General features: G+C 36.1%; 1 protein-coding gene and 1 pseudogene across 3 annotated transcripts; both read left to right on the top strand.

Moving 5' to 3' along the window:
- Positions 1-62,019: 62,019 nt before the first annotated feature.
- C2CD5 (C2 calcium dependent domain containing 5) lies at positions 62,020-143,412 on the top strand. 3 transcript variants are annotated; one of them, XM_068559941.1, is made up of 27 exons: positions 62,020-62,183; positions 62,308-62,426; positions 72,734-72,820; positions 74,221-74,392; positions 75,665-75,760; positions 78,037-78,192; positions 79,050-79,248; positions 84,235-84,386; positions 89,129-89,214; positions 95,356-95,464; positions 107,310-107,424; positions 110,181-110,276; positions 113,069-113,260; positions 116,819-117,005; positions 120,088-120,252; positions 121,810-121,950; positions 123,865-123,928; positions 124,698-124,759; positions 124,965-125,063; positions 125,536-125,625; positions 126,419-126,506; positions 127,484-127,570; positions 136,025-136,075; positions 136,972-137,073; positions 138,404-138,594; positions 141,296-141,442; positions 142,142-143,412. In XM_068559941.1, the coding sequence occupies exons 2-27, from the start codon at positions 62,337-62,339 to the stop codon at positions 142,271-142,273; spliced, it is 3,156 nt and encodes a 1,051-aa protein (XP_068416042.1). In that variant the 5' UTR covers positions 62,020-62,183; positions 62,308-62,336; the 3' UTR covers positions 142,274-143,412. The 3 variants fall into 3 exon arrangements, with proteins under 3 accessions (XP_068416042.1, XP_068416043.1, XP_068416044.1); XM_068559942.1 differs by lacking the exon at positions 136,972-137,073; XM_068559943.1 differs by lacking the exons at positions 136,025-136,075; positions 136,972-137,073.
- On the top strand, positions 76,029-76,954 carry LOC137775133 (leucine-rich repeat-containing protein 34-like; annotated as a pseudogene).
- Positions 143,413-144,179: the final 767 nt, after the last annotated feature.

Below are 144,179 nucleotides of genomic sequence, written 5' to 3'. Positions count from 1 at the left end.
TAAATAATTGATATGAAAACAGTATCACAAGATAGGCCTCTGCTAAATCAGAACTCACACTTGTAGGTTAATTTATGATTTTGTGTTTATCATTAAAATTAAAAAAGACAAAATAAGCTCTGTATTTTTCATTGAAAAAAAATACCCCAAGGAGGGGAAAGGGGGTGGTGGGCACAAGCCCCATAAAATTAATCTCTCTTTCAGCTTAGCCAAGGCTATCTTAGCTGTAATAGAATATGCAAACATAAATGGGATTCTTATGTACTGCCAATAACTAGTTTGGGAGAAAAAAATTGTTTTAATTGTATTGGCAATTGCAGCCAAAAGAATAAATTACCCAGGAATAGAGATGTGTAGAATGTTTCTCCTATAGTACACACTCATTTTTTTAAACTATAAAATATTAACATGTTTAAAGAAAAATCCTGTATTTTTTTTTTTTTTTTTTTTACTCAGCAATAATTATCAATAACATTAGCTCCAGATGATTTGGTTAAAAGTAATTTAATCACCATAGCAAATGAGGAATTCCCTGGTGGTCCAGTAGTTAGGACTCGGTGCTTTCACTACTGAGGGCCAGGGTTCAATCCCTGGTCGGGGAACTAAGATCCCACAAGCCAAGCAACCAGGAAAAAAACCCAAAAAACTGCAAGTGAGCAAAATGACAAAGTGGTCAAAACATATTTCCAGTAATTTTAAATTTCACACACATGACGCCCCGTTTAGCAATTTCTTCATACATCGTTTAAAATTTTTGTCTGTTTCAGAATTTTTTCAGATTACTTTTGCTTTTCTTCACAAGTATTTACAGCTGCTCTGAGCTATTTAAAATAGTGAAGTTTGAAAGTAATCTAAATATTCAAAACTAGATGATTTGTGATACGCCTGTGTAGCATAAATTTATGCAATCAATAAATTAAAATGTGGTTTCGAAATTGTACGTTTTGAAATGAAAACAAAATAAAATGTATATAATGTCTTTTCAATTTAAAACATTGTGTGTGTGCGTCTTTGTGGGAGCAGAAAAGGAATTAGGAAGATAGATGCCATTGCCTTAACAGAGGTCATGATTGCTTTTTCTTTCTTTCCCTGTCTTTCTTTCTTTCTTCCTTTCTTCCTTTCTTCCTTTCTTCCTTTCTTCCTTCCTTCCTTCCTTCCTTTCTTTCTTTCTTTCCTTCTTTCAAAATATTTATTTATTTATTTGGCCATGCTGGGTCTTAGTTGTGGCATGTGGGATCTTTTAGTTCCCCACATCTTTACCAACACTTTTCTTTTTATAATGGCCATACTAACAAGTGTAAGATGATATCTCATTGTAGTTTTGATGGCATTTCCTTGATGATTAGTGATGCTGAACATATTTTTATATACCCATTGGCCATTTGTATGTCCTCTTTAAAGAAATATCTATGTATTAAGTCCTTAACCCATTTTTAAGTTGGATTATTTGGATTTTTGCTATTGAGCTATAGGAGTTTCTTCTATATTTTAGATATTATTTCTTTTTCAGATATATGGTTTGCAAATATTTTCTCTCAGTCCATAGGTTGTGTTTCACTCTGTTGATTGTTTGCTGCACAGAAGCTTTTTAGTTTGATATACTCCCATTAGTCTATTTTTCCTTTCATTGTCTGTGCTTTGGTGCCATATGCAAGAAATCATTGCCAAGACCAATGTTATGAAGTTTTTCCCCTAAGTTTTCTTCCAGGAATTTTACTTAGTTTCAGGTCTTATGCTTAAGTCTTTCATCCATTTTGTGTTGATCTTTGTGTTGGTGTAAGAGACCAGTTGCATTTTTTTGCATGTGGATATTCAGTTTTCCAATCATCATTTTTTGAAAAGACTATCCTTTCCCCATTGTATACAATACGTCTTGGCACCCCTGTCAAAGATCATTTCAATGTATATGTATGGGTTTTATTTCTGGGTTCTCTATTCTATTCAATTGGTCTATATGCCTGTGTTTACACCAGTACCATGCTGTTTTGATTACTATAGCTTTGTAATATGTTTTGAAATCAGGAAGTGTGGGGTCTCCAGCTTTCTTCTTCTTTATCAAGATTGTTTTGGCAATATAGAGTCCTTTATGGTTCCATGTGAATTTTGATTTTTTTCAATTTTACTAAATAAATTGAATTTTTTGAGTCTAAAAAGAAGGACTATTTGGGTCTCCCTAAATGAAAGAAACAAAATATAATTACAGCACATGCTATTTTGTGTAATTTTCTCACCTCACTAAACCTGTTTCAAAGATTTTTAAAATTAATTTCTATTGAAATATAATAGACAAATAAAATTGTAAAATATTTTAAGGGTACAACATGATGATTTGATACAGCCATTGACATTTTGATAAGGACTACACTGAATCTGTAGCTTGCTTTGGGTAGTATGGACATTTTAACAGCATTCATTCTTCCAATCCATGAACACAGGATGTCTTTTGATTTATTTGTGTCTAATTTGTTTCAGCAGTGTGTCATAATTCATTGAATCATTCTATTTTGGTAGATATTTTGTTTTTCCCAATTGTCCTCTATTATAATTAACATTTTGAGTAACATCTTTGTGCATGTATCTTTACTTTCATTTCTGATTATTTCCTTATGATAGATTCAAAAAATAAGATGACTGTTCCAAAGGCTATAGCTACGTTTAAGATTTGATTCATGATGTCATATTGCTTTCCCAAAAGTCTTTTTCAAACTAACTTTCTATAAGCCAAGTGCATGCCCATCTGCCCTTATTGTTTAAGCCATGGAGATCTGGGGGACTGTATGTTAGCTGCAGTAAAACCCAGTGTATCCTGAATGTTACTTATGACTTTAAAAGGTTTAGATTACAGCACCAAAATGATTAAGGTTTGGGAAGATTTTATAAGTTTTTTGAAACTTCACAGCATAAGATAAAATCTAAATTGAATCAAAAGCTTTGTATTGGGGAACTAGCAGAAATTTTATAATGATTTCAAATGTCTATTGGGAACTCTGAAATGGAAAGTCAAGAGACATTTTGTGAAGCAGATGAAATGAAATTGGTTATGTCAAATAATATCACTGAGTGTTAAATTCTGCCAAGTAACTGGTAGGGAGAATTTACATGAGAAATGTTCCTTTGAATCCCATTTGAAATTCTAGAGCCTGAAGTAAAGATGATTCTGACCATTTTGGTATAGGTAATATAACTTAGTTGTCAATAATAGGTCCTTTACTAAAATTCTTAAAACCCAAAGTCTCTAAAAACCAAATAAATAAATAAATAAATATTTTTTACATTTGGCCCAAACTAGTTGGGTACCAAATTCAGACCTGAAGTGAAATCAAACTACGTAGAGTCCTCATTTGTTCCACTCCACATGAATTAACAAGTTTAAGTCAGATATATTCATTTCTTTGCTTATGGGGAGGTTCCCAGACTCTGCTGAAAATGTTATACAAATTTTGGTAAATGCTCTCATTTACTTTTGTAAAATCTGAAGAATTCTGAATTCCGAAACGTATCAAACCTCATGGTTTTCTGGTAAGGGATTACATACTTGTAATCGTTAAGATTTTTTTATAATGTGTACTGTGTGCCAGATTATTCTAAGGGTTGTATTTATTTTACCTTAATTTATCTTACAAAACTTATGAGAAAGATATAGTGGTTATTTCCATTTTACAGATGAGAAAACTGACATACACAAAGGTGAAGTAACTTACAAGGGGTGGAGCCTAAATTCATATCATGGCTCCAATCAGACAGCTGGACTAGCTCAGCTGGCTTTTGAATCAGAGTACAAGGCTAACTTAGCAGTAAAATGAGGCTAGTTTAATGACCACTCACACTCAGTTTTCTCATTGTAAAATGAGAATAATATGATTAGCTAGCTTACCTGATTACTATCCAGATTAAATAAAACAAGTAAATCACTTAACACAGCGGCACATAGTACCTACTCAATATATGTGTGCTGTTGTTATAAATGTTGGTCACTTTAAGTCAACCTGAAGTGTCAGTCTCAATGGGGACCTTGAAATACTTAGAAGCAACTTAGAATTTGCATCAATAAAAAAGTAAAATATCTGTTTGGACTACCTAGGAAGACACCTTAAAAAAATATGAAATCAAATGAAATCCAAATGAAACCAAAAGTTTTGCTTGTGCTATGGTTTGACCTGTAGAACAGTATTTAACACAGAGTGCGTAATCAATAAATATTTCTTGAATGAACAGGGTTGTAAAGTTATAAAGAGGCAGCCACATGCTTCAAATTGTGATGTGATGATATATGATGGTAGATAATAAAAATGTTAATGGGTTCATTGGCTTCCTATAAACAAACAGTAGAGTCCACAGTCTATATTTCATTAGAGTTGTGCTGAAGATCCTGCCATACTTGTCTGGCAAGACATCTAACAAAGAATAAAAGAACAGAGCTTTGCTTTCCATTTCAGTCCCTCAGGCTACAAACTGGCCAAGACGGGGGAAGAGGGGCACTTGGGTGAGCAGAAGTGGGTCAAATGAGGCTGAATTTTAAATAATTGAATATGATTGGAAAGCTCTGGGGTCTGCCTGGGATGTCCTTAAGAGATGAGGCAGGGGGATTTGATATGAGTTCAAGTCATTTAGAAAAATATAAGCTTTATGTTTATACTATATTGAGGGGAAACTAAAACTAGTTATGTATATTTTTCTGACAAAAGGGCTTTGAAAAACTTTGAGCCTGTAAAGAGTTTAAGAACCCATAAGATACTTCAGAAGAAAATAATTTATAATATATATGAATCACCTGGTAGTAACATTAGTAACAAATACATAGTGTACCAGAACTGTTACATTATTTGTTTCACTTAATTTTATCATGCTAGAAATACCACTTGTGAATTATGATTAATGATTTATAATAAAAACAGTAGAGCTTTCTCTCCCCGAGAGCAACTCACCCACCAAGGCCACATCGATCACTTAATCACTGCTGGGTGATTTAGTGGGAGCAAATAAATAGCCTGTTTTGGAAAAAAAAAAAGCCAAAAACAGCAGAACACTCGAAGTATGTCCCTCCAGTTTGTGCCTGAAAAAAGCTCCTACTTATACTTCAAGACCAGTACAGATCAACAAAATGAAAAGGCAACTTACGGAATGGGAGAAAATATTTGCAAACCAAATATCTGACAAGTGATTACTATTCAAAATATGTAAGGAACTCATACAACTTAATAGCAAAACAAGAAATAATCTGGTTTTAAAATGGGCAAAGGACCTGAATAGACATTTTTCCAAAGAAGACATACACATGGTCAACAGTACAAGAAAAGGTACTCAGCATCATGAATCACCCAGGAAAATGCAAATCAAAACCACAATGAGGGGCTTCCCTGGTGGCGCAGAGGTTAAGAATCTGCCTGCCAATGCAGGGGACACGGGTTCGAGACCTGGTCCAGGAAGATCCCACATGTGCCGCAGAGCAAGTAAGCCCATGCGCTACAACTACTGAGCCCGTGCGCCACAACTACTGAAGCCCGCGTGCCTAGAGCCCGTGCTCCACAACAATAGAAACCACCACAATGAGAAGCCCGCGCACCGCAACAAAGAGTAGCCCCTGCACAGCAACGAAGAACCAATGCGGCAAAAAAATAAATAAATTTTATTAAAAAAAAAAAACACACACACTGAGCTATCACCTCACACCTGTTAGAGTCACTATTATCAAAAAGACAAGTGACAAATAAGTGCTAGTGAGTGTGTGGAGAAAAGGGAACACTTGTGCCCTGGTGGCAGAAATGTAAATTGGTGCAGCTACTATGGAAAACAGTATGGAGGGGGGTCTCAAAAATTAAAAACAGAACTACCATATGATCCAGCAATGCCACTTCTGGGTATTTATCTGAACAAAATGAAAACACTAACTCAAAAAGAGATATGCATCCCCATGTTTATTGCAGCATTACTTACAGTAGCCAAGATATGGAAATAATCTAAGTGCCCATTGATGGATGCATGGGTAAAGAAAATTTGGTGTGTGTGTGTGTGTGTATATATATATACACACACACATTTATATATCATATACCATAAAAAAAGAAACAAATCACGTCATTTGCTACAACGTGAATGAGGCCGGAGGGCATTATGCTAAGTGAAATAAGTCAAAGACAAATATTGTATGACCTCACTTAAATGTGGAATCTAAAAAAAACCAAACTCATAGAAACAGAGCAGATTGGTTGTGGGGGGTTGGTGAGAGAAAGGAGCGAGTGAAGATAGTCAAAGAGTACAAGCTTCCAGTTATAAGTTCTGGGGATCTAATGTACAGCATGGTGCGTATAGTGAACAGTACTGTACTGTATACTTGAAAGTTGCTGAAAGTGAAACCTAAAAATTCATATCACACACACAAAAATGGTAACTGTGTGAGGTGATGGTTGGGTTAATTAACTTCATTTCACAATATATACTTATGTCAAATCATCATATTGTACATCTTAAACTTACATAGTGTTATATGTCAATTATATCTCAATAAAGCTAAAAACAGAAAAGAAACAATTGTTTTGGAACTAGATAGAGATGGGGGTTGTGCATTTACACATTACATTACATTACATTGTGAATGTACTGAATGCCACTGAACTGTTCAGTTTTAAAGGGTTAATTTTATGTTATGTCAATTTCATGTCAGTAAAAAAAAAGAAAGAAAAAGACCAGTAAAAATGTTACCTTTGGAAAAGTTACAACTAATATGCCTTCATAGCATATTGTATTACAATTATCTGTTTATGTTTCTACTTCCCTAACTGGATTATGTTCTTAAGGAGAGGAACTGCATTTTATTTGTTTTGTATTCCTTACCTAGCCCCCTGCCTCAAATAGTAGGCATTTAAGAAATGACTGAGGTAATTACTGAATTGAGTAAGTCACATGTATTTCTCATCATTGAAAAGTTGAAGTTAAATTTTGGATAGCTAGCACATTTTGGGAAATGTGTGTGATGTTTGTGATCATGAAATGCTGAATGTGCTAGGTTATTGAGACCTTTTTTCATAAGATTACAGGAGATTTACCTAACAGAGCTGATAATTGACTTTATCACTACCAAATTGCTGACACTAACACAGCTGCTAAAATTATAAAAAACGTCTAAATTGTGTTGGCTTTTTAAAGATTGCTCTGTTTACTTCGGGCTGTGACGAACTTATTACTAAGTCAACGAACAGTTCTAAGAGATCTTAATTTCCCAGTAACGTGAGAGTGAGCTCGATGGTGGAATATGACCTAAGGCTTGCAATTCTACACGAGTGTTTAACTTCTTCAAGTAACTCATTAACTATTTGCCTTGCAAATAGAAAGGGCATGATGATTCTGAAAGAACTAAGCAGACTAATAAACGTTTCTGGAAATGGGAAATCCTTCACAATTTTACACTGTTATAGTGCTACACAGCTTGAGTTGTCTTTCATTCACTGAGATATTCCCTCAAATTTTTCACTGTGTGTGTAACTATCCCTGCTTCAAATGTGGTGCAGTTAGGGTTGCAATGGCTTCATCTGAACTTTGTTTTGTGACTCATTTCTCATAACAAGGAACTTTCAACTTGGCACATACTCAAATATGTGCACGGAAATAATTCTTCAAAGAAATAAACATGGTGACACAGGGATGAATTTAAAAAACATTCTATTAAAAAAGCTAATTTAATATTGTTTTGTGCAGATTCTTATATATGGTTGTATATCTTTTAGATTCTAACTAAAAGTGACATTGGTATTAATATGGCTATTATCTCAGTTTTACAAGTCTGGCTAAAGGTATCTTCATATCTGTTGACTTGGGTAACGTGTCTAATGTAAATATAAAATTTTCTCAAATAAAGGAGAAATATTTTCAAAGTAGTACTAAGTGAAAACCAAGCTTAGCAACAATCTAGACATTTATTCCTGTCTTGTTCACCTTTTGTTTTTCTGTCAAAAAAAAACCAAAAAAAACCCCTGAATTAATTATTTTACAATTTAAGAGTACTTAAACTGAGCTGCAATTAAAGGATTTTCCTTCTTTTTGGTACATAACTGTGTTTTCCGCACATAGATGTGTATCTTGAACAAGGAAAGTAATAGTTCCACTGAACTGAGTGCAAATCAGACTTTTATAGGATTGTTATTAATTTATAATGCCATTAAAATAAAGACAAAAGAATAATACTCTTTTAATGAGTATGTGGATAAACATAACCAGAACATCTAGGCTGATTATATCTGTGCTCCCTGGGAGCTTAAGTAATAACGGTAGTTACTAACATAGAACTAACATTTATTGACCATTACTCCATGCCAACCAGTGGTCTGTACACTTTGTGAATATCATTAACCTTCACAAACACTATGAAAGAGAACCATGATGAGACATGGGTTCTGAGGGGAACAGGTGTAGGACAAGAAAGGGAATAAAGTTTTGGACAGAGAGGTTAGTCATAAACTTAGCAGGAGAGCTCAGTTTTAGGTGGACTAGGTTTCAATTCTGTTTCTGTGCATCTGTCCTAGTGAAATGTTCAATAATAAAGAAGCAGTGAGGCTTCCCTGGTGGCATAGTGGTTAGGAATCTGCCTGCCAATGCAGGGGACACGGGTTCGAGCCCTGGTCTGGGAAGATCCCACATGCCGCAGAGCAACTAAGCTCGTGAGCCACAACTACTGAGCCTGCGCGTCTGGAGCCTGTGCTCCACAACGGGAGAGACCGCAGCAGTGAGGGGCCCGCGCACCGCGATGAAGAGCGGCTCCCGCTCACCGCAACTGGAGAAAGCCCTCGCACAGAAACGAAGACCCAACACAGCCAAAAATAAATAAATAAATAAATTTATTAAAAAAAAAAAGAAAGAAGCAGTGAGAACCAATATATTCATCATAGTGGTTTTTAAATAGTAGAAAAATAGAAATAATATCAATCCAACTGTAGAATAATGATGCATTAACCACAGTATATTCATTGGATAGAACCTTATGCTGTCATCAAAAACATGTTTCAAATAATGTGTACCAGTATAGAAAAATGTTTGTTGATAAAGGGAAACACTCTCAAAGAAATATAGTTCAAGTAGCCAAATATTTTTTAAGGAATTCTAATAATTTACTTGCCTCTCCTCTAAAATTGTTAATAACTTCCCTTTGATACACCCCAGTAACACTTCCTATATCTCTTTTTCTCTCCTTTTCAATTTGCTGTAAACCCATATTACTCTGGAGCCTCTTATTTACAAGCCACACTCCAATACACTTCCCCTTTTCTCAACTGTTTTGCGTTTCTGTTCATGCCTCTTTGTCACCTTTTTGTTTTTGTTTTTGTTTTTGTTTTTGGCTGCCTTGGGTCTTGTTGCTGCTTGCGGGCTTTCTCTAGTTGCGGCGAGTGGGGGCTACACTTCGTTGCGGTGTGCAGCCTTCTCATTGCGGTGGCTTCTCTTGTTGCGGAGCACAGGCTCTAGGTGAGTGGGCTTCAGTAGTTGTGGCACGTGGGCTCAGTAGTTATGGCTTGCGGGCTCTAGAGCACAGGCTCAGCGGTTGTGGTGCACGGGCTTAGTTGCTCTGCAGCATGTGGGATCTTCCTAGACCAGGGCTCAAACCCGTGTCCCCCTCATTGGCAGGCATATTCCCAACCACTGCACCACCAGGGAAGTCCCTGTCACTTATTTTAAAATTACCCTACATCAATTAGCTTTTCTCTTCTTCCCACCCCTTACAAATCTTGAACTGTGCATCTCAAAAGTCCATCAATCCAGCCTGGCAGAGTGACCTTTTCTCTGGAGGAAAAGAAGGGGGGCTAGGACAAAACAAAACAAAACAAAAACAAAGTCAGCATTTTCTTTTTTAGCAGAGGGAGTGTCATTTCCACATTAAGAATTTTTTTTATCCTGTTCAATTACGAACATGCTAACAGAATTTAAGATATCAAATATTGAAACTTGTTATCAAGTTCCAAATATTGAAACTTGGTATTCAAGTATGATTATCAAACTGTTTTTTTTTTTTGTTTAAATGTATCAACTGATAAATACTTGCACCAGAAATCCATCGTATAAGCCTTTATCAACATTGGGTATTTTACTTCTTTGTCTCTTTTTCATGTGAAACTAAGAAAAATTATTTTAAAATACTGATAAATACAGTTACAAGAATAGTAACATAAATGGAAGAACTAAAATATAAAGCACTAGAAAGTTCTCCCGGCCAGAAGGGCAAGGATTTTGTGGTACAAATGAAAACTTTTATTGAAACTATGTCCTAGGAGCCTGCCAATCCCTTGCCTAGTCACATAAGTATGATTTACATACGTCCTAGGTACACTGAGGGGTCAGAGTGCTGAGAAGTAGCCAGTTGTTAATAGGGAATATGTCAAGAGGAAGTAAAACAGAAGTAGGGGCTTAAAAATACTTTAAATTGCTTCCTTGTTTTTGATTTTTTTAAAAATTTCCATTTCTAAACATAATTGATATCACTAGAGCCCTGCTGCTCTCTTTGATTAAATGAGAAAAGATTAATTGCTGCACTTGGCACCACACTAGATACTTCCTGTAATATCCTGTTTTCTGTTAACTACTTAATCAATAATTCAATTAAAACTCAGTAGAATTGTAAGTAGGTGGGATGAAGTCTCATGAGGTCTTGGATTTACTTTAAAATATTTCAGTCATAAAAAGAAAGAAAGAAAGGGAGGGTGGACAAAGCCAGGATGGCTAATACTGGTAAGTTTTAAAATCTCTGTGTTGCATATATTAGGGTTCATTATACTAGCTGCTCCACCTTTGTGAGTGTCTGTAATTTTTCATAATAAGATTAAAATCAGTAGTTACATTGAAAGCAATTTCAAGCTCTTAGCTTTAAAGAATAAGATTTCACATTCTATCGATGAAGATTTTTTTGATTTATGCAGAATAGCATTGAAAATTTCTTATATCTGAAAATGTTGTAACCATCCAAGGATGAGAAAACAACCACGTATACCATAAATATCAGATTTAAGATATTTTGACATTAACAGTAACACCAATGCATTTCTTATTACAAGTGAAAAATCAAACTGCTCCTTGATTCCAAGATTCTTCACTAGCTCTCTCCCACTTCCCACATCACCCCTCTTCTTGCTCTAGTACCTCTGGAAATTTAGCTCTCAATTATTTTTTTACACCATACCTCTACTTTCTTAGGAAAATCACCTGTGTATAAGATAGTGTTGCTTGTATTTTAAAATTAAAGGAAATTAACTTAGAGCAGTTACAGTGGACAAAGCAAGAGGTATTTAAATCCATACCGCCTGTCCACAGCCACAGATTTCCTCATCCTAAACCCTGACTTAATTCCAACCTTGCTTCCTTATCTGAATAGTTCTGAATAGTTCTCAGTCTTGATTTCCCCCGCAAGTCCCATTTTTGCCTTGAAATCTCACCAAGCATCTCCTTTCACAGAGATGTGTTTCTGCCTCCAAATTACTATCACATTTACCACTTAGGTTCATACTGTTCTCTATTGTTACATTTAAGTACCTGAACTGAAATGGAACTTTTCTGAGAGCAGTGACTGCTTTCTAGGTCTCTCTGAACTCTCAAGGGGCTGAATGTGATGTTTTATACATAGGCTGAACATTAGACTAAAACTCTGCTTTGGTCAGAACACATGCGTTCTTCCCTTACCCCTCTTTGGTTCCTTTTAGCTTAGTAACCGGCATGGACAATCGAATGTGAATCTTAGGGCTGTTATTGGTTTACCTAGCAACCAGGAGGGTTCCCAAGGATACAAACTCTGAAGACATACCCTTTTGATATGGTAATGAATGAAACAAAGGAGGTAGTCCTAAAACAGAGTACAGTTCCAACAAATTGGAATCATATGTCAATATTAGAACTACTGTATAATGAACCGTGGCTTTCTGGTCACAGGAGGAGCCATTATTGCCCTCTCTATAATCAAACATTTTATTTCAGTCACATCAAGCAAACATCTCTAACATTTTAAAAATGAAATAATGAGGACATATAGAGGAGTACCAAGAACGATATTACAACCAACCATGTTCACATAAGCCAGATTTAGCAAACATTAGCACTTAGCCATTTTTCCTAAGAAATAAAAATTATTGAGTTGAAGCCCTCTTACCTGGTTTTCTTTCCTCTTTCCCCGGAAGAACAGCTGTCCTGAAGTTGAAATGTATATTCTTCTTATACATGTTTTTATATTTTTTAGCGTATGTATATATCCATTATATACTATGTAGTACTATTCTGCATGTTTACAAATGCACAAATGTTACACAAATATTATATAATACATTGTACCCTGCAAACTGCTTTTTCATTAAAAATTATGCACGGGTTTCCCCCGCTGTCTGAAAGTTTATAGAGCGTTCCTGTGAAACCTTTCCTAAGTCAAAATTCTGTAAAGCGAAGAAGCAATTTCCTTAGGACACATCCTGCTAACGGGATACACAAAATAAGTCGAGATAAAGCACGATACTCACACAGTTCAAAGCTATGACGGCTTGATGCTGAGTGTAATTCCCAGGGAAGGAGCTTGGCGTGCCATTCTCACTGCTCTGGCGCACACTGCCTCTATAATCGTTGGCTGCAAAACAAATGCTGAAGGCGATTTTCACTTTTTGCCATTTTCCTAAAGGTAAAAGTCCTCTTTGGATTTCATCAGATTAGCGTAAGCACATGCTAACGTAGGTCTTTGGTGAAAGGGAAGTGGCGTAAAGCAAACGTTTGGAAAGCGGGGCATACCTGTATTTGAGATTGATGCCTGCAGATCTATTTAATTGCTGCATAGGATTCCATAGAGTGAATAACATACAATTTGCTTACTTATCGAAACGCATTTATATTATTTCCAATTTTTTGGAAATTATACCAAAAGAAGCCACAGTGAATAACTTTTACATGAGGACATGTGTGAGAATCCCTTTAGTGTATACATTTGAACATGAAAAAAATGTTAATATGATAAATTGTTACAGATTTTCTGGGGTTGAACCATGCTTATATTCATGGAATAAACCTTATTTGGGCATAACTTTTTTTCGATTACTAGATTAGAAACACATTTTCTTTATGATCTTTGGCTCTAGTTCATATGTGAGGTTTGTCTAGATGTTATTTTCTTGTAGAACACTTAATTAATTTTGGTACCAAGGTTACACATTTTACACAGTTAAAATGATTTGGGGACTTCCCTGGTGGCGCAGTGGTTAAGAATCCGCCTGCCAATGCAGGGCATATGGGTTCGAGCCCTGGTCTAGGAAGATCCCACATGTTGCGCAGCAACTAAGCCCACGCACCACAACTACTGAGCCTGCACTCTAGAGCCTGTTAGCCACAACTACTGAGCCCTCAAGCCACAACTACTGAAGCCCACTCACCTAGAGGCCATGCTCCGTAACAAGAGAAGCCACCGCAATGAGAAGCCCGTGCACCACAACAAAGAGTAGCCCCCACTTGCCGCAACTAGAGAAAGCCCTCTCGCAGCAACGAAGATGCAATGCAGCCAAAAATAAATAAATAAATTAATTAATTTTAAAAAATGTTTTGGGCAACTTCCCTTCTATCACTATTTCTAAAACAGTTTGATTACAACAGAACTTATTTCACATTTTAAAATCACTGGAGTATCTTTGTTTTGTTGATATGTTTTGAATACTTTCTCAATAAATATTGGGAAGTTAGCTTTTCCAGAACATTATCCATTTAACAATATTTTTATATTTATTGATGAGGTGATTCACAATATTTTTCTTATAGTTTTAACAGTCTAAACTGTATCTCTAGTTATATTCTCTTTTCATCCAAATATTATTTATTTATGGTTTCTATTTTTTACTTTTGCTAGAGGCATACTATTTTATTAATTTCTTCAAAGAATAAGCTTCTCCATTTACTTATTGTCTCTTTTTTCTCATTATTTTCTACTCATTATTATTTCTATTTTCTTTGTCATTGCTTTATTATTCTTTTTGTAAGTATTCCATGTGTGCTTTAAAATATACATTTCCCTGATTATTGTGTGTAGGTCTATTAAAAAATGAATCAAACTCGTTCACTTGTATTACTCAAATGTTCTATAGCCTTTAGAATTACATTTGTTTGATTCATCAGTTTCCAATAGCATTGACAGTTTTTTCTTGAAATGTATTGCTAGGAATACATATACCAATATCTTCATTATTATAACTTTTAATGTGTCAATTCTTTCTTATGATGCAGCATTCATTTGTAACAGTATTAAATTTTTTGCCTTAAGTTTTTGTCTGCTGTTAATATTTCTGTATCAACTGTCTTTTGCATAGTATTTTCCTTGCTTAATTTTTCCTTGTTTAACTTTTTCCATCATTTTATTTTCAGCCTTTTCATGTTGTTTTGTTATCAGTATATCTTTTATAAGCAGCATATAACTTTATTTCTATGAATTTCTATTTTGAAATTATTTTGGACTTGCAAAAAGTTGAAAATCTAGTACAAAGAATTTTTATATACCCTTCACAAAACCCTCAGCTGTTTACATTTTGAAAAATCACAATACAATTATCAAAATCAGAGCTTTAACCCTGACACAATACTACTAACTAAGCAGTAGAATTTATTTAAATTTTGCCAATTACCCACTGTCATTTTTAAGCCCAGGATCAATCTAGAACATTAACTTTCTTTAGTTCCGAAAAGTTTTCAGTTTTTCTGGTATTTCATCACCTTGACACTTTTGAGGAGTACTGTACAGTTGTTTCATAGAATGTTCTCAATTTGGATCTCATTTTTCCTCATGATGACATTCAGGTTATGTATTTTTGACAAGAATGCAACATAAGTGATGTTTTGTCCATCTCAGTGCATCCTATCAGGAAGTGCATAATATTGATATCTCACTAGTGATGTTGATTGTAATCACTAGGTTAAGATAATGTCTGCTAGCTTTCTCCACTGTAAAATTTCTATTTTTCCTTTTGTAATTAATATGTGTCTTACGGAAAGATACTCTAAGACTGTAAATGTCCTGTTTCTCAACATACATTTGCCTACATCCATCGATGACACTTGTCTAAAACAATTATTACCATGGTGTTTGCCACATGGTTATTTTCTATTTGCACTATTCTTTCTACATTTGTTAATTAAAGTTCTCCTGTAAAGAAGAGCTTTCCCTCTCCACTTGTGGAATAAGAAGAAAGGTATTTGTTCTTTGTCCCCAGTTCCTGGCACAGCGCACCTAAAACCCCTGGAATTTCCTCAGTGATAAGGGTGTTGTGAGCGTCTTTTGTTCTAATACACTGAGTTATGGCAGGCCCATAGATAGTTTCAGGATGACAGCTGGTCCTCAGAAAGACCAAACTTTGATGAGAAGCTTGGAATGTTCAGCCCCACCCATCACTAACCTCAGGTGAGACAAGAGGGGCTAAAGACTGAGTTAGTCACCAGTGGCCAAAATCATGCCTACACAGTGAAACTTCCATTAAATCTCCCAAATGACAGGGCCCAGGGAGCTCCCAAGTTGGTGAATATATCCACGTGCCAGGAGGGTGGCGCACCCCAGCTCCACAGTCTCCTGAGTTCAGGACCCTTCTGGACCTTGTCTTATGTACTTCTTCATCTAGCTACTTATTTGTATCCTTTATAATAAACTATAATAGTAAGTATAGCAATTTCTTGAGTTCTGCAAGTTGTTCTAGCAAATTATTGAAACTGAGGGAAGGTTTGAAGAAACTGACTTTGTGGCCAAATTGGACAGAACTGTGGATAACCTGGGTATAACTTGGGACTGACATCTGCAGTGAGGGCAGTCTTGTGGGACTGAGCCCTTAAATCTGAGGAGTCTAATATTAGTACTAGGTAGTTACTGTCCAAATTGAATTGTTGAATTGTAGCCACCTGGCTGATGTTGTAGAGTTGGACAAGTGATGATGCGAAAGACACCATGTATTTGCCATCATTGTGGATTTGTATTTTATTTTAAAGGTTATAATTAGTGGTGTGCTGGAGCCAATTTATACTGGCTCAGAAGAGCCATTTGTTAACTTCTATGAAATTTGTCTGCTGGTTGTTAAATACAATTACACACACACATACTACACAAATGGTAGCATTTTTATGTACTATTTTGACCTTGACTTTTCATTAATGATATATCTTGGAGATTGTTCTATGTTAACAGAACTTTTTTTTTTACAGACACATTGAATTTCTTTTTTACTTTTAAGATGATCTAAGTTTGCTTTCATTATGGTTGGTCTAGGTGTAGATTATTTTATTTTATAATATTTTATTTTGGACTTTGGTATACTCCCTGATTTTCAAGATTTATGGCTTTCTTTAAGTCTGGAGTATCTTATTTATTATCTCTTCAAATACTAGTTCCCACCATGCCATCTCTTTTTTTGAGACTCCTCTTATTGCTTACTTATTATGTCATTTAATCACATAGATATCAAAATTGCAGAAGTATCATTTCAGTTAGTAGCAAAACCTATGCCCTGTGTTTTTCTTAAGGTAAGCTTTTGTTAAAAAAAAAAAAAAAAAAAAAGACAGCCCAACATACAGTGGCTTTAAAATGTCATTATTTAGTGCCCTCATATGTAAAAACCCTGGGGTGATTGGGCCACGTTTTCTGGCCAGTTCTGCTCCACAACAAGTCATTAAATGAACCTGTTTCCCTCAGCTTGCATCTCCACCATTGCCTAGGGTGAGAGTTCTTAATCATTTTTGTGCCGTGAACTCCTTTGGCACTCTATTCAAGCGTATGGACTTTCTCTCAGAATAATGTTTTTTGTTTTTGTTCATTTGTTTTCTTTTGTTTTTTATTTCTTGGCCAGCCGCAAGGCACGCAGGATCTTAGTTCCTCAACCAGATATCGAACCTGCACCCCCTGCAGTGGAGGCGTGGAGTCTTAACCACTGGACCTCCAGGGAAGTCCCAGAATAATGTTTTTTAGTGTGTAAAATGAAATACACTTGGATTCAAAGGAAACCAATTATACTGGATTACGGTTAACAAAATAGTGTCCTAAATTGTGATACAATAAAACATACTTTTCTTCTTCTTTTTTTTTTTTTTTTGGCTACGCGGCTTGCAGGATCTTAGTTTCCCAACCAGGGATTGAACACAGGTCCTCAGCAGTGAAAGCACAGAGCCCTAATCCCCGGACCACCAGGGAATTTCCAAAAACATATACTTGTTAATTCATTAACCCAACATAATCAATGGGTCTAATCACAACCATAACTCTGAAGTAGGACTGAGTTATGATATTTAAATGCTATTTAGAAAAATCTGAAAAATGATAATGTGATATGAAAATATTCTTTTGGGTGGCAAATTCATAGGAATCAATATCACACTGTGGTGTGTGGTCTAAACTCATAATTGAAAATATTAATTTTAGCTAATGGCTAGTTAAGACAAGGATGTAATATCTTCCCATTCATGTTCATGAACCTAAGATGAAGAACCCCTGCTCTAGGGTGTCTCTTTGGCTTGAAGCTGAGTCCTAGGCAGCTCAGTGTTGTCACTTACAGAAAGGGGAAGAGTACGAATAAGTAAGTGCACACTCAGTGTTTTAAAGTTCTACTCTGGAAGTGGCATATATTACTTCTGCTCAAAAGGACTTAGTCAGTGGCCACTTTTAGCTACAACAGAAGGTAGGAAATGTCTTCAGCTGGGTAGCTGCATGTCCAAATATAACTACGTTACACGAATTTTAGTAAGCAACTAGCAATCTCCTCCACGCTCTTGTAAGAAAAAATAGTTTCTACAAATTTTTACTTATAGAACAGATAAATGAGAAAGTGGGTTTAGCTGATCATTTCTTTGATGCATAAACTTCATAAGTATTTTTGTATAGTTTAGTCAGATGAAGTATAGTTTCACATCGCAAACCTATAGCAAATAACCTAAGTTATGGTAGAACCAGGGAATTAGCTCACCACAAAGTTGTGAATTAGGTAAGATTTATTTCAGTCATGAGAACGTTCTCATTCTTATCCATTTTTTTCAAATACCCTCTCCACTTCTCTCCCATTTTATGAATCTCATCTTTCAATCTTAATTTCCGATATTTTATTTTGAAAATTTTCAAACATACAGAAAAGTTGAAAAAATAGTGCAAATGAATACCTGTATACCCTCCATTAGATTCAATAATTGTTAATTGTTAATATTTTCCTTATCCTTCTTTCTTTATTTAATATTATATATATATATATATTATATATATATATATTTTCTAAACAAATTGAATGTTAGTCACAGATGTCTGGGAGGAAGAAATTTTCCTCTGCCCTTCTAAGTTCTTCTGCCTGGTCCAAGAATTAAATTGCCATGGGACAGATTAACAGGAGAAAATCAAACTAAAATTTAATAGCATGCATAAATGGGAGAGACCCAGGAAAACTGAGTAACTCACAAAAATGGCTGAAATCCTCACCTGAAATCCCATTTTCAGCTAAAGATGAAAGAGGATGTTGGGGGTAGTGGTTTGGGACTTCAAAGAGGAGGAAGGCAACTGACATGGAGATGGAAAGGCAAATGCTCCAGGTTGCAGGTTGGGTGCAGGTGTACTCTATGTGTTTCTACAGCAGCTACCCAGGTCAAATCACCAAAGCACAAGAAGACAAGACAAACTATGAGCACACATAAAGCATGTGCTCACATAATTTCCTATCATATTATATTCTGTTGGCCAAAGCAAATCACATGGCCAAGTTCCAAATCAGTGGAGCAGGAAAATAGAGTCCACTCCAAGTTAGAAGAGGGGTAGAGTTAATATTTGTGAAACATTTATTTTATCTATTACACTAAGATTTCCAGGAATATGGACACAGAAGAGGGTAGAAAGGATAGGCTTCAAAGGGCAGGACACAGAGAAGCTTAGCTCTGGCCACGATTGGTGTCGGGGAGGGGGAAATTTACCCCTCTACCCTTCTTGGGCTCTAGTGGCTGAGCCCAATTTAAGAGTAAAATTGACAAAAGTCAGATTAACAGGAGTAAAAGGAACAAATGTTAATTCACAGAGGTCTCATAGAAATGTGACCTAAGAAGTGGACAGAGGAGGCAGCTTTTATACTTTTTAGACAAAGAAACAGTAAAACTGTGAGGAATTGACAAGACAAAGAAACTTAGGCTTGGGGTGCTTAATTGGTGAAGAATCTAAATAGAGTTTAGTCTTGGGGTAATTAATTAAATAAGTAACAAGGTTTTCAATTATATCTCAATAGAACTGGAATAATTAAAAAAGGAAAAAAAGTAGTAACAAGGTCGGTGTATAGAGGCTTTTCAGCCTAAATTTCCTACCTCTGGCGATAAGGGTGTCCTCCTCCAGAGGCAGGGAATGCACCTTGCACATGAGACATTTATTTCTTGCTTGAGAGAAAGGAGGGTCAGGGTTTCCCTCTTTCATTAACAGTTTCTTAAGAAACTTTAATTTAAAATAATCAATATGCCATTGAGACATATTTTGGGACAGCCTACCCTGGGTCCCAACATTGGAGATGGAAAAGGAGAAACAGCTCCCCAGACACCAAATATCAAGAATTAATGTGGAGGACCTATGATGTTGCATATGATGATAATAGTGATGAAATGATTATGATGCTACAGGTATCCCAAGAAAATCATAGACACTGATGCTGGGGAGAGAGAGGAAGAATCCAGAAATAAGAGGGAAAAAATAAAATTTAATTTTTGATTGAATATGATGAATTATAGCTATTTGTGTGAGCTGCTTAGCCTTTATGATTCACAATCTTTATGTACAATAACTATCACAAACATCATTGACTATGTCAAATTGTGTTATTTTAGTTATAGCAGAAAATTTATAGAATGAGTACTTATATATTTTTGGCATGCAATCTGATTTTTTGCTCATAATTAGAGGTATGCATGATCTAAACTAGGATAGAAACTAAGAGAATAGAAATTGTAAAATATATTTTAAACTATTTAACATAAACTAAGATAGTCAATAATTGGATTAGGTTTAAAGGAGATGGAAGAATGTAAGATACTTATGTACACAAGCCTATGTGACTTCTTGAATAGTACAGTCAACAAAAGCAAGTAAGTTGTAAGGGGTTTGAGAGATAATCTCCAAAAATGACTGTCAGCAATTCCTGTCTATCCTGTACAACACATGCTGCTCCTCTCATTCAGACCGCCTTATGACTTGTTTTGACCAATGAAATATAGCAAAAGGTATATTGTACAGTTTTACTGGGCAGTTATGGGCCTTTCCTTCAAGGAGTGATCTTGAACTTTTCAGCCCTAGCTGAGCTCCCAGCTGGCTGTAGCTATAAGGGTAACCCTAGTCAACACCAGGTTGGCAGAGTTACCATTCAGCTGAACCTAGCGGAGTCACAGAATCATGAGAAATTATAGTTATTGTTTTAAGGCATTAAGTTTTGGGATATTTTGGTACTCAGTAATAGATAACTCAAAGAGAAATTCGTACTGGGCATGGAGTCCAGTCACAACAAAAACCTTAAAATACACAGCATTGGCTTTGGGATTGGGTGGTGGGCAGAGAAGGGAAGGATGCAAGGAGACTCTTGGGGGAGGCTGGAGAATCAGGGAAGAAGCTGTCAGTAAAGGCTGGAGAAACTGCAAGAATAACACTTCGTGGAGACTGGAGAGGCAATGAGGAAATTACTATTGGGGACTAGGAAAGAGGAAGTCAAAGTACGTGGTGGCAGAACAATTAGCAAACCTGATAGCTATAGTAACTTGGAAGAGAAAAGGTACTCAGTGAACCTGTAAGTTTCTTTATGGAGTTTTCCAGGCAGAACATTGAAAGTGCCAATTGGTTTCTACTGGCAACAACATATGATTAAGGTATTACAAGAGAAAAGTGAGAGTTAAAAAAGGGGATTGTTCCGTTTTCAAGCAGAATTTAGAGGACATATAAAGGGCCCAGGATGGTCTTTCCACCAAGCAAAAAATTCTCAAAGCTAAGAAATATCCTCAGAGCAAAGTTAAAATTCAGAGTTCTGCCAGTAAAACACAGTTAAGAGCAAGTCAAGGGTGCAGCTGTAAGACCCTTTGTTAAGACCTCAGAATGATTAAGGAAGTGTCTTGTGGATCCTAAGAGTTACACAGAAGGGCTTCTAAGAATCATAAGGGCATCTGACCATGGCAGCCTAATATGCCCCAAATAGAAACACATGCCCCAGAATTCTAATGGTAGAAAGCAGGCTGCGAGAATGACTTACGGAAAAGGAATGATACCATAGGTGAAGCAAAGATCCCACAGAGGCTAAACCAAGAATCAATTAGACAATGAATTTGGAAAACTCCCAGGGATCCGAACTGGGACCCATCCATGGGGTCTGAGGACTGGGTCACAAGCTGATTTCAGATTGCTATGGACCAGTGACTTACATGTATCTTTCATTTCCTTTTTTAGAACATGAGTTCCTCTTGCAGTTATCTTATCCTTTTCTCACCAATGTATACTGGTATGTTGGGGAGTAGGGAGTGGGGATGGGTAGACAGGTATTTTTAACTCACAGGTCTCCAGGTAAAGAGGAAATGAACCCGAGGAATCTCATCCACATCTCGACCTAAAACAGATGACAAGATCTTGGACTTTATGCTAGCAGCATAATGGGATGAGATTTGGGGGAGAGGGAGAGATGAATGTATTTTGCATATGGATAAAAGGTAAATTGTGTTGCTGGAGGATAGACTGTGGTAGATTGTTTCTCAAGATAGCTATCTTAAGAAACAACTGAGCCCACAATTCCTCCCATCTCTGCATGTGCATGTTACTTCACCAATCCAAATGTAGATTCTAATTTCCCTCCCCCCGAATTTGGGCTGGATTGTAATTTACATGGACCTATAGAATGTAGTAGAAGTGAGGTTCTAAGTTATTAGAGAAATGCAGATCAAAAGCACAATGAGGTGTCACCTCACACCTGTCAGAATGGCCATCATAAAAAAGTCTACAAATAATAAATGCTGGAGAGGATGTGGAGAAAAGGGAACCCTCCTGCACTGTTGGTGGGAATGTAAATTGGTGCAGCCACTGTGGAAAACAGTATGGAGTTTCCTTTAAAAACTAAAAATAGGACTACCAAAAAAAAAAAAAAATAGGACTACCATATGATCTAGCAATTCCACTCCTGGGTATATATCCAGAAAAAACAAAAACACTAATTCAAAAAGATACATGTACAGCAGCGCTATTTAAAATAGCCAAGACATGGAAGCAACCCAAGTGTCCATCAACAGATGATTGGTTTAACAAGATGTGGAATATATATACAATGAAATATTACTCATTCATAAAAAAGAATGAAATAATGTCATTTTCAGCAACATGGATGGACCTAAAGAACATACTAAGTGAAGTAAGTCAGCGAAAGACAAATATATGATATCACTTATATGTGGAATCTAAAAAATAATACAAATGAATCTATATACAAAACAGAAACAGACTCACAGACATAGAAAACAAACTTGTGGTTACCAAAGGGGAAAGAGAGGGAGAGGAAGGATAAATTGGGAGTATAGGATTAACAGATACAAACTACTATACATAAAATAGATAAGCAATACTCATTTACTTTGTAGCACAGGGAATTATACTCAATATCTTGTAATAAACTATAAAGGAAAATAATCTGAAAAATATATATATATATAATTGAATCACTTTACTGTATACCTGAAACTAACACAATATTGTAATTCAAATATACTTCAAAAAAAAAAAGAACTGAGATTCTAGAACATCCAAGCACAGGTGGCCTTAAGAGGTTTCTACTTTTAAATTATAGTACAGATATGGATTTTAGGCCTCAAATCTCTGCTCTTTGTCCTTTGTATGTTTTTTATTGTCATTATTATTGTGACAAGCCAAAGTTGAGCACTTGTTCTTGTGTTCAGTATTGTTTTTGGGCCTTTGAGACTACCTTCATGAATACATTGGTGTAGACTTAATCACTCAATGTCCCTTTTTAATGTAATCGTTTAACTACCACACACATAGCTATTTCAGTAAACCCCTCTATCTGAGAAATATGGTTAAGTGGTTATGGTCTTAAGGTAAGAGTAATGAATATCTGCTACTGTTTTCTTCCCAGAATCTACCCTATTCAACTGGCAACGGTATCTGAAATTTTCTTAGGGGAAATGAATCCTTTATAAATCAGCAGTGTGGTTACTGTGGGACGTGACCCTGCCCAGGTTTGATGCATCACACTTTCCCTGGTTCTGAGGTTGGTGCATGAACCGGATCAGGCAAATTAGTCAACGTATTGGAACCCTTTAAAAAGAGAAGCTGTTTGTCTCAGAGTTACTGCTGGTAAGATTTAAACTTAGAGCTGCTGAATGCCACTTTTATTACCACATGTGTGGAGAGTCTGCATGAAAGTGAATCCTAGAGGGAATAGAGCCAAACCGAGGGATGGAGGGAGGCAGAATCCTGATAGCATCATCTGAGTCTTGGAATCTAGCCATGCTTGGGCTTTTCAGTTATGTGTATCAGTCAGTAACAATCCTTTTTCTTGATACATTACTAGTTCTTGATTATTATTTTCATTGTTATATATTATATCATTATTAAGTCTTAATAAATAAAAATTGTTCTTCAGCCTATTTTTTGGGGTTTTTTTGAGTTTTTTAATTGAAGTATAGTTGATTTACAATGTTGTGTTAGTTTCAGGTGCACAGCAAAGTGATATATATATATATATAGGTTATTACAAAATGTTGAGTATAGTTCCCTGTGCTGCACTGTTAAGTCCTTGTTAGTTATCTAGTTTATGTATAGTAGTGTGTATATGTTCCAGCCTATTTGAATTGAGTTGTAATTAATGACTGAAGAAGTCTGACTAGAACTTGTTTGCAGAGCAAAGGTAGAGTCACAGATGTGGAGGGCAAACTTGTGGTTGCTAGTGGGGAGGGGCGGGGAAGGGGCAGTAGGGGGAGATGGATTGGGAGATTGAGATTGACATATACATACTACTGTATGTAAGGGTAGATAACTAATAGGGACCTGCTGTGTAGCTCAGGGAGCTCTTCTCAATACTCTATAATGACCTGTATGGGAGGTGAACGTAGAGAAGAGTAGATATATGTGTATGTGTGACCAATTCACTTTGCTGTACAGTGGAAACTAACACAACATTGTGGATGAAGTATACTCCAATAAAAATTAAAAAAAAAAAAAAAGAAAGGAAAAGAAGCCTAATACAGTGGCATATAAAATCATCAGTTCTAGAACTTGGAATTTCAGATCATTCTGTTCTTACCCCAGCGTCTTTCCAAACTGAATATTGGCTAAGACTGGGCCATACTAATGAATAACATTTTCTCCTTATCTAGAAGTGAGTTGTAAGAACCAGTGCAATTGTGCTGTTCCATCTACATGCATGCTTATCCCACAGTTCCCGCACAATATTTTTTTCTTTCCAAAGACATGGAGAATGTTGTAGTATAATAGAGGAAATAAACAGAGCATTCTCAAGTGACCGGTTTATTCATTTTAGGAGAGAGTATGTATAACGAAATGCAGTTTTGCTCAGAAAGGAAAAGGGTCCTCTCTACTATTGTCAAACTTGTTTTTATAAACTCCTATCTTATATTTTATTTTGGTTTATCATCCTTGAGTACTTTATTGTCAGGTCTTCATTGGTAAACCCCTTCCCTATGACAGTACAATGTGTACTCAATTTTGGAGCATGGGAAATACATGTACTTGTTTTGGACCTGTAGTTTGGATATATAATTGACAGCTTTGTGCTTTGGTGTTTCAAAAATTTTAAGGCTATAATGAGGAGTCACATTTACAATCATCAATATATTCTCTACAATGAATATGCTCCCTTAATTAAATTATGATGCTGGAAAAACACACACACAAACACACACATACACACAAAGAGGCTTCTACTTTTTTGGGATCCAGCAGCAATATAAATAAGCTTGGGCTAGACCACTGAATAGTGAGAGACCATGGACTTCAAAAGAAAAGCCCTGGCTTCCAGTGCTCCCTGCTAAGGCCCCAGACTTATAAGGGAAGTCGTCCTGGGTATTTCCATCCAGCTTAGCTCTTAGATGCATGAACGACCTCAGCTGGCACTATATGAAACAGAGATAAACCATTGCCACTGAGCCCTGCTCAAACTGCAGAATCATGAACAAATAAGTGATCGTTTTTAAAAGCCACTAAATTATTGGACTGATTTGTTATGCAACAATAAATAACTAAAACAGGGTGCCTAAGAACATTTTTGGGGATGGTGGAACACATTTAGGGAAACAATGGTTTAATAATTAGGGATTCAAATATGTTGAATTTGAGATCAGAGTGGGATATATAAACAGAAATGTTCTGCTGTCAAATTTATAACACCTTAAAGAAGAATAAAACAGGATTATATATTTATAAAATAATTTAAGTATTGATTGGTCTAACAACTATTTACTGATGTCTATTATGTTCCAGGCATTCTGCTAGGGGTTGAAAGACCATGTAAATGTTTCAAGATGTCTTAAGTTAACTTAGCCAGTTAGCAATTTTGAGAATATTTTTGTATGTATTTGTAGCTTCTAGCAAAGGTAGACAGGTCTATTTCTCTATTCTCTCTCCATTCCCAACAGCCTTGATATCAGTAGTATCTTACAAGAAAGATAAGCCATAGGCCAAATTCTGACAGATGTACTAAGATTTATTAGAATATCATTTTAATATATATAAAAATTATGGCCCTTCCATGATGAGAAAGCAGAATTCTAGTTAAGAAACGCATATTAAAGTGATGAAGGGAACCAAAATTACAGTATTAATATTTTCATGGTAGGTTTGAGAATAAGTTGTTTGTCATTGGTATATTTTAATGTTTTATGTTTTGCTGCTTTGAGGAGTATGGCATATTTAATATTTTACAGATTATCTTTATGATTCCAATATAAAAATTTCATTGATTTATGTTTGCAGTTTCAAGTTGAAAGGCATAAGACAAAGTTATTAGGCTTTATAAATAGCATTATAACTTTTAAAATAACTTAAGATTCAATATAAATACATATACATATTTAATTTTCTAGATTTAGGAGTTATTTAAATACTTGGGGAGTTTTGCCGATCAGATAATTGAACTATTTAACTAAAACTATAAATGTGACCAAATATTAGTCAAAAGCCTCTTAAAAGTAATTGTTAAATTTTTTCAGGTTTATAAATTAATAATTTGGTAAGTGAAATTAAAAGCTTAAGAACAAATAAGCTTTTTAGCTTATAACTTTAATAAATCAAACATTAATTTTAATAACCTCAAGTACTCTTTTGGAGTCATTGTCAAGGACACCAAAATATTCTCATTGACATAATGTAGATCAAGAGTTCATCAATGTTAGGTGCAGTTTTTGCTGAAAAGGAATAAATGCTACCATGTATGTGTGTTCTTTTGCTTTGTTTTTCTATTTGTTTAATGGCTAAAATTTACATTTCTAAAATTTAGTTGGAATGTTTAAGTATTTCAAGGAATAAACTGCTAAGAAAGGGATTTTTATTTTCTTTTTTGAGTACTACACTGTGAGGAGCAGAATTATTTAAAAATGGCCCAGAGAACTCACTGCAGTTTTCCCAGACAAAAAACAGCTATCTCCCAGGGGGTGGGGCTGCCTTTGACCTCAGCTATCCACCAGCTGGTGGCTTCTTCTACCTAGCAGGAGGGTTACAATTTTCCATGGGTCGAAAGATCTCCAGAAAGGGTTGGATCTAGGATTTGTGGGGCCTGAAGTTTACAGTCTCTTTTTGCTAACTTTCATTTTTATTTCCCCAGTAAATCTTACTCCTTAACCGTATCACGTGACACTGTGGAATTCACTTTGACCCTCTTCTTAAGTTCTGCTGTTTGTGTGCTGATTCAGTGCTATTACTTTACATCTCTTTCACATGCAGCAATGGAAGAAATTAATTTGAAATTTTATCCTGCTCAAATACAAAGGAAGTGTAAGATACAGCCCTGCAGTCACAATTACGTGCAAGTGGAATGTAAGAAAGCTTAAAAAGACACTTGAAATAATTAAATTAGAAAGTGTCATTCCTATGAGCAAATTACAACAGATGTGAAAAAACGTTGTAGGAATAAAAGTGGATATTGCTGTAAATTATGTGTTTCTGCACTATACAACCTTTTTCATCTATGCGGTTAACGTGCCTTTTTTAGTAAATACAAAATCTTCAAGAGAAAACCTATCTTGAAAGATAAAAAGTCTATCTTCAAGAAAAAAACATCTAAGTATATGGGCTTTGGTTTCTGCACATGCTCCTGAGTGATAAGTAGTTTTAGAAAGAAGACTCTAGAGATTGGGGTTTTGGTCCTGGCTCTGCTCTGCCTTTTTCCTGCCATGTGACTTCACTTGAGATCTCAGGTGAAGCAGAGATCATACAGCTTACTCTGTCAACCTGACAAAGTTGTTTTGTCGTTTAGCCAAGTGGACGTGAAAGGATCTTTAAAGTTCAGAAGAGAGGTGCTATTGTACCCATCACTTAGTCATTGCTCCATAATCATGAGCACACAGCCTGCCCCATGCCTGGAATACACTGCTCTCCCCTCTTGCGTATTGGAAGGGCACTTCCCCTTTAAGTCCATGTTAAAGAGCTATCACCTCCTAGAGCTTTCATGTGGGTGTTCAACTTCATCTGAAGTCTTCTTTAGTCTGAAAGCATTCACTGATCATAGGATTATTTAGCTCATACTTTTTGTTATTTCCTTGAATTATTGTATTTTTTTTTTTTATTTTTTATTTGGCCACGCTGTGTGGCTTGTGGGATATTAGTTCCCCTACCAGGGATTGAACCGGCACCCTCGGCAGTGAAAGTGCGGAGTCCTAACCACTGGACCGCCAAGGAATTCCCAATTGTATTTTTCTAATGGAGTATAATGTCACGTATTGAAGGTAGGAAGCGTACAGTACTCACCTTCACAGGCTGAGCGGATGTCTACCTATTTTTTGCTAGGCAATGTGGGGATTCTAAGGTGAACATTCTTCCTGTTTCTAGGAGTATCATAATGCAGTAGTAGAGATGAGACATTTTGCTTATTAAATATTCATATTTATTACCACTGAACACTATCAAATCATTAACATCTAGATGGTATCTGAAGCCCTAGGAGTAAAGGAGCTTGATGTGAAAAGATTTTAGAGAGAAGAGAGCCTAGGGGAGAGCCTCAGAGATTCAATATCTAAGAGATCAGGAGAGAATACTGAGAGTCCAGGGAAGGCTGTGAGCCTAAAACTGCTCTTTCAAAAAGTCTATTTTTAAAAAACGAACACCGAAAAAAAAATTACTCAGTGTCATAAGTCATGAGGGAAATACAAATTATAAACCACAGTAAGACATCGCTCCCCATCCGCTAGAGTGGTTAAAATTTATTTTTTTATTTTGATCTGCGTTGGGTCTTCGTTGCTGCCCACGGGCTTTCTCTAGTTGCGGTGAGCGCGGGCTACTCTTCGTTGCGGTGCACGGGCTTTTCACTGCGGTGGCTCCTCTCGTTGCAGAGCACAGGTTCTAGGCACGCAGGCTTCAGTAGTTGTGGCTCACAGGCTCTAGAGCGCACGCTCAGTAGTTGTGGTGCACGGATTTAGTTGCTCCGCGGCATGTGGGATCTTCCGGGACCAGGGATCAAACCTGTGTCCCTTGCATTGGCAGGAGGATTCTTAACCAATGCGCCACCAGGGAAGTCCCTCTTGTGTGGTTTTAATTTGTATTTTCCTAGTGATTAATGATATTGAACTTCTTTTCATGGACTTATTTGACACCTCTAGGTCGTCTTGTGAAGTATGCATTTGCACACAATTATGAATATTAGTATACAAAGCCAATTTTTGCTCCACAGATTTCTTAATTTGTTAGGATCATTGTTTTTACCGTGATGCTGTGATTCATCAGGATTTTGTATTTGAAAAATCTTTGCAAAAATTAAGTTTCAATGCTGATATCTTTAAATGGAATTTACAGTAACCTTCACAATCATGTTAGACGTTTAGATGTTTTACCTTAAACAGAATGACTTTCAAAAACTTAATTTTGATTGCATGAATTGTATTAAACAGTTATTGAAACGAACTGATTTTTTAATTTGAAGCATCTGATAACACTGACATAAAAACAGGCACCATTTAACTATTTGCAAAGCTCTTATTCTGCTAATGGAGCCAACACATTAGCAGCTCTTGCTCCACTTTTCATAAGAGCACAAGAAAACGTTCAATAAAAGATGAGTGAAATTAATGGAAACAGTCATTTGACCTAATGCATCACAAAGTGATATGTTAATGGGTTTTCTACACCTGCACATGTTAAATTTTTGGTCTTTGGGCATAGTCTTTTTAAAATAAGTACTTACTTTTCAAGTATAAACCAATGCTTCTTCCATTGATTTGTGTCTTCTGGATTTTTAGCAGTCATTTAGTAGTTATTACTGTTGTCCCCCTGGTAGATATAAATAGTGGCAAATATATTGTGCAAGTAACACTTCTATCATCAATGTTCTTAAGAAATGGGAACACAGTACTTAATTTTTCATTAAACATGTATGTTATGGGTAGAATTGTGTTGTTTTCCTTAAAATTCATATATGTTGACATCCTAATTCCCTGTATGACTGTATTGGAGATAAGGCCTTTATGGAGCTATAAGATCATGAGACCAATGAGATCATAAGGGTGGGGCTCTGATCCAGTAGGATTAGTGTCCTTATAAGAAGAAATGCCAGAGAGCATGCTTACTTTCTCTTCAACATGTGAGGACACAATGAGAAGGTAGCTGTCACCAAAGAGCTCTCACCAGAACCCAGTTATGTTAGCACCCTGATCTTGGACTTCTAGTCTCCAGAATTGTGAAAAAAATAAATTTCTGTTAAGTTACCCCAACTATAGTATTTTGTTAAGATTGCCCAAGCTAATATAGATAGGAGGACAGTAGAAGGTTTTGAGACAAGGAGTGACATAATCTGACCTTTTACAGGGACTATTCTGGCTGCTATGTTGAGAAAACCTAGACAACCATAGGTAGTTAAGGGAAGAAAAAGGAAGACCAGTTAGAAATGTGGTGGAATAATACAAATGAGATATGATATCATTGAACCATTTGGATAGCAGCTAGCAGATGGTGAGAAATGGTAAGAATCTGGTTTCTGAAGCTACAAAGTGTGCTGACAAATTAAATGTGATGTACAAAAGAAAGAGGGAATCAAGGATGGCTCAAAAATTTTTTGCCTGAGCAAGTGGGCAGATGATGAGAACAATTAATGAGATAGGGAAGAATGCAAGCAGTAATTTAGGGGAAGACTTACTAGTAAGATCAGGAATTCTATCTGAGAATGTTAAGTTTGAAATACCTATACACATCCAATCTGCAGGAGAATGATTCAGGCTGTAGACATAAATTTAGGAGTTGTGAGCATTTAAATAATTTTTAAAGTCATGATGTAACACAGAAGAACAAATCTGACTCCATATTGAATCTATTGCTTGAGTTCTAACCCTTGTGCTCTGTTACCTGTGCTTGTCATGCTGGCTCTGCACCTTTTGTAAAAGAATGTTGCCTATAGCCTGAAATATGCAGGATAGCCTATCCTTAAGGCTCTGACCTTGAAAGGTATAACAATTTTTCATATAGATATAAAAGGTTGCAGAACAGAGAATAATATTTGTCTTGTTGGAGGTTTGTAAGAACGTTGTGACCAGACCTATGTGGACAACTGCAAAAACAAAGGATTCCAGCACCAAGAAGTCTGCAACAACCAACCACACTTCTTCCTGTTTTAGCATAAAAGAAGCCTGAATTCTAACTCGGGTAAGATGGTTCTTTGAGACATTAATCCGCCATCTTCTCGTTCTGCAGAGTTTCCGTATAAAGTCGCTATTCCTTGTCCCAACAACTAGTCTCTCAATTTATTGGCCTATCGTGCAGCAAGCAGTATGAGCTTAGACTTGGTAACTCTTCAACCAAAACAACATAATTCCAAAGGATTGAGTAAGAAGCAGAAATCAGAATCCAGCTGGCTCCTATTAAACTAGACAAACTAGACCAGGAATGGGAAAACTTTTTCTGTAAAAGTCCAGATAGTTAATATTTTAGGATTTGCAGGCCATATGGTCTCTGTCACAAAAATGCAACTCTTCCATTGTAGGGGAAAGCTGCCATAAACAGTATGAAAGTGAATGAGCATGGCTATGTTCCAATAAATTTGTATTTACAAAAATAGGCAGTGGGCTGAATTTGGCTCATAGGCCATAGTTTGTGGACTTCTGGACCTCTAAACTGGACAGTAAAGAGATTTTTAAAAGTGTAAAACAATGTCAGTTTTCTCACTAATTTGTTTTGAAGAATACAGTTTTGTTTCATTTTTTTTTTCATTAAAAACATGCCCTTGTACACTGTTGATGGGAATGTAAATTGGTGCAGTCACTACGGAAAACAGTATGATGTGATCCAGCAATACCACTTCTGGGTATTTGCCTGAAGAAAATGAAAATATTAACTTGAAGGCCAATGTACCACCATGTTTATTGCCACATTATCTATAATAGCCAAGACAAGGAAACAACCTAAGTGTCCACTGACAGATAAATGAATAATGAAGATGTGATACACACACACACACACACACACACACACACACACACACACAGTGGAATATTATTCAGCCATAAAAAAGAAGAAAATCTTTCCAATATGAACGGCCCTTGAGGGCATTATGTTAAGTGAAATAAGTCAGATAAAGAAAGACAAATGCTATATAATCTCACATATATGTGGAATCTTAAAAAAAAAAAGAGCTCATAGATACAGAGAATAGATTGATGGTTGCCAGAGGCAGGGGGTGGAGGGGGGAAAGGTACAAACCTCTAGTCGTAAAATACATGTCATGGGGATGTAACGTACAGCATGGCAACTATAGTTAATAATACAGTATTGCATATTTCAAAGTTGCTAAGGCAGTAGATTCTTAAAAGTTCTTATCACAAGAAAAGAATTCTTGTAACTATGTGAGGTTACATACCTAGTAACTAGACTTATTGTGGTGATCGTTTTGCAATATATACAAATATTAAATGATTATGTTGTACACCTGAAACTAATAAATGTCAATTATACCTCAATAAAAATTTTTAATAAAAATAATTTTTAAGTATTTATGTTAACATGTAATGGGTTTTTAATTATCAATTTTAAATGAATTAATAGATTTTCTAAGTCTCGGCTTTAATTTTTAATGGAGTAAATATTAATAGATATAAGCCACGTAACCAAAAGCTCTTTGAGGTCCTCAATAATTTCGAAGAGTATAAAGGGAGTCCACAGTGTTTGACTAAAGTACTGGTTTAGAAGTTGGGGCCTTGAGTAGGAACCAGAAAATGGGACCAAAGAAGACCAGCTCATGAGGAAAGAGGAAAACCAGAAATGTGAAGTCCTGAAAGCCAAGTGAAGAAATTGTTTCAAGGAGGAGGGTGAGGGTAATTGTGCCAACTGATTGTCAAAATTCTAATGATAAGGACCCAATAGACAAGGAACTGTGGAGCTTCAAGGGAAAGGAGGGCCAATTATTTGTGGTAGAACACTGAAGAAGAAGAAGGTGATGGCATCCAGAGCACTGGTTGAAGAATTTGCCTTAAATGAGTGAAAAGTCCCCACTTCTACAGAAACAAGAGGTAGTAAATGAAGGATGAGGGCAACTACTGGCAAATTTGTAGATGCAGGAGCAGGAAACTGAGGGAGTGCCAATCGAAGGGCTTCTATTTTCACCGAGTGGTTAGAAGTGAGACATCTTTTAGGATGAGAGTGTGATGTGTTTGGAGGCTTAGAGAGTGGAAAAAGTGAAAGGTGAGAAGAGAGCTGACTAGAGAAATGAGAAGGCTAAGCAGGTAATGTTGAGTTTCCACGCGGGGTTAGAGATATGAATGCATCATCTAATTCACCAATTGATGTAATTGATGGATTTTCGCTAGCAAATATTTAACAGCTCAGGTGTTGGGACAGAGAAGACAGACAACAGAATGGCTGCACCAGTGATAGGTAAACTTTTTCTGTAAAGAGCCTGATAGTACATATTTTAGGAGTTTGGGTCATATGGTCTCTGTCACAGCTATTCAACTCTGTCTTTGTATTGTGAAATCTGTCATAGACAGTATATAAATGAATAAGCATTGTTGTGTTCCAATAAAACTATTTATGGACACTAAAATTTGAATTTAATATAGGTTTCTTTAGTATTTATTTATTTAAACTGGTTAAAAAAAAATTTTTTTTTTTGGCCACACCATGTGGCATGTGGGATCTTAGTTCCCTGACCAGGGATCGAACCTGCACCCCCTGCAGTGGAAGCACAGAGTCTGAACCACTGGACCACCAGTGAAGTCCCTAAATTAGTTTTTATATATTGCAAACTATTATTCTTCTTTTGATTTTTTTCAACTGCTTTAAACTGTACAAGTAAATATTAGCTTGTGGGCCATACAAAAACAGGCAACAAGTGGATTTGGCCTGTAGGGACCAGAGTTTGTGAGCCTCTACACTAGACAATGTGACAGATTAGAAAAAAGTTGCACCCTTGAAGAAGAACTGCCCCAGAACTTTGAGTAGAGCCGGGGTTGGCTTCCATTTGTAGGGTGCACTTGTACAGTACACAAATGCACCTATGTATGTGATGGTGCTCACAGAGTTAGAGTCTATCCAGTGACATGACAACAGGAAACAAAGCATGGGAATTGAGGATATCAGTACAACAATGGCTGAAGTGATGTGTCACTGCAGTGTAAGCTGGATAGGAATGGAAGTGAAGGTGGAAAGGGGCTGACAGACACCCAGGCAATTGGGTCAAGGGCCCTTAAGTCTTGATGAACTCAAGGAACTGATGTAGTAGGAATGGTGAAAGAAGAGTTGGAAGGAAGATGAAAGTCCTAGAGTGGTGTGTTCGAGTTCAAGATTTTAGAGTGAAAGGTTTTCACCTAATAACAGGATGTATGTGGCTCATCCAGGGGTCAAAGTCTGTGATGAGAAAGAAGGAACGACCAAGTTGTCAATCAGTGAATGTACAAACAAAGGTTAGAGGTTGCTACAGCTGATGACGTGAGCCATAAAGCAATAGTGAGGGTGAAAGTGTAATGATCTAAAAATGGTTCAGAGCCAGAGAGAAATCCATCGGTTGCTCTATCGTATGCCTGATAGTCCCTGATCATCTCCCTTCCAAAAATTAGCTCCCAACTTTTTGTTCCAACATCCCAAGGAATTAAGTCCTCCGAGATCCATTTCTTTCCTCCCCAAGAATTGGTCTGGCAGAAAAACAGCAGTGAAGAAACTTAGAGGCTAAAAGGTGAGGGAGTGGGAAAGCTGGGTAACATTTTTTGCTTCATTATATTCATATATTTCAATTCCTACCGGTGCTCCAGCTGAAAATATCAGAGGCTTCTTAAACTAAGTATATGCCCAAACAGAATTTAATGTTCTCCTTGACACAGTCTCCCAGCTCCACCTACCTAAAATTTGCCTCCCCTTGAGTATACTCTATTAGTGAAAGGCATCACCAACCCTCCCCTGCCACAGCTCCTTTCTTGGTCCTCCTTAATCCCCAACTGTGTTGAGATCCATTGCTACTCTTCTGCTTTAGGCTCTCATCATCTCTTACCTGGATGATGACAACATCCTTTCAATGATCTCCCTAATAACTCTGCCTTTATTTAAAATTTTCATATATTGTTCATCATGGATTTTTTGCATTGTTTTTGATTTTTGAAAATATTGCATTAAAATATCATTGATCTTGTTGACTGAGTTTTTGGGGGGTCTCCTTAAATGGTGCACACAAAGCAAGTGCTTCACTCACTTCACCCTTGTCCCAGCCCTACTTAGTGTCTCTGTTCTTGTCTCCCACAATCTGTTTTCCATTTAGCGAGGGCTGCCAACTAAAATACATATGTAATCATGTCACATTTCTGCTTAAAGTTCTTCAAGGGATTCCTCTCAGGCTAATTCGACAAGACCTCAGTAAGCTCAGTCTTTTTCCAATTCCTGCTTACTATTTTAGCCTCTTTTCTAGATTTCCTCCTCCTCTTTTTCTCATCATCACGATGGCTAACATTATGTCTCAGTACAGAATGAACAAGTTGTTCTTAAAGCTTTCTATGTATTATCTCACTCTATATGATGAGGTAGGGTAAATACTATTATATTATATTATTTATTTATATATTATATTGTACCCAAAGACACTGAGCTATAAACTTCCACACCTCCCTTCCTCTAGGTTTTTTTAAGCCTTTCCCACATGTTTCCACTGCCTGGAAGGCTCTCCAATCTCCTTTTATGGTTACTTCCTGTGGTAGACTAAATAATGACCTCCCAAAGACATCCACAGCCCAACCCCCAGAACCTGTTACTTGACATGGCAAAAGACACTCTGAAGGACTTCCCTGGTGGTGCAGTGGTTAAGAATCTGCCTGCTGGGCTTCCCTGGTGGCGTAGTGGTTAAGAATCCGCCTGCCAATGCAGGGGACACGGGTTCGATCCCTGGTCCGGGAAGATCCCACATGCCGCGGAGCAACTAAGCCCGTGCGCCACAACTACTGAGCCTGTGCTCTAGAGCCCGTGAGCCAAAACTAATGAGCCCACGTGCCACAACTACTGAAGCCCACGTGCCCAGAGCCCATGCTCTGTGACAAGACAAGCCACAGCAATGAGAAGCCCATGCACCTCAACAAAGAGTAGCCCCTGCTTGCCACAACTAGCGAATGCCTGCACGCAGCAAGAGAGCCAATGCAGCCAAAAATAAATAAATAAAATAAATTTAAAAAAAAAAGAAAAGAAAAGAAAAGAAAAGACACTCTGAGGATGTGACTATATTAAGAATTTTGAGGTGGGGAAATTATCCTGGATTATCTGGGTGGCTCCAATGGAATCACAAATGCCCTTACAAGAAGGAGGCAGGAGGATCAGAGTGGGAGAGAATGTGACATAGAAGTAGAGGTCAAAGTGATGCCGTTGCTAGAAGGGGGACGTGAGCCAAGCAATGCAGGTGGGCTACAGATATAGGAAAGGACAAGGAACCAATTCTCCCCTAGAGCATCCAGAAGGAAGCCCTGCTGACACCTTGACTTTGGACCTCCAATGTCCAGAACTGCAAGATAATAAAATCATGGGTTTTGAAAACTGAGATGTAATTGACATAGAACATTGTATTAGTTTCAGGTGTACAATAAAGAAGATGTGGTATATTTATACAATGGACTATTATTCAGCCATTAAAAAGAAGGAAATAATGCCATTTGTAAAAACATGGATGCATCTAGAGATTATCATATTAAGTGAAGCAAGTCAGAAAGAGGAAGACAAATATCATATGATACTACTTGTATGTGGAATCTAAAAAAAGTGATACAAATGAAATTATATACAAAACACAAATAGACCCACAGACATAGAAAACAAACTTATGGTTACCAAAGGGGAAAGTGGGAGAGGGATAAATTAGGAATTTGGGATTAACATATACACACTACTATATGTAAAATAGATAACCAATAAGGACCTACTGTAGGGCACAGGGAATTCCACTCAATATTTTGTAATAACCTTTAAAGGAAAAGGATCTGAAAAAGAATAGACAGTTATATGTATAACTGAACCACTTTGCTGTACACCAAAAACTAACACAACATTGTAAATCAACTATACTCCAGTAAAAAAAAAAATATATATATATATATATATATATATATAATGATTCAATATTTGTATATAATGCAAAATGATCCACAATAAGTCTAGTTAACATCCATCACCACACGTTACGATCTTTTTTCTTGTGATGAGAACTTTTAAGATTTATTTTCTTAACAATTTCCAAATATGCAATACAGTATCATTAACTATTGTTGCCATGCCATACAAATGTGTATGGTTTTAAGGTACTAAGTTTGTGGCAACTTGTTACAGCAGCAATAGGAAACACTTCCACAGGGAAGCCTTTTTTGATGCCCCCAAACTGAGTTAGATGTTCCTCCTCAATGTTCTCTCCCCTCCCTGGCCCTGCCTTCCTCATAGTACTTGCCTTGCTGCATTGCATTTCTGGGCTAGGAGTATAGAGGAGCAAGGCTTGCTAACCACAAATGTCTCTTTGGCATGAAAACCATCAAGGCCCACAAGACTCAGGAAGAAACTTTGACCTTCCCCCAACTGCCTAAAAGAATTAGATAGAGAACCTGTTTCAGGAAGGGAGCTATCGTCATAGATAACTATGGTATGAACTAGTTGTGTAGACAGAGAGGAACGTAGCGATGTCTGTTTGTTAAAATTTCTCTCTGGGTCTCATTGTCTCTGCATGACCCAGCAAACATTTGTTTACCAAACATTTGCTTTTCCATCTCCATGTAAATTGCCTTCCTCCACTTCGAGGTCCCAAACCACTCCTCACAACATCCTCTATTGTCTTTAGCTGAAGATGACATTTCAGATGAGGGTTTCAGCTATTTGGGTGGGTTACTCTGTTTTCCTGGGTTTCACCCTCATATACATGTTATTAAACTTTTGTTTGATTTTTCTCCTGTTAATCTGTCTCATGTCAATTTAATTCTTGGACCAGCGAGAAGAACCTAGAAGAGTAGATGAAAATTTTCTTCCTCCCCCACAAGGGACCACCTCTAACTCTAGACTGTAAATTCCTTCAAAAGAGATCATGCCACTCCTTTGTATCCCCAGAGCCTAACTTACAGAAACACAACTGCAGCTCAAGAGATTTGTTGAGTGAATGAATGAATGTGACTTCTCAATCAAAGAGGGCTGAGATTACGTGTCAACTGAAATAAAAACACACACCACTGGATAAACAACAAGGTCCTACTGTATAGCACAGGGAACTATGTTCAATATCCTGTGATAAAACATAATGGAAAAGAATATGGAATATATGTATGTACATATGTATGTATATGTATATATGTATAACTGAATCACTTTGCTGTACAGCAGAAATTAACACAACATTGTAAATCAACTATACTTCAATAAAATAAAATAAAATAAGACATAAAAATTGTGAGTTAAGCTTTATTTGGGGAACTTACTGAAGACAACAGCCTGGGAGACAGCCTCTCAGAGAGCTAAAGTGAAGCAAAGTGTTCTTCACCCAAAGTGAAGAACCTGATAAGAGCTCAATGAGAGATGAGCAAAAGCTCTTTGTAGGCTCTTCCTCAGCTCAAGTCAGCTGAGTTTCTAGAGTTCACAGAGTGGGTAAATTATCTCTTCATGCTTTGGAATTTGTGCATTGTTTAGAAGATTAGAAATCCAAAGATTTCCCAAAGTTTCCTTTATCTTATGCAGAGAACCAGGATTTTTAAGCAAAAACCATTGTGACTTTTGTGACCACGTGATAGAGAACGATATAAAAAAAATTGTAAAGCACCGAAAGAGCAAGGTACCTATTTTCTCTTAGATACTGTCTCTGTGGTTTCAGTTACCATCACCATGTGATGAGCCCATAAATGTATTTTTCTCTGTGGATAGGCTACACTCGAGGCGAGAAGAGACGAGAGCTGAAATGAGCCTTTGATTCAGTTAATTATGATTGCTACTGTAAAAAGTATTTAAAAGAACTATTAAGTTTTAGCTTGTTACTTAATGAAACATCTAAACAAAAGCATCATATTCTAACATTGACATCCATCTCTAACTTATTTATTTAATTTGACCCCAAGCAAAAATTTTCCAGGCAAGTTCCAGATGCTGTTCACCAGCTATTTTCTCCTCACAACTTCGTTATTAAATCCTCATGCCTCATTACTCCAAGCCTGTAATAACTGAGGTCATTGACGAAGGTGTCCTCACTCTGCTAATCCCCACTTATTTTTTCCCAAATTACTAATCTTCAGGGAATATCTCAAACCATCATTTCTATTTCTGAGTCAGAAAAACAAAAAGTGGAGAAAGATATGGATGACAAGGACTCTTGGAACATTAGACTTTAACGTGGGCCGTGTGACAATCTCTCCTTTACCTGGAAAGAGATAGATTTGATACACTGTCATTGGAAATTCAAGGTGCCCCAAAGCTAGGATTATTTTATTCTCAATACATAACTTTTAAAAACTAAAACAAGATCTAAGGAAAGAGTGTGAAGGATGTTTTTGTCTTTGTATCTTTCTCTTTGTTATGCGAATTTTTGTGTACATGTGTTGAGGAGGGGGAAATTTCCCCCTCTACCCTTTTTGCATTCTTGTGGCTGGACTAATAATAAAATTGACACAAGACTGGTTAATAGGAGAAAAGGAAACAAAATTTAATTCATGCATATGGCAGACCCATAGAAATGGGACCTAAGAAGTGACCAAAGGAGGCAGCTTTTATATTTTTTAGACAAAGAAACAATAAATTTGTGAGGAATTGACTGGACAAAGAAACTTAGGTTTGGGGTACCCAATTAGTAATCTAAACAGAATTTGGGCTGGGGGTAGTAAGTTAAAGAAGTTGCCAGATTTGTTTATACAGGCTTCTCAGCCCCAATTCCCTGTCTCTGGTGATAAGGGTGTCCTTCTGCCTCCAGATGAAAAGAGGGCACCTTTCACATAAGCCATTTATTTCCTGCTTTCAGGGAGACAGAGAGGAGGGTCAGAGTGGCCCTATTGCATTGGTTGTTTCTTTTTTTTTTTAAATTAATTAATTAATTAATTTATTTTTGGCTGTGTTGGGTCTTCGTTTCTGTGTGAGGGCTTTCTCTAGTTGTGGCGAGCGGGGGCCACTCTTCATCGCGGTGCGTGGGCCTCTCACTATCGTGGCCTCTCTTGTTGCGGAGCACAGGCTCCAGACGCTCAGGCTCAGTAGTTGTGGCTCACGGGCCCAGCCGCTCCGCGGCATGTGGGATCCTCCCAGACCAGGGCTCGACCCCGTGTCCCCTGCATTGGCAGGCGGATTCTCAACCACTGCACCACCAGGGAAGCCCCTGGCTGTTTCTTAAGTGACTTTAATTCAAAATAAGCAATATGCCATTGAGGTACATTTTGGGGCGGCCTACTCTGAACCCCAACACATGTAATGCTTCAGTTAAAAGAAGCCTGCCTTCCAAGGCCCTAAATATAAAAAAATAAAATGTTTTAATTTGGTGTCACTTTAGGCATCAAGGTCACTTTACAAGGAAAGAGGTAACTAGGTCATGACAATGGGTCCTGAACGTAGATGGACTTTTCAAACTTTGGAGACAATTAAGGCAAGAAATTTCAGCAGCAGGTAGCTTTTGCCCTACTGGAATTCTGCCTGAGACTACCATGTTAGAGCTAATCTAACCCGCCATAGGATGGCAGGCCATCTCGGGAGACCTGAGACCTGTCGCTGACAGCCAGTGCCAAACTGCCCGTCTTGTAAGGCCACATTCCCCCCCTGGCCAACCTATATGCAGCTACATGAGTGGGCCCAGCAAAACTGACAGAGGAGCCATCCAACCAACCCCCAGAACTGGCATAAGAAATCCTTGTTAAGTCACCAAGTTTTGGGGTGGTCAAAACAGATTGGAACAGTTGAGGAAAGACACCATGAAACTCAACTAAAAAGAAACAACAGGCCCCAAATGGAGTCATTTATGCTAAGTCCACGTCACCAAACCAAGACTTAATACCTAACCTAATTGCTATCTCAGCCCCCTCAGAATGTGACCTTTAACCAGTCAACCTGGAATTGCCTGTCAGCACTAATCGAGGTAATTTGCCCAATAGGTACTTTCTTTCCCCTTAGGAAGGTGACCCTGCCTGAAACTGCAGTCTTTGTTAATAATTTTCTGATTCTGACCCCCTTTTTGCCTTTAATAACCTTTCCTTTTCTGTAACTCAAGGGAGCTCCTATCTATTTGCTAGGTGGATGCTGGCTGATTACGAACTGTTTAATAAAGCCGATTTGATCCTTAAATTGACTCCACTGAATTTTTGTTGTTTAACAACATGTACAAAACTAGACTCAATTTTCTTGACTTTCAGAGTCCACTTTTTCTAGTAATAGTGCCTTCATTTCTATTCCATTGTGTCTTGAAACAGAGGCATGATTTTTCCTTCATTTTCTTTATTTCCCTCTCTAATGTACAGTGTGTAAGTCTCATCAATTCTTCCTTAATAATTTCCTTCTCCATTTTCCCTTCTTTTAACACTGTTACCATGTTTATGTTAATTTAATAACTAAAGCACAGCAATGATTCTTTGTTTTTGATCTTTAGCAGTTCAGTTTATCCTGAATCCTCATGGAGCTGTCATTGTAGTAAAATATTGCTCTAATTATGCTTCTTTCCTCCAAAAAATCCTTAAATGGCTTCCTTTGCTAACACAACACCGTTCTTGCTCCTTCGCTTTATTGATTGAATCACCTCCCTCCCAATTCTGGTTGCCATGTGTAGTTCTGGGCATAACCTATCTTTCTTCCAAGCTATCACTTTTCTCCAAAACCCCCAATTCCGGCCCAATAACACTAGCTATTATTTCTACACTATTCCATAAGCATTCTTTCTTCAATACTTTTGCTCTTCCCTGACCATTCTCAGATTCTTTTTTAACTCCTTTAATATTTTGTCCAAACCATGCAGTTAACACCCACTATATAGTCATTTATTATAGTTACATTTTTCATATGTAATAAATGTTCTATCCACACACCTAAACTGCAAACTTCTGGAGATCAAGGTGCATACCTCAGACCTTGTATAAGGATAAAGTGTTGTCAGGGTAAAGAGTGATCAGTAAAGAGTGACGTACTGAAGGAAGCAGTCAGATTTGGGTAGGTGGGCAGAGAAAAGGCATTCGAGAGGAACAAGAGGAACAAGAGAAAATGCACTGCTTGTTCCAGAGACTGGAAATATGATATCGAATAAAGGGTCAATTTAATTCCTTAACAACAACAACAAAAGCAGGGCTCAGCTATTCTTCTTCCCCTTGCTTACTTTTCTCCAAGGCACAAGGGTGGTCATTTTTGCGTCAGGACTTTTGCACTTTTACACTTGTTGTGGAAAGTATAATCACCAAAATAGAATTTTAAAATTACTTTGTTGTTTGCAAGAGCCGTGTTACAGGAAGGAAAGAGGGGGAGGGTTCACGAACTGTAGGCAAATTACCACCGTACCCCAGTTCCTTAACATATAAAATTACAGGATCTATTTTATCCAACCCGCCCCCGCCCCCGCCATCCCCCAGAGTTGCCTTGTGGTTAGCAGGGGGGAAATGCCTCCTACACCCAGCAGGGTGGGGGAAGGGAGGGCCCTGTAGTCAAAAGTTCCTGAGAGCTCTTTAAAACGGGCACTGTTTGCATACATTTGCGGGTTTTTTTAATTTTTAATTTTTAAAAAATTTAAAATTTTTTGGCCACGCTGTGCAGCATGAGGGATCCTAGTTCCCCAACCAGGGATCCAACCCATGCCCCCTGCAGTGGAAGGGCAGGGTCCTAACTGCTGGACCTCCAGGGAAGTCCCTATCTGCATATATTCGAGAGGGTCACACAGTTGGTCCAGTAAAACACTCAGGAACTACCATTTACACAAGCTCTTAACTTCTCTAACAACTGATACATAGTGCTGTAACCATTCAACAAACTCATTTATTCAACAAATATTCTCTGCGTACTAGAGGATATTTGAGATAAACACTGTTCTAGAGGAAACATGTCTCACAATAAACAATATACAAAAATCATACACGCAGAAGTTTTATGAAAGAGTAGGGAAATATACATACCATGAGAATACTGACCAAAAGGAAGCTGGTCTAGCAATATTAATATAAATGAAATACACTTTCATGCAAAAAAATATTACTAGCAGTTCACTTTGTAATGTTGAAATGATCATCAGGAAGGCATCACAATTTTATCTCTGTATCCTCTGAAAAACAGCCTCAATACATATAAAGCAAAAAAGTTGACCGAACTGTAATGGAAAATAAATAAATCCACAATCTTAATAGATTATTGGGGAGAAGCTAATTTCTTTACCATCCCTTCTCTCCCTACATCTTGGCATTGTGTATTCCTCTCCTTTTTACCTGATATTATCTTCTTAGAGAGCTAGTTTCAAGTTATTCTATTTAAAATAATGCCTCCCTATTATTTTTTTCATTAAATTATTATATAATTTAGACAGTAAATATGGTCTATTTTTGCTTCTTTCCAATAGAATACATTTGATCACATTTTTTTTTAATACAGCAGGTTCTTAATAGTCATCCATTTTATACACATCAGTGTATACATGTCAATCCCAATCTCCCAATTCATCACTTCACCACCCCTAACCCCCTGCGGCTTTCCCCCCTTGGTTTCCATACATTTGTTCTCTACATCCGTGTCTCAATTTCTGCCCTGCAAACCGGTTCATCTGTACCATTTTTCTAGGTTCCACGTATATGCGTTAATATACGATATTTGTTTTTCTCTTTCTGACTTACCTCACTCTGTATGACAGTCTCTAGGTCCATCCACGTCTCAACAAATGACCCAATTTCGTTCCTTTTTATGGCTGAGTAATATTCCATTGTATATAAGTACCACATCTTCTTTATCCATTCATCTGTCGATGGGCATTTAGGTTGCTTCCATGACCTGGCTGTTGTAAATAGTGCTGCAATGAACATTGGGGGGCATGTGTCTATTGGAATTGTGGTTTTCTCTGGGTATATGCCCAGTAGTGGGATTGCTGGATCATATATATGGTAATTCTATTTTAGTTTTTTAAGGAACCTCCATACTGTTCTCCATAGTGGCTGTATCAATTTACATTCCCACCAAAGTGCAGGAGGGTTCCCTTTTCTCCATACCCTCCCCAGCATTTGTTGTTTGTAGATTTTCTGATGAAGCCCATTCTAACTGGTGTGAGGTGATACCTCATTGTAGTTTTTTTTTTTTTTAATTTATTTATTTTTATTTATGGCTGTGTTGGGTCTTCATTTCTGTGCGAGGGCTTTCTCTAGTTGTGGCAAACGGGGGCCACTCTTCATTGTGGTGCGCGGGCCTCTCACTATCGTGGCCTCTCTCGTTGCGGAGCACAGGCTCCAGACGCGCAGGCTCAGCAACTGTGGCTCACGGGCCCAGCTGCTCCGTGGCATGTGGGATCTTCCCAGACCAGGGCTCGAACCCGTGTCCTCTGCATTGGCAGGCAGATTCTCAACCACTGTGCCACCAGGGAAGCCCTCATTGTAGTTTTGATTTGCCTTTCTCTAATAATTAGTGATGTTGAGCAGCTTTTCATGTGCTTCTTGGCCATCTGTATGTCTTCTTTGGAGAAATGTCTATTTAGGTCTTCTGCCCATTTTTGGATTGGGTTGTTTGTTTTTTTAATATCGAGCTGCATGAGCTGTTTATACACTTTGGAGATTAATCCTTTGTCTGTTGATTCGTTTGCAAATATTTTCTCCCATTCTGAGGGTTGTCTTTTCGTCTTGTTTATGGTTTCCTTTGTTATGCAAAAGCTTTGAAGTTTCATTAGGTCCCATTTGTTTATTTTTGTTTTTATTTCCATTACTCTAGGAGGTGCATCTATAAAGATCTTGCTGTGATTTATGTCAAAGGGTGCTCTTCCTATGTTTTCCTCTAAGACTTTTATAGCGTCCTGTCTTACGTTTAGGTCTCTAATCCATTTTGAGTTTATTTTTGTGTATGGTGTTAGCGAATGTTCTAATTTCATTCTTTTACATGTAGCTGTCCAGTTTTCCCAGCACCACTTATTGAAGAGACTGTCTTTTCTCCATTGCATATCCTTGCCTCCTTTGTCATAGAAGAGTTGACCATAGGTGCACGGGTTTACCTCTGGGCTTTCTATCTTGTTCCATTGATCTATGTTTCTGTTTTTGTGCCACTACCATATTGTCTTGATTACTGTAGCTTTGTAGTATAGTCTGAAGTCAGGGAATCTGATTCCTCTGGCTCCGTTTTTTTCCCCTCAAGACTGCTTTGGCTATTTGGGGTCTTTTGGGTCTCCATACAAATTTTAAGATTTTTTGTTCTAGTTCTGTAAAAAATGCCATTGGTAATTTGTTAGGAATTGCATTGAATCTGTGGATTGCTTTGGATAGTATAGTCATTTTCACAATGTTGATTCTTCCAATCCAAGAACATGGTATATCTCTCCAACTGTTTGTTTTGTCTTTGATTTCTTTCATCAGCATATTATAGTTTTCTGAGTACAGGTCTTTTACCTCTTTAGGTAGGCTTATTCCTAGGTATTTTATTCTTTTTGTTGCAATGGTAAATGGGAGTGTTTCCTTAATCTCTCTTTCAGATTTTTCATCATTAGTGTATAGGAATGCAAGTGATTTCTGTGCATTAATTTTGTATCCTGCAACTTTACCAAATTCATTGATTAGCTCTAGTAGTTTCCTGGTGGCATCTTTAGGATTCTCTATGTATAGTATCATGTCATCTGCAAACAGTGATAGTTTTACTTCTTCTTTTCCAATTTGTATTCCTTTTATTTCTTTTTCTTCTCTGATTGCCGAGGCTAGGACTTCCAAAACTATGTTGAATAATAGCAGTGAGAGTGGACATCCTTGTCTCATTCCTGATCTTAGAGGAAATGCTTTCAGTTTTTCACCATTGAGAATGACGTTTGCTGTTGGTTTGTCATATATGGGCTTGATTATGTTGAGGTAAGTCCCCTCTATGCCCACTTTCTGGAGAGTTTTTACCATAAGTGGGTGTCGAATTTTGTCAAAAGCTTTTTCTGCATCTAGTGAGATGATCATATGGTTTTTATTCTTCAGTTTGTTAATATAGTGTATCACATTGATTGATTTGTGTATATTGAAGAATCCTTGCATCCCTGGGATAAATCCCACTTGATCATGGTGTATGATCCTTTTAATGTGCTGTTGGATTCTGTTTGCTAGTATTTTGTTGAGGATTTTTGCATCTATGTTCATCAGTGATATTGGCCTGTAGTTTTCTTTCTTTGTGACATCTTTGTCTGGTTTTGGTATCAGGGTGATGGTGGCCTCATAGAATGAGTTTGGGAGTGTTCCTTCCTCTGCAATTTTTTGGAAGAGTTTGAGAAGGATGAGTGTTAGCTCTTCTCTAAATGTTTGATAGAATTCACCTGTGAAGCCATCTGGTCCTGGACTTTTGTTTGTTGGAAGATTTTTAGTCACAGTTTCAATTTCATTACTTGTGATTGGTCTGTTCATATTTTCTATTTCTTCCTGGTTCAGTCTTGGAAGGATGTACCTTTGTAAGAATTTGTCCATTTCTTGCAGGTTGCCCATTTTATTGGCATAGAGTTGCTTGTAGTAGTCTCTTAGGATGCTTTGTATTTCTGCGGTGTCTGTTGTAACTTCTCCTTTTTCATTTCTAATTTTATTGATTTGAGTCCTCTCCCTCTTTTTCTTGATGAGTCTGGCTAATGGTTTATCAATTTTGTTTATCTTCTCAAAGAACAAGCTTTTAGTTTTATTGATCTTGCTATTGTTTCTTTGTTTCTATTTCATTTATTTCTGCTCTGATATTTATGATTTCTTTCTTTCAGCTAACTTTGGGTTTTCTTTGTTCTTCTTTCTCTAGTTCCTTTAGGTGTAAGGTTAGATTATATATTTGAGATTTTTCTTGTTTCTTGAGGCAGGCTTGTATAGCTATAAACTTCCCTCTTAGAACTGCTTTTGCTGCATCCCACAGGTTTTGGATCATCGTGTTTTCATTGTCATTTGTCTCTAGGTATTTTCTGATTTCCTCTTTGATTTCTTCAGTGATCTCTTGGTTATTTAGTAACGTAGTGTTTAGCCTCCATGTGTTTGTGTTTTTTACGTTTTTTTCCCCTGTAATTCATTCCTAATCTCATAGCTTTGTGGTCAGAAAAGATGCTTGATATGATTTCAATTTTCTTAAATTTACTGAGGCTTGATTTGTGACCCAGGATGTGATCTATCCTGGAGAATGTTCCATGCGCACTTGAGAAGAAAGTGTAATCTGCTGTTTTTGGATGGAATGTCCTATAAATATCAATTAAATCTACCTGGTCTATTGTGTCATTTAAAGCTTCTGTTTCCTTGTTTATTTTCATTTTGGATGATCTGTCCATTGGTGTTAGTGAGGTGTTAAAGTCTCCTACTATTATTGTGTTACTGTCAATTTCCTCTTTTATAGCTGTTAGCAGTTGCCTTATGTATTGAGGTGCTCCTATGTTAGGTGCATATGTATTTATAATTGTTATATCTTCTCTTTGGATTGATCCCTTGATCATTATGTAGTGTCCTTCCTTTTCTCTTGTAACATTCTTTATTTTAAAGTCTATTTTATCTGATATGAGTATTGCTACTCCAGCTTTCTTTTGATTTCTATTTGCATGGAATATCGTTTTCCATCCCCTCACTTTCAGCCTGAATGTGTCCCTAGGTCTGAAGTGGGTCTCTTGTAGACAGCATATATATGGGTCTTGTTTTTGTGTCCATTCAGCAAGCCTGTGTCTTTTGGTTGGAGCATTTAATCCATTCATGTTTAAGGTAATTATCAATGTGTATGTTCCTCTTACCATTTTCTTAATTGTTTTGGGTTTGTTTATGTAGGTCCTTTTCTTCTCTTGTGTTTCCCACTTAGAGAAGTTCCTTTAGCATTTGTTGTAGAGCTGGTTTGGTGGTGCTGAATTCTCTTAGCTTTTGCTTGTCTGTAAAGCTTTTGACTTCTCCATCGAATCTGAATGAGATCCTTGCCGGGTAGAGTAATCTTGATTGTAGGTTCTTCCCTTTCCTCACTTTAAGTATATCATGCCACTCCCTTCTGGCTTGTAGAGTATCTGCTGAGAAATCAGCTGTTAACCTTATGGGAGTTCCCTTGTATGTTATTTGTCGTTTTTCCCTTGCTGCTTTCAATAATTTGTCTTTGTCTTTAATTTTTGCTAATTTGATTACTATGTGTCTTGGTGTGTTTCTCTTGGGTTTATCCTGTATGAGATTCTCTGCACTTCCTGGACTTGGGTGGCTATTTCCTTTCCCATGTTAGGGAAGTTTTCGACTATAATCTCTTCAAATATTTTCTCTGATCCTTTCTCTCTCTCTTTTCCTTCTGGGACCCCTATAATGCGAATGTTGTTGCATTTAATGTTGTCCCAGAAGTCTCTTAGGCTGTGTTCATTTCTTTTCATTCTTTTTTCTTTATTTTGTTCCGCAGCAGTGAATTCCACCATTCTGTCTTCCAGGTTACTTATCCGTTCTTCTGCCTCAGTTATTCTGCTATGGATTCCCTCTAGTGTAGTTTTCATTTCAGTTATTGTATTGTTCATCTCTGTTTGTTTGTTCTTTAATTCTTCTAGGCCTTTGTTAAACATTTCTTGCATCTTCTCGATCTTCACCTCCATTCTTTTTCTGAGGTCCTGGATCATCTTCACTACCATTATTCTGAATTCTTTTTCTGGAAGGTTGCCTATCTCCACTTCATTTAGTTGTTTTTCTGGGGTTTTATCTTGTTCCTTCATCTGGTACATAGCCCTCTGCCTTTTCATCTTTATCTTTCTGTGAATGTGGTTTTTGTTCCACAGGCTGCAGGACTGTAGTTCTTCTTGCCTCTGCTGTCTGTCCTCTCGTGGATGAGGCTATCTAAGAGGCATGTACAGGTTTCCTGATGGGAGGGACTGGTGGTGGGTAGAGCTGACTGTTGCTCTGGTGGGCAGAGCTCAGTAAAACTTTAATCCGCTTGACTGCTGATGGGTGGGGCTGGGTTCCCTCCCTGTTGGTTGTTTGGCCTGAGGCAACCCAACACTGGAGCCTACCTGAGCTCTTTGGTGGGGCTGATGGCAGACTCTGGGAGGGCTCATGCCAAGGAGTACTTCCCAGAACTTCTGCTGCCAGTGTCCTTGTCCCCACGGTGAAACAGAGCCACCCCCCGCCTCTGCAGGAGACCCTCCAACACTAGCAGGCAGGTCTGGTTCAGTCTCCCCTGGATTCACTGCTCCTTCCCCTGGGTCCCGATGTGCACACTAGTTTGTGTCTGCCCTCCAAGAGTGGAGTCTCTGTTTCTCCCAGTCCTGTCAAAGTTCTGCAATCAAATCCCACTAGGCTTCAAAATCTGATTCTCTAGGAATTCCTCCTCCTGTTGCCGGACCCCCAGGTTGGGAAGCCTGACGTGGGGCTCAGAACTGTCACTCAGTGGGTGGACTTCTGTGGTATAAGTGTTCTCCAGTCTGTGAGTCACCCACCCAGCAGTTATGGGATTTGATGTTGCTGTGATTGAGCCCCTCCTACTGTCTCATTGTGGCTTCTCCTTTGTCTTTGTATGTGGGGTATCTTTTTTGGTGAGTTCCAGTGTCTTCCTGTCGATGATTGTCCAGCAGCTAGTTTTGATTCTGGTGTTCTCACAAGAGGGAGTGAAAGCAGGGCCTTCCTCTCCACCCCTCCCTATTATTCTTTATTGTGTATATTCTTGTCTGAGTTTACAGAATTCATTTACTTACTTATTAATTTCTCCTCTACTGAAGTGTATCCCATGAGGGCAAAGATATGTTTCTCATTCACCATGAAATCTCTGGTTCCCTGAACGGTTTCTGCCACATAAAAATATTTGCTGAATAAATGAATAAATAAACAACAGTTAACAATTGTTGGATACTTCTGTGTTCTAGCAACTTTAAATGTGTTATTTTAATTCTCCCGACAATCCTTAATTTTACAGAAATCCTTAATTCTCACAGAGTGAGTAATTTAATCAGTCTCACACAGTTAGTAAATGACAGAGTTACTATTTATTTTTAATTAAAAAAAATTACTTATTCATTTATTTATTGGTTGTGTTGGTCTTCGTTGCAGTGCACGGGCTTCTCACTGAGGTGGCTTGTCTTGTTGCAGAGCACGGGCTCTAGGTGCGTGAGCTCCAGTAGTTGTGGCACGCGGGCTCAGTAGTTGTGGTTCGCGGGCTCTAGAGTGCAAGCTCAGTAGTTGTGGCACATAGGCTTAGTTGTTCCACAGCATGTGGGATCTTCCTGAACCAGGGCTCGAACCCGTGTCCCTTGCATTGGTAGGTAGATTCTTAACCACTGCGCCACCAGGGAAGTCCCAGAGTTAAGATTTGAATCCAGGGATATTGTCTTCTTGCAAGTCCTTGGCAGTCCATTGAACTTGGGAATCCACCAAAAGCTCTTCTTACAGAGGGGTACAACAGTTTATTCAGTCAATAAAAATGTGTTGAATTGCCTACTGTGCGTAATGTGCCAGATATGCAATGATGAGGCAGAAATGGACAGTGTTTGATTTCTCAGGGCTTATGAAGTATTAGGGCAAAGTCTTTAAACAACTACTTGCATAATTAATTATTTAGTTACAATTATTTCAGTATCAGAAGTGGTAACTTAAAGTACTGTGACACTACACCGCAGGAGACAGTAACCTAATCTGGGAATTCAGGGAAGGTTTCTCTGAGGAAGTGACATTTAGAGTGAAACTGATTCCTACTCATCTTTCAGATTTCAACCTAGATGTCATGAGCACCCCAGACACAGGATGATAATTCATGGTAGAAGAAACTTTAAAAGAAAACTTTTATTATTTTTATGTATTTCTTGTAAGGGCAAAAAAAAAAATTCTCTTCTAGGTTCTTTGGCTGGTCTAATAATTAAGACAGAATAACAGGAGAAAAACACATTTAAATACATATGTACAGGAGCCCCTCAGAGACAGTGATACTCAAAGGAGGTCAGCAAATTGAGGCTTATATACCATCCTGAGCTGAGGAGAAGGAGTAGGGGTCTGGGGCTTCAAAGGGGAGGAAGACAAGTCACAGGAAGAGAAGAGTGGATGTTTGGTAATCAGGTATTTGCCCCACCATGAAGGTAAATCTTTCAGATAGAAAAGTTATCTCTGGTAATAGCTCTCTTTCTGGGCCAGGCCCCCTATCTAAATTCTTTTAGACAGTTGAGAGAGAGAGAAAAGTTTTTCTTGAATCTGTTGGGTCTTGAATGCCTTCAGCTCAGAATAATCCACATATGCAAAGGGACATATTTGGGGGTGGTGTATTCTGCTTCCCTTCACTCCAAAATACCAAGAGTTAAAATAGCTATGGCACTGTTATTATGCCTAAGAAACTTGATAATATTATCAAATTTCTGGTCAAAATTAAAATTTTCCTGATTGTTTCAGAAATGTTCTTGCAGTTGATTTGTTAACATAAGGATCCAATTAAGATTCATATACTACATTTAGTAGAATTGCTTCTTAAATCCTTTAAAGTATATAACATTTTGTCACCTTTTTTTTTTTTAAAACAATATGTTTGTTGGAGAAATTGTTCTATAGACTTGCCCTTAATTTTGGATTTTCCTGATTGCAGGCCCATGATGTTATTTAACATGTTTCTTTGTCCCCTGTATTTTCTGTAAAACTGGTAATTAGGTATAGAGATTTGATCAGATTCAGGTTCAATTTCTTTTGGCAGGAATACTTCATAGATGTTGTACACATCCTATGGTATCAAATCAGGAGATATATAAGCCTAATTGTCTCTCCTTTTGTGATGTCAGGAGCCATTGATCACCATTGCATAAATCCAGGATTTCATTAGGGTTTGCAGTCTGGTAATATTTTTGTTGTTGTTTTTTAACTTTTTAAAATTGAAGTATAGTTGATGTAAAATACTGTATGTTACATGTGTACAATATAGTGATTCACAATTTTTAAAGTTATACTCCATTTATAGTTATTATAAAATATTGGCTATATTCCCCATGTTGTGGAATAGATCCTTGTAGATTACTTTATACCTAGTAGTGTGTACCTCTTAACCCCCTACCCTTATATTGTTCTTCCCCCCTTTCCTTTCCCCACTGGTAACCACCAGTTTGTTCTCTATATCTGTGAGTCTGCTTCTTTTTGGTTATATTCACTAGTTTGTTGTATTTTTTAGATTCCACATATAAGAGATATCATACAGCATTTGTCTTTCTCTGTTTGACTTATTTCACTTAGCACAATGCCCTCCAAGTCCATCCATGTTGCTGCAAATGGCAAAATTTCATTCTTTTTTATGGCTGCGTAGTTTTCCATTGTGTATATATATGTGTATATATATATATATATATATATACACACACACACACACACACCACATCTTCTTTATCCATGCATCTGTTGGACACTTAGATTGCTTCCATATCTTGGCAACTGTAAATATTGTTATGAACATTGGGGTGCATGTATCTTTTCAAATTAGAATTTTTGTTTTTTTTCTGGTATATACCCAAGAGTGGAATTGCTGGGTCATATTGACAGTTCAGTTTTTAGTTTTTTGAGAAACCTCCATACTGTTTTCCACAGTGGCTACACCAATTTATTGATACATTCCCACCAACAGTGTACAAGGCTTCCCTTTCTCCACTACCTCACCTACATTTGTTATTTGTGTTCTATTTGTTGATACACATTCTGACAGGTGTGAGGTGATAGCTCATTGTTTTTTTTTTTTAATTGAAATATAGTTGATTTACAATGTTGTATTAGTTTCTGGTGTTCAGCAAAGTGATTCATATATAGTTTATATATATATAAACTATAATGGAAAAGAATATATACATATAAAGAATATAAAGAATATATATATAAAGAATATATATATATTCTTTTCCATTATAGTTTATTACAAGACATTGAATATAGTTCCCTGTGCTATACAGTGCAGACTGGTAGTATTTTAATATTACTATTCCGTCTTCAATTATGAACTGGAATACATCTATATAGAGAAACTTTCCCTTATAAACTATTCCCTCAGGTTATACTGAGGTGCAGTTCTTCTAGGAAAGGCAAGATAAATGCTTCATTCATTCTTTGTTTAGTTTCTGTCTTCAGAATAATGTGTTGGTTTCCTAGCATTCTCCAAAGCGAACAATGAGGCTTTTTATTCTATTGTTGTGAATATCACTATGACTTTTACAAATTTGAAACGTTCCAATAAAAGTATACATACATTGATGTGGTCCAAGAATAAATGTATGTATATTACATACATGTATACAACACCAATATTATTACTAACAATTTGATCACAGAAAACAGATTAAGATTTCTTTGCAGTTATTTTTGTCCTTAGGATACTTCTCAGTAGGGATATATAGATAAATTCCTATGTTGTAAAGACATTTGGAATAATTATTTTTCTATGTGATTAATCTGCCATCTTTCTACGTATATAGGTTTATTTATTTTTTGATTTCAATTATTTTTAAAATTTTACTTTGCTTTAAACTTACATATTTCCAAAGTCTATGCTACAAAACAAGGTACTTTTATGAAAAGATTAGCTTCTTTCCTATCTCACACACCCTGTCTTCTCTATCCCCTCATGGCTAACCATTTTTATTAGTTTTCACTTATTCTTCATTTAAAAAGAATATATGTGAATACGTTTCTCTATATTATTATTCCTCCCCTTCCTTAGATAAAAGATACCTGGTGTTTGGGGAGGGTGGGAGGGAGGGAGATGCAAGAGGGAAGAGATATGGGAACATATGTATATGTATAACTGATTCACTTTGTTTTAAAGCAGAAACTAACACACCATTGTAAAGCAATTATACTTCAATAAAGATGTTAAAAAAAAAACAATGCCGCAATAAACAATCTTTTAAATAGTTGTTTAAATATCTCAAATAAATAAATTGCTTTTCTGTAGCAATTTACGTGTCAAAAAAAAAAAAAAAAAGATACCTGGTGTTTTATTTTTTTTCCTAAACATGTTTGTTTTCTAAACATGCTTGTTTTTCACGCTTAGCCAGTATATCCTGGTAATTACTCCACAGTAGTATACAGATACTGTCTTTATTCATTTTACAGTTGTGTACTATTTAAACATGCAAAATAACATAGTAGTTTATTCAGCCTGTCTTTTCATGATGGGCATATATGTTGTTCTTAGTCTTTTGCTGTTACAAAGAGTGCTATCATTTATAGCCTTGTGCATTCAACTTTCTGTGTTTTTGTTAGTGTTTCTTTGGGATAGGTTTCTGGAAGTGAGAGTTTTGGGTCAACACAAATCCATTTGTACTTGTCCTGAATATCACCACGTTCTCCTCCATGTGGGTTATGTAATTTTGCATCCCCACCAGCAATGTATGGTAATATCTGTTTCCCCACAGCCTTGCCAACAGAGTATGTTGTCAAGCTTGTGGGTTTTTCTCCACCTGATATGCAAGAAATGGCAACTCATAATGGTATTAATTTGCATCTTTTTTTTATTATGAGCAGCTTTCTATATGGTCAAGGATCATGTGATTTTTTTTTTTTTTCTGTGAACCATCTGTTTCTATTTCTTAACCATTTTTCAAAAGCTCTTTTAGATGTTCTTTATACATCAGGGATAGTGCCCCTCTGTGATACAAGTTCCAACTATTATTATGTGAGGAACATGTACAATTTTTCCTTTTCCATACAGCTATTCAGTTATCCCAACATCAGTCATTAAGAAATGGAACATGGCATTGTTTTGCAGCTGAAAGGGTACCAATGTAGTTGGAATAGGTCAGTGGGAGAGCCATGAAAATAAAGCTAATAAAGTTGGCAAGGGGTAGATTATATAAAATTTTACAGTACAGATTAGAAACTTTCATTTTTATCTTGGTAGCAGTAGATAGACACTGAGGAGTAGTATATGTCGGGGGGTGTTTGAGCAAGCTTCCCTTGGCTGGGGGTGGTGGCAGTGGGTCAATTTCTTTACCCCAGTTGGAGGCAAGACAAGCCACAGAGGTTAAGTAGTAGCAAAGGTCCCAAGGTATGTAGCTGAATTTATACTTGGAATATTTATTCAAATCCCAACATCCTTAGTATTAAAAGACATGTAGTTGACTTTTCTTGTTCCAATATGGTTCCCATAGGTATTGCTAAAATTTCAACTGGCCGCATCTGAATTGCAGTAGCTGTCTGCATGGATGGTGCCTGTAATGTGTGAAGCGACTCCCTCCTGTGGGAAGCAACTCAACCTACAGCAGGTCTAGAAATCCCTTATGCAACTGTCTGGAACAGACTGCATAGGCATCGTATCACAGTGGGCTGTACAGGGACACCAGCCATAGATTCGGCTCACTTCTGTTCTTCCCATCAATTGCAGTAATTACTAACTGCCCCACTTGTTAGCACCCCTCCTCTAAATAGTCCACAGTGAGTTCAGCTTGGAAGCTGAATCTTGCTCAAGACACGTTTAGTAAATATATATCTCTAGCTGTACTTTCCAAGGTACATTGGATACATTATTGGACAGTGTCTTTGTGAAGATAATGGCCTATAGCAGCTGTCCCCAACCTTTCTGGCACCAGGGACCGGTTTCGTGGAAGACAGTTTTTCCACAGACAGGGGGTGGCGGGGTGGTATGGTTCAGGCTGTAATGTGAGCGATGGGGGGGATGGTTCAGGCGGTAATGCGAGCAATGGGGAGCGATGGGGAGCGGCATATGAAGCTTCGCTCGCTGGCCTGCCGCTCACCTCCCGCTGTGCGGCCCGGTTCCTAACAGGCCTTGGACTGGTACCGGTCTGCAGCCCGGGGGTTGGGGACGCCTGGCCTATAGTATCCTAAAATCTCTCTTAGTGCCACCTAACTGGCAAAGGAAAAATCATGTAAATATAGTGTTGAGTTAAAACTTTTAAGGGTCAGGTTTATAACTTGTAATGAACTGAGGTGAATTGGGATCTATTTCAGTTTGTATATACTGAAATGAAACAATTCATTTGAAAAACAATCCCCTTGAAATGGAACAATCTAGCACTAGGTGATAGGTTAACACAGGTGGAGAATCATGGTTTGACTTTAAACAAACCCAACAAGGCAAAAATTGAATAAAAAACCCACTTCGGACTGATGCCCTTCTCTTTAAGTTCTGAACATTTTTACTTTCTTATGAAGAAAAGCGTCTGACAAGAATTAAGGGGCGTCACCTGGTCTTTGGCAAAAAATTCCCCTAAAATAGAGTGATGCAAATATATTCACTATTTAAAAACATCACTTTGGCTGCTTCACGGTGAATGGATTAGAGGAAAGCCAAGAGTGGAAGTGGGATACCAGTCATCCAGGTGACAAACAATGGAGGAAAGTAGATGGATTTGAGAGATGTTTAGGAGTTATAAACCATAGGACTTGGTGATTCACTGGATGTCAAGGATAAGGAAGAGGAAAAGTCAAAGGTAATTGTCAACTGTGGCTAGACTTTTCCAGATAGACCTTAAATACACATAAATGGAAAATCTCTCAGCTTTGCAGTACAGACACTAATAAAGGGAGCTTGTCCTGGTGCTGGCACGATAAGAAAGTCAAGGCCTTTAGCCTGCTTATTACACTTGGGTGACATGGCTCGCTGAGTGCATTGTTGGTTACTGACACAAAGCAATGTGTGTCACTTTAATAATCTAACAATCTGGAGAACATCTTACTCAATGTGGGGAGGATGCCCACCATCCGCTGGGCTTGGCTTTATGAGATTCAAGGAAACCAATGGGAAGATGAGCCTACCTAGCTGCCTATTTGGCTCATTTTTATCCTTTATGCAGCTGATTTGCTGCTTTAGAAGTAAATCAGGGGCTTCCCTGGTGGCGCAGTGGTTGAGAATCTGCCTGCCAATGCAGAGGACACGGGTTCGAGCCCTGGTCTGGGAAGATTCCCACATGCCGCGGAGCGACTGGGCCCGTGAGCCACAATTACTGAGCCTGCGCGCCTGGAGCCTGTGCTCCGCAACAAGAGAGGCCGCGATAGTGAGAGGCCCGCGCACCGCGATGAAGAGTGGCCCCCGCTCGCCGCAACTAGAGAAAGCCCTCGCACAGAAACGAAGACCCAACACAGCCATAAATAATTATAAAAATAAATAAATAAAAGATGACTATTAAAAAAAAAGAAGTAAATCACTGCAAAAGTAACTGAACCGAGTTCAAGTTGTCATTTGTATCTACCCTCAGTCTTAAACCAGTGAGTCTCTGGTTTGAGCACTTGACTAGGCATCTGGTTACGCTACCGTTTGAGATGGGGACCAGAGTGGAGGAGAACTGGGCCTTTTATTTTGCTGCTGTTGTTGTAACTGCTGTTGCTGCAGCTGTGTGAGAGGTAAAGAAAATAAATTCCATTTTGGATATGTTGACTCTAAGGTCGCTTTGATATTCCAAATGGAAATAGGAACTAGGCAGTTGTATATATGGGTCCAGATCCCAGAAGAAAGTTGTGGGCTAAAGATAAAAATGTGAGAATCCTTAGCCAAACAGATAGAAATGGAAATTATGAACATGAATGAGATCACCTAGGGAGAGAGTATAGTCAGAAGCGGAGCAAGAACGGGACTCTGAGAGAAACACGTTATTTGTCAAGGACAGAGAGCAGGCTGGGAAGACAGATGTATATAGCAGAATAGGTAAGAGAAGCTTGGGAGACTGTTTCAAGGGGAATGTGATCAACTGTCAAATGCTATGGAGAGTCATGTAAAATGCAAACTGTCCACTGGATTTAGCGAGCAAAGTTTATTGATGGCCTTAAGTGAAAGCTGTATTGGTATAGCGGTGGTAGCTAAAGCCAGATAGAAATAGTTTTAGGAGTGCCTGGGAGGTGAAGAGAGGACACCAAATAGAGACACCCTTGAGAAGCTGAACTTTGAGGGGATAGAGAGAGATTAACAGGTTTTAGGAAGCCAGGAAAGAAGAGAGAGCGAAGTAGTAATAGTATATGTGTTAAATGTTATGTAAACTTAATTCCACAAACATTTGTTGATCACATGAGGGGCACAGGGCAGGGAACTGAGAATTGCGAGATGAGAGAGTAGAAAGCAGTCCTTCCCCTCAAGGTGCTCAAAGTTGAATAGGGGAGAGACAACTAAATAATTATGTATAAGGACAGTGCAATAACACACGTGCTAGACACAGTGGTAGCATAGTATGTTTATTATGGAGAACAGGGAAGACATTTGAAGTCACGTTTAAACTGAGTTATGAATTCTTAAGTGTTTTCTCGGATGACTATGAGAAAGGTATTCCAGGCAGAGAGAAAAGCATCATTTACTGGAAAACTGCATACAGCCTTTAAAGAATATGGGTTCTTGGAATGGCATTGTCTAAATATAAATCCTGCCTCCAAAATTACCAGCTCTGTGACTTTGGGTAATGACCATACCTTTGCCAAGCCTCAACTTCCTCATCTATAAAATGAAAGCTGATAATTCCTATGTCAGATTTTTAGGGAGGCATAAAAGCTGAGATGCACCGAATTCAGCAGCTGGTACACAGTAAATGTTCAATATACATTAGCCCTTGTTATTACTGTAGGATCTAAAATGCAAGAAGTGTGGCAAGGTATGAAGCTAAAGAAGGTAATCAGGAACCAGATCATGATGGATTTGTCAGGAAATTCAGCATTGTGCCCAGCACTAATGAAAAGAAACTGGTGCAATTATTAGAAGACAAACTGAAGTCAGGCTTAATTCCACCAAAAAAAAAAAAATCTTCAGGAAGCATCTTAATTATAATCTCCTGTTGATGAAGCCTAAGGCAACAGCTATGTACGAGTACCTCTCAGGCTACTAATTAGGAGGCTGAACTGCTAACCTCTAACTGTGCAATTTGCAATTTTTTTTTTTTTTTTTTTTTTTACATTACAACATCTTGTAACACAATGCGTTATTTTCCATTAAGATTGTTGCTAAACTTCAGTTTTCTAATTCTTCTCTTTATATTTTTTGGTATTTAAAAAGAAAAACTGGTAGTATGGCAACGCTTTGATTTCAGTAAAAAAAGCTCTTTCACCTCTACCACCAAAACAAAACAAAACACACTAGGATTAGCTGATCATGTACTATAGCTGACCTTGAGAGTATGGTAAGGGCATTTTTAAGGGTAGAGTTAGACTCCATAAAAAAACTGCAGGTAGATCTAAGGAAATTTGCATTGCATGTGGTCTCTATCCTTTTGTCATAGTTTGGATGGATAAAGGTTTCTCTAGTCCAAAAAGTCAGTGGTTTCTCTTTTAGATTTTTATGTTGAGGTAGTTCAACTTCTCACTTATGTAAGCAATATTCCTTCTGTAGAAGAAATGTTTGCTTTAAAAAGATAATTCTGGGTCACCACTGCCTAGAGTACTTAATTTAACCTGTTGAGTAATTTTTTTTTTATTGAGGTAAGATCGGTATGTAACATTACATTAATTTCAGGTGTACGATATAATAATTTGATATATGTATACACCACAAAGTGATCAACACAGTAAGTCTAGTTACCACCCATACAATTGACCACTTTCACCCATTTTGCCCACCCCCAACTGTCTTCTTCTCTGGTAACCACCAATCTTTTCTCTGTATCTATGAGTTTAGTTTTGTTTTGTCTGTTCATCTGTTTTCTTCTTTAGATTCCACATATAAGTGAAATCAGACGGTATTTGTCTTTCTCTGACTTATTTCACTTATCATGATACCCTCAAGTTCCATCCATGTTGTCACAAATGGCAAGATTTCCTTGTTTTTCTCTATGGCTAAGTAGTATTCCACTGTATATACATACACCACATCTTCTTTATCCATTCATCTATCAAGGGACACTTAGGTTGCTTCCATATCTTGGCTATTTTGTAAATAATGTTGCAATTCAAATGCATACATCTTTTCAAATTAGTGATTTTGTGTTCAGCAAATACCAACAAGTGGAAGAGCTGGACCATATAGTAGTTCTATTTTTAATTTTTTGAGGAACCTCCATAATGTTTTCCATAGTGGCTGCACCAATTTACACGCCCACCAACAATGTACAAGTGTTCTCTTTTCTCCACATCCTTTCCAACATTTGTTAAACTTTCTTTTTGATAGTAGTCATCCTAATGGGTGTGAGTTGATATCTCATTGCAGTTTTGATTTGCATTTCCATGATAATTAGTGATGCTGAACATCTTTTCATGTGCCTGTTGGCCATCTGTATGTCTTCTCTAGAAAAATGTCTATTTAGATCCTCAGCCCACTTAAAAATCAGATTGTTTGATTTTTTGCTATTCAGTTGTTTTAATTCTTTATACATTTTGGGTATTAACTCCTTATCAGATATATGATTTGTATTCCCATTCAGTAAGTTGTCTTTTAATTTTGTTGATGGTTTCCTTTGCTATGCAGAAGCTTTTAAGTTTGATGTAGTCCCACTTATTTTTGCTTTGGTTACCTTTGCTTTTGGAGTCAGTCCAAAATTTCAATGCCAAGACCAATGTCAAGGATCTTACTGCCTATGTTTTCTTCTAGGAGTTTTATGGTTTCAGGTCTTACGTTCAAGTCTTTAATCCATTTTGAGTTAATTTTTGCCTATGGTATAAGATAGTAGTCTAGTTTCATTCTTTTGCATGTAGCTATCCAGTTTCCCACTGTATATTCTTGGCTCCCTTGTTGTTATTTAATTGACCATATTATTTGTGGGTCAATTTCTGGGCTCCCTATTCTGTTCCACTTATCTGTGTGCCTATTTTTCTGACAATATCATACTGTTTTGATACTATAGCTTTGCAGTATCGTCTGAAATCATGGACTGTGATACCTCCAGTTTTGTTCTTCTTTCTCAGGATTGCTTTGGCCATTTGTGGTCTTCTGTGGTTTCATACAAATTTTAGTATTGTTTGTTCTAGTCCTCGAAAAATGGCATTGTAATTTTTGATAGGGATTGCATTGAATCTGTAGAAAGCTTTGGGTAATATGGACATTTCAACAATATTAATTCTTCCAATCCATGAGCATGGAATATTTTTCAATATTTTGTGTCTTATTTCTTTCACCAATGTCTTATAGTTTTCAGTATACAAGTCTTTCACCTTGTATTAATTTATTCCTAGGTATTTTATTCTTTTTGATACAATTATAAATGGGATTGTTTTCTTAATTTCTCCTTCTGATAGTTGGTTATTAGTTTAAAGAAAGCAACAGGTTTCTATACATCGATTTTGTATCCTGCAACTGTAGTGAATTCATTTATTAGTTCTAACTATTTTTCCGTGGAGTCTTTCTTTATACAGTGTCATGTCATCTGTAAATAGCGACAGTTTTACTTCTTTCCTTCCAATTTGGATGCCTTTATTTTTGAGTATTTTTAAAGTTAAAAATATCATCCTGATATCTTCATTTGGGAATTTTCCACTCCTGATGAATCCAGTGGTATAATCTTTTTACTGGAATGGTTAATGCTGATTTTAGTATTTGATATGGCATATATTGTTATTGCTACTTTTGATGCATGGTATGGAGTGATTTGTGTTACCTCCTGCGTGTGTGTGTTTCAACTTCCCTAATTTTTTTCTGATGGTCTGAGCTTATAAATTAGGCCTCATTTTAGCATGTTTATGTATATATACAATTGGGTCGATTCTTCAAGATGTTTAATCAAGCTTATCTGGTCCAATTAGTCGAACACAATTTCCTATGGTAGGAGGTCCTGAACTACTGCCAGCATTGTAGGTCTTATCTTTAGGTTTGCAGATGTTTAATAACCACATTGAGATGATCTAAGAGTGCAGGGCAATTTCTTTCAAGCAGTGGCTTTGGATTTCGAAATTTTTTGGGTTTTTTTTTCCCCCAAGATCTACCTTAACATCTGTCACCTAGTACACGTGTACATGACTGAACAGAGTGTTAACTGCAGAATAATTACGCGACTATCCGAGAGGTTCCTTAAATTTTTCACTCTGTTTCAGATATAAGAAAAACTGTTCCCTTTCCAGGTGGAAACCAGTTAAGCTGATTTCACGAACTACTAGTGGGTCGTTAAAGGCAGACTGAAATCGCTCCTCTAGCAGTCTCCGCTGCTGCTCCTTCTGTCCCAGCCTTTTGGAAATGCATTGCAGAAGTTACCGAGCCGCAGCTGCGCTTCGTTCCTAGAGGGTGGGCCGGTTTTCTTCCCGGGAAGCAGCAGGGCGCCGACCTACAGCCCCAGGCTCGGTGGATGATGCGGGGCTCGACCCGTTTCCCTGCCTACCAGCTTCCTCGAAGTCCGTCCCGCCTCCTTCATCTGCTCTCGGCGAATTTAGTGCCTCCCCTGAGAAGTGGGCCGAGCGCCGAGCGATCGATGCCTCCTCCCCGCCCTGGGGGCCGCCATTTTGGGGGGAGGAGAAACACTCGTAGGGGCGGCTGCGGCTCAATGGGATGTTGACTGGCTTCTTCTCTTGCCAGCGCTGTGGAGCCGGGTCAGAAGCCTCCACCGGGGCCGCTCCTCCGGCTGCCTCTCCGGAATGAGGCCTCAGTTCCCGCGCAGGACGGCTCCCTTTTTCTTCCGAGAGTAAGTGGCGGCCGGCGGCGCGGCGCGCCCCCGCGCGCCCTCCGCTGTCAGTTACCCCGCGCGGCCCCGTCCCTCCCCCGCCCCGCTGGGCGCTCGGCGCAGACTCGCTTGTTTATTTCTGCAGGAGCCCAAGGAGAGGCCGAAGCCGAGACGATGCCTGGGAAGCTGAAGGTGAAAATCGTGGCCGGGCGCCATTTGCCGGTGATGGACCGAGCTAGTGACCTGACTGATGCCTTCGTGGAGGTTGGTGCAAGGTCCTGCCCCTCCAAACACAGGGAGCGCCGAGCCCTGTGAAGGATCTTAGCCACCTTGCCCGCAGCCTCTCAGCCCATTCCCCTGTCGACCGCCCTGCTGGGTGCCGTGCTTGTCCAGCCCTCCCTGGAGGGCTGCCTGCCGAGACTGTAGCCCATGTGACGGGGGCAACTGCTCGCAGGCGTCCGCGGCGCGCTCTGCCGCGCGGGGAGGCTTTTACTGCTCTGCCTGCAGGGTGACCCTGATGTCAGGACTCCTAACAGGCCACCTGCCAGTCAGGGCATCCCGAGGTGTGACCACGCGGCCACTGAAACACACACACACACACAGACACACACACACACACACACACACAGACACACACACACACACACACACACACCCTTCTTTGGTGGGGGGAGGGTAGCTAGCTTTTAATGCTACAGTGATGGAGATGATGTTTAAGAATGTAGATACGGTCCGTTATGGGCACTGGGGGAGCTGCAAGGCGATCTCCTCTTTAACATATTATTTTCTGAATCATCAGTGTAAGTTCTAAGACCCAAGTGCAACACTTTTCTTCTCTCGTATAGACTGGTAGGTCGAGGAGCTGTTTCAGGGTAATTTAGTGCCTTGTGGTAGGAAGCCAATTAAGTGCCATGGATTTAAATTGCAAAATTGCTTTTTAAATCTAATGATTAGTTTAAAACTCATGCTAATTAGCACAGGCCCCGGAAAGTAATAATCCGGAGAAAGAAGCCAAGTAAGATTGTAATAAAAATTGTCACGGTGAGCCAGAGCATTAGAACGATAATCGTTTGGGCTATTAATGCTTAGAGTTGATAGATACATGATAATATACAGCCTGATTCCATATCAATATAAAATACTGTTGATGTTCCCTAAAGATTCTCTGACCTAATCAGACATTGCCATTGCAGTTCTCAAGCTCAACTTCATTTTTATGTGAGAAACAGTTACTGGGTGTGTTCTTGGGCCAGATGATAGGTCATGGGGATACACAGATTGCCAAAGCCTAGTCTTTGCTTTCTGGTATCTCAGAGACTGACCCACACAATTTAGGTTAATAAATAATAGCTAATACGTAGTGAGTCTCATTATTGCCAGGTCTGTGCTAACTTTTTTTCAATTCTTAGTCCTTATAACAGTCCTGCTATTGTATTATTTTCCCATATTATAATTGAAGTACCTGGAAGACACAAGTTTTTTGTTTTTTTTTTTTTAAATTTTGTCATCAAGGTACCCAAGAGGTACAGTGGGTATACAGAAGACTTTTTTTGTTTTATTTAAAATTAATTAATTAATTAATTAATTAATTTTTGGCTGTGTTGGGTCTTTGTTTCTGTGCGAGGGCTTTCTCTAGTTGCGGCAAGCGGGGCCACTCTTCATCGCGGTGCGTGGGCCTCTCACTATCGCGGCCTCTCTTGTTGCAGAGCACAGGCTCCAGACGCACAGGCTCAGTAGTTGGGGCTCACGGGCCTAGTTGCTCCGCGGCATGTGGGATCATCCCAGACCAGGGCTCGAACCTGTGTCCCCTGCATTGGCAGGCAGACTCAACCACTGCGCCACCAGGGAAGCCCCTGTTTGTTTGTTTTAATATCACATGGACTTTTGTTTCCAAGCAGTATATACATGTAATCAATCAAAACATATGTGAAAGGAACCATGAAACCTGAGAACTGCTATGGGGACTTGCTGGTACATAGGAACCTAGCAAATTCAGGAACCACGGGAAAATGTTTTGAGATAACATTTGCGTTGTCAACCTCTATTGACTGTTTTCACAATTAAAAATATTTTATAACTTAAAAAAAAAGCCTAGGAACAGTAAATAATTTGCCCAAGGTGCCTTAACCTTGTAAATCTCCAAAGCCTAGTGGTTTGTTAATCCACAGTGCAAATACTGCCTCTCCAGGCAAGATGATGAGTGTTTCTGCAGACTGTGGAAGCTTAATTCTGTCTCTGAAGGTTTAGGGAGGCTTCCTAAAAAAAGTGACATTTGAACTGGGCCTTGTAGGGTACCCAGGATTTTACCAAGCAGAGGGAACATCAGAGGCACAGAGTGGGATACACGGTGTGGTAGGAAACCATCTTAGTTTGGGATGTGTCTGGAGTCAAAGTGGATGTGTGCGTAGTGGAGGTTGTGAGGGATAAGGCTGGGAAGGTAGGTTGGCGCCAGCGCCCTTTTCTGTGTTTTTTGTAAATAGAGGGTAAACGGGGGAAGTTCTTCAAGCAGAAATGAAGTAAGATCATGTTTGGATTAGGTTGTTTCTTTGTAGAATGACTTGAATGGTGATGTTATCGATGGACTGGATAGATGAGAGATGAGGCAAGGAGATCAGTTAAGAAGGTGGTAAAATTACCCAGACAATATGTGCACGTTTAGAATGGCAGTGGGAATGGATTAAAGGGGAAAGATTTGAGGGACATTTCTTAGGTAAAATTCTCAGGCCTTGGTAACAAATGGCTTTTGCTGGTGAGGGAGGGGTTGGATTCAAGGGTGACTCATTAATTCCTTCTTTCAACAAATAGTTACTGAGTGTCTGCTCTTTGCCAAGCCACATGCTAGTCACCGATCTAGCTGATGCATATGTGATGGTGAACAAAATAGACTTGGTTCCTGTTTTTACGGAGTTTATATTTTGGTGGGAGAGCCAGACATTAAAAAGTAAAGAAAGAGTACATTTATTTATTTATATTTTTATTTTTTATTTATTGGCTGTGTTGGGTCTTCGTTGCTGTGCACGGGCTTTCTCTAGTTGTGGCGAGCGGGGGCTACTCTTCATCGTGGTGCACGGGCTTCTCATTGCAGTGGCTTCTCTTGTTGCGGAGCATGGGCTCTAGGGAGCGCGGGCTTCACTATCAGTAGTTGTGGCTCGTGGGCTCTATAGAGTGCAGGGCTCAGCAGTTGTGGCGCACGGGCTTAGTTGCCCCGCAGCACCTGGGATCTTCCTGGACCAGGGATCGAACCCGTTTCCCCTGCATTGGCAGGCGGATTCTTAACCACTGCACCACCAGGGAAGTCCCAAGAGTACATTTATAATTACAAGTTGTGATGAGTGCCATGAAAGAAAACGATAGAAAGAGAATCTCAGGAACTTTAGGTTGAATTATCAGGGGAGGCCTCCGAGGAGGTGCCAGTTAGGCAGAGACCTGTGGACGAGAAGGAGCTAGCTGCTCACAGTGTGTTTGTGTGTGTGTGTGTCTGTCTGTCTGTCTGTCTGTGTAGGGGAGGGGCCGGGCAAAAGAGGCTGGAGGATAGGAGAGTCTCAGCAGAGGGAAGATCCTGAGGGTTTGCTTTGTTTTAGGAAGTGAAGGAAGATGTGTGTGCTGGCATGTAGTAAGTGAAGGGGAGAGTGCTGTAAGGTAACGTTGGAGAGTTAATCAGGGAGCCAGTTGTGCAGGATCCTAGAGGCCATGACTGAAGGTTGGATTTTATTCTCAGTTCAGAGGGAAGAAGCACTTGTTGAGATGAGCACTCTTGTTGCTGTTTGGAGAATGGACTGCAGAGGGGAAAGAGCTGAAGCAGGCAACTAGTTAGGAGATTCCATTATAGTTCAAAAAAGAGGCAGTGAGGGTCAAGGTGATGGTTTTGCTAGTAGAAGTGGATGGATTCCAGGTATGCTTTGAAGATAGACAGTAGAGGATTTGTTGGTAGACTGGAGTAGGGATCAGGGAAAGGGAGACTGAAAGGTGATTCCTAGCTTTCTGGAGTCACTGGGGCAATTTTCTCAGTCTCCATAGGGTTGAGGGAGACTGAGTGGGTTGAGAATCAACTTCCATTTGGGCATGTTAAATTTGAGATGTCTTTGGTTCCTTTAATTGGAGTTGTCAAGGAGAAAGTTGGATTTGTGAGTATGGTGTTTCGAAGAGAGGTATGAGTTAAAAATAAGCTCACACAGGCCAGTGCTTCTCAACTCTGTGAGACCCGGTCCTGCCTTTATATAGCAGGTATTTTGAAATCTTCCCTCTACTATCTTGGCATGATAGCTATAGCTAATATAACCTATCTATGCCCACAGTTTAAAAAAAAATCAATATAATGCTCTAACTGTAATATGATAGAGAAATAAAAGTATTTTTACATGTGTTTCAATATGGAAGTGCTTGTTAATGACCACAGAAGACATGAAGTAATCAGGTTGCGCCCATGATATTTACTGAGCCTTTGTATATATCAGATACTATACTGGCTGTTGTACAGCATGCTGGGGATAGAGCAGTGAGCAAAATGAAAGTTTCTGTAGTCACGGAACTTAGGTTCTAGTGGGAGGAAGGAGTTAATCAAAAAAATAGTTAAGTAAGAGATAAAGTATGCTAGATGGTGAGAAGCTTCCTATGTGGAGAAAATAAAGCAGAATTCAGGATAGGAAGTACCTCACCTCCATGTAAAATCACGTGAACATGACTGCTCCTCTCACAGAGTGAGACAGTTGTGTAGTTTTGGCATCTCAGATGGGCCTTCACTGCCATTGGTTATCTGATTTCCCAAAATACACTATAGTCAACTCATGGGAAAGAGAGTTGTCCATTAATTTTCACAGTGGTTGCATTTTCTTGACAGTTAAAGTGTATTAAAACCCATCATAATATTCTATCTATAAACCTGAGTTAGGGTCTAGGTAGGTTTTTCGCCCATGTGGCTATCTGGTGTGGATATTTGAAAGTCATGACATGAGACAAGTCTTCATTGTTGGGGACTGTCTCTTGAATTGCAGGACAGCATCTCTGGCCTTCCTTACTAAATACTATTATTCGTCCCAAAAATGAAATTTTTGAAATTTAGAAATTATTCGTTCCTAAATTTGCAAAGTTTCTTTAGAAGTTGGTTCTGTCCCTTTTGCAAACCATTGACTTAGGGGAGAGAAGAGGGAGCGAGAAGAGGGATGGATCCTTGAATGAACATGACATTAAGAATTTATTAGAGGTGGAGGACTAGGGGAAGGAAATTGAGATTGTTAGCCAGTGGGTGGGAGAAAAATCTAGAAAGTAATGTCTCAGAAGGCAAGAGAGGAAGTTTCTAGAAAGAGGAAGTCCTCAACTGTCAAATGGCACTGAGAGGTCAAGTAAGGGGACAGAGAAATCACTGGATTGGACAACATAAGGATGTTAAGGGTCCTGGCTTGAGGAGTGACAAGGGCGGAAGCCCATACTGTAGTGATTTAGAGGGTTAAAGTACACGGGAGTAAGGAAGTAAGAGAGGCATGAATAGGCAATTGTTTCAGGAAGTATGGCTGTGAAGGGAGAGGAGAAATAGTGTGGTATTTGGGGGGAGTATGCAGCTTTTAGTACTTAAAAAAAAATAAGTTGGAAGATATTAGAACATACTTGTGTGCTAATAGGAATAACCCAGCAGAAAGGGAAAGATTAATGCAGGAAAAAGGGGATAGTGAAGGATTACAGTATAATAAAGGGATAAATTTTGTGATATGGACTCTAAGTACCATATAAGCTCATAGGAAAGGGACATAATGAAGCCCGAGCTGGTGATGAGAAATCTTTGTGCCTGGCTTGAAAGGTGGTGCCATTTCCATAGGCAGAGAGGAAAAGGGGGCATTTTTTGGATGAAGAGGATAAACGATAAAAGCAAAAGGAGGGAATATAGCACATGTAATTGAAGGGAGGGTTCTTGTTAAATAGAAGTGGGAAATAAAATTTGGCTGGGTAGAGAGGATGCCGATTACTAAGTGGTCTGAAAACGATGGGGAGAAGTCTGTACAGCAGATGCTCTCTTAACCAGTTTCTGCTAACTGCCTCGTTACAGTGCCCAGTGCTCTGCATTTCTGCCGTAAACACATTCTTGAATACCCCATACGGTTAGATTATACTCCAGTGTGCCTGCTTCTCCCATCAGTTGGCTGATATGCTTTACTAAGAGGCAGTTGCGTTTATTCCCTAACCTATTTATGCCAACACTATTTGTTATTGTTATTTATTTAAATCTTATACAAATCAGTGAAATAAGTGGGATAATGAAGTTGATAATGCTATGTAAAGCATTATGGATACAGTTGCTAAAAATTGCTCTTGAATTAGATGAAGATTGTAAAGAATCTAGGATTCTCTATCCATAGTTATTTTACCAGTGATTTTAAGTTTTACCGCATTTTAAAGAAGCCCAGACTGGCAAACACAGATGATATGTTATGAGTGTGGTTTATGCAAAAAAGATGACACAGAACTGTCAACAGTGGACCCTTACTCAAAGAAGAGGCTTCAGTCTTACGATAAAAGATAGAGGAATGAATATTTATTTATATGTTTTATTTGAAAATGTTTACTGTTTGTATCATTTTTAATGATTTTCTGATCTAACCAGATTATTTGATTGAGTAATCAGATATTGGTCCTGATTGCGTTGGGGTTGAGGGAATTTCTACTATATATGATGTGAGGAGTTTAGGAAGCCAGTGAAGACCAAGTAGTACTTAAGGATGATCATTGTGGGAATCTCCAGGATGAACAGGATGGGATTCTGTACAAGGGGAGTATTAATCAAAATATATCCCAATATTAATGTGCATGTTATAAACTGTTCCGCTAAACTACATTATCATTTTGTTTATCCGGGAGCCTTTGAGGGAACAGGGATAGGAAAAGAAATTAATATTTAATGAGCATTTTCTACCAGACATTTTGCTAAGTCTCTACATACATTATCCTGTTTAATGCTTACAGCAACTCCCCTTTTCAGAGGAGGAAGCAGCTTTAAATAACAGGTTAAATAACTTTCTCAAGGTAATTTAGCTAATGAGTGGGGAAAGAGAATGTGTTTACCTTACTAGGGAATCTTGTTAAAATCCCTGATGTTCTTTAACTAAATTGTAAGGCATTCATTTAATTGCTGAATAATAAAATCTCCTTCCAATTAAATAAGGCCAAATGAACTCTGATTCTTCTTTAGTAGAAGGGGAATCACCACAATGTTGGCAGAACATACACTCTAGCCTTTTTCTTTTTCTAAAATCTTGTCTTTTGCTTGTTTGTTTAGTATAGTGTGCGGACTATCAGATTTTTACTATATCTAGAACGGACAGTTGACCAAAAAAAAAAAAAAAAAAAAAATCACAATATAGCACTACATTATAATGAGACAAAACTGAAGAGGGCTCTGAAATCATAGCTTAAGAAATGATATGCTGTTTTTGGCAATTGAGCCAAAATCCTTAAGTACATTTGGCTTTTGAATGGTTTTGAATGCTTTTATGAATCCTAACGACATTTTACTTCAAATAAAGCAGTATTTAGGTAAATTAAATGATAAGTATTTCTTTGATATTTTGAATATTGAAATGTAATGAAAACTAGATAAGTAAATGAGCAGATTTCTTCCCAGGTTTCTTTTTCCTTGTTTCATTTCTTTAACATTTGTGATTTAAAAGTAAAAAAAAAGAAAAATTACGCAAGTAATACAGTTGGCCCTTCGTATCCCTGGGTTCCACTTCCTCGGATTCAACCAACTGCAGGTAGGAAATATTTGGAAAAAAATTCCAGAAAGTTCCAAAAAGCAAAACTGGAATTTGTTGTGTGTGGCCGCTATTTACGTAGTATTCACATGGAATTTACAACTGTTTACATAGCATTTACATTGTGTTAGGTACTAAAGAGATGATTTAAAGTGTATGGGGGGTTGTGCATAGGTTATGTGCAGGTACTGTGCCATTTTATATGAGGGACTTGAGCATCCACAGATTTGGGTATCTGTGGGGTGGGGGGGTGGGTGGGAGGAGTCCTGGAACCAATACCCGTGGGTAGTGAGGGATGACTGTACATGAATAGCTCCTGTTAGAAAAGATTCAAATACTCAAGTAAAACTTGAAAGCCCCTTACTTCTTACTTACAACACTATACTGTGTTGTCTACACCCTTATCAGTCCCTTCTTCAGAGATAATTGCTGTCACTTCTTTGGCATGTATTCATCTACTCCTTCTCCCCTGCTTTAAAAAAAACAAAAAACTTTTACATATCATATTTTTGAAAACAAATGTAATCATACTTTTTATATTCTACTACTTGGTTTTTTCAGTTATTATGCCATTGACATCGTCCCCTGACAGTACATGTAATCAACTCCATTCTTTAGTAGGGAGCATGTGATTTATTTAGTCATTTTCTTGTTGGCACTAGGTTTTTGTATATCTTTTGGGAAGGGGCCATATGTGAAAGTACTTCAGGATAAATTCCCGGCAGTGAATCCAGAATTTTATAACTGAATCAAAACAGTTTTTGCCATTTGAATTTTATTTTAATTTTTGATGTTTTTGAATTTTAAATAATGCATTTAAAAAATAGGTAATATATGTGCAATGGCTCAAAATTCAAAAGGTACAGAATGAGTCAGCCTCTCATCGCTTTCCTTTAACCGATCTGTCTTGTTTCGTTTAGTGGCCGCTGTTAACATTTGTTGTATATCCTTCCAGAAATAATCTGTGCATATATAGGCATATATCATATGCCTTATAACATTTTGTCATTTTTTTCCCTCCACAAAGAATGCCGTACACACTGCTCTGCAGTAGAGGGATGTATCTTGGACATTGTTCCATACTAGTGCACGGAAAACTGCTTCGATCTTCTGTATAGCACTGCATTGTGTGGCTTTCCCATACTTAATTTAGCCAGTTCCTGATTGATGGACTTCTAGGTTATTTCCAATCTTTTGCTACTATAATGCTGCTTATATATGTCATTGCGCACCTATGTATGAATATAAAGGGTGTAGGTATTTAAAATTTTGATAAGTGTTGTCAGACTGCACTTTGTGAAGATTGTTCTAATTTGCATTCACAGCAAGAGTATGAGAGTGCCTCATTCACACTGTGTTTTCAAACTTTTTGATCTTTGCCAACCTGAGTAGTAAAAATGTCGATTTAGTTTGATTTCTCTTAGTATGAATGAGGTTTTCAGCTCTTGATATACTTAAAAGACATCTATATTTCCATTTCTTTGAATTTCCTTTGTTTGGTTGGTTTGTTGATCTTTTTCTTATTGCTTTGTAGGAACTTGTTAGAAATTGAAGAAATTAGCTGTTTGTGACATATTTGGCAAATCCTTTTTCTCAGTTTCTTATTTATCTTTGACTTTATCGTATTCCTTACCATGCAGGAACTCATTATTTTTATGTAATTTCTTAAACCTTTTCAACCCTCTGACCAAACTGCCTAGGTACCAAATGGTTGGTATCATTCCTTGATAATTCAAATTGCATGATAAAATAACTAGAAAAATGTACAGAAGATAATAACTATAGGTTTGGGTATTTTGCTTTTAGAACATTTTCTGGACTGATTAAACATTAATATCTACAAGTATTATAATACCAATAGTAGGGTTGTAGGTCAAGAAGGAAAGGAGATTTCATAGATTATCTGATTGAACCAGTATTTCCTAAGTGTCTACAACATGCAAAACTCCTTACTGGGTATCGGGATAAACCTTTAGTGAATTTTGAGGTTAGAAAAGATACTTCATGGTGATAACTGATAGAATTAGGGAAGAGCTTAGAGAGATCAAATTTAGGAGAGGGGAGACAATCTAGGAAGTAGTTTCTTAACTGTTTTGCTCTTAAGCTTCCTGACCGCTTCTCAAGTCCAGCCTGAGGTTTCACAATCTCCATTCTTTCTTAGAAGCAAGTCCCAGGGATTTAGCCTCCTTTCTGCCTTCTTCCTTTCCTTCTAATTTACGTTTGCATTTTGATTTAGTGTCTGCCAAGACTGGCTATGAAACGGTAGTCTCCCCATTCCAACCCCTTTTATTGTCCCTGAAGATAGAAACATAAAACCCTTAATGACCATAGTTTATTGCTGATCACTGTGTATGCACAGGTAAGGATTTAAAAAGTAACAAATACTGAGGAAGTGAGAAAATATGAGGATATGTTACTAAGTTCTTATAATAATGGGCTGTAGTTCTGGATTCCCTTGATGAGATGGTAAGAGTCAGCTGTCCTTTCTACCTTCTGATTATATTTTGCTGGTCCTCCACCCTTAAGACTTTCCCCTTTTGTCTGAGCTCCTGTTTAGTGAAGGCCATGTGATTACTTTCTCCACGCTGACATAATGGTCTGATTTTAATTTCCCTGTAGAGCTAGTCAAACAGAACAGTGGGTGATCCCTTGTTCCAGGTGTAGTTTATAAACTTGCCTGGATCCATCCATACTTTCTTTCCTTTTGTCTCAGGGGACAGTTGTCTTTTTTTCCCCTGCATGGTTAATCCTCCTATTCTTTAGCTGACGTTAAATTTTAATTTTATTCACATTTTTTATATTTTTATTTGAACTGTTCTTACTTGTTTTTAGGTAAAATTTGGTAATACCACCTTTAAAACAGATGTGTATCTCAAGTCCCTCAACCCTCAGTGGAACTCAGAATGGTTTAAATTTGAGGTAAGTTTTTAAATGTCAGCATTTTTGCATGTGTATTTTTGAGGTGACCCTTTTTTCCCAGGAGTGATTGGACTACGTTTTATTTCAGGTATAGTAGTTTTCCTACACCATAAAAATATTTCCTAAGAATATTGAGTTTTCAAAAAATTATGTTACAGTTCAGAAAATATCATATATGAATAGGAGAACCCAGATTAAAAAGGTATTATATTATTATATAGTAATTTTCTCTGGATTTTAGCATATACCAAAAATCACTTAAGAATAATGTACAGATTAAACATTTTTTTGAATTGTGTTAAAAATACATATCATAAATATTGCCATTTTAGCCATTTTTAAGTGTACAATACAGTAGCATTAACTGCATTCACATGCATAAATGTTGTGCAACCATCACCACTATTTCCAAAATTTTTTCATCACTCCAAAGAGAAAATACTCATTCAGCAACGACTCCCCATGCCCTCCTCTCTCCAGCCCCTCATAACCTCTAATCTACTTTCTGACTCTGAATTTGCCTATATAAGCATTTCATATAAGTAGAATCATAAGTATTTGTCCTCTTGTGTATGGCGTCTTTTACTTAGCATAATGTTTTCAAGGTTCATCCGTGTTGTGTAGCATGTATCAGAATTTCATTCCTTTTTATCGCCAAATAATATTCCATTGTATGAATATACCATATTTTGTTTATCTATCTGTTGATGTACACTTGGGTTTGTTTCTGCCTTTTGGCTGTGGTGAATAATGCTGCAGTGAACATTGGTGTACCAGTATCTGTTTGACTCCCTGTTTTCAGTTCTTTTGGGTCTATACCTAGAAGTGGAATGGCTGAGTCACATGGTAATTTCTGTGTTTAGCTTTTTAAGGAACTGCGAAACTTTTCCACAGTGGTTGCACCATCTTACATTCCTACCAGCATGTATGAGAGTTTTGGTTTTTCCATAGCCTTGTCAATACTTGTTATTTTATTTTATTTTTTTAAAAAATGTAACCCATCCTAGTAGGTCTGAAGTGGTATTCACAGTATAATTTTAATGTGCATTTTTATTATGAATGAGGTGAGTTTGACTTCCTATGGCTAAGGACCATCTGCATTCTTTTACTTTGAACTGTCTCATATTTAAACCACCTGAAGAAGGTATTTAGGTTTCGGAGGTTGACTTCACCAGACTTGATGACCAGTTTAATACAAAGAATGTAGATGTGAGGCGTTATCTAATCGGTTTTGATTTGCATTTCCCTAATGACTAATCTCTCTACCTTTGCTTAGAGATAAATCTATAAGATTTCTTTTCCTGGAAATAAGTAATCTTTTACATTTGGTATATGTATACATTTATGGTAGTGAAGATTTTTAAATTATAAGATTTAATTTTTAAGATATACTTTTTTAGGTGGATGATGAAGATTTACAAGATGAACCTCTCCAGATCACAGTTCTTGACCATGATACATATAGTGCAAATGATGCCATTGGTAAAGTGTACATTGACATTGATCCTTTACTCTACAGTGAGGCTGCAACGGTCATCTCAGGATGGTTTCCAATTTATGATACCATTCATGGTAAGCAGTTCATTTTAAGAAAATAAGTCACAGTCTTTTAATTTATCCTTAAAGACTTTTGTGCTGTGCCTGGCATTTTTAAAATACGTATCTTCCAAAGATGTGTTCTCTTTTAGTAGACATGTGGTGGTGTGTATTGTTGGTAGGACTGTAACTTTTCTGACCATAATTTGGAATAATGCCTGCGAAATTTGTACAATATAGTAAGCAAATGCATCATTTGAAAATCATCTAATATTGCTACTGTGTTTCTAAAACACATTTTAAAATGAATAATCTTGAAACTTTTCTGCTTAGAAATTCTTGAAAGGAAAGAAAATTCTTCAAAGGCTTTTTGTTGCCTAAAGCAAAGTTCTCAAAGTATGGTCTGGGGACATCTGTGGGTCCATGAGATACTTTCACAGGCTCTGTGAAGTGAGATGAGAACTGTTTTCAGGACAATACTTATATGTCATTTGCCATTTTTAGTCTCACTTTCTTACAAGTTGTACAGTGGAGTTTTCAGAGGTTTTATGATGTATGATGTTACCACACATTGAATGTAGAGCAGAAATTAGAATCTAACTACTTCATTAAGCTACACACTATAGAGATTGGCAAAAATGTAATGTAATGCCACTCTTATCACTAAAATATTTTTGTTTTTCAAATTAGTTACTTTTATAAAAAATGTTTATTTTGACATAAATCGATTTACTACTACTTTAAATGAAGTAATAAGTAAATATTTGTCTGAATTCTCAATTTAAATTTATAATATGGTAAATATTGAAGGTTTTGACCCACATAGAGAAAGACTCTTTGAGATCAATAATTTTTGAGATTGTAGAGGGGTCCTGCAATCAAAAAGTCTGAGAACCACTAGCCTAAAAATATGTCATCTCTTTAAAATGGCAGATGGACCATTATGGGCATAAGGAACTGGCAGATGCTTCTGCCTACAGTCTTGCATTTTTCTGTCTATTTTACATTTTTGACCTGGCAATTCCATTGATAGTAGTTTAGTATAAGAAGATAAGATGTTTGATGAGATTTATGTGTATTGTGACATTATTCATATTCTCTATTATTTATTGATGTTTAAAATGGTAAAATAAATTGGAAAACAGGATTTACTTAAATAAATTAGAGCATCTATAGAATGAAAATAATTAGGAAACAAAGCATTGCTGTTATGATATGTTATTTTTAAATCATTAATTATTTGCCTGATTATTTAATTATACTTTATTTTCTTAAGGTAGAAACTTGTTTTTCCTTTTGAAATTATAGGTATCCGTGGGGAAATCAATGTAGTTGTCAAAGTAGACCTCTTCAATGATTTAAATCGATTTAGGCAGTCGTCATGTGGAGTCAAATTCTTTTGCAGTAAGTAAAAATATTTTATTACTCATTTGACAGGAAATTTAATAATTGTTAAATGAGAAATCAAATTAATGTTTCAGGAGTCTAATGGAAAACCTATTATACCTTGGTCTTAATGCCAAAGAGAAAATTGCGAATTTTTCAGAAGTAATTACTGTAGCTCTGGGAACTGTTCATCTGATTTTAAAGTAAATGATATCTAATTTTTCACAAGTTCATAGAAAGTTTTTTTAGAAAAATCCAGTGGGGCATGTGTGTGCATGCGGTCATCATGACAGTGACACTGTGGCCCACAGGGAGGCTGCCTCTGGCTGTTCCCCACATGCCCCCTTCTCGAGTCTCTGTGCCAGCCTCTGCCCGCAAGAGCGTGATGAGAAGGAATCCCATTAATCATTGCTGGTTACGGTCACTTAACTCCAGTAGAAAGAGGAACAGGTGAAGATTTTGGGATCTTTTTCAGAATTTTTAAAGAAGAATCCATATATTAATGAGACAGTATTTACATAAACCTTATGTTTAGTGATATTGGGTCTGAGGTGGAGAATTGATTGTTAAAGCACTAAGTAAGATTACAGCTCTGAAGTACTTAAGAATGACTAGAAACAAGATTGAAAATAAAGGTGGAATTATTTTTCCTGCAATGCAACAAATAATTCATCCTTAGAGAAATTACATATGGGAATGCAGAGTGTACATTTGTAGGTGAACTGTGCATTTGCTACAGTCCTAACTCAAAACCCAACAATTAAGGGAATAAACCCAAACGGACCTATACAGAAAGAGTCCACAATTCATTTAGGCCACATGTTGAAAGAAAATCACTGCATTGTTAAACTAGGTATGTGTCTGCATAATATAAAACATTGTGATATGAAACAGGTGATACACTGTATCTGAACAGTAGCCTATGCTACTTTGATGTCAGCCGGTTGTCAGAGGTTAGCGACAACATAGAGGGAGAGGACTTGTCACACTTTCTCAGCCAATGAAAACAAATCCCATTAATGTCTACATTTGGGAAACAAATTTGATGAGGCTACACGTGTGGCGTATTCAGACTTAATTCAAATGGGCTCTTTAAAACCAGGCAATACAGACGTGGAGCCATTTGTGGTGGATGGACGTGTATGTCTTGCAGAAGTCTCAAATGGCTTTAAAAAGCAGAATTATTTAAAAAACATAATTACTGGACAGTAATTTATAGAGAAGATTGCAAGCTACTCATCTAATGTAGGTTTTACTATTGTACCAGTAGGTCAACAAAAGGTTAAAATAATTTTCACGTATTTGTCTTACTTTATAAAGGTTAATATTTTATTGCCTATTACATTTCTTTGAAAAGTCAGAACAAATTACTTTTGTCAAATGTGTAAAAGATCTGACTATAATTAAGCTTTGAATAACTGTCAAAAAAAGAAAAAGCCAGTGGCATTTTATGCTCGTATAGGATGCTGAAAGATAGGAGTGGAGCACTAGAGGCGGCACTGTGGTACTATCCACAGTGACTTAAGCATCTACAGGTATGGAGCCCTGCGGATGCCATGAAATATGGGTCACAATTCAACAGATCTGGGCAATTCATAGCCAGCCTGGACTAATAGGGTTGAAAACTCCTAGGTAGTTGAGTTAGTTTCAAGGCATGAATATAGTTTGGTATAGATGTTCTCACATTCTCCCCTTTTTAATAAATCCAGTGACGTTTGTTGTTCTATGTATTGAATGAGTCTGTTAAGTAGTACAGTGACTACTGAACCAATTGGCCTTATAACCATGGATTATTAGAAACTACAGGCCTGTATGACTTCTCAGATTATGTCAGAAAGGTAATGGTTTGGTTTTTAAGGCTGCAGTATGTGGTGTGCAGAACTTTTTCAAAGGGTTTCCAATAATTAGAGTGTTTTGGTATTCATTATCTGCTTTCTGATTTTTTATGTAATATCAGCTAGCTCACTTTAATTTTGACTTTTTTACACTTGGTATTGAACGCTATTTAAGATGGTCTGTAGCTGTTTTCTAAATTATAAAAATACAGTTTATATCTACTATGCTTGCTTGAGAAAGACGAGAGGCCTCATGAAGGAAAATGATTATTTCTAAGAATAAAATGGAACTTAGAAGACTGTTTGATTGAAAGTATTATTATGATTGCATTGAGGTTATCACAGTAAAAGATGTTCTTGTACTATGTATCCAAAAGGTGAGAACTTAGTTGTACATTTTTAAAAAGTTAAATTTAGCCTTGTGATAAATAGAAGCATAATAGATAATTTTTTTAACAGCGACATCTATTCCAAAGTGCTATAGAGCTGTAATAATTCACGGATTTGTAGAAGAACTTGTGGTCAACGAAGACCCAGAATATCAATGGATTGATCGAATTCGCACACCAAGGGCATCAAATGAGGCCAGACAGAGACTCATTTCTTTAATGTCAGGTATTTAAAAAATAATAATAATAACTTCATGGCTGATTGACTTAATCCTCCAAAATTCTTCACTTCCTTTTGACATGCTACTAAAACTTTACAGTGAAGACTATGAATTGTTAACTGACTGATTCCCTATCCCTGGTCCCGTCCTCCTGAACACATGTGCATTGCCATTTTATAACAAGACGAAATCTGAATCAGAAGCTTATAGTTACTTCTTAACTAAGTAGTAAAAGGAAATTGTGCTTATGAAGTGGCATAGTGGAAAGTGCCCTGAACAAGGAGGTAGGACACTGAGTTCTAGTTTTCCTCCTTGGAGTGTGTATTTGTAGTCAGAGCTTAGGTAATCTCTCTAAGGTGTTTTGTTTAAATGTTGCCTTTTCATAGTCCTTCTCTGACAACTTGTACCTCCTTTTACCCCTACTCCCCTGCCACTCTTACCCCATTACTTTATTTTCCTTTGAAGAACTTATTTCCATCTAAAGTTTGTATTTATTATGTACATATGCGTGAGTGTATATATACACTCACGCATACATACATACACACCCACACACTCTCACACAGATATATCAGATAATAAATATGTTATATTTATATTTAATAAGTACAAATGTTATATTTATAATAAATATATGTATTTAAATAGAAAATAGAAATATTTATACTTATATTAACATGTTAATTATATTTAATATTTATAAATACATAAAAATGTTATATTTATATTTAACATAATGTTACACTTAATATATTAAATAATCTATGATTTTCTGGACTCTTTCCTCTTACCACCATGTCCAGCTTTGTATTATGCAACATGCAGATAAGAGGCCGACTGTGTTTTCTTCCTTTTTTCGTAGGTGAACTGCAGAGGAAGATTGGCTTGAAAGTACTTGAAATGAGAGGAAATGCAGTTGTTGGGTACTTACAGTGTTTTGATCTGGAAGGCGAATCTGGGTTAGTGGTACGAGCCATAGGAACAGCGTGTACACTGGATAAATTAAGTAGCCCAGCAGCATTCCTTCCTGCATGTAATTCCCCGTCCAAAGAAATGAAGGAGTAAGTATGAATCGATGAATTGTTCTTATGGAGCTTTTTATCTTTTGCCTACATATTTTCATTTGATTTGAAACATTTTAGTAGAATTGTTCAACATACATTTTTTCCTGCAGCAGTTTTCTTATCAGAGATGACTATCAAAATTTGAAGCTTAAAACTATTTAGATATTCCTAATATTTTATTTATACTGTCATGAAATTCAAATTAAGTAATGTAAAATTAAACTTGTTCCACATCTTTAGACACTGTATATCTAAAGCACAAAATGAATGTTTATGCATTCTGAAGAATTTTACTTGTTGTCTGGGGAATGCTTAATACCCTATATCTGATAATCCAATTGTGCCTATTATTCGCAACACAGTATAGAAAGCAGGAAAGATTGACCTTTGCAGGGGTCTCAAACTCCAGTGTCTACAGAGGCCAAGCAGTTTATATAAATAAAACAGTTGGGTATAATGGAGAATACTGGGGACTGCATAAAACAGATGTTGGCAAACTTTTTCTGTGAAAGGCCAGATAGTTAATATTTCAAGCACTGGCCATATAGTTTTTATGTTTGTTAACCAAAAAAAGAAAAAACGAGTTTGCCGATCTTGATCTAAAGGAATTTAAACTCTTACATTTTTTTAAAAAGTATTTGTGATCCAACAGAACACTTCTGTTGGCTCCATTTGGCTAATGTGTCATAATTTGTGCCTAAGGCAGAGATTCTCAACATGGTGTTGGTGGTGCTATCAACAAAGAATGCTTGAAATGAAAATTTTCTGTCATAATGCCTGGGGTGAGGGGGATGATTCTTTTGGGGACCAGAAATGCTGACTGTCCTGCACAGCTAGGGACAACTCTGTACAACAGAGACTTGTTCCATACTAAATGCCAATAGCACTTCCATTGAGAACCATTGCTCTAGAGATTCTTCTAGATCAAGGGTCAACAAACTTTTTTGGTAAATGACCAGAATGGAAATAGCAAGGACTCAACTCTGCAGATGTTGCATGAAAGCAGCCGTCAATAGTATGCAAATAAATGAGTGTGTCTTTGTTCCGATAAAACTTATATATTTTTGAAACAGATGGCAGGATGGATTTGGCCTGTACTGTATAGTGTGCTGACCTCTGTCTTTTGTCATCAGGAGGTCAGAGTTCTGTAGTCAGAAAACCCAAAATGGTTCCCATTTCAGCAGTAGTCAAGAGAGGTTGCCTAGAAAGCAATCACAATTTGTTTTTTCAAACAGTCTATGTAAAAGTGAGATTCTTTATCTCAACTTTTTCTTTTTGTTTAATTATTCCTTTCTGCTGGCCTTTAGTTATTTGGGTTAAATTTTAGTCACAAGAGGGAGCACAGTATTACATACATTGCCTAATTTTATTTGGAAATACATTGATAAGTGAAATAATTGTTTTAAATGATTTCTTGAGTGAATTTGCTTTATCTTCCATTTAAAATCTGTCTTAAAAAAGATATGAACTGCTTTCTGCTACAGGTGAAGTCAGATTGCAGGTATAACTTTTTGAGGGATTTAGATTTTTTTTCTCTTTCCGTAGCAAATTTAAGTAAAGACCTGGGTCCCTCTTCCTTCTGCCACCCTCCAGCTTTATCTGTACTGCCTGAAGGGGCCTGGCCTTTGCAACTGTGATGTTTGAAGTTTTCCTCTTTTCACTGAATTACTTAGTGGAAAGAAAGCTGCAGTACCTGTTGGTGCCTTAAAGTGATATATGGATGGTAGGGGAATACATTTCGCCTTCATTCAGGAAGAGCTCCATTAATGTAAATCTGAGCTTGTCTAAGTTTTCTTTTTCTAATTTTGTTGTAGCCATTTGCCTTAAGTTGTCAGTTATTCACACCATGAAGAATTTAAGTGGCTTCATTAAGATTTTCTAATGGCATCTTACTGCATAAGTCATGTTATTTAAAAAAACAAAAACAAAAACCAGCTTCTTTGTATTTTTGTTAATCAATTCGGGCGCTAGTTTAAAATTGTTTTATGAGTCACCTGATTATAATTATTTTGGTATTTAATTTTAACATTGTTGATTCTAGACAGGGATTTGTTAAAGGTAGTTTGGATTATGTTCTTGCCTGAATAGATTTAACGTTAGAAATACCACTAGGGTATTCTTGTAAGGCAACCGTTCATGCAAGGAGAGTGATATGAAGTAGGACTCAAAGAATACATTATGGTGATGCTCTTCTCCATTGTGCTTGGATTTTAATTTGATGTCATAATTTGAACATTTAATGATGTTCATTTTATTTTACTTTTATTAATGGTGTGTTCTGCTCCATCAGTTTGTGTTTTCCTTTTAGGTATTTAGTGTATTACGGAGTATAAAGCTCTTTGGTGTTTCCTAGCTGAACTATCTTGATGGTAGAAAGTGCATTTAAATATGGTTTATTGATTCTCTACTTTAAAAAAAAGTACTTTCTAGGAGACATTAGTCATCGTTTCTCCTCTGTACGGCACTGATTCTTAGACTTTTTAACTCCGTTATCCACTTACTTCAACAGAGAAAGAAAAAACAAAAATAAAACCTCACCCAGTTGCTTGTGTAGAAATTGGTCACCAATGAGATATTTGATTTTTACCAGTTAAACACTTTAAAAATTTAAATTAGCAACAAAAGCAGAAACATTTGTCCTATAGTAAAAGCAGTGATATTTTCAGAAAGTAGATGGTCTTTAAAAGACCATTATTGCCAGTTAACGAAAACTCATGTTTGGATCTTGATAAATTGTGATTATTGGGAATGTTCACTGGGCAGCGGAAAAGGAAAAAAGGCCAGGAAAAGTTGGGCTCTCGATTACTTTTAATTTGAATTCTAAAATATGGGAGTATGGTAGTTTTTCAGAGTGTAGTCACTTAATTCATTTCCCCTCATTGTGTGTAAGGGAAGGCATTGCACAATGAAATAGTTGCTAATATGAAGTCCAGGATTCTTAATTATATAATATACCTTTTTTTCCCCATCCACTATAACTATGCTCTTTCAGCTGAATTTCTTTGTGAAAATTTTAAGTGCTATAGATGAATATATATCTGTGTATCTGGTCTAAGTATCCTTTACACGTGCATAGATGTGATCTATTGCAGGATATTAGTTGATATCTTAACACAATTTCAATTTAGAATGTAGTTTAACTAAATTCTGTTTAAGTTTAATAATCTATTCTGTTTGAAAGCTACACAAAAGTCATTATATTGCTTAATTAATGTTTTTTTTTTTTAAAGTGGTGTCCCTTTGCTTTGTTTTGTCCCCAGTGTAACATGGTTTTAAGCTATATACTTGGGGTGCTGAAATATGGAATAATTGGATCTACTCATTCATTCAATTCACTCATTTCTCTTTATGCTGTCATTTTTCATATTCTTATGTAACTCTGTCTTGATATGCTAGACAGAAACAGTTCTGTTAGTTAAACTTCCTTTGTAGAAAAATATAATTAATTATATCAGCAGTTATTCATATCTCACTCTCAAAGTAGTATAAGAACATCATATTTGGCTTTTCATTTTTATGTGTGTTTTCTTCCTGAAATATTGTTTAGTAAGCTCTGTGGTGATCAAAATAATAGCAAACATTTTAAAGTAACTGAAAATCCAAATTTTCATCTTTTTCTTATTTAATTCCACTGGCAGTTCTGCTTGCTATTTTTCTTATTCACATTCCTAATTTATTAATCTGATTCTTTGTAACTATTTCTTAACAAATTAATATTTAGCTCTTTTTTATCTCAACTTGTTTTGTGCATGCTAGGGATTAAAAAATAATTCCTCTACCCTAACTAAAAGCTCCTTTGAAATTATTTTAACATAACTTTGCTATCTCTTGTATGTATTGTTTTCTTTTCTTCCACTTTGACCACAAATTCCCTCAGGTCTCCGCTGGTTCATCCTCCAAGCCATGGATGCCGCTCGACTCACAACAGCCCAATTCACACTGCTACTGGCTCACGACTTACTCAGAACTTCTCTGTGTCTGTTCCCACTCTCATCTATACTGGTACGAGACTGCTCAGACTCCAGAGCTGGGGAAGCAGGCCACGGGCAGAGTGGCTGCAGAGGGCAGGCAGGCAGGTAGCGTAGGCAGGTACCACGAGTCTTTGCTTCCTCCTTTTCTCACTCGTAGTCCAGCGGCACTGAAGAAATCCTGTATTTAGCCGCCGCAGAGGCTCTAACTACATGGAAGTGAAAGTGTTCTTCCAGCTTCCAAAGTCTCTTCCATAGATCCTCTAAGAACCCTATCTTGTATATGTATACTGTGAGTTTTTAGGAGAATCCTCCAGTATGTGTTTTTGCCATTATTTCTGCAGTTGGTTAGAAATAAAATTGATGATTGGACTCTAAGTGAAATAGCTGCCAAAGCTTCTGATTTGCTTATTTTCTTTATGTACAAAACTTGTTACAGTAGGGTCTGTTTCATTCTGTGGAAGAGAGCTGTTGGAAAACAGGTAAGCGACTCTTCTGCATAAAATGCAATGTTTCTGTGTAGCCTATATTGATTTTCCACTCTGCTGTGTTTTTAGCTGTGGCACTCTTGATGCAATAGGATAAGGAAACATGTTTTTCTTTTCAAGATATCTGTGTGTGCAAATATAAAAAATATTGTGAATATTTACACACACCATTTGCTGTCATCATTTTTTCTTTTGTAATTTAAAAAAGCATTGTTTGTTTGAAAATATTTTTATTCATGTATTTATTCTTTATTTCTTTTTATGTTTTTTTACCCCCTTAGTCTGCCATTTCATGCTTTTTGGCTTTTTTACTTGGCTTATTAACTGTTTCAATGCAGATAATTACTTATCTGGAGAATGATGAATGGTTAAACAGCAATTGGATGTCTTTGGCCTCATACCCAGCTCCACACTTAAGAAATGACTGCTGGCCCTGCCCCAATACTTTCCTGGTGTTTAGATCATGCTGCCTCCGTCAAGTCCTTTGGCACATGATTACTTAATATTTCTCCACCTTCTTCTGGCAGGATTCCCTTCAATGAAGATCCCAATCCCAACACTCACTCATCAGGACCCTCAACCCCTCTGAAAAACCAAACTTATTCCTTTTCACCTTCCAAGTCCTACAGTCGACAGTCCTCTTCTTCTGACACAGATTTGAGTTTGACACCCAAAACTGGTAAGGCACTTCCACTCACTTTTTCTCTTTTTCTTTTTTTCCCAGATTTGTTTATGTTCCTTATCAGCTTTCCATCCAAGCCTTTCTTCCTGTTTTTGGCATTTAAGTTAAAAGATAATGTGAATACTGATCATTTTCAGTTACTACAATTAAAATGTGAAAATTTTGTGTAGTTCAGAAGTTATCCTGTTCAGAGAGTGACATTTTGTTGATTTAATCATAGTGTAGATAAGAAGGCCAGGATTTATTTTTGCATGTAGTCATTTTCTATTTCATGCTCAAATTAAGAGGAATAACATCGTAAAGCATTTGGATAGAAAGTAACACTAGTAGCTTGCAATCCAATTCCTCATGCAGTATAAGCATTTTTGAATTCATTGTTTCTATTTTGGGATTTAATTCTAAGATTTTATTATGAAAAAAATCTTATAGCTGATATGGTTATTTTGGAGTACATATATCTGTTTATTAGCTTATTATTTAAAATATTTGGTTTTGCTAGTCTTACTCTCTAGGTTAGAAAATAGCATTTTTGCTTTACTTATTCTTGCATATTTGCCAGTGTATGAAATTTATAATTTTTCCCTCTCCTATCTGTATTTTGTTAATCTCTGAGTTTTTGTGAATATGTTTTATGATAAAAACTGATTAAAAAATCAAATTAGTTTCTTACTCCTTAAAATAGAATTAGCTTACTTAAATCATTGAATTATTATTCTTAAGAAAAATAAAAAATAAATAAAACATTTAAAAGTTAATAGTTTGCAATTTTTGCAAATAGCATTTTTGTCTGGGAGTTTCCTTGCCATATTGATGAAAACATTTTGCCTAGTTTATTTGCATTATTTTTAATTTATCATCTTTAATAACTTTATTTTTGTGTTAGACAAGAGATTTAGAAAATGACCCCAGATTTTATGAAAACAATGAAAAGAACCAGCACTGCTTCCAAAGTAAAGAAAGGGCATTTTAAAAAATCCTATAGACATAATATCTATTTTTATAAATATAGTCACAAAATGTAAAGAAGATAATTATTAACACCTAATTCTTTGAAAATAATTGCTTTATTTTTACATGTATAATTATAAATAACAACTTAAAATAATGTGATATTTGATAGTAATGGATGCTTTGGAATATGGCACCTTCACCATATTTCTGTCATAAAAACTGAACCATTGAAATTGTAGTGAAGTGGGTTTTTTTGTTTTGTTTTGTTTTTAAATAAAGACTGAGATTCTGGCCTTGAAATTCATAACAATGAAAACAATAAAGACCTAGGATAGCATTTGAAGAGTAAGTTTTCTTAAAATATTTTTGAGGCTTTGTCCACTGGTTGTTTGTTTATTTGTGTATTCCAGGTCACTTTTCAGTATTTCTTATCTTCCCTTTTTTTGCCATACTACAGACACATTTTGAAAGTATTTCCTTGGTCTTTCTGTTTCTTTTTTTTCATTCTCCAGAAAAGCCAAGTCTAAAGAAGATTGTCAAGTAATAAATTAACTGAACGAGACTTCTCTTCCCTTAGCTTTCTAGTAGGCAATCAATTGTACTATCAATGAAAACTTTTTTGCATTTTATTTTCTAGCTCCAAATTTTTAGTTTTTAAAAATTAACTTACAAAAGAGGTATTATTCTCATGTATTTCAATATTTATAAGCTGTTGCTAAATTAATCATTTTGTTTTCCTATAACTATTCAGTACCTCAGTTGCATATTTATAGGATATTAACAGTTTTTAGTTGTTTGGCCTTATCATGGGTCCCAAAAAAATCTTTGAATACTCCTGAGGAGCATTCCTATTTCTCATGGAGATTTAAAGTGGCAAAATTATGAATGTTCTAAAATTTCTAGAGCTGTAGTTCAGCATGTATTTCATGATAGATTAGTTGTTTATGATTGATTTATTATAGGTAAATTGGAGAGCCAAAAAGAGAACGGAATAAAGTTAATAAAACTTAGACTGAGAAAGTTGTTTTTCTGTTTGTAGTTAAAGCTCTCACCCACCTTCAGATGGGTCTTCAGATGGGTTTTTAAAAAATTTCATATTGATTTAAATATTTTTGTAGAGTCTAATTTTTGACATTTTACAAGGTTTTATTTTCATTTTTTTTTTTCAAGTATTCAACTAGTAGGAGTGGAATTTTAGAATGCTGGTGTTAGGATATTGATGTGACACCTGACTCAAGCCAGTTTTTACTTTTTTTGGTCAGGCTTTTTGCCATGTATGTTTTTTGTGATCCAGAGGGTATTTCTTTGGCTCTTAGGTACTCAAATCTTTGTAAATATAAACAGTACTGTGATAGGACTTGTGTATTTAAAATTTTAGAGGAAAAAGAAAATCATTAATGTACATCTCAAAGATGGACAGAAAAAAGTTAATATTTTATTTATTTAAACTTAATAATGGCGACTATCTGCTTAATGTGGTAGCAAGTGTTGATTTTTTTTGAATGGGTATTCAATTCAAATACTCATAAGTGGTATGATTTAGTTAATAACATTTGAAGAACTATACTTTGACCACTTTAAATAAGTTTTTATATTTGAGACAACAAATTTCTGGCTTTAAAAAATGTGGTACATTTTAGCTTTACACAGTCTTAAGCAAAAAATGGCAGGAAAGTCAGCTAAAAGTAATTAGAATGGCATAAAATCCTATGTTAGTGATTTAAAAAATTTTAATGAGGGCAGAGTTTGTAAAGGTTTTGTTGGGTTTTAGACTCTGCCTTTTATTTATATTATGTTGAATAGATGATCTTGCTGATGACTTCATATGCTTAATTGATTTGTGTATGCATTTTACAGTTCATTTCTACTGTTATGTTTTGCTTCATCATTGCTTTCCTTATCCTGCATTTTCTGGTCATCTTCTGAACCTGCAACTTTTCTCTGCTACTTTCCTCCACAGCACCTTACCCACAGGGGGCTAGGATTTACCTGTGTCCCAGCTCCCCCTCTCTCTCTTGTGGTTCCCTTCATCTTAAAAAGTCCTGTCTTCTCCTCTCGGAATCTAGCCTTCCCCCTCATCCTTCTAGCCTTGTCAGCCCAGTTCTGAGGAAAAGTGTTTCTTTCAGTGAAGAGCTGTTCCTGGCTGCTTCTGGTAGGATCATATTATGTCAGCTTTTTAATCCCTTTATTTTAAATCATCTTTGAAAAAAATTATTTCATACCATATAGAAGTATTGGGTGTTTTACACAGGATGTACTTCTTATTTTTCTTATTGGCAGAGTTTAATGGTTAGAATTATTATGAGGACATGATTGAGGATTACTTGATGGATAATTATGAATATTCTGCTAAAAGAATTTTATGTATTAAAAAATTATATGTCTAAGGACACATAGATCTGCATATTTCCAATAATTATTGGATTCTCATTACCAGAGTTTCTGTTTTAGATGCTTTACTTTCTTTCCCTTCACACCAACTCCATTCATGTTGGACCTATACCATCATGTTGCTAAACCATATGGTTACATTAGTAAATTATTCTGTTTGAATCAGTTTAAGTCTCATTTTGGTGGTATTCTTTCATTTTCTTTTTTTTCTGTCCATTGCATTAATTTTCAAGTTATTCTGCTCTATTTTCTGATATTTCATTTATCTCTACAAAATTACGTTTTATTTTATGGCTTTCAATATGCTTCATATAAAGATCTTAGTTTCATTTCTGTGTTTAGTATTGTATAGTCTCTAAAAATTATGTTTAGGTTACTACAAGAAAAATACATTTCTTTTTTATTTTTAAAGAACAGAATGGGACTATACACATGCTAACTTTTGTTTCCTTATCCAAGAACAGCTAAAAATATAAAAGTAAATTAGTTCCTTTTTTAAGTCATCGTAGTAAATCTGCCTGCATGTATCTTCAGTTTTAAAAGGTGGGACTAAACTATTAACTCTAGTTTGTAGACTACTGGCTTCTCACCTGTCCCCTGCTTTCTATAATTCTTTGACCATAATTGGTCTATTAGTATTATCAAAAGAATAAACTAAGATAGGGAAAGAAATTTAAAATTAAGCCTTTAAAAAAATACATCTAAGAGCTTGGGAAATGTAATTCTTTCATCCATGACTGTGTACATTTGTGAGGTGTCTATTATATGTCTCTGGTTTTTTAAAAAAACTATGTTAATTTTTGCAGACAAGTGTTGAAAACTATGATATGAATATTAATACTGTTTTGTCATGAATGTTATGTTTAGGAATGGGAAATTATCAGAAAATAGATTGACTATATTTCAAAATTGCCTGAAATTCATGCTCTTTAGAGAATTTTGGAATATTTTAAATAAGCCCAATTAGTGCTTTTTCTCTCTGTATATTTACTTTTAAACAAACATTTAATTTTCTCTTATTTCTTTTAGTACTCTTAAATTGTTAGCATGGTATAAATAATTGGTATTATATTGATTATTTTTTATTAGAAGATTCAACTTTTAAAATTGAATATTATATAAAAATTTATCACCTTAATATAATTTTATAAATGATTTTTAGAACAAATTAAGTCCAAAGCTTGCTGTGATCAGTAGGACTTTGGCATCTTGCTTCTAAAGAAAACCTTGTGAATAAAAAAAGTAAAATATGTGCTTAGTTGCCATCACAAATACTTTAAATGTTTGGATTGTTTTTAACAGATTTTGACTCATGATATTTATGAAGATGAATGCAATTAAACTGTCTGTTTCTCTAGTTGTTTTTTGGTTGTTATTTATGTACTGATGTTCTGTAGGAATGGGAAGTGGTAGTGCTGGAAAAGAAGGGGGGCCCTTTAAAGCTCTTTTAAGACAACAGACTCAGTCAGCATTGGAACAGAGGGTAAGAGTCACTCAACATTCTTTATTCTTACACTGTTAATATGATTTTATTATCATGCTTCCATGTACTTATAACTTATTTTTATAAACTAGTTTTGGTCACGTATCTATAATACTATAATTTCAATCCAAAATATATTTAAGGTATCAGAGTAATTCATTTATGAATAATTACTTTTAATTTGGAATAATTCTATAAATATTTTTGTTTTGTCTTCCAATATTATATTAGAAATAATCTATTTGGAAATATCCATTGAATGATGAAATCATTTCTGATTTTACATTAAAGTTATAATATGTAAAGGAAAATAGGTAATTTCCTAGAAAAAATTTTATTGATGTTATATTAAAAATAATTCTTTAGTATATTAATATATTTATTTTCTGAGATGATTTTTATCACTGGCCAATGTCTTTGGGGTTAAGAAATGCAGATTCCATATTTCTACAGATTAACATAGATAATGTGGTTGTTCAGTATGTGAATACATCACTTTTAATTACTATAAATTTGTTTTATTAAATATGTTGTATGGAACAATGAATAGTTAAAGTTTTGGGATGATTTTCTCTTTTTATTTTTTTGTATAAACTTCATTGCTAAGGGAGGATCACCTCATAGGTTCTGTAGAAGGCGGGTATGTTTCTGAACCTGTGTGAGAGCCTATTTCGTGTATCGGTAGCTTTTGTAGTTTTAATCTTGATCATTTAAATTTTATTTAAGCTGTTAACAAATGTTGCCAGCTTTTTTTCTTTTCATAATGCAAAGTTTTTTTTTTCAATTTAATAGCACTATGAGGCTCATTTTTTTTTCTGCTTAACTAATACAGTGCATGATTTTATATGTCATGTCAATTATTTTAAGGCATAGTTCTATAGCTTTCATTATGTCTGATTTGGAAGTTATAAGCGTTTACAGAATTTTCTTTTACATGTTCCATTTTATACTAGCATTAAATTAAAAAAAGATGAAACATAGTGAATGCCTGTAAAAGAATATATTTTATAAACCAAAGGTATTTCTTTTCTAGAGGTTGACTTTTGAGAAGAGTGTTTTTCAGATCCTATTATTATAAATAGTACAATAAGTAATTTTTTTAGACTTTCTTTCCTGGTGCTGAAAGTATGTGTACGCACTGTTTGCCTTTTAGACGAGGCTGGAGATAGCAGAGCTGAACAAACAGAGCGATGGGGCTTTAGCAATACCTAGTTCTTTGCCTTATGCTCTGTTAGGCAGCAGTTGCCTTTCAGCTACTCTCACATCTTGCAGGCATACCAACTACTGCCATCAAGTAGCCCACCTAAACATTCAGACTGTGCATTGAAACCAAACATAGACTAACAATGGGGAAGAGGGTCAGATAAAGGTGTGTGTGTCGCTTACAGTTTTTAGGCCAGAGAGCTCTTACCGCCTCCCCACTCCCAGTTTTACACTCTCTCGAGTCCCGTACACTAGGAATATTTCCTGTAATCTAATTACCATTCTAGAAATCACAGGAACAGAAAAACTTGAGTTGCCTTGACATTTGCTATAATGAGATTTTGCTTGTATGTTAAGCCCATGACTTTACTCTCTGTACTAAGAAGTTTGAAGAGCACCTAGCTTTAAAAGAAAAAAAAATACTAATCAATGAAAATTGTTTTGGATTTAGTTTGGATAATATTTATGTTTTCAAATATGCTTTCAAAAATTCTTAAAATTTTGGACACATTAACACATTGGGCATACATTACTAGATAATCCTCGTGGCATTAACAGCAAAGGTGTGGAGAACTGCAGTTTTCACTTACAACTTTATAAAACCTCAGTTGGCAATATATTTACATTACCGAACCTTGCAGTGGCAGTTACTTGAATTTGTGAGCCTCGTTCTCTACCCTGTGTACGTAATAAATAGAAAAAGCATTATCTTGTTTGGCTTTCCCACTTACCTGTGGTTGCCATTAGTATGGGAAAAATATGTACAGAAGTATGAAGAATTCTCCCTGTATGTGTACAGATACGCCTTAACTCTGCCAAGTTGAACACTCGATCAAGTTGAACACATGATCTACTTATCATTTTATATATTCATTTTAAAATACTCATTTCTACCCCTTGCTACCTTTAATAAATTATATGACTTTTTCTTTCTTATGGAAAAGAGAAGCTTTATTTGTCCATCATCTTTTATTTTATGAGTTATTCAAGTAGCAGTTCTCAAAAATAAAAGCGTTATTATTTTTTTCCTCTCACAAAAGCATTAAAAAATAAGTTGACAAGATCTTGGTAATAGGTATCAGATTATTGGGAGATGAGAAATAGAGATAAAACTTTTACTTAGATTTAGGTTCTGCCTATGAACTATTTGCTGTAAAGGAAATAGATTTATTTTTTCAATATGATTTTTTTTTCACTTGTAAGAAAAATGAAGTTACTTTTTGATTCCGGGATGTATATTTTTCTTCAATAAAGAAACCTAATTGACTTAGTTTAACCTAGTATTTCCCAAATATATTTTACCATGGAGTCTTCCATTTAAAGAAAGAAACTTTCTTTAACTTTGGGAAACTTAGATATAAAGCAAAGTCTTTTGACAAATTATCTTTTTAGAAGTGGGGATAAAATTATATAATAAATCATAGTAGGAACCTGGCATGGAGTTTTATATCTAGAAAGTTTACTCTGGTGTCTTGAGATAATAAAAAGAATCTCTGATTTCAAAACAAATTGCTTAAATATCTTCTAAGAAAAATCCTATTTAAATCTTAAAAAAAAAATCCATTTTTTGTTCTCAGAATTTTCAACTAGCCTGTCTTTGAGCACATGCTATTAAATGATTTATGCTGCATGTACTTGGCTTATGTCAAAGTATCAACATATGAAGTCTTATCTAGGCTCCACAGGGCAAGATTTTTTTTTTTAAATGTATTTATTTATTTATTTATTTATTTATTTTTGGCTGTGTTGGGTCTTCATTGCTGCACACGGGCTTTCTCTAGTTGCAGTGAGCGGGGGCTACTCTTGGTTGCGGTGCGTGGGCTTATCATTGCGATGGCTTCTCTTGTTGTGGAGCATGGGCTCTAGGCACGCGGGCTTCAGTAGTTGTGGCACGCAGGCTCAGTAGTTGTGGCTCGTGGGCTCTAGAGCACAGGCTCAGTAGTTGTGGCACAGGGGCTTAGTTGCTCTGTGGCATGTGGGATCTTCCCGGACCAGGACTCGAACCCGTGTCCCTTGCATTGGCAGGCGGATTCTTAACCACTGCGCTACCAGGGAAGTCCAGGATATTTTTAATATAAGGGCTTTCCAGAGAAAATGTCTTCTGTAGTACCTGGCATTCCCATCTGGACATTGAAAGCAGGGTGTGCTTGGGCTGATCTTAAGGAAGCTGTCCTTTTCAGTGAAAGAGAACCTATAGATTCATCAGGTGTAGTAACAGACTAGAGATTAAAATCAATTCTTTAACTCAGTGTTTTAACCAGAAATGGCAAGAAGCCAGGTGATAAAATCTGTGGTTCAGAGAGAACCTAGGCCCTCTTCATCTCAGTTTTTGACCTGAAACACGGAGATGATAGTACCTCCGTCTCAGGGTGTGGGAAAGATTGTGAAGCATAGTTTTAAGCTACTGTGCATAGGACTGGCACGCTCTAAGTGCTCCATAGTAGTCACTGGTGATGGTAGTGGGAGGATAGGTATTTAACAGTCAGCTGAGATACTGGCAGTAGCTCTTATGAGAGAATTGTCTGAAGATGCTAGTTTAGGTTGATTAACGATGCCATTTTAATTGTAGGTTAAATTTTGTGTGTTAAACTGAGGGAGTGTGCTGGATGAACTGGGGACAGTTAGGACAGAGTTTAAGTTGGTAGGGTGGGTCTCCGCCTCTTTGGGCAGCCATTCCCCTACATTTTCTGCTGTGACCGGCTCTAGAGTGATGCTTTCCGTCCTGTCCCTTTATCCCATCTTCTGAAATCTGGGGAGGAGAGTCAAAGAATCCTGAATAGAGAAATCATTTAGGTTCATTTTTTTTCATACTTATCTGAAATCTTATATGCAGATGGTTTCCAGCATGGAATTTACCTAACTTATTTCTCAATTTTCGGTGGAAGGACTGTTTTCCATTTAGCTTACAAAATTTTCATTTTCAGTGTCTCTTACCCAGAATATTTAAAATGTTAAGTATCAAGATTAAGTGTAAAGTGCTTTTTTATACTTGGCCACAGTAGTTTGAGGAAATTTAAAAACCTCCGTATTATTAAAATTGAAAAATCTTAAAGATCTAACTTATTAGGTAAAATACTAAAGTTTCCAGTAACATAAGCTTACCTGTACATTTCTCATTTAAAACTTATATTTTAAAAAATTTAGATGGAAATAAGGAGCTATCTTGACTAACCATTTTATAATACTTTTAAGTAAAATTCTTCTCCCGTCGTCTCCCTTCTCTTCCTTTTCCTCTTCCTATCAGCTGGGCCAAACCTGTCCACTTCCATTGACTGTACTCCCTTTTTATATAGCCTAGGTTTTTCTTGCCCTTGTTCAAGATTACTTTTAAATTCTAATGAATTTATTTCTAAATATGTATGTGTGTATATGTATACACACACATGCACACACACATTTTTTAATACTGTATCTCATGGGTTATTGAGGTGTGCAGGACTGTTTGCCTCTGTGGTAAATGGCTCCAAGTTGCTATGCTGTGTGAATTATGCTTTGGCCAGTTCGTATTCTCCATGCTTTAAGCAGCCAGTCAGTAATCTTGCTGTGTTTAATGTGCCTGCTTCTAGTAGTATTCTGTATCTCTTTATCTCCCAGCTTTTATTTGCTGCATTTAATCTGCTGTGGGTCCAGAAAAAAAGATACCAATAGATTTTAGAATATGTTCCTAACATTATACATTTATAATTACCGTATATCATCGTATGAATATGGTCTGTGGGGATCTCTTATGAATGAAGTACCTGAAGTTTAGTACTTGGAACTGTAACAGTTGTTTTGACTGTTGAGAGCCCTGATTTGCTTATTATCCAGTTCTCAGTTATGTTCTGAATAGCTGAGGCTACTGGTAAGTGACTTCTGGTTAAGTGAGCTGCATTAATCTTGCAGCTAGAGAGGTTGGATATTAAGTTTCCCTTACTTGCATCCAATTTGTGCAACGTGAGAGGCTTCTGTATTTGGGCAACCACAGGAACTCCCCTTTCTTTCTGGGTGTTGTTTCAATGAATTTCCTTTCTCTGCTTTACCATTTCTCTCTTGCATGCTTCTCTTTGTCTCTAAATTGACAAGTTTGATATCCTTGAGAGAGAAGGGGAGAATAAAGCCTAAAAGAACTTGTAGAATTTTATTGCCCCCCTTGCTGTCATCTGCATACCTCTCCCCTTTCTTAAAACGCATTTATGTTTTTACATTTTTTTCCTGCTGCCCCCATGTTGGTAGAGTAAATAATCTCACACAGTGATTCTCTGCCCACCTGAACTTGACGTTGGCTCTTCTCGTCACCTTTCTATGTAGCTCTTAACCTGCTCTGCTCACCTCTGTCTCCTCCTCCCTGAGTCCCCCATTCTTTTCCATCTCCTGCCCCAGACCTTCAGAGTCTTTACCAGTGGCCCGGGATAGGGTATGTGTGTTGAGGGAGAGTCTACGCCCACTGAGAAGTAGATGTGGGGTAGCGGGGCAGGCAGGTCCCCCCCCTCCCCCGTCTCATTGCCACTTTGCATCAGAATAGGAGATTGAGAGGAAGGAAGAGTGTGTTCAAATATCCTTTTTGTTTTTTTTGGGCCACGCCATGCGGCTTGTGGGATCTTAGTTCCCTGACGAGGGATTGAACCCGGGCCCTCAGCAGTGAGAGTGAGGAGTCCTAACCACTGGACCGCCACGGAAGTCCAGTGTTCAAATATCTTAATTTGGAACTCTGAGAACGTTTTTTTTCTCATTTAGAATTCATAAAAAGAGTGTTCGGACTTTGTATAACATACGTGGGAAAATGGATTCGGAACTCTAACATCCAAGAAAACCTTTAATTACAAAGCATCTGTAATGCATAATTGGTAGCCTTTTGTAAGGGCTAGAATTCATTTCCTTATGACAAGCTTTTTAACAAGCACATTTTTTGTACTTCACACATGGTCAGTTGTTTTCTTCCCCCGTTCTTTCTACTAGGAATTTCCATTTTTTACCTTGACGGCGTTTCCTCCTGGATTCCTCGTGCATGTCGGGGGAGTTGTTAGTGCACGCTCTGTGAAGCTTTTGGATCGTATCCACAATCCTGGTATGTTCTTTAGAAGTTTGTTTTCGATGTTTCATTTACTTACATTGTGATTATTAACATTGATATTTATAATTTTTTTTTTGATTTTTATAATTTTTTAAGCCAAATCTATCCAGAAAGAAAAATGACAAAGAAAGTATGAACTGACGCACGTTGCTCTAAAATATTTGCAGTAATCTTAATTAAAAATAATTAAACTAAGTAGAAGTATATATTTTAGTTACTTTTGTATACAGAACAAATCTTGATTCATCTTTGGCCAAGGTGTATCACTTTGAGGGAATCCTTAAGTCACTTTTGAGTCAGCTATTTTCTTTGACCCATGCAGATAACAAATTTTACAATTTGATCATTGTGGCCATTAGCTTAAGATGTTAATTCTTTTCACTAGCAATAACTCTTTATGGATTTTGAGTAATTTCCTTATTCATAAAAGAAGTATTCTTTTAAAATGTAATTGTAAACATTGTGTAGAGTACCTAAGAGTTTAAAAAAGGCAACTATTCTCTTTGGGTCCTTGGTTTCTTTTATGTAGCTATTTGTTCCATATAAGTGAACAAGAAAAAATAATAGCTCACTTCTTTAAAACATGGGGTCTTGATTATAAAAGAGAAGAGGCATGGAAGTCCTAGTAATTTCAAGCCCTTGGATTAAAAATGCTTTGATGATTTTTCTAAACCTAAAATAAGCATGATAAGTATGGTAGGAACTTTCCTATGTAATCTGTTCTCGCATCTCTCATTGACTAGATGCCCAATAACTTGCTCAAATCACTTATTATTTTGATGACATACCTTAAACCTGAAGTTATATTAATATTCTTACTTGGCACATACACAGATATGTTTTAAAATTTTAAATTGTCACTTCCAGTAACCTCTTCCTGGGGCTCGTACCGACAGCTATATAAAAGAGAAAAATGCTTTGAAATTATTGTATGCAAAACACAAATAGTAATTTTGAGGATACAGAGCATTACCATTCTTTTAGATTTTTAAGAAATTTAATCTGTGTCCCATGGTTTGATGTCATTTGAGTTAAGCAGAATGGAATTTTTCTAGACCCTGAACAGGATTTCAGAAAAGCAAGACTAGCTAGGATTATTTAGCTCTAAAGCTGAGCAAATACATCTTTTAAGCCCCAGTCTTCTCTTTTTCTTCTCTGGTTTATTTTTTTTTCCCCTGTTCCTTACTTTTTGGGTCAATCTAAGATCTTATCTTCATGTAGTATTTGCATATTCTGCAATAATTAAAAGGCACGTTTAGACTGAGGCCAGTTTACTGGATTGAGACCTTGAGGACTATGCCAAGTTTCATATCTATGTGTTTAGGAACTTGAATTATTTGGAAAGTGCAGGGAAATACTGAGTTAATACTTGACATTAACTGGGTGACCCAAGGCCAGTTACCTGTGTTTCTGTGGACCCTTGACTCAAATATTTTGATAGATGGCACCCACCCATGGATCTAATAGCTCCAAAAATTCAGGAATATATTCAGTTGTTGGTGATGTCTTCTGTTTATTGAAAACATTTTGATGTCATCGTTGCTTCCACGTACTCTGAGTAAGCTGTAGAGTCTGGGAGAACAAATGAAGGTTACTTAACTAAGTTGAAGTAGAGAGCCATATTTTACATGGCATTACTTAAAAACAACAACAACTGCTTTTGGGGGTTTTCCATACTTGCCAGTTTATTCTAGCTGTGTAAGAAATGTAAGAATCCAGACCCAGGGAAGAAAGCACAAATCTTCCTTATTACAGAATATGTTTTGTGTACTGTAACTACAGCTCATCCATTCTCTTCCTTTCCTTCTCTCTCAGAATATTTTTTCAATTCACATGGAGAAATTCTCAGTTACTAATGTTTTATTTCCCAGAAGATTGTGGGCATATATATATAAATACTTTAATGTTATATAAGTTGTATTTCAGCTTTGTTTTATTTTCAGTTAAACACAAATCAATTACATAGTCTAATGGTCGAGTTATTATATTATTTTGATATAGTTATCACATTCTTTGGATTGTTTTTTTTGTATGTGTATTATGCATTACAAAGGAACATTTGCTTAACATTTTCTTATCTCCAGGCCCCTTAAATAATTATTTATGAAAAAAATTTTAATTTTAAAAAGAGCTGAATGTTAAAACAAAACAAAACTCAGTTAGCATCTACCATAATGATGATGTATTAATTTTATGACACTGAGTTACTCTGCCGAGAGAAAATTATGATGGGTGAGGTGCATGTGCTAATGTTAAAAGTGCTGTATTGGACTCTCAGATGAATCTTGCAGCTATTTTTTGACTAATGAATATGGGAAATTTTCTTTTCACACTGAGTGTAAAAGGAAAAGTCTTATTTTAAAATCACAACCACCTACTCACTCTATGGGTTGTTATTTTGGAGTTATTTCTTTTAGAACTGCCTCTTTTTAAATATTAAGCAAACAGGGTCATACAATAAGGGAGAGAATGGGGTGGTTTTGAAAAGGTAATTATCTTTAATCAGACTTTAGTTAATGTTAGATTATGATAGCATGTTCCTTCTTCTCTATCTATTTCTACTTCTTATTAACTCTGCTGTCTGTGTCTTTCTAGTTCCTGTCAAGTGGTGTTGTCAATTGTGTTCTTATTTGTAGTGTTTTTTGGTTTTTTCCTACTATTCTGCACCTAAAACTGATCTACTAATTTGCTGTTTTGAACTCAGCCTTTGTCGGAATTATGGGTAACACAAGATCTTACAAACTGCTAGACTGGAATAGTTTCAATTCAGGTATTTTAATGGTCATTCAGTACTACATATGCTGACAAAAATTATGGCAGCTCAGTGAAGTTTTTAGAAATGTTCTAGATTAAATAGGCTTAATGTCAATTCAGTTATACAGATACATTTTGCAATACATATGTGATAACTTTTGTAATCTCCATGGAAATGGCAAACATAAATATGTGTTAACTAAAATGAATTAATCAAAACCATAGAAATACCATAAATTATGAATGACTTCTGTTAGGTGATTAACTTTCAGAATGATAATTTTTAATTATATTTATTACATTTTGGACAGTTTTTTCATATCAGGTAAATGACACTGGCATTAGCTTTGTGATTAAGGAAATATTAATTGCTAAATATATATTATAAGTATTCAATGACTAGCTTAATAATCGTAAAGTATATTTAAACTTCAATTGAGATTTGATTATAATATATTCAGTGTTCTATAAATATTATAAAAGTATAACTTAGCATTTTTATTTATAATTCCAGAGTGTTCCAAAATTTGGTAAGTAAGAGCAGATTTTGGGGGGATTAACAGCTTTCATAAGCTTTCCTCCTTCCCCTTCGACATGAGAATACATTTTTTCTTTTTAAGTAATTTTACATATGAATATAGTTTGTAGCTTTTAAAGAAACTAAACTAAGATAGCTTTACAGCTGATGATGTGGTTTAGAGTCAAAGCCAATTTTTCTTTTTGATAAAAGCATGTTCTCTTAATATAAATATCTACATTTTTATGTTATTTCTATTTTAGATTTAAATTAAATAATAGAGCCATTTTGATTTAGTATCAGAAACTGGTATTTTCCTGTAGAACTTTTTCAGTTAATTGTGTCAGAAAGTACATCTATTTACAGAAAAACAAAAACAGAAACACCAGGAGGCTTAGCATTTGAGATAATATCCCATAATCTTTTCAATATTGTAAACTTTTTTTGTTCTTAGGGGTCCAGGATGTAAGTTCTGATGTAAGTAGTGCATGTTTGACTATGAAGTAACTCATGTTCACCATGTAGATTTACCTAAAGTCAGTCTAGTACACAGTCTGATCAAGTCCAACCTTTGCAGATTTAGACCGACATCAATTGGTAAATCTTTGGGGAAATTACCTCTATTTCCTATCCAAGTTTTTGCCAGCATGTTATCACATTGATTAGAATTAATCATTTGTAATGTCATGCTTTATACTTGATTTTTAGTGAGAAATTAAAAATACGCTGCTGGATTCATTTAATAAAAATAAGAATATATTTTTAAAACATAGGCAGATCAGGGTAGTGGGCAGAGAAAAAGGCTAATTACATAAGAACAGGACATTGAGGGCATCAATCATTAATAGTTTAAGGAGCCTGAAACCTTGTGAGGGCAAAGATGTTTAGAATGAGAGATGTATTAAATGATAGAACAGTTTTGGAAAAGTGGAAAAGGCAAAAGTTAAATCTTGTAGACATAATAAAGACTTTGTCCCATGTAAGCAGAATTACAGAATTTGGCAAGGAAAAACATGGTTGAGGAAGCAGTATATCTTGCCATCATTTAAAATAAAGTCCAGTAGTAAATATATGAAAGAAAAGGTAGATATGTTATAGCATATTAAAAGATGACGCTTTTAGTTTAATGTGCTCATAGTTGTATGCTTTGGATTGAGGTGTTAGAATCTTTTGATTCTAATTGAGGTGTTAGAATATTTTGATAATAGTTGGCACATATTCAGAAACCAGGTTTTTTCGGATACTAGTTTCAGAAAAATAACTTGATAATTCTGAAAAAAAGTGATTTATTTGGTAAATATATTCAAATCATTTATATATTTTTCTCCATCATTAGGGAATATTTAGCCACTCCTGTCCTGTATTACCATAGAAAATCAAGAATTGACCACATCAGTAAGAAAAGTAGTTGTTGATACAGTTTCTATTAATGCTAGAAACTGTTAATCAATATTGTATTTTCTGGACTCTCTGAATACCAGGTGTTAGATGCCTTCCAAGAGAAAAAAGAAGGGAACACATGGTAGTCAAACATACTTACTAATTATTAGACATTCCTATTTCAAAAACATTAAAATGTGGAAAGATATAGGAAAACATTTTATATCATACAATAGTATTTCGTGAAATACGATATATCATGCACACATTTATTAGGACTTATTTTGTGCCATGCAGTTCACTAGATAATAGGTGTGCAAAGGTGCCAGTCCTCCTATTTTCAGAAAGCTCATATTCTGGGAGGATAGAAGAATATGTAAATGGCTTACTGTGTGTTATGGAGTGACACAAGATACAGAGTTAAAGAGGAAGGCAGGATTAACTCTATGTGGCAGGGAAGCTTATAGAGGTGGTAATTCTTGAGCTCAGTGTTGGATGGTATATGGGAGATTCACGCAGATTTATATTTCAGACAGTGTATTTGGAGCCATGTTAATACATTCTTTGAATGTAGTTCTGAAACTTCAAGCATTTGCAAAACAGTATCCTAGCCATTACTCATTCGATGATGTTTATTACATAGCTACTTCATACTTATTTTAAGTTTTTTGCCATTAATACAGAATGTCTTGGTTAGTTTACCTTTTTTTTTTCCTGCCCCCTTTTCTCCTGCTTTGTTGTCTTAGTTTGTGTTAACTACAAGTGATAGAAAATATTTTTATAGAGCGGGAAGAAGGGAACTCAGTATCTGAGAATTTATTTAAAAATTATTACCTTTTCTTACCTTGTTCGTTATTTTTTTGGCCTGGTAACAGACTTTGAGGAAGACAAGATGAATCTTGCTGCTAGGAAGGAGGATGTAACATTTGCAGATCTGTATGTGACACGCCTGGAACAGGAGGTGCATAGGAATAAGACAGGGTAGCCCATGGCCACATTTGCATTAAATCATTGACTAGAGGTTGGAGAATGGATTTAAAAGCAGCAAGACTAGAGACAGGGAGCCCAGTTAGTAGATGCAGTGGTACTGGCCAGATAAGTGACCTAGGATTTGGTGGTAATGGGAGAGCTAAAGGTTTATAGCGCACTTACTATGTACTACATATTCTTCTAAGTGCTTTATGGTAGTAAGTCATTTAATCCTCAAAACACAACCCTGACATAGGCATTATTCCTATTTTGTAGATGAGCAATATGAAACGTAGAAGTTCCCCCAAAGTAAAATAGAAAGTGACTGAGCCACAGTTTCAACCTGACTACTTTGGCTTCAGGACTTACACTCGTAACCATAAATTCATGAACTATTTATAATGTAAAATCCACAGGATTTCATGATTAGTAGGATGTGGTGAGTGAAACAGGCTCTTGGCAACTTTCAGCTGAGAGAGAAAGATAGATGATGGTTATTCCACATGTCTACGAGTCTGACATCCCAGGGGGCATGTGGAAACTCAAGTCTATTTGAAAGTTCAGTTGTAAACTTTTAAGAGTAAATTTTCATAGCCCTAGCTTATTGTTTCTCAGATGGCTATGATCTTTTTTTTTCTTCTGAGTTTACCACTAAAAGTATTTCTGAATAGCTCACACATACATGTTTCTTAATTAGTAATAGTCTCAGTGAGTTGAGGAAAATTTGTTATTCTTTCTTGTGTAGGATGCATGTCAGCTTAGATAATTTTTTCAGGAAGTGACAAGAGGAAATATAAAGTAGTTATATAATGTGGTTTGAAAAGTACTAGTTTGAAATAGCTTATAAACTTAGACAATATTTTTAAGAGTGTTTTTAAGTCCTGAGTTAGTAAAACAAGGTGTTTGAAACTAAGTAACTTTCCTTTTGTTTCTGAGAATATTCTAAAAAGTTTTCTTTTTTTTAAAGTTTTAGACAGATTGTAGATTTTAAGACATATTAGACTGAAGATTTTCTCAGTCTTATAGTAAATGAACTTTGACTAGTGATAATACAAGCTTTAGATTAGTGGTCTGAATTTAGAAAATATTACTCTTTTTTGTTAGTTTTTAGAACTGTAGTTGTTTAGAAATTTCACTTTATTTTGGGGACAAAAATTAATAGTTAAAACCTAAGAAAAGTATAGTTACTGCTTTAAAAATATTTAATTTTAACAAAATATGTCAGCTGATATATAAGGAAATATTTATAGAATATACATATCAGTCTGATCATGCAGATATTTCTTCAGTGGTTGTTTGTGGAGTGCCCACCATGTCTTGAGCACAGTGCTGGGGAGTGGGAACACCAGTGTTCATCCAGTGTAAATCCTCATCCTTTTTACATACCTGGTCTAGGCTTTTTCTTATATTATTTTGCTCTGTGTGTGTGTGTGTGTGTGTGTGTGTGTGTGTGTGTGCATGTGTTAGTTAAATGAAGATAGGCTTTCTTGGAACTTGAATTCTGCTGATGATCTCAGCAATTATTATTTTTCTACGTCTGAGAGACACTCATGAGCAGCTGTGCGAACTAAGCCTAAAGTAGTTAAGCAGCTTTTGGTTTTCAGTATTTTAATAAGGTTTTCAGGAAATAGATATATAGAGTTCAAGAAGACATAAATATAGCATGCGTGATATGTGAGCTTTTCTTTATAATGTGACATATAACTGTAATACATAATTTTCTCTCTATACATAATGTAACGATATTCATTACTTTTCATTCTTTACTATCTGTCTGTTAAAAAAAAAATCAGATGGGTAATCTCCTTAAGTGTGAAATTTCACTCTTTTCATATATATGCATATGTAATGTGTAACTGGATATTCCGTTACATTATTATAATGTAACATGTAAATGTAATATATCATTCTCTCTCTGTATAAAATAATGTAACTGATCGCCAGTTACATTATATATAAAGAGTGAAATTTCACAATCAAGGAGTAGATTACGTATTTGACTTTTTTTTTTTTACAAATAGTTAAGACTCCAGTTTGATGCAACATGGATTGTATCCCAGCCACCATCCTAACGTTCTAAATTACTATGTCTTGAAGTTTGCTCTGACTTTGCACATCACTTCTTCTATAATGAGACTCTTCTTTTTAGTCTGTACTGAATCACCACCCAGTTTAAGGTTGTATACTCCCTTGAACCTGCACTCTCTAATTTCTATTTCGTTAGGGGAAATATATCTTCTTCAAAAGGTTGTTTTGGGTTGGAATATTAATTTCAGGTATTTGAGAATGTAGCTTTTTGTGCTGTCCATTAACAAGATACACTATCATTGTACTGAAAATCCTACCTAACACTTCATCTTCTCTTGCTTATTTAAAAATTAGATTGAGTAACTATCCATTTCCTGTTTTTCTTTCAACTAGATTAAAAGATTCCGAAGGACAGAGTTATTCTCTTCTAGAGCTATGTAAAAATAGAACTAAATTGAACACTTTAGGTAGTCAGCGTTTCTTAGTTGCAAGTGTGTAATTGCCTAAAATCTCAAAGGGATTCAGTTTTATAAAAGCATGTTATGTTGAGTTGTTCACTACTTTTTGAGATGTAAACTATTACTGTCATTTTAGGAATCTTTACCAGTGTCACCTGTACTTCAAAAACAAGATAAAATGCTAAAACGATGGCAAGATATCAAGCTATGGCCATGCTCTAGACAAGTAACAGTAGTAAAATGAATTGACTGTGGTGTCAACCCAGGCGTGAAGACATTACCCCTAAAAAAGGCATCAGTGAGGTATTGATCTAGAGCTCAGTTCATGCCTACAATTAAAAGGATATAGTAAAAGATTTGTGATATTAGCAATGAAGAGTTTTGACCCTTAGAAGAAAAACATAAAATAGTATGAAATATAGTTTGAATAAATCAATAACTTTTAATATCTCCTAAAGTGATCATCTTTTTATAATTATAAATAATTCTATAGATTATTGGGAGGAGCATGGTATTTAAAGTGAAAATATTTTTTTCTTGACATCTCTGAAATGTTTATTTGCAACCCTCGCATCTCAGCTGTATATCCTTCAAGTGACCAGATTGTATCGTTTCATATATGGCATGTATAGTTGCCAGTAAATTTTTAAGCCAGATTCTTTGTTTTGCCTTTTATATAAGTATGGTAAATCCTTAGTTTTTACTTTTGTAGGGTGAATAAAACACTTCAAATTCACTAGTGTGTTTCCTGTAAGAAATGTAATTAGCTATTTCTAAGCTTTAAAAATTCCATTAATAGGGATTAAATACTATGGTATTTCTGAATTTTCAGTGGTAATAAGTTAGGCTGAGTTATGATTACTACTTGAATTTTCTCTGGCTCATCTCTGGCATTAAGTATAAAATAGGCTTTGAAGATAAATTTAATTTTTCTGTAATATTAAATAAATTGATTTATCCTAATTTTATCTTAATTAACCCCTAAATTTAATAGCCAAAAAGTTCCTTTGACTTCTTGCTTACAGTTGTAGGTAATTATTGTTAATCCAATTACTAGTTTGTGATTAAGTGCTCCCTACTGTATGCTTGCCTTGCTTTCACCTAGAATCTAGGGCCATTACTTTCTGTAACCATTTCAGTGAGCTGCCATAGTTTTCAGTCTGTACTGTCACCTGATCCAAGCATGCGCCAAAACATCCACTGTTTCTGGCTCTTGTCTGCTGAATCTGCTTTGCAAAACCCTTCGTTCTTTGAGCTTTTGCTTTAGCCAAAAACCAAATTTAAGAAATTCTTTGGAGTGTGGACATATGCCATTTGCTTCCTTAGCCCCCCGTTATGTAACTCTTTAGCTTTTATTAAGCTTGTAAATACTTTATTAAGTACAACAGTGGCATCCCCATGTGTAATTGTGTGGCTCATGTGTCAAAATAAAGGCTGCTTGTGAACTTGTCAGAAGAGAATGAATGCTCTACTTGCGCTGCATTCAGCATTTTTTCTTGTTTGTTTTTTTTTTTGTTTTGTTTTTTTTAAATCAGCCACTTATTCTTTCATAGTGTTTGGTTTAATTATCTGATTATTTTATGTATTATACCAAGGTAAGTTTGATGTAAATAAACTTTGTATTCTATGTTACATGTATCTCATAGTAATTATTAGTACATATTTTTCCATTTAGGCATGCTGGCCTTTCTAAATAAATAGATCTTGAACTTAAAATAAGTAACCTCCTCCATTTTTCATTAATTTAAACAACAATATTGTGGATTACTTCCTGTAAAATTCATTTTTAAAACAGAAAAGCTACCATGTATTACTTGCAGCAAGATGTAGGCAAACCTAATGTGAGAAATCTAAAAACGTAGTATACGATTATTTGGTTTAGCAAGTAATATTGTAAACTTCCAGAATGATTTAAAAAGTAAATAGCACGTTCTACTGTTAAATTTTAGAAAAGTTAGACTTTTTATTTTACATAGTTTTTCAGGAAAATAATTATTTTCTAAACTGAGATGTATTTCTCTTATTTGTGATATCTATTTTCAAAGAATCATAAGTACTTTGATAGATTGAGCAACTACTTGAATAATAGTTCGTCTTACGATATAAAATTTCCCTATTAGGAAAGGATGATGTTAAATAGATATCCAAATTGGTCTGGAAACATGTATGTCCTAAAAAGAATGGATTTGAAAGTATATTTGTGCTGTTGACGTCTCCATGTCATTTAGGAATATGAAGAAGTTCTTTAACATAGTAGAGTATGTGCAAAACAGGGCCACCTAATTGTCTCACACATTTCTTAATTCATAATATTGATTGCTAACACCATATTGTAGTATTTTCTGTTTCTTTTCCTTCTTTATTTTATCTCGTACTCTGATCTTTTCCTGAGTTTCCTGGAGTTTGCATTTCTTTCTTTTCTTCTGAAAGAAAGTTTTAGGGTAGCTCTGTATTGGATCCAAAACTTTAAGTCAAGAACTGGCTGGCATCATTTGTAGTTCTGGCTTTTATCTCCTCATTTCTCCCCTTTGCTGATCTCCCTGCGGAGGAGATCATAGGAATGTGAGCTATACCAAGCCTTTTAACCTTTCTTTACTTTGCTGTCTTCAGTATTTCACTAGTGAGTATGATTCTACTTATTCTACTTATTTTGAAAAATGTATTTGAAAACTGCATAAGTCCTGAAATTCAAGAAAGAAGGCTTTTGGATTGTTTGATTTTCAGTCTTAATAGTGCCTTTTATGTGGAAAATTTACCGTAAGAACTTAGCATAGTATTTAGAGTTGTTTTTTCTATTCCAAATTGTTCCCAAACGGAATTGCCACAAAAAGAAACAAATTAGGATATGCTGATTACAGACCGTTTCTGTTTTTAACATCTTTGCACTTAAAAAGTTACTATATATGCAGCTGCTGTTCACCGGTAGCTAAATGCAAGTGATTAGGAAGTATGTGTGACAGATGCTCCATCTATAATGCTCCATTACAAGCAATATTGGACTCCTCTATGGTAATAAAATGCAATTCTGTGATTCTAAAGCATTTTCTTAATGACAGAGCCATTTATGGAGTTACAGTGTTCTATCCGAAATTTGTCCTTATATACATTAACCAGATTCTTTGTATTAATCTTTTAAATGTATTTGCTTTCCTTATTTTGCATTGGCCAGTCCCTTTATTTCTTGCCACTTTGCTTCAGGACCCGCATCTCTTTAGAAGAATGGCTACAGATGGCTTTCTGCTTTTTAACATTGACAAATCTTTGCCTTGGAAAGAACCCAGGATATAGCGCATTATAAAAAATAGATACCAGGAAATGAAATCAGAATTTAAGTTAAATTTATGGATATGACTCACAAGGTATCCACTCAGTGAGGTGAGACATAGGATGTCCTTTTAGGTTAAGATTGGAATCTGGAAACTCTGGGTCTACCTTTCAAGTTGTATCAAATAAAATACATCCCTATAGATGTCCCTTAAAGTAATAAAGCAAATAGAACTAGGTGGTTTATCTTCTAGCAATCGAGTTTAAAATGTTAAACTTTTTGAGAAGTAGCATTAAATTAAAATGTTAATAAGCTTTTTGAGAAGTAGCATTTTAAAGATGTGAAGTTTTAAAAGCTGTTGTAGAATAGTACTTCTTTGCCTTCCAGAGTATGCTTATTTTAAACATTTCTTGTTCAAATAGACAACGTGCTATTGAGTAGTGAACTGATTTAAAATTTATTTTTCAGATGAACCAGAAACTCGAGATGCGTGGTGGGCAGAAATCAGACAAGAAATAAAATCACATGCCAAAGCATTAGGCTGTCATGCTGTAGTGGGCTACAGTGAATCAACTAGCATTTGGTAAATGAAAACAACTTGATTTTCTAGATGCTGTAAGTTACAGATTGTCATCTGAAAGGGGGAAAGCTTTATGCAGATACAGGGAAAAGAAGAATAGTGGAGTGGTCCAGGAGCATGGGCTTTTTTAGAGTACATCACACCGAGGTTCATACGCCATTTTTACTACTTAATTAATGTGAAACTTTGGGAAAGTTACTCTACTCCTGTGAGCCTCAGTTTGCACACTGAAGTGGAGATAATAACTGCCTATCAGTTAAGGTTATTGAGGGATTAAATGAGAATATAATACTGGCACATAGCAAGTATTAACTCTAGGCCTACTTTACTCCAGTTTGTGACTCCACTAACTCCTCTGGGATTTTGGAACCCTTGATCTATTGTAAATGAACTTGCCATGTGTCTTTAAAGTTCATTGTAAACTCTTTCTGCCTTCTTTTACTAACTGTAACTTAACTTTCTCCTGCCAACAAATCATCCTTTCTAACTCTACCCAGTTAGGAAGGGACTTCCATACTCTTAGTTCTCAATCCACTTTTCTCCTACTTTTCATTTGGAGAGCCTCTCCTCCTTTAAAGTCCATGCCATTCCACAGTTCATAATTTTCTACCTCCAAAACTTTCTTCTGCCTTGTTCATTACTGCTTGGCCCATCTCCTCCAGTTAAACAAGGTTATCTCCCTTCTAACAGCCTGGCATTGTACTTTCTCATTCTCAAATCCTCTATCCCCACGTGACTTTCAGCGTTATTTTGGACCTCATTGTGGCTTGAAACTGCTTCTCTTTAAAAATTTGAAACCATAAAATTTCCCTCTTGGATCACAACTTAATATTTTTCCACCTATCCTATTTGCTCATTGACACCTAATTTGTTTTGACCCTTATCCTAACCAAGAGTTTTCCCAGTTCCTTACATAGGTTCTGACTTTACTTGCTATCTGCCATCCTTGAACCCTACTTTCCACTCGTTCAGAAGTTTGTAGTGGATATCATCTAGAAACTGTTTGACCTTCTGCTGTCTTATTTTTCCACCTTGTGTTGGATAATTCTTACTGCTAGCTATTACATGGATAACTCTCTTGTGGTGGTGGCGATCATTTTTGTTGGAGAAAAAATGATTAGACTGTAGTAAATGAGGATGTTACAGAGCCATGCTATTTCATCTTCTGAGGACCCTTTCTTTTCCTTTGCAGACCACGTATTATACCCTTGAACTGCTGTATTCCCATAGTAGCTGTTCTACTTTTGTTAAACTACTAACTTTGTTATGCTTATCCTGCCTTACTCCCCAGTAGGTAGTCTTGCTTATTCATGGATTTCGTGTCATGCACTCTCCGGTCTTAGGGATATGGTTTTAAAAGACATAGTTCTTGCCACCAGATTCACATTCTCCTGGAGAATTATGACAAGTATAATATATTTTATGATAGAGACATCCTAGGATGCTTTAGGATCTCAGAAGGCTGGAGGTTAGAAGTAGGATTGGAAGAAAGTGTTAATGAAGTAACTGAAGCTTGAACTGAATCTTGGGAGATGAGCATGAGTTATATCAATGAAGAGAAAAGGCATAGGGAGGGTCTTCAAGGCGAAAAGACTAGCATGTGGAGAAGGCCAGAGGTGTAGATCAGTGGCTGGAGATAAATCACAGTTGCAGGAGCCTATAGAAATGAGTTCAATTAATTATTAGAAGTTTGTGTTCACCTGATACAAACTTCTCTTTTCCCTCTAGACCTCAAAATATCTTTGTCTTTAAATCCTGTCTTTACTAGTTTTTTCTGTTCTAACCCATCCAACTTACTATTATTGGATTCAGTTCCCTGAAACGCATACCTTGAAATGCACGCCTGCTCTTGTAGCTCCTTGATTTGGCGCCTTCTGTGGCTCCCCGTTACTTTTTCTGACGTTCTCAGTGCCCACTTAAACATTGTAAGCCTGGCCTCTTACAGATCAAGTGACCATTTCTTTTATATCCTTTCTTCTGGTCCATTTACTCTTTGTTTCCAGCATTTCGTCCCTAGGCTGCTACTTTTCTCATTAGCTTTGGGTGATCTCATTCAATAATTATGTTGATTGTTTAATTTTTTTTTCAAGCTGGGTGGTATGTAATCAAAGAGTTTCAAAGAATTCTTTTGAAAATCAGTTTTTATCATACATATAATGATGTAGCATAAGCTCTGTTTAGTTTATTTTGTATTTTATTTGTTTCAGATATCTTTTTATTATTAAGTTTGAATTAAGCTATAACAATATAGATATTTACATAGTTGTGCTTTTAGAATAATTTTAATAAAATTCAGTATACACTTAAAAGAGTATTTTAATACAGTTTGATGGGTTATTACTGGATTCAGCAATATAGTTTATTACTACCTTTATTTTGAAGCATTCCAGCTTTATTCTTTATCAGCTTTACCATATTTTAAAGGAGTCACACTGCTATATTTAAAATAAAATGCCTTTCCATGAAAAAATAAAAAAATAAAAAACAAACAAAAAACAAATAAAATGAATCAATTGTCATTAATATTATGCTTTATCTTTTACAATTTTTAAATAAGAAAGAATTCTTATCTTTTCCATTTTAACAACATTACTTCTGTTTTCTATTCTAGGTTTAGGAGGTAATCCTGTGATATTAATATTTAGTAGAGTCTAACTTTAAATTTAAATTGTCACCCTTGTAATCACTTTGATATTTAACGTTTTCCAAAGTTAGATTCCCTGAAAATGTTAACTTGTTTATGTTTTTTTCTTTTGTAGTGAAGAGGTCTGTATTTTATCTGCATCTGGCACAGCAGCTGTACTGAACCCTAGATTTCTGCAGGATGGCACCGTGGAGGGCTGTTTGGAACAGAGGTTGTCATGACAGCCTGGCTTATTTTCCTTAAGGGCAGAGAAGGGAGAGGTTGACTTTCTTCCTCTCAGAGCTGGGCTAGTCCTTCTCTATGAGGGTGGGTTACAGGCGTGCAGTTTTGAAATCAGGACCAGGCACTTTACTGATTTTTACTTAATCCATAGCAACAAAGAAGTGTTGGGTTCTGCACTGTATGACACATCATTATTTCTAATATCTTGATAAATGACACATATGATTACCAATCGAAGGATTTCAAGTATACATTTTTTTGTTTGCTACAGTGTAGAAATAATTTATTTTATTTGAGTTTTCTCTTCCTTTCCTTTTCCTTTCTCTTACCTCCAAAACAGGAAAAGGTCATGAAACAATTTTCATAAAATTCTTAATTTACAAAACAATCAAAACACTATGTTATCGGAAAATTACGTATAAAAGCTTCAATTATGTTATAAAAGCTTCATGAAATATAACTTTAATATGTGTGAAAGAGAAAGTAAAAATGAAAGCATTAGGTAAAATGAGATTACTTTTTGTTTTATTTGATTATTGGTCCCTTTAATCTGTTAGCTTCCATAAATGTCATAAGTATTTTCCATAAAATGATGAAGTTATCAAATATATATACAAAAAACTATTAGTTTGGTACCAGAGTTTTCCCAAATAATATAAATTTTAAATACACCTTGCCCTACACTATGCATATTTATTTTCCCCCAGTATTAATGTATTAGTGTATATTAAGGAAGAAAGCAAAAAAAATTCTGTATGTGATCAAATTTAGTATAAATTTGCAAGTCTCTGTATAGCAAAGAAAGATATGCTAGCTCTGGTAGGCACACAGAAGACCTTGGTCAGTTTCTTCTTTTGTCAGTATTAAAAATGAATTTTGTCCATAATATATTTCTGAGCATTAAAAGTCATGGTAAATAGGAAAGTGGAGGTGGAACATTTTGAAGTATATTGAGCAATTGGAATATTCCTTTGAGAAAACTGACTTTGCCATTGAGTTGTCCCAGTGCTGTCATATAGTTCTCACCTGTGGCAATAGATTCCATTCTTCACTAGATAGAAGCCTAATTAAACAAACAACCTTTCCCATCCGGCTTGGTTGTTTCGGTATTGTGGCTTGGATGGACACAGTGAGCTCTCTTGAATGGCAGTCTGATGCAACAGATACCATCCCTATTTGTAAAAGAGGAAAATGTCTTTTTCTTTCTGCTATGAAATTATTAGTGCTTACTAGAGAAAATTTGAAAAATGTAGGAGAGTAGAAGGAAGAAAAAAATTCCCTAGGGTATGAGTATTCAAAGATAATGCCTTTTGTACATTTCATATTTCAAATGCTTTCATAAATTTTAGCACTTTTATTTTTTATGCCTTATGATGTTACACCACTTATGTTCAAATTTCTGTGAGGTGTTTAGTTAAAAATTGCCCCAGTTTTCATCTTCCTGTGTCCCCTTTTAACACATGGGCTTTGGATTCAAACAAACTGGCATAAAAATCTGAGGTCTGCTACTTAGTACTTAGTGTGACTGAGCAAGTTACTTAGTATCTCAGCTTGGTTTCAGGCCAAGTGGAACTAGTTTTTGTTGCCCTCTGTTGGGTGTTATATTACAGGGGGTGAGTATTTAGCTATAGTTTTCTTACTTAATCTTCAAAAAAACAAAAAAGACCCTTTCTAGGTAGATATTGTTGTTGCAGTTTTATAGAGGAGGCTCTGAGAGGTTAAATGACTTGCTCAGCGTCACACAGCTCTGCCCAGATCTGTCTGATTCCCCTGTTACTTCTAATAGGCGAGAATGCCATCTCAACAATAAAAGAATAATATCTGGGAGAAACTTAATTTGATTTAGAGGGTTATTGTGAAAATTCAGTGAAATAATGTATACAAAGAATCTACAGAAAGCCTGACTCCTGGTAGGTGTTGTATGAGTTTTCTTTTCCCTTTTTAATGTGTCTACCTGCCAAATTTCAACTTTTAAAGGGTTGCTTTCGATGAAAGGGATTTGAGAACCCACATCTTACCAGAGCCATAGAAGATGTGGCTGTGTGAAAGCTGGGATTTCTCCATGGAGCTTCCCTCTGTTTCCCTTCCTGTTCTCCTCATTTCCTCATATTTAATGACTGAGTAAATACTTAATCATTCTAAAATGATTTCATAAACAGCACAGTACAACAGACATTTTACAATGAATGGGGAGGTTGTGGGTTGTTCATTTGTGCTTTATGTATGATGGATATTCATTTCTGAAACACGGGTGTTTTGGTTTTGCAGAAATGCTAAAACAGACATCATAAATTAGAAACTTTAGAGTATGCCTAGCTTTAACTTACATTTTTTCCTCTTAAATAGATTTGTTTTTAACCATAGATTTTTTTCAAATTGTTAGGTTGGTTAAAAAGTTTTTTTTCTTAGGAATTATTTTGTGATTTTATTTGTGTTATCTTTGTCACACAGTAGAAAAATGTCATGCTTATTGTCTAGCCATTTGTTTTTATGTTGTATCCCAAAGGAAAAACCGTTGGAATGATAGTGGTTTTTGTCAGGTGATAAGTCATCAGACATAAGAATTGATGCAAAATGACTCTACTTGTATAAGCCTCTTCTTTCATAGCACGGTGCATGGTTCTGATTTCCTGGTCATTTCTTATCAGTGATAGTGGTACTTACTATGGTCGAAGTTGTGGTGTAGTTTGTATACTAGTACTGGATATGTAATATATGTTTTTGAAAAAATGCATAGAATTTTCAAGAATACCTTTTTTTTTCTTAATGTATTCTTAATAGGCTAGAAGAAAATTTGCCTGCAGGCTGTGGATTTTGCCATATACCATATGATGAACTGAATATGCCATTTCCAGCTCATCTCACATATTGCTATAACTGCAGGAAACAAAAAGTTCCCGATGTTCTCTTTACAACTATAGACCTCCCAATGGATGCAGCAGTTATTGGAAAAGGTTGTCTCATTCAAGCAAGGTATGTTTGTGAAGACGGTATTTGGGGTCCTTGGAGGAGTATAGGGTATGGAGTCAAATAGACGTATTTTCAAATATCTGCTCATTCCTACCTGTGTGATCCTGGGCAGGCTTGGCAATTCTATCTGAACCTCTTACTTTACTGTATGGAAAATATGGAGGAAAAATATCCTCTTTATGAAACTCAGATAAGTTTATATGCAAAAGCAGTTTTAAACATTGAAATTCTGTACAAATGTGTATTATTATGAGGATTATTAATTAACCTGTTGCAGGCTGGGGGTGTGACTCAGTATGCTTTAATGACATTAAATATCTAATACATTGTGGAAATTGACTTTTTCGTCTTCTTATGAACAGTGCTATGTGGTGTTTCCTTTACAACTTCAGTTAGCTGTTAAGAGTTCCTTTTAAAGTGTACTGGAATAGGAAATGCTAAATTGTGGTTGGCACACAGGAAACAGCTGCAGCTATCTAGGTCACCAACAACTGCCAGGCTACCAAATCCATTGAGCATTTCTGTCCTCATTTTACTTAACATCTCAGCAATAATCACACACTTGATCATTTTCTCCTTCTTGAAACTTTTGACTTCACAATGCCACACCTCCTCCTTTTTCCTACCTTTATGTATAGTCTTCAGTCTCCTTGTTGATTCCTCCTCATTTCTTGTTCCTTGAGAGCCGTGAGTTTGGACCCCCTTTCAAAGCTTTCTCCCTAGTTGAACTCATCAACTCCTATAAGTCTGTATGCTGTCTGTAAGTCTAGGACTCCCAAATTTATAGCTCTAGTCCAGAACTTTCTTCTGAGTTTCAGACCCATATACTTTCCTGTCTGCTTTACACATCATTTCCTTAGGCATCTCATACTTGTTCCAAATTGAACTGCTGATTTTCTCCATTTCTTTCATATTGGTCTTTTCTGTTTTAATAAGTGATACTTGCTCTATCCAGTTCTTTCTTCCAGATATGGTATTCTACCTCCCCATATCAAAGTTATTACAAAGGCATGTTACATCTTCTTCTAAAGTATGTTTCTAATCCATTTACTTTTGCTTTCATTCCCTGTTGCATCTTAGACCTTCCATTTAGGATTGTTTTTCTTTTGCTTGAGTTATCTCCTTGAGTATTTTTTTTGGTGGATCTGCTGGTGGTGAACTGTCTATTTTTACTTGTCTGAAAATGAGTCTATTTTATCTTTAAAAGATATTTTGGGCTGGCAGTTATTTTCTTTAAGCACACTGAAGATACCCTTCCACTGCCTTCTGGCTTTCATTGCGACTGTTGAGAAATAACCTGTTAGACTAAATGTTGTTCCTTTGAACTTTGTCTATTTTTTCCCCTCAGGCTGTGTGTGAGCTATTTTATTTGTCTTTGGTTTTCTGCAGTTTCCCTATGAAGTGTTAGGTATGGAGTTCTCTTTATCCTAATTGTTATACCTTGGGCTTCTTGGATCTGTAGATTGGTGTCTTTCATGAATTTAAAAAAAATTTTAGGTTAGTTCTGTGTTTCATCTGTTCTCTCTTCTTGATACTCCAATTAAAAGTATGTTAGACTTTCTCACTGCCTCCTCTATGTCTGTTATTTTCTTGTCTTATGTTTTTTAATCTTTTTGTTTCTTTATGTTATATTTTGGATATTTTCTTATTTATCTTTCAATTCTTTAATTTTCTCTTCAGCTGTCTTTAATATGCTATTACACCTAATAATTGGGTTTTAAAATTTTTGATAATCTATTTTTATTCCCAGAAGTTTTATTTTGTTCTTTTTCAAGTATATCATATACTATAGTCTGTGATTGATTCTGTAACTGATGATTTTAATATCTAAAATCTTTTTTTTCCTGTTGTTTCTGCTGGTTATTGTTCATTGTGTTTTCCTTGCTTTGACTCGCAGAAAGTTGCAAAAATTGTATAGAGTCCTGTGTACCCTTCAACTAGCTTCCCCCATTGGTGACATCTCATACGGCTGTAGTATAGTATCAACTAGGAAATTGACATTGTTATAATACTGTTAACTATGCTACAGACCTTATTCAGTTTTACACTTTTTTAAACTTGCATTCATTTGTGTATATATGTATAGGTCTATGCAGTTTTATCCCACAAATAGATTTGTGAAAACCACCACCGCAGTCAAGATACAGAACTGTCCCACCACCACAAAAGAATTTCCTTATGCTACCTCCTTATGTTTGTACCCTGCATTGCTCCTTGCCCTGGTCCTGTGATGCTTTTAGGAAGATTTTTAAAGATATAGTTTATTCAGTTTTTTTTTTTCTGTTTTAGGTAAGAGGGGGTTAGTCTTCATCAGCAGTTCTCAGAGTGTGGTACCTAGACCAATAGCGTCACCATCTTTGGGGGACCGTATAGAAATGCAAATTCTCAGGTCACGTGCCAGACCTGTTGAATTGGAAACTCTGGGGATGGTAATTGTTTTTTAACAAGCCCTCCAGATGGTTCTGATGCAAGGCAGAGTTTGAGAACTATTGGCCTAAATAGCCTGGCTTGCCAGTTTGGGGATCTTTCCTTCATCGTCACAGCTACCTTTTTTAGTCCAAGCTCTCATTGTCTCTTACCTAAATTTAAGCCTCTTGTCTGCCATCCCCACATCAGTTCTCTTATCTTTACTCCATTCTCTGTGTAGCAGTATAAACGATGTCCTAAAATATACTTTGGATCGTGTTACTACTTAAAACCTATGTGGGGGTTCCCATTGCTGGCAGAATAAAATCAAACTCCTCACCATGACCTGAAGCCCCTAACATGCTCATGCCCATGCTTAACTGCACCCTCATCTGTGCTGCCCTCACTCTTGCTCACTTCACTTGACCTACAGTGGTCTCCTTTTGGTTCTTCTAATATGCCAGCTCCATTCTGTCATTGTCTTTTTCCAGCACTCCCAATTCCATCATGCTTTTAAGATCCCAGTTCAGGTGTCATCTCTGCTGTGAGGCCTTATGTCGAGTTATTCTCACTTTTCTTCACCTGGTTTATTTTCTGCACAGACTGGATTCTTAAGCATTATCTGTGGTTGCCTTGTTTCTTTGTTTATTCCTACTCCCCTCCCCTCTGCCCCCACTGGAATATAAGCATGAACAGGGACTTGGTGTTTTATTCATTGATCAGTGCCTTTGTGTTTTATTCATTGATCAATGCTCACCACCTAGAACAGTGCCTGGCACATGGTGTATACTCAAGTAGGCTTTGTATTCTTTTAATGAGTAAATTAAGTTTTTTCCTTTGCTATCCACCCATTATATGATCACAGGGAGTTATGAAATCTAAGATGCAAAATTATATTCTCTAGTGATTTTGATCAGTATTTATTTCATTTCTAGAGATTTTGAGATTTTTTTCCTTTTTATTCAAATAGGACTTTTAGCAAAAGTATGTACAGTGAAAAAAATGGCAGAAAAGATTATTGATAAAACTTAAGAAGTCCGTTTGAAACAATTAAATGTTTTATCAAGCAAACTTTTAGAAACTTTAAAAAAATTGGACATTTCTTAAGATTGTACCAAGAACACTCTCCACTGACTAAATTATTTTCCTTAACAGGTTGTGTCGCTTAAAAAAGAAGGCACAAGCAGAAGCAAATGCCACAGCTATCAGTAATCTGTTGCCATTTATGGAATATGAAGTGCATACTCAGCTAATGAATAAACTAAAACTCAAAGGAATGAACGCTTTATTTGGACTGAGAATTCAGATCTCAGTGGGTGAAAATATGTTGATGGGCTTAGCGGTGAGTTTCGATGTTTTGGTTTTGTTTTGTGATTCCTGTAGTTGTAGATTGTTTTATGTGATTCAAAGAGTCTTCTAAAAAGACTTATCTAAAGATCTGGCATTAAGGCTTTTAAGGCTTTAGGGACATTATAAGAAGTAAAAAAAAATCTAGTGATAGGCTTTCAAATGTTTTTATATTTATAAGATTATTATTTGAAATTAATAAACTATTACATAAATTTATCTATATTTATACTATTATTATATTTTTGTATTCTGATCATAATTCCTATGGTCAGATTTCTAAGAATTGCCATGTATAGTTTGTTTTGTAAGTTGGCCACCACTGTTCTGAACTTTATTATTGTTTGTACATTGCTAAAACAGGGTTTCTCCTTCTTGGCACTGTTGACATTTGGGGCTGGATAACTCCGTTATATGGAGCTGTCTTGTTCATTGTAGGATGTTTAGCAGCATTCCTGGCCTCTGTCCACTAGATGCTAACAGCTTCCCCACAGTGTGACAACCAAAACTGTCCCCAGACGTTACCAGATGTCCTTTGGGGGACAAAATCACTCCTGAGCGGGGAGGACCACTGTGCTAAAAGAATCTTCAGTTTTAATGGAGAAAATCAATACATGAGAGAATGTGCACCAGTGCTCAGCAGTGCAATGTGCAATAAAATATGTGTGTTTCTGAAGCGCTAATAAATTGTGAGGCAGTGAAAAGCTCTTTATCTCAGCTTCATGTTCACCTTGGCTTATTAGAAAATAAGTTCCGACTAGAAAGTTACCAGTGGGGAAAGTGAGAACTGCCTTTTTAAGTAGCCTGAGACCCAGAGAACTAGATACCTGCAAAATATTTATGGAAATTCTCTCATATTCTCCACACTTTGTCAGCCAGAATTTTTGTCTATGTCACCAGTACTTTTCAAATTGGAATTCTCTGTCATCTTTCTGAGACATGCATAGAAATTTAATTTTAAGAAATTTATGGGGGACTTCCGTGGTGCTTCAGTGGGTAAGACTCCGCACTCCCAATGCACGGGGCCCAGGTTTGATCCCTGGTTGGGGAACTAGATCCCACATGTCACAACTAAGAAGTCAGCATGCCGCAACGAAGACCCAGTGCAGCCTAAATAAATAAATAAATAAATAAATAAATAAATAAATAAATAAAAGAAATTTATAGAATTTGTCTTCTTTTCCTTAGTATGCATTTGTAGATAAAATGCTAAATTGTTTCCTGCTTCATCTGTTCTTTCTATAAAAGCAAATATGCAAATTTCTGTATGTAGGGGATAATTGTGTGTTGATGATTAATTAGGAAATCTCACTTTTTTAACAAGAGGAATTTGCAGTGATTAATAAAGGTAATCTGATTCATATTAAAATACTTGATATTTAGATTAACTTGGGGAAAAGAGTGTTCGTTATAATTCACCCATCTAAAAACTCACAGGCTTAGCGAGGGCATAACATAAATGTGTAGTCAGGCTGAATACAGAACTGTAGTTATTGGTGGGTGTCTTCGGAACTAAGAGCTTGGTTTAGATTCAGAAGTTTAAAGAACATTGTGCCAATTGTAGCAAACACTTGATGGTTGAGCCCCAGGAAACTAGTTTGTGACCCTGGTATAATTCTTCAGTGCCTGCCTCAAATACTGCCTTTTCTGATTCTTACTAATCTTTTCTTCCTGATCACTAGTGACACTCATTATAACTGTTTGAGCTTTTGATCTTTGTGCTGTTTTAGCCTGTGCAGTTAAATCTCAAGGTCCCAAGAGTTGCCTCCATGATAGCTAATCCCCGACGAGTGCCTCCTGGGTGTCCGGCACTGGGCTGCTCCAGAAAGAATGTAATATTATCTTCACTTTAGAAGACGAGGACACGGATGCTGTGATAGGTTGAGACTTGTTCAAAGTGATATGGTTGTAGGTACCGGAACTCAGTTTCAAACCCAGGCCTGTCTGGTTCCGGAGTTTGTGTTCTCAGCCATTCTGGGCTGTTGCCTCATTAGTGAATGCAGTTAAAGTGTTAGAGATGGGGCACTATGGCGCAGAAGGTGTTCTGAGCTTGAGCATGAGACTGGGTGGTGAGTGCAGTCATGGACACATGAACAACCCAGGAGAAAGAGCTTCTGGGGATCAATTTCATCTGCTGCCCAGACTTCATCATAGAGTACTATACCCTTTCTAGGAAAGACTTTTACAAAATTGGCAATTGTGTAATAACAGTAACAACAACAACAAATCTAACAATTCAAAATACGCAAATATCCAGAGTTAAAAGAATTGTCTTCTCTTTTCTCCATTCCACTCCTTTGATGTTAACAATTTGATGTTTGTACTTTTATACATTTTTTTTTTGCTTTGCTTTACTTACAGAAGCATATTGAAACATAAATGCACATAGGTGTGTGTGTGTGTGTGTGTGTTTTATCTTGTTTTGTATTTCCCCTAATAGTTTTTCAGTACTAATGGCATGTAGTACTGTTACAAAGTCACAATTTAGTAGTTATTTAATTAAATATTTAAAATAAGTCTGTATCAAGTTTTCTCTCTTGGTGATTATGGAGGCAGAATGGTATAGTGGAAAGTTCTTGGTATTCGGAGTCGGAAACAGATTCAAGTCTCTTCCCCACATTTATTGACAGTGTGATCTTAAGTTTCCTATCCTTTCTGAACTCAGTTTCTTTACTTGCTTTGCATGTTTCCCTTTTACTTTTGCCACTTTAAATGTAAACTACTCATTCATGAAAAATTTACTTTTTAACAACTTTCAATCATATTTTTATAAGCTGTTTTTTTCAGTGCAGTTTTTTACAATCATAACAAAAAACTTTAAAGTCCAGTTGGGTATGCAGTGAAAAGTAAATCATCCTTTCACTGCTGTCCCCGACCTACCCACAGTTCTTGCTGGAAGTAACCAACCCCTGTTACCAGTTCTGATTTTTTGTGCCCTTCCACATATGTCCTATGCAAGCACTGGTGCTAATTATCTTTTTCCTCCAGGGCAAGGACCACATTCCTGAATATGAAAACTTAAGGACTATTATTCTTTAGATATTTTTTTCTGATTATTTCCCCATTATTTTTACCAGTCAGCCACAGGTGTGTATTTAGCAGCTTTACCAACGCCTGGTGGTATTCAGATTGCTGGGAAGACTCCTAATGATGGCTCGTACGAGCAGCATATATCTCATATGCAGAAGAAGATAAATGACACGATTGCTAAGAATAAAGAATTATATGAAATCAATCCTCCGGTAAGTGAAATAAATCTCCACTGTGAATATATAAGTTGCTATTTAGATTTTAGTATATTTTTAGGTTCTCTTAAAGACTTTTCCGCCACTGTCTAGATTTGCTCTCCTCATTGCTCATTCTTTCACCTCCCTTTACATCCATGCTCAAATGTCTTATTTTTTAGGGAGGCTGACTTTGACCACCCTATTTAAAAAATTAACTCTCCTGTCAGTTTTTGGTACTTCCTATCCTCCTTCTGTGTTTTATTGTTTTCTGTTTCTCTTATCTCTGTGTGTCTCTGTGTGTGAAATATGTTTTTGATTTTTGTCTATTACTTGATACTCCCAATAGAATGAAGCTCCATCAGGGCTGTATTCCTAATGGCTAGACCAGTTCCTCCTGGTAGTAGCCACCTGATAAATACTTGTTGAATGACTAAAGAAATGGCTTAAAATGTTCTTTTTTAGTAAGAAGAAAGATTGCTTATCTGTGGTAGAAATGTTCAAGAATACAGAGTCTTTTCTTTCTCATTTTGTAGTCACTGTAATAGGTACCCTGTCAGATTTATCTAGGGCAGGTTAATGGGGAGTGTAAGTAAGATAAATGGATGCGAAGGTGCTGCAGAGGTAGCTGTGTTACGAAACTGTGGTTGCAGTTTTATGCAAGGTATGCCCTAGCAATGAACATTGAAAACATTTTTGAAAAACCTTTTTTTAAAATAATCCTTTTTTTTTTTTTTAAAGATAGTTCTGTTACACCAACAACAGGTTTGTGCTTACATACCCACATTCTCTTGATATTCCTTGTGGCCAGCAGATGTTTAGAACCTCTGATTAGCTGTGATCTTTGGCTAAAAAATGGGTAAAAGCTTACTAACCCATGTAAGATTGTAGCCTATACTGACCTCAAAAAGATCATTATTGTAACTATCAAAGTTTATTTAACTAAATAAGTTGCATAGCAAATACATGTATATAATATGTGTATTATATAAATATACACATACATATATCATATTCCTCATTTTACTATGTGAGGCTTTGAAAAGTTACCACTGCATAAGATATAAAAGATTAGAATCTTATTTGGGTACATAAATCTTTAATTCTTTATAGGTCATTAGGACTTTTAAATGCTGAGTAGAAAATACCTTCTGAGCTGGAAGGACCGCCAATTCCCTACTAATTGTAGTGTCCTCTTTGTACACTAGATGTCAGTGTTGCCTTGCTGTGTCTGTGACAGTTTCTGGATTAGTGTATGAAGCTTGCTATTATCAATTAAAGGAAATAGCTATGTACTCTATAAAAGGTTAATTACTCATAAAGGTTATAATTAAATATGGACTATGAATACATTTTACATACTCCCCTTCCCCCCGGTAGTTTTCTGTTAATATAAAAATGTAAAACCAGACTGAAGCATACAAATATCAAATCATTATGTTGAACACCTGAAACTAATATGTTACATGTCAGTTGTACCTCAATAAAAAAAAAAAAAAACGACTGCAGTTTACAAAAAAACCCCAAAACAGAAAAAGACAGTCATATGATATAAAGCAATTATATTTCTTTTAGGAGATATCTGAAGAGATTATAGGATCACCCATTCCAGAACCTAGACAACGCTCAAGACTTTTGAGATCTCAATCAGAAAGCTCTGATGAAGTTACAGAATTGGACCTTTCACATGGGAAAAAAGATGCATTTGTTTTGGAGGTATTATTGCATTGGACTAATTTCTTAAAGATTTTGGAAGATAAGATATATATTTTTACAGTCAGGTCCTAAATTGATGTGATATTTTTGTATCATTACAACTGTTAAAAATATCAAAAGAATATTTTATTATAGAAATTACAACAAACTTGGTAATATATCTTTTGTTTAAATAAAAGTTTAAAAAGTTTTGGAAAATTAGTTTTGGAAAAATTAGTGTTTGGGTTGAAATATAATTAAAATATTAAACTTTTGGAGCTTTTTTTGTAAACTTGGATTAATTTCAATAAGAAGGTTCTCTCTTTCACTTACTCTAATTATTACCTGCTTTATATGTCATAACATGTTACTATAATTATAACATTTTTACATGTAACACAATAATATAAGCACTGTGAATTCTGAGTGTAGTGTTTTTTTACTGAATTCAGAGGGTGTAATTGAACTTTCATTGTAAAAACGCATCCAGAATGAACTAACTTTCTTGGAGAATAAATGTGACATGAAAGGTTTATGGAGCCTGTGCCCTCACAGATCTTCTTCCCATGCACTCCCCTGTAGAATGGTTGGCTTTGAAAGGATAGACGATCTTCCTTTGATATTGAAGGAAAGGAAAATAAATGAGGATACTTAGAAATGTTTTCTGGTAAGGTGCCAGTTGAGAGAAAAAATCAGATGCCTGGATCTCAGTAAAGCAGGAAGGTGACAGTAGAGTTGTATTGGGATGGGATTGGAGGTTTGAAGAGTCTAGAATAGTGCCCTTGAATGTGATCAGCATGTCAGCTGTGGGAGATGCTCAAGGCTTAACTGAGGTGAGAGTGTTACCTTGTAGAAAACTCAAACTATATGAATTTGTGCCTCTTTCTCATAATCTCTACAGTCTGAGAATGGAGAAAAAAAGTGGAGGTTGGTAAAAGGTTAAGGAGTAAAAAGTTCCAGGGTACAGTTTAGAGCAGTTGTACTCAAAGTGCCCTGTGATGGTGGCATCAGCAACACCTGGGAGCTTGTAAGAAATGCAAACTCTGGGGCCCCTACTTCAGACCTAGTAAATGAAAATTTCAAGGTGGGGCCCAGGAATCTGTTTAACAAACCCTCCAGATGAGGGTTATTTTCACTTTGATCCAGAGCATTTTTCATATTTTCTGATCCAGGGATCCTGGCTAAGTAGAGAACAGAAGTGCTTGGAGTATGGGCAGAAGAGGGCAAGGTGTAGATTCAGTAAGAGAGATGGGGGTTATAGTTGGAGAATGCTGGAGATCTGAGTGTAGAATGTTTTGGGGAATACCACAGTCGAGTTATGACCATGACTGTGAGTGGCTAAAGCAAAGTGGAAGTGAAAGTGGTTCTTGACATCTCGGGTGTATACACAGTCAGGACTTAGATCCCCAATGTACAGATGAATGTCAATATATGTCCAGTTGGATATGTTCATTACTTATAATTCACAACAAAATATTGTGATGTAGGAAAAATGGAATTTGTACTTATTCTTTTAAGACATGCCTTTAAATTTATCCCTATGTAATTTTATTTTAAAGCAGTTCTGTATTTAGTCAGAAGATTTTTTTTAATTGCACTTTATTAATGTAAATAGAGATAATGATTGCTTGTTATCTTTGTAAATCTTTTGAAACATGCCCTCATAAAGACTTGAGAAAAGACTCGTATTTTTTAAACTCAATATACTTTATAATGTAAAATATTTCTTTTAGAAGTATTTGTAATTACTGTGGAAAAATTTATAGATAGTAGAAAAATTTTTTCAAGTTTTATATTTTAACTTAGGGAAAAATGGCCCTACTTCTCCTTGACTCTTATGTTTTCTATTTAATAAATAACAAAAACAGTTTTTAAAAATTTGAAACAATTATATATTTACTACTTATGTGATAGGTTCAATCTTTTCATTTTCAGATCGATGACACAGATGCTATGGAAGACGTACATTCTCTACTCACTGATGTTCCGCCTCCTTCAGGTGAACAGAGAAAAATTACCTGGAGATGAGACTAGTTTTGCATATCAATATTTCGGTTCATCATTATTATAGCACTAACTTTATTTTAACGGCTTTATCAGTGTTACCTTCTGTCATGTTCTTTGCTGCTCCAAGATTGAAAACACATCGTTTAAAAATATTTACATTAGAACTTAGGTGAACTGATTTTTAATCCTTTTATGTTTATGCATTACAAAAAAAACATGATAATTTATTAACGTGGTCTAAAGTTTCCCAGAGGTATAGAGTTTTAGAAAAAAAGAATGAATGGATCTTACAGTTAGAACTTCATGTAATAATTGAAAAATGTTATTCTTTTTTTTTTTTTTTTTTAATTTATTTATTATTCATTTTTGGCTGCATTGGGTCTTCGTTGCTGCATGTGGCTTTCTCTAGTTGCAGCGAGCAGGGGCTACTCTTTGTTGCAGTGCGTGGGCTTCTCATTGCGGTGGCTTCTCTTGTTGCAGAGCTCGGGCTCTAGGCGCGTGGGCTTCAGTAGTTGTGGCACGTGGACTCAGTAGTTGTTGCTCGCGGGCTCTAAAGTGCAGGCTCAGTAGTTGTGGTGCACGGGCTTAGTTGCTCCACAGCATGTGGGATCTTCCCAGACCAGGGCTTGAACCCGTGTCCCCTGCATTGGCAGGCAGACTCTTAACCACTGCGTCATCAGGGAAGCCCGAAAAATGTTGTTCTTTAACACAAAAATAAATGAAATGTTATCATATGTTTTACCTATAATTTATTTTGACAGGCTTTTATAGTTGTAATACAGAAATTATGCCTGGTATAAATAATTGGACATCTGAAATACAGGTAAACCTTTTATTCTTAATTTTAAGCAAATATAGCATATGTGATTTTAGCAAGTTTTTTCTTAATATATGTTTTCAGCCTCTTTACTGCAATTAAAATCTTATCTTTTAAAAAAATACCACAGTAGTTATGATTGTTTATTTTCTGTTACAGTATTTAGTTCAGAATAATGAAATGACATGCCATTATATCTCCCCATATTTAGATGTTCACATCAGTAAGAGTAATCCGATTAAGCAGCCTTAATCTAACTAATCAAGCCCTCAATAAGAATTTTAATGATCTCTGTGAAAACTTGCTCAAGGTAGGAACCTTTTGACTAACTATACTTTAGCTAAAACTCCTCAGTATCATGAAATAAAAGAAGAAAAGTATTTATATTGTCTGGAATACCTTACACAGTTGTAGGTCGAATTATTTTTATTTACTTATCAATCTTAACCTGCCATCAAGTAAAATGCTAAAGATGTCCTCTCCATCTTAATATGCCACACTATAAAAGGAATATATTTTAAGTTATTTCATAGCGTTAAACTTCATAAAAATCTATATTTGTAAATTTTAAAAAAACCTTTTTTTTTATGACTTAGAAATATGATTAAATCTTATTGTCTGCTTAGATATTAAAAATGTATTCTTAATGAAAGAATAGACGAAACAGAAGTGTTTTAATCTTCTCAACTTTATTTGCCATAGTATAATGTACATTAAAAGATCAGTTTTTATAAATTTTTAAATTAAAAGAAATGATATTACTAATATTTTCTTTTGTGTAGAGCCTGTATTTTAAACTACGGTCTATGATCCCCTGCTGCCTTTGCCATGTAAATTTTACAGTATCTCTCCCTGAAGATGAATTAATTCAGGTAACTAAGGTTCAGTCTGTTATTAAAGAAGACTTATAACTTTGGTCTGTTTTAATATTATACGTTTGCCATAATTAAAGAAGTATAAGCTGCTTTACTTCAAAAAAAATTTTTTTTTAATTAATTAATTTATTTATTTAGTTTTGGCTTGTTGGGTCTTTGTTTCTGTGCGAGGGCTTTCTCCAGTTGTGGCAAGCGGGGGCCACTCTTCATCGCGGTGCGCGGGCCTCTCACCATCGCGGCCTCTCTTGTTGCGGAGCACAGGCTCCAGACGCGCAGGCTCAGTAGTTGTGGCTCATGGGCCCAGTTGCTCCGCGGCATGTGGGATCTTCCCAGACCAGGGCTCGAACCCGTGTTCCCTGCATTGGCAGGCAGATTCTCAACCGCTGCGCCACCAGGGAAGCCCTACTTCAAAATATTTTTAAACGTACTAGTATGAGTCAGACCTTGTCTGTCTGTTTCACTTTTGTGAACTCTAGTTATCTGAAGGTGGACTCATATGTGTGATCCAGTGTATGTACACTAGAAGGTGTGCTTCTGTGCGACTTCTCCACACCCCATCTTTTAGAGAGGGTTTTTGAGCTCTTTCTGGAATACCTACATTTAGGTGTACATGTTGGGCTTAGTAGTAGTCTGAATGTCTGAGTTTATGTGCAGTTCTGATTGAAAATCTTAACCAGGAAAGGCAAATTAGCCAGTTTGTATAAGTTGTTCCGTGGTACTGAAAAAGATTTATAAGAAGCTTATTTGGGGAATGATTATTTTGCTAATCATATTGTTTCTGTGATTCTAGGTTACAGTCACAGCAGTTGCAATAACTTTTGACAAAAATCAGGCTTTACAGACCACAAAAACACATGCTGAGAAGTCATTGCAAAGAGGTAAACCTATGGTAGATGGGAGCATAGTTCATGTTTGTCTGTGTTATAGTTCAGTGATAAAATATAGAGGATAGGTAGAATAAATAAATGACGTGTTTCTTGACAAGATACTGTCACTTTTTCTGTTTTCTTTATCAAGATAACTGTGTGGATAAGCATATGGCTGATGATATTTTTCACACATGAATACGTGGTTGGCTGCTATTTACATAGAAAATGCTGCTGTTTTTTAGAGTTAGCATATAACATTAGTTCTGCAGTAATTTAGAGGCTCCTATCCTAGGAACTCTGGGGAGGTCCTCAAGGCATCTGAGAACCAACTGATGTAGCAAGCACCATGGGTTTTTCTCAGGAAAGGTCCCATAGTGTTCAGCAGATTCTCAGAGTTGTTCTTTATCCAGTAAAATTTAGGAAGTACCATGCTTAATATATTCCAAAGAAATGCAAAATCTTAGAAACCATTTGTGTGTTCTGAAAAAAAAGACAAGGGAAATAGTATACTTTGTAAAGTTTAATGACTTACTGGCTAAATAAATATTCATGATTAATCTAAAATTTTTTAAGTTGAATATATCCTACATCTATAGCATTGAATTAATGTCAGATAGATGTATTAAATGATTATATGTCCAGATATTTATCAAAAAAGATAGATAAAAACTGGTTTAAGTGTCATAGAACTAGTATAGTACAAAAAGTAGGATGATAATAATCATTAGTGAGTGCTTATTCTTTGCCAGGCACTGTGCTAAGAGATTTATATACATTATCCTTTCTAAATCTCACAACAGCCCCACCAGAGAAGATAGCAACCACTCTCAATGTCTGCAGGTGAAGGACCCCCATGGGAGAAAGCAAGGACAAAACAACCAGAATTAATTGAGTTGGGGGGATATTTATATGTTATTCCAGAGTAATTTTTTAAAAATTAGTAAGAGATCATTACTAATTAACTTGTGCTTTTCCTGCCTCTCAAGCCTCTACAGATAATGAAGAACTTCTGCAGTTTCCCCTCGAACTCTGTTCAGATTCACTTCCTTCTCATCCTTTTCCACCGGCTAAAGGTTGGTTAAGTAAGGAAAATGCAAGCACAAATACTAGTTTCTAGATCCTTTCACTTGCTTCTTCACTGTAGGTAATCTTAACTTAATTTTGAGATGGAGATTTATTCTTCATTTCCTCATTGTATGTTTCTTCATGTTCATAAAGGGGAGAGAGTAATGTTCCTTTTATTTTAACTTCTCAAGTAAACTCATCATAACTTATTAAGGTAATTTTTTGTATGATAGTCCATTCTTGTAACTCAAATGTATTAAAGTTTTATTTTCAGAGATTTGGATTTCCCAAAATACTCACATATGGTATATTTTGATATTTATATTCTATCTGGTAAATTTTTTTCTAGCAACACTAACCTTCTGCAAAAATTTTTAGATTTTCATAGACAAACAATACTTATTTTCTTCAGAAGCTATGTGGAGAGGTTTTGGGTGGAGGTTAGTACAAGTGAGAAAGGGATGAGCTTTCTGTCTTTTGGGTGTCTTGGTTATATTTGAGGAACATTTTTTCAAGTGCAAAATGATTGTCCCCTAATTCAGTAGCAGTAGATCTACTTAGATCTGTACCATCTTTGGAGAAAAGTGGGAGGTGGTTTTTTCCATTTCTCTTCTGATTTCAGTGTAATTTTTATTATAAAAATTTCAGAATTACTGTACCTTATCTTGTAGCATTACATACACAGTAAATGTAGTTTGTGTTTTTTCCTAAATTTTTTTTTCTGAGAAATGATGCATTTGTTATTTAAAACCAAATTGGCTTTTCTAATTTTTCCGTTTTATAATACAAGTGACATTATTTTATGGTTTCTACTTGTCAGTTACTTTATCTGATACCATATTAGTTATAATACAGCATAGTTTTATATTCACATTGCCTGTATATCAATAGAGTCTTTACTAAATCAGTGCAAGGCCTGTGTAGATAAATAGATCTTGTCTCATATTTTGAAGCTGAAAAGAAGCTACTTTCAGATTCTGAACTTTCTAACATGGTAACTGTGGTTCTTTTTCCTTTTTGTCTAAATTAAAATTCTAATTTAGAACTCCATAGAGAATTTCTTGAAAGAATAGAGAGGAAAAATCAGATCCAAAGATAATCTGAGTTCAGATTTATAACTTAAACATAGCTTTCAGAACAAAAAGCAGAACAGTCTAGAATCTTCCTTGAACTGACTAGATAGGATTTTTTTTTAAACACCTACTTTCTACAGAAACTTATATTTAACACAGGGTTAGTTCCAAACCACTTTTAGGTATCACTTCATTTATCCTTACCCAGCAGTGGTGGCGAGGGGGAAACCAAAATCAAAAACCCAATCAGCAACAGTGAAAAAGTTTGATCAATTGCTAACCTATACAAATATTTATTTGTGGATTTGGGGTCCCTGTTAGCTCAACTTTACATGTTGTTAATAGCTACTGAATTCTGCAGAAGATTAGATTTAAACTCTGTAAATTGGCCATATCTATATTGATAACTTACAGTTTCTGCAATAGCTTTCAAAATATTTTCAAAGGTAATGAGAACTGGTGCTTTTTGAAGTCATTAGTATATTTTGCACAAATGGTACTCTGAACTTAAAAAACTAGGAAAGAAGAATTTGAGTAGAATAAGTCATATCTGAACAGTCCCTAAAATATTTGCAATTTATTTTAAGGAGCATAGAGAGGGGCCATAGGTGGAATAATAAACCAAGAGACCTGGCTTTTCTTCTCAGTTCTGCTACTGATAAAGTGTGAGAACTTGGGCCAGGTAACCTCTAATTAAGCCACTTAAGTCTTAGTTCCTCATTTGTAAAATGTGAAAGGATTAAGATTCTCTCTAGCCTTTAAAATTCTCTGATTTCTTGACTTTCTATAGTTTATGGTTCTTCAATTATTAACATGTCCCTATTATTAAAAACATAAAAGCTAAATTATGCCTGAGGTCACACTGAGCTTCTGTTAATTAATTTTCCAAATAACTTCAAATCAGTTAAACCAATGATTTTTAAACTCTGTTCCTCCAAACCATAGAGTTTCTTCAGAGGTGCCTCATGACCTTCCAGGAGGCAAGGTGTGGGGGCTGAGAAGATAGGTCTCTAGACCCCCTACCTCTGAACTAGAGCAGCTTCAATGCACTACGCTTTATGTATCAGCTTTCTATATATGATTTTGTTGGAAGAAAGGGTTTCAAAAAGTTTGAAAATCACTGCATCAGATCATGCCACCCTTAATCATCATCATCATCGTCACCATTGTCAGCTTCATAATGATCAACATCACATCTAATACTAATATATATAAAACTTTAATACTGAGTGCTTAACTATAAACCTATGTGCCTTTCCTTGAATGTTACATTTTAAAATCATCAATGAACACTAAAAAGTTTATCTGTTTATTTTTTTTAAGTCATGTAAATTGTGGCTTACGTTGCATGCTTATGTGTTGTCTTTGCTTCCTCATGTCTTTCCAGGAGAACATGGGCTATGATGTATATATTAGAAAAAGTCATCTCAAAGTATTTTGGAAAATTTGAGGATAGAATGGGTTTTGAAAAGGTCTGAAAAGTGTAATAATAGAGTGTTATATCATGAATGTAGTAATTGAACATTGTAACATGAAGGAAGGCTTTGAATAGAGAATAGAAATATCTGGGAAAAGTTAAGCTTAGCAGTTTAGAGGAAATAGGTGGGAGAGAGAAAGGTGAGGGTGAGGAATAAATGCTCAGAGAACTTCTCTACTTTCTTATCTGCAACCACAAGAGGTTTAAAAGTTAACTACTAATACTGATAAGTAAATAAATATATAGTTTTTATAGTTTTGTTAGGTCAGTTAGCTAAGCTGATCGAGATTTATCTTTTTTAATTCTGAAAACTTTGACTACTAATTTATTTTTCATGTTCTTATCACAAATGGGATAATTTATTAAAATTTTTTATTTCCTTTTATGTTGACAGAGTAGTCTCAAGAGCTATGCACAGTATGTTTATTAATACTTCCATCTTTTCACTTGTAGATAAACCTTTCCTTATCTTTTTGTGTTATTGAAAATGAGTGACTATTATGTGAAGAAAAGATGCTTCAATAACATGTTTCCTAATTGACAGTGTAGAGTAAGCTTGGGCCTGAATTGTCCATCCATGCTTAATTTTTTTCCTTCCATCTTTTGTTTTATTAGTTATATATTTTGTTTCTCAAGGTAATAGAATAGTTTGATGTATGTCTCAAATTTGTGGTTGATTTGGTGTTACCTTGATGGTTATCGTGATTTTTCTGATTTGAAATATTAAAACGTGCTGAGCCTAAGTAATTTCTTAAAGGACATTATCATGTGGAGGTCATCAAAATTCTTTGATGACTACTATGAGGAACAGAGATGATGTGGCATAACCATAAATTACTTTTTTTTTAATATGAAACTGTGTTAAGAAAAAAGATGACTATAGCAAATTTTTTATACCACTTTCATAATGTTTTTTCCTCATCATTAATATCTACATGTCAGCTTTCTGAATATCTGTCATTTCACTCTGAAATGGTTTTTTAAGAGGCTTTAGAAATGATATATATGTTTATGAAATGAAAATGAAAAAAGATGGAGCAAATATAGTAAAAATAGGGAATCTGAGTGAATGTAATCTGGGTAAAATTTTTTTAAAAATCAATAAGATATTTCTCATGAACTGTAATTAATCTTAAAAATTTTATGCGTGTAATTTTTATAAAAGGTTGGCATGTTACTTTAGATACATGTCTAAAGACCTGAATCTCGAGATATTTGATACCATATTGTGGGACTTAAGAACTTATATTAGACAAATGTGTTTGAATTATATACCACTATAAATAGATCTCAAATACTTTATAAATCTAATCTATAATAGGATAATTGCTTTCATTAAAATTCTGACAGTTTAAGACTATAAAAGGGTTTAATTAAGTCAGTTTTAGTGTTTATATACTATTGGATGAAACTGTATAGAGGAAAAGCTTTTTATACCACCCTTGTTTCTGTGTTCATTTTGCTTTATGCTGGGGTGGTATCCTCATGTTCAGTGGCATTAGCTATAACCTGAGAGAAGTTCTCTTTTCACTGAGCAGTTGCTGACGAATAAGACAAAATATAGGTCAAATTCTGGATTTTAGTAAAAAAGAAAACAAGTTTGCTTACACCCTCAATATATTATACTCCATAATTAGGTATACACATTTGAAGCTTTTTTCTTTATTTTTATGGTAGGCTATCAGACTTACTTTTTGTTAAACCAAATTTGATTTTAAAAGATAGTTTAATTTTTTAAACTTAAATGACTTGCCTCACATTATTTTAAACTTGTATTAGAAATATAAATCTATAAGAACTACAAAAGTTAGCTTTTCCTTTTTCCTGCCAACTAATGGTTCTGAATTCTTACAAGTATATATAATTCTTTATACTAACTAAAAATGTTTTTATGTATTAAGAATTCATTGCATGTCTGTTTTCTCTCTTTTTTTTTAAGATATATTATTGTCACTGTGACCAAATGGTAGCAACTATAAAAAATGCTAAAGTTCTTCATGTTATCCGTGGCCACAGCAATGAGTGAGGGGTCCTGAAAGGAGAAAAATGCTGAGGGGAAGGAGAATGAGAGGAAAACAGAAACTAAAGAGTGGAAAATGTGAAAACCTCATCCAAGAAGTGGGAAGGAAAGAAAGAGTTGATGGAGAAGTAGAGATAAAGAATCTTAGCTTCTCCAAGAGCTCGAGGGCAGTGAAATCCAGAGTCAGAGGAAGAGGGAGTGAAAAGCAAAGAAAATTGAATTGGGTTACTGACCCAAAACAAGGATTATTTGGAAAAAAGGATACAAAGGATGGGAGTGAGAGGAAGAGTGAATGATGGGGATTGAAGAAGAAAAGCAAGTGAGTTAGGATGTTGTACACCCGGGGTTGGAAGCTTTAATGACTCAAATAGGGCAGCTAATTGTCTTTTGTCATCTACTGTATGTATTACCTGTGTATTACCTGTGTACCTGTGTAGTTGAATTTTTTTTTTTTTTACTAGTGGAATATCCAGATCGAAGCAATTTGTATCTTTCTCTATGCCTTAGTAAGTTTTAACTATAATATGGCAATTTCATTATCAATCCACCAATATTTAAAGACCATTATGGAACAGATTTATATTGAATGTTTATGTACATCATTTGTTTAATTCAGTCATTAAGCCAGATTTTACAGTTATAAGACATAGCTGATCAATGCATTATAGATTGATGGAAATGCTTAAAGGGACATAAAACCAAACTTTGATCATAATAATTTAAAACTAAGAATGGTTAAACAGGAAAATAAAGCATACAGTTTAAAGACTCCAGATTGCATATATTTTAATCTGCCAGAGAATCCTTTCAGAATTTGTAGGAGTTTTTTCAAATTTTGTAATTTTCTTAGGGTGACTGGAAAAGATTATCTCAAATACTTTTTAGTTATTCAAAGCAAAGGTGATCTGTAAATTTTAATGGTAGAAAGTAAGTTGTTAGAAGAGTAGTCATTGTAAAGCTTTATCATAGCTAACCCATACCTTTGTCATTGGTTATTTAGGAGAATGGAAGCATCTCAAACTTTGGAAGCACGGGCAGGTGTATAATTGAGGGAGGAGGAATTCTTGCCACATGTTTTTCCTGTTTTTCATCTATATGCTCATTTCCACTAAACTGCTTTAATCTAGGTTAATCCCCCTCCCCACTCCGCTAAGGCCTGTTAAAAATTGCTCAAGTGTAGTAAGAAAATAGTCAATCTGCATGTTTTGTTTGCCTCAGTAACTTTCTAGGGTTGTTTTTTGAGGGATAGCGGGATTATCAGTAACTGGTGACTTTTTAAAAAAGCAAAATTGTATTCAATGGGGAAGGAAATGGTAAGAGAAGTGGGCTGCTGGGTGGCTTGATGTAGACTATCTTTGCAGCTACAGTGGGGACCTCGCATACGAAGTATTTGTGTCAAACTCTTCCACAGAGATGTGCAAATAGCCAGAACTGGGTGCCAGCTCCTCAACAAAGCCCAAAGGACTTTTAATAAGATTTCTACTCCTGAGTATGAAATATGTTGTCTTTTTTTTAAGTATTGGCTTAGAGATTGCATACGGATTTATTTATTCTTAAGCAGAATTACTGCTTTGTCAGTGAGCCAGACAGCTAATATCTGCAGTACCTTCTCTTTGGAAAAGCCTGTTATTACCTGGGAAGCCAAACTGTAATCAGAAGGAGCAGAGTGACTGAGAGTCTGAGGTCATTAGATATTTGAGGTGTTCAAACCAGTCCGAGGTGCTGATGTCCGGTTGCTGCCAGGACCAGCTCCTCTTGGGCCTTTTCTCTGAGAGAAAAAATGAGCATCCTGGCAAGCATGTTAGGAGATGAACCTGCTCTCCTTCCGTGAGGTCAGAAATCTCGTCGCTCAGCCTTTCCCTCCACGTCTCTAATTTAAAAGTTTTGTTCTTTTCAAATTTTAATTCAAACACATTCATATTTGAGGGCAGGGAATAAATATTTTCCCTCACTTGTTTCTCCTCTACCTTTCATAAAATTTTTTTTGGAAAAGTAGTAAGTGTACTTACTAAGTGTACATGGTGAAAAATTCAAATACTACAAAAAAAATCACTTTGTCCAAAATAAAGCTTCCTTCTCCCTTTGTTTTCCTTCCCAAGAGGCAGATACTCTTAACAGCTTATTGTCTGTCTTTGCAAAGATACTCTATCCTTTTTTAAAAACACAAATATTCTACAGATCATTGTATACCTTTGTTTTGTTTCCACCTGACATATTTAGAGATGGGAACAGACACCTTCTACATGTTCAAGCTCTTTTCATGGGTACTTGCCATTAAATTATATACAGTTGTTACTAGAGAATTCCATATTACCAAGATAATATCAAGGTATAGAGGATAATTTTAGTAATTTTCCCTTTTTCTTTTAGTTTCCTCCCCCTCCTTCCCATCCCCACATTTTAAAAACTTTCACAGAATACCTAATGCCGACTTTATTTTCTGTGTCTGTACTTACCGAGGCTATACTGCACAGGGCATACGAGAGCTCTGGGACCCTCCTGGGATGTATGAGCCTGGGGTGGGCTATTTACTGTCCCAGCTTCTGCACTGGGTCTGTTTCCAGGCTGAGCTGTCCCTAGAGATCTGGTAAGCCTCTGAATGTCAGTTCTGTTCTGGTCTTCCTCCTGTAGGTCCCATCGCTTCCTGGGCTTCCATTGCCCCTCAGGATCCTGAATCAGGAGGATGCTCCCTCTAGAACTACAGTCTGAGGGCCTGATGGTCAGGGCACGTCCAGCGTGATCTCCTCATAGTCATTTTATGGACCTCCCCTAGTGATCCCTTTTACTGGACAGTTCTGTATTGTAAGAGGATTGTCAGCCACTGTACTCTCTCCAGTATTAGCTTGTGGTCATTGCCTTAAAAGTTGGGGGGTGGGGTGGGTGCGGGAGATACTTCCATTGCACCCAGTTCGCAGAAACATTCTATACAAATCCAATTTTTGAAAAGTATAACTTCTGCTAATTTAAGAATATTACCAAAAGATCAACGCATTAAGCAGAGACAAAAATATATATATTTACTTAGTTTATAATTTAAAAAAAGACTGGCTGACCCAAATTATTCTTAGTGTTTTTATGTGTTATTTCTATCTTGGCCACACTATATTCTCAGTTCTGAAATTCTCTGAAACAAAAATTCAAATAATGCTAGTGTGGCTAGAGCCTGAACATTAGAAATAGATTATGAAGTCTTCTTTTTTTTTATAGTACTGTTTAAATTTGTACAATGACTTAAATATCTGTAGTAAAAATATAAACTATCAGGGAGAATGCAGGATCCTGCTTTTATGAGCTTACTGTAAAGGGGATTCTAGTTTGGGATTCCTAGTTATTTCCGTGGAGAGCGGTCACCTTTTAGTTCCACAAAGTCTTGATAGCTCCAGAAGGAGCTGTTGAAAGTGAAGACCTTGAATAAAGGGGGCGGGTCAGGCTGAGGTTTGTGTTTATCGGTGAGACATAGGTCATTGCCTTGTCTGTAATTTTTAATCTTACTGGCTCTTCCGCCACAAACATTTCCCTTCTGTTTTTCATTTCAGTTTTTCTTCCCAGTAGGTTGACCCTTTCCTCTGTTCAGTTTTCTCACGTCCTGCTTCCATCCCACTAACATTTGTTGCTGTGTTGATATTTTGTGTGTAGAGGTTCTGAAACTTTTTTTGTGTTATAGTAACAAGTAATCTTTCTTGGCATGGTATTTGTTAACGGAGCTAGTTTTCATATATCAATAGAAACTGCGTTTTAAACCTAAATACTTCTATTTGGTTTACTTTTATAATGAAGCCATAAAGATTTCCTCCTATTCGTCTGGCTTTTAGAGAGTATTAACCAAGAGCAAAGAAGAGATACTGGCTTATATTTAGCACCCAAGCTAATGTTGTTCATATTGTCTTATTAGAACACCTGGAGAGTGCAAGTTCTAACTCAGGTATACCAGCTGCACAGAGAGGTGAGTTTGTCTAATTAAGCAAATAGTCTCCAAAGGTGTGAAATTCTAGTGTGGTGATTCATAAGCATACAGACATCAGAGAAATGCACTGGACGATGGAATAGACACCAAAATGTGGCTTTATTGTAGTTAGAATGTGTCTTACAAAATAGTAATTAAACGAATATTTACATTTTTAGCATTTTAATAGTGTTCCACTTTCTAAAAATAAGGCTTTAGCTTTTTAACATTGTCTTTTAGCTCAGCAGTAGTAAAAGTTATTCTTTTTAAAATGAGAACTTGTTAGGCTCACACTTGCCCCTCACCCCATGTTATCAGAAGCTTTGTTGCCAAAATCAGATGTGGAAATAGAATATTGACAAAAATGACCCTTTGGCTTTCCTGTTACTATTGGTAGAAAGAAGATATTTTAATAAAAGATAAGTTAACTAGTGATTTTTTTTCATGTATTCTTCATTTGATTCTCATTATTTCTATTTTTGATTTCAGGGTAAAAATAGGGCAAGGAGTTATTCACAAAGTTCTGATTGTAAATTAAAGCCCTGAATATAAACAGCTAAAACAGTGTGAAGTAAAAAGAATGGGAAATGAAGTTAGTTAAAACACAGCGTATGGTCCTTTCCCTGATCTCTCTGTTAGACCCGCTTCCATTCCCCCTAAGAGACCACACAGCTGTGACATCACCAAAGATGCTCAGCCAGCCGAGAACTTGGTTTTGGACAAATCAGTGTCTAAAGCTTGACTCTTTACTATCTCTCTTACCTGACTTGAAAAGGACCACTTTTTCCCCTAAGTTACAGTTAAATTACGTCATCGGAAGGAGTGTTATGACGAGTAAGAGACGTCATCCATATTTTTTCTTTGTTTTTTCTTTTGTTTTCTGTCTGTGTTTTCAGCAACGTCAGTTGATTACAGTTCCTTTGCAGACAGATGCAGCAGCTGGATAGAGCTCATTAAACTGAAAGCTCAGACCATAAGGCGTGGATCAATTAAGACAAGTAGGCGGATGTTTCTACCATGTTACAATCTGAGAAGCATATCCTTGATTTCCCAGTGGTGAAGGCTAGACCTGACTACTCAGTAATAACATTGCCAATCAATCATGTATTGGAGTGTGAAAGCTGCAGACTCTAAAGGTCATTTAGCAAAAGCTGTTGAAGGGCCTTTAGATTTTTTTAACTTTAACTGTAGGGTTGTGTTTTTAGTATTTTATTTTCATGAAGGTATTCTTGAAAGTATATAAATAGATATTATATCATCTAGCGTAAGGAAATGATGAGCTCTCTTATTGAAGAGACACTCTTCCAGGACCCAAGGTACTAGGTAGTGTACGGTATTTGTCAGTTTACTAAGAGCGATATCCAGAGTGATAAAAGAATGAGGTATTTCCAGAGAGAAAGCGGTCAACTCTTATCTCACCGCTAGACTCAGGATCAGTACTTACATGTTCTTTATCTATACTCCATGTGTTTTGGTAGACTTTGAGGTATTTGAGTGAAAGATTTTACATTAAAGGGAAGGAACTGTGTTTTAGAGAGAAGATCACAAGATATGGAACCAGCCAGATCTGGTTTTGAATCCTAGTAGTGCCATTTTAATAGCTGTGTGACCTTGGGCAAGTGATTTAAGTTTTGTGAGCCTCAGTTTCCTCATGTGTAAAATGGAGATAATAACACCTACGTTGCTGGGTTGTTGTAAGGATTATATATATACATATATGTGTGTGTGTGTATATATATGTATATATGTCTGGTTTATAGTAGTTATTTGATAAGTGGTAGCTATTATTTGTTATTTTATGAACAAACAACTTTTAGACAGCCAAGGTCATTTGTTGAATTTTTTAAATTACGAGTTTGATCGAGAAGGTTTGGAAAAGAAACCTACTACAACTAGTTAAGATATGGTTTATCTACAAGTTGACAATGATGAAGTCGTCTGAAAAAAAGATGGAAAAAACTGCACTGGGAAATGTAACAACTTTCACACTCTCCTTGTAATAATTTGTTCCTACAGCAGATAATTTTTAATGCTCTACCGCTTTTTCTTCACTTTTATAACGATCATTGTGTGTGTAGCTCCACCTCATCAACATTTTCTTTTGCAGGAATGCCATTTTTCTCCCAAAAGATTCCATTCCAGCATTTCCTCTTATGTTTTTCTTTCTCTCTCTGTTTTTAATTGCATGCAGTGCATGATAATTTCTTTCATGACATGGCTTAGCCTCACAGACAGCTGAATGTTGTCACCACTTATTTGGAAACCTTAGGGAATAATTGAGTCACCAGCATATGATCTTGATGCTTTCTCTCCTTTCTCCAATTTTAGCTGTGACAGTCGAAAAAGCAAGTCCAGTGGGTGAAGGAAATTTCCGGAATCGCTCTTCTCCACCTTGTGCAAATTCTACAGTTGGGGTGGTTAAGATGACACCTCTTTCCTTCATTCCTGGAGCAAAAATAACGAAATATCTTGGGATAATTAACATGTTTTTTATTCGGGAAACCACTTCTCTTCGTGAGGTAATTTTATAGTTGTTATTTCATTGTTTTTGTGCGTTTTCTGTGGTTGAAGATATTAGTATCAAAACCAGACAAGTTTCAAATTGGTTGTTTATTTGCCAGAAGTAACACACACACACACACACACACACACACACACACCCTTTTTTCATAACCTGTCTGGATTGTCTCTAGCAGCTAGTATCATCGAAAGAGTTGTTTTGGGTTTAATCCCATTTGTTATTAGAAACTCCAGGTCCTTATCATGTGGTAACTAAAACAAATAAACGTATCCATGTTTGATTAGAGGTTTAAAACAGCCCTGAAAGAACAGCTTAGTCTTCTCAGTAGATATTTGCCTGAGATATATTTAAATAGCAATTTTTAAGGGTTTACATTTAGAAATAGTAAGGGATTGTATCATGGAGAGATGTCTTAGGGATTGTTTATGTCATTTAGCTCTATTGTTTTCTTCCTCTGAACAAGACTGAGGCTGCTTGTTTACCTCTCCTCTCGCCGTCAGTGTGTAAAAATGTTTGTTCAAGTTCTTACCTCACACTGGCTGGGTATCATTAAACTTTAATTTGTTTTTTAAGTAACAGCAGTTCTAATCTTCTACTTGATGTAGTCAAAGTTAAGAATCAGAGTCAGCCTATTATATTTTGCATTACAGAGGAATTTAAACTCAAGAAAAGATTATATTTCTATTTGTCTTATGTTGTGGAGCAGGACTGCTAAGCAAATTATTGTGAATGGGGAAATTTTTTAGTTATTTAGGTGTGAAACCCAATAAACTCTTCAAAATTTACTTCAGCGGTAGTTTGTATTTTTAAAAAGTGTGTTCATTATAAACATGACTTAACTATGCTTTTTCCCCATTGCTTCACTAGCAGTGTTTCTATACTTTCTTGGAAATAACAGCTGCTTATTAATTTTTGATATCATGCTCACCTCCTGCACCTAGCACAGTGCCTGGTGCAGAGTAAACATAAATTGTTTTTGTGTAAATGAGGGAGTGACTTCTGACAGATTAACTAATTAGATAGATGTTTCCTTTAAGATAAATTACTTTTTAAAATCATATTCTAATTGTGTTGAGATGGGAAAGAAGCTATCTTAAGATACTCTCAAAAACCTTTTAGTGTAGAATTAAAATAGGTGACACTTTTAAGTCCATTAAGTTTGACAAAGAAATTTGAGTGTGAGAAGCTGGCATAGATTGGTGAATTGACCTTTTCCGGTTGCTCTTACTAGCACATGGATATTGTACTATTGAATCCATAAAATGTTATTTCCTAAGTGCCTTCTCTACTGCTTAAGCAACCATACCCCAAAATGTTACTTCACAGTAGATTTCCTTGCAACAGAGATTTGTAGTATTAACTGTATGGTATAATATCCCAAATTTACTCATTGCTTGATGAATTATTTGCTTACAATTATATAATCTTTTAAAAATTACCCCTCTGTAGTCTCTGTTACTCTGCTGTCAGAATTTCTTGATTTGAGATGGAGGAGGAAAACTGATAAAAGTAAAAGAAAAAACTGTCCCAGGTGATGATTGAGTCAGAGGCAGGCTGACACAACTCACTTAATTCCTTAATTATAAAGAGAGATACCTGTACAAAACTTTATGTAGGATCCTGTGGCTTTTCAGAAAGATATGACCTGGACTAATGGTTCTTCTAACAGTGTATTAAATTTTACCCTTAACCTCCAGTTTAAAGTTGGAAATTTCTGCCTAGGCTATAAATAACATCCAGTAAAATTTGTGGAAAACTGAGGTTGAAAAGCATTTTAAGCTCTCATTTAGCCTTTGGTTTCTGTTTTGTTTGTTTTTGAGCACTGAAAAAGTTCCCCAAACTATTGGATTTCATTCCCTAACTAATATGTACGGACCACTTAGTACGTGCATCTGTTGAAGTAGGTGTTAGCGTATGTAGTTGTGAGCACAGCAGAGTCAGTTCCTGACCTGATGGGATTTAGTCTAGTGGAACTCAGGCATGGTGGACAGTAAATAAATAATCATGTGATTAATAGGTGACTCCTAGTAATAGTAAGTCATATAAAGAAATACAACAGGGCCTGTCAGAGAATATAATGGGAGAACTTAATTTAGATCTGATAAGGAAGGTTTCTCTGAGGAAGTCACATGTAAACCAGGACCTGAAGAATTGAGTAAAAATTACCCTGGTGGAAAATTGGGTGTGGAACCTTTATGTGCAATGACCCCGAGGCAGGAAAAGATGTCAAACCTTTGAGAAAGTGAAGAAGACAAGTGCGACTGGAGCCTGGTTCATTTTCAGAATAGGAGATGCGGATAGCAGGGAAGTCTCATTGTTTATATTTACCATCAATTTATTTGAATGATGTTGGGAACGACTTGATAGAGGGAGGTGCTGAAGATGGAGGGACAGTTAGAACTCTTGCTCTGCCATCTGTCCGCCAGCTCTGTGGTCCTGGCTCGTCATGGGCACGTCACAGATTCTCTGAGCTTCAGTTTCATCATCTGTAAAATGAAGATAGTAATCCCTGTCATAGACATGTGCTCAGTAAAGGTTTGTTTGTTCGTTCATGCAACAAATCCCCATTATGGAGGGAATTAAAATGATCGTCCGTTATATTAAGATCACTTAAGATGCTTTAATATGTATTCTTTGATGTTTGATGTACATTAGTTTACACATGTATCCAGTTTGGTTTTTTGCGCGTCATCATTTAGGAAGGAGGTGTCAGTGGTTTTCTCCATGCTTTTATTGCTGAAGTGTTTGCGATGGTGAGAGCTCACGTGGCTGCACTGGGAGGGAATGCTGTTGTCTCCTACATAATGAAGCAGTGTGTCTTCATGGAGAATCCAAATAAAAACCAGGTGAGATGGGGTTAAAAACCTCTGATGGCGGGAACCTGTGAATGTATCCCATGGCCTTTTCACCTCCCACCCTCCCCTGAAAAAGAGAATTGCTCTTCAAAGCTCTTTGATTCTAGAGGCTTAAAACACGTTTTAATGAATATGTTGGTAACCATGGTCCTGCATAAGTCAGATGCTGTTTTCACATCCCCAGTGATTAGTTATTATTCTTAAATACCTCTGGAAGTTTTGCTCCTAAATTACTGTTTCCACCACCTTCTTGGTGGGTCTTTGGGATCCAATGATGGCTAACGGAGGACAGTTAAAGACGCCCTCTGGTTTGGAATGTGATGCTGTCTAGTTCTAACTGCCCTGCTGGTGAAGAGTACATCATGATGGGGCCACACTGTTTGTTTATTTCTGATAAGTAATATAATTCTGTTAATGGGGACAAGGGAATGTTGCTTAGGTTAAATCTTAGAATAAATTTCTTTTATCAGTTTGTTAATAACTCACTTACAGTTGTTAAAGATCCCTTTAAAAACTTGAATAACTAGATTAATGAGTTTCTTTGTTTCCTGTGAATTGCCTTCTTATCCTTTGCTCATTTTTCTCTTGGGTTGTACGCTTTTTCAGCTCTACGGCACTGCCCCCAGGGTAGCAGAAGAGTATGAGCGTGTTGTTGAGTCTGTGACTGAACATGTCCTGTTGTTCTTATAGGCACAGTGTCTTATAAACGTAAGTGGTGATGCAGTGGTTTTTGTTCGTGAATCTGAATTAGAAGTGGTGTCAACTCAGCAACCTGCTACCAACTGCCAGCCCTCATGTACTGGAGGAGAAGTTACAACCTGAAGTCAGAAAGAATGAGCTCCACTAAATGACATTCATGGGTCTCCTTTGTTTTGTCATTCATTTATCTTACTAGACATAAAAAATGAACTTGAGAGAATTGAGGAACAATTGATACATTCTGAGTATGTTTGATTCGTCTGGGATCACTTGGAGGCCTGAGAATTTTCAAATCTTGACATTTTATTTCGGCCAGCCTAGACAGACAGGCCCCGTGGAGCTTTGACCCCACCTCCCCACCCAGGAAGTTCAGATAAATTTCTCTGAGAACTGTAATAAAGATGGAAGCTATGTATAATTTATGTTGATTTTAATAAAATCATAGTTTAGAAAATGAAATGGAAGATTATCAGGAAATTAGGATAGCTATCCTAGTGTAATTTAGAAAAACTAAGCAAGAAATGGACAAATTGTTAGTGAGTAAGTAATCTGATTCGAGGAATGTATGGGGTAAATGGAGAAAAGTTTTCAGAAAGCCATGCGGGTTTCTGAATATGTTATTTTGATGAGGAATTTGGTAACAACTGAAAGGGAAAATTGCTTCAGCCGTCTTTGAAAAAGAAGTTAAAATTCTTCAACTTGTATCCATAATATGTCCTAACTACTGGAAAAGAAAAGTAATTTATCAGAGCCAGTGTCCTTCCATTGGAAGTTTAAATAAGGAAGGAGGAAAAAAACTACTATATAACTTCGTTTCTAGCCAAGTTTCAATTTGTGTTTAATTTGTCTGGAAGAGGCTTGGCTTCAGCTGGGAAGAAAAGGCCAGTGAATTTTGTTGAAGTAGTTAAAATATAATTGATCTAGAAGGAACATAAAATTATTTTCTAATAAAGTCATACTGTACTCCCACCAAATAAACAGAATTTTAGTAATATCTTAGGGATTTTTGATGGTGAGTTAGACTGTATTTGGCATAGAGTTTGGAAATGCAACTTGAATGTAAATATGCTGCAGAGTGTTGAATATATAGATAGAAATACTTTTTTGTCAATGCCAAATACCTATTACAAATGAACCTTTAAAAGTACATTCTTCCTTTGCACAACAAAATTTCTTTATAAAACTCATGATTTTGCTCTTCCAGGATAACAACTGCCCTAAAGATTAGGAGTCATTTCCTTGTTATCACAGGTGTCAATATTTTTCTGTACTTTGTTTATAATTTTATTTTTTAAATAAAAAGTTTATAAACTGGAATATTCCTAAATCTCTTTTTTTGCCTCTTTGATGTAGCACTGTCAGTGGTCAGAAATCACTTTCCATCTGATCATCTCCATTCATTTCTTTAGTCAACAATCATCTGTTGTGCGTCTACTATATGCAAGGCCCTGTTCTTAATTTGGTGGAAAAAGTACATATGTAATTGTGCTACTCTCATTGCCTTTGGTAGGAAACCTACACTATTAAGTGAGAAAATGTGTGTAGCTTGGGATGAAGGTAGCTTCCCCAAGGAAATGATACTTAAGCTCAGTCTGGAAAAATAGGCAGGTCCCTGGGATTGACTGACTTGTTCATAGTTTTATTTATCCATCCATCCATCCATCCATCCATCCATCCATCCATCCATCCATCCATGCAGCAGCTATTTGGGGATTCCTGAGTATGTTTCTGAGTCCTTTCTTGGCAGGGGGATTAATAATGTAATTATCACTAATTGAGTACCTGTTTCGTGCCATATCCTGTGCATATGCATTATTACTAATTCTTAAAACAAAACTAGCTGGGTGGCGTTATCTCCATTTTGGTCTGAATATTTGGATACTCAACAGAGGCACAGGCTGATTTCTAGAAAAGCTAGAGTTACAGAACTGAGGCTTGCTGTCTGCAGACCCAGGCCGTTTGCTCAGCGTTGGTTACCTATGAAGTACAGTCAGCCTATGCCAAGATCGGCTCCTTCCAGAAAAGCTGA

The sequence above is a fragment of the Eschrichtius robustus genome, chromosome 13 (genome assembly GCF_028021215.1).
Source record: "Eschrichtius robustus isolate mEscRob2 chromosome 13, mEscRob2.pri, whole genome shotgun sequence".
Lineage (NCBI taxonomy): Eukaryota > Metazoa > Chordata > Mammalia > Artiodactyla > Eschrichtiidae > Eschrichtius > Eschrichtius robustus.
The sequence above is the reverse complement of the archived record's forward strand: the minus strand, read 5'-3'. Positions and strand labels throughout refer to the sequence as shown.

Bases quoted from the DNA above. Each gene is read 5' to 3' on its own strand.
- C2CD5 (XM_068559941.1), top strand. From the start codon at position 62,337: ATGCCTGGGAAGCTGAAGGTGAAAATCGTGGCCGGGCGCCATTTGCCG. The intron at 75,761-78,036 runs GTAAGTAAAAAT...TTTTTTTAACAG, and splicing joins TGGAGTCAAATTCTTTTGCA to CGACATCTATTCCAAAGTGC. The intron at 125,064-125,535 runs GTAGGAACCTTT...TCTTTTGTGTAG, and splicing joins TCTGTGAAAACTTGCTCAAG to AGCCTGTATTTTAAACTACG.